The sequence below is a fragment of the Silene latifolia genome, chromosome 2 (assembly GCF_048544455.1).
Source record: "Silene latifolia isolate original U9 population chromosome 2, ASM4854445v1, whole genome shotgun sequence".
Lineage (NCBI taxonomy): Eukaryota > Viridiplantae > Streptophyta > Magnoliopsida > Caryophyllales > Caryophyllaceae > Silene > Silene latifolia.
Genome location: NC_133527.1, coordinates 187,694,667 through 187,838,488, shown reverse-complemented (window position 1 = coordinate 187,838,488; position 143,822 = coordinate 187,694,667). Strand labels below are relative to the sequence as shown.

The 143,822-nt window shown below is 36.1% G+C and overlaps 11 protein-coding genes and 1 long non-coding RNA gene across 24 annotated transcripts; 4 read left to right on the top strand and 8 right to left on the bottom strand.

Moving 5' to 3' along the window:
- Nucleotides 1-5,290: 5,290 nt before the first annotated feature.
- LOC141643878 (uncharacterized) lies at nt 5,291-10,340 on the bottom strand. The gene is made up of 6 exons (XM_074453216.1): nt 9,925-10,340; nt 8,099-8,293; nt 7,143-7,232; nt 6,913-6,971; nt 5,661-5,811; nt 5,291-5,584 (listed from the first exon to the last, which is right to left on the bottom strand). Exons 1-6 carry the CDS (start codon nt 10,210-10,212, stop codon nt 5,489-5,491), a joined length of 879 nt encoding a protein of 292 aa, XP_074309317.1. The 5' UTR covers nt 10,213-10,340; the 3' UTR covers nt 5,291-5,488.
- Nucleotides 10,341-23,436: 13,096 nt separating this feature from the next.
- LOC141643877 (uncharacterized) lies at nt 23,437-26,178 on the top strand. Its single transcript, XM_074453215.1, has 2 exons — nt 23,437-23,868; nt 24,738-26,178. Exons 1-2 carry the CDS (start codon nt 23,806-23,808, stop codon nt 25,836-25,838), a joined length of 1,164 nt encoding a protein of 387 aa, XP_074309316.1. The 5' UTR covers nt 23,437-23,805; the 3' UTR covers nt 25,839-26,178.
- Nucleotides 26,179-29,205: 3,027 nt separating this feature from the next.
- Nucleotides 29,206-33,633, bottom strand: LOC141643876 (SUPPRESSOR OF GAMMA RESPONSE 1-like). Its single transcript, XM_074453214.1, has 6 exons — nt 33,495-33,633; nt 32,028-32,160; nt 31,175-31,364; nt 30,592-31,079; nt 29,770-30,039; nt 29,206-29,678 (listed from the first exon to the last, which is right to left on the bottom strand). The coding sequence occupies exons 1-6, from the start codon at nt 33,500-33,502 to the stop codon at nt 29,625-29,627; spliced, it is 1,143 nt and encodes a 380-aa protein (XP_074309315.1). The 5' UTR covers nt 33,503-33,633; the 3' UTR covers nt 29,206-29,624.
- A 24,487-nt stretch (nt 33,634-58,120) lies between these two features.
- On the top strand, nt 58,121-60,421 carry LOC141631794 (uncharacterized). Its single transcript, XR_012537707.1, has 3 exons — nt 58,121-58,291; nt 58,389-58,497; nt 60,266-60,421. It is a non-coding gene; the product is annotated as an uncharacterized LOC141631794 (long non-coding RNA).
- Nucleotides 60,422-73,296: 12,875 nt separating this feature from the next.
- On the bottom strand, nt 73,297-77,072 carry LOC141643875 (serine/threonine-protein kinase D6PKL1-like). 2 transcript variants are annotated; one of them, XM_074453212.1, is made up of 3 exons: nt 76,745-77,072; nt 75,228-76,197; nt 73,297-74,276 (listed from the first exon to the last, which is right to left on the bottom strand). In XM_074453212.1, the coding sequence occupies exons 2-3, from the start codon at nt 76,181-76,183 to the stop codon at nt 73,475-73,477; spliced, it is 1,758 nt and encodes a 585-aa protein (XP_074309313.1). In that variant the 5' UTR covers nt 76,184-76,197; nt 76,745-77,072; the 3' UTR covers nt 73,297-73,474. The 2 variants fall into 2 exon arrangements, with proteins under 2 accessions (XP_074309313.1, XP_074309314.1); XM_074453213.1 differs by having other exon boundaries at nt 76,659-76,812.
- A 5,373-nt stretch (nt 77,073-82,445) lies between these two features.
- On the bottom strand, nt 82,446-94,917 carry LOC141643874 (ABC transporter B family member 26, chloroplastic-like). 2 transcript variants are annotated; one of them, XM_074453209.1, is made up of 18 exons: nt 94,441-94,917; nt 90,619-90,746; nt 90,288-90,330; nt 90,136-90,180; nt 89,928-90,050; nt 89,699-89,802; nt 89,126-89,180; nt 88,940-89,010; nt 88,738-88,840; nt 88,233-88,443; nt 88,080-88,153; nt 85,562-85,618; nt 85,371-85,445; nt 84,377-84,451; nt 84,030-84,311; nt 83,452-83,510; nt 83,318-83,378; nt 82,446-83,034 (listed from the first exon to the last, which is right to left on the bottom strand). In XM_074453209.1, the coding sequence occupies exons 1-18, from the start codon at nt 94,879-94,881 to the stop codon at nt 82,960-82,962; spliced, it is 2,082 nt and encodes a 693-aa protein (XP_074309310.1). In that variant the 5' UTR covers nt 94,882-94,917; the 3' UTR covers nt 82,446-82,959. The 2 variants fall into 2 exon arrangements, with proteins under 2 accessions (XP_074309310.1, XP_074309311.1); XM_074453210.1 differs by lacking the exon at nt 83,452-83,510 and having other exon boundaries at nt 82,913-83,034.
- A 1,954-nt stretch (nt 94,918-96,871) lies between these two features.
- Nucleotides 96,872-102,526, top strand: LOC141643872 (uncharacterized). Of its 6 annotated transcripts, XR_012543789.1 has the most exons (4): nt 96,872-97,067; nt 98,268-99,451; nt 100,200-100,286; nt 101,212-102,526. XR_012543789.1 is itself a non-coding variant. In XM_074453207.1 (2 exons), exon 2 carries the CDS (start codon nt 98,310-98,312, stop codon nt 99,357-99,359), a length of 1,050 nt encoding a protein of 349 aa, XP_074309308.1. In that variant the 5' UTR covers nt 96,880-97,067; nt 98,268-98,309; the 3' UTR covers nt 99,360-99,577. The 6 variants fall into 6 exon arrangements, 2 of the variants coding, with proteins under 2 accessions (XP_074309308.1, XP_074309309.1); XR_012543791.1 differs by lacking the exon at nt 100,200-100,286 and having other exon boundaries at nt 96,945-97,067; XR_012543788.1 differs by lacking the exon at nt 101,212-102,526 and having other exon boundaries at nt 96,945-97,067; nt 100,200-101,192.
- Nucleotides 102,527-102,653: 127 nt separating this feature from the next.
- LOC141643871 (serine hydroxymethyltransferase 7-like) lies at nt 102,654-107,151 on the bottom strand. The gene is made up of 4 exons (XM_074453206.1): nt 105,452-107,151; nt 104,354-104,759; nt 103,237-103,338; nt 102,654-103,151 (listed from the first exon to the last, which is right to left on the bottom strand). The coding sequence occupies exons 1-4, from the start codon at nt 106,592-106,594 to the stop codon at nt 102,928-102,930; spliced, it is 1,875 nt and encodes a 624-aa protein (XP_074309307.1). The 5' UTR covers nt 106,595-107,151; the 3' UTR covers nt 102,654-102,927.
- A 3,060-nt stretch (nt 107,152-110,211) lies between these two features.
- On the bottom strand, nt 110,212-114,943 carry LOC141643870 (uncharacterized). Its single transcript, XM_074453205.1, has 3 exons — nt 114,634-114,943; nt 113,179-113,666; nt 110,212-110,766 (listed from the first exon to the last, which is right to left on the bottom strand). Exons 1-3 carry the CDS (start codon nt 114,721-114,723, stop codon nt 110,313-110,315), a joined length of 1,032 nt encoding a protein of 343 aa, XP_074309306.1. The 5' UTR covers nt 114,724-114,943; the 3' UTR covers nt 110,212-110,312.
- Nucleotides 114,944-116,800: 1,857 nt separating this feature from the next.
- LOC141643869 (phosphatidylinositol 4-phosphate 5-kinase 8-like) lies at nt 116,801-126,086 on the top strand. Of its 2 annotated transcripts, none has more exons than XM_074453204.1 (10): nt 116,801-117,097; nt 118,897-118,966; nt 119,085-120,215; nt 120,797-120,964; nt 121,920-122,085; nt 122,178-122,288; nt 122,939-123,126; nt 124,080-124,234; nt 125,059-125,227; nt 125,371-126,086. In XM_074453204.1, the coding sequence occupies exons 2-10, from the start codon at nt 118,950-118,952 to the stop codon at nt 125,645-125,647; spliced, it is 2,382 nt and encodes a 793-aa protein (XP_074309305.1). In that variant the 5' UTR covers nt 116,801-117,097; nt 118,897-118,949; the 3' UTR covers nt 125,648-126,086. The 2 variants fall into 2 exon arrangements, with proteins under 2 accessions (XP_074309305.1, XP_074309304.1); XM_074453203.1 differs by having other exon boundaries at nt 116,802-117,108.
- Nucleotides 126,087-126,758: 672 nt separating this feature from the next.
- On the bottom strand, nt 126,759-132,659 carry LOC141643868 (uncharacterized). 4 transcript variants are annotated; one of them, XM_074453202.1, is made up of 5 exons: nt 132,301-132,371; nt 130,515-130,553; nt 130,160-130,435; nt 127,904-128,123; nt 126,759-127,266 (listed from the first exon to the last, which is right to left on the bottom strand). In XM_074453202.1, exons 2-5 carry the CDS (start codon nt 130,541-130,543, stop codon nt 127,000-127,002), a joined length of 792 nt encoding a protein of 263 aa, XP_074309303.1. In that variant the 5' UTR covers nt 130,544-130,553; nt 132,301-132,371; the 3' UTR covers nt 126,759-126,999. The 4 variants fall into 4 exon arrangements, with proteins under 4 accessions (XP_074309303.1, XP_074309300.1, XP_074309301.1 ...); XM_074453199.1 differs by lacking the exon at nt 130,515-130,553 and having other exon boundaries at nt 132,301-132,659; XM_074453200.1 differs by lacking the exon at nt 130,515-130,553 and having other exon boundaries at nt 130,554-132,601.
- A 2,653-nt stretch (nt 132,660-135,312) lies between these two features.
- On the bottom strand, nt 135,313-138,282 carry LOC141631786 (uncharacterized). Of its 2 annotated transcripts, none has more exons than XM_074444409.1 (4): nt 137,982-138,282; nt 137,558-137,882; nt 136,281-136,424; nt 135,313-135,780 (listed from the first exon to the last, which is right to left on the bottom strand). In XM_074444409.1, exons 2-4 carry the CDS (start codon nt 137,561-137,563, stop codon nt 135,409-135,411), a joined length of 522 nt encoding a protein of 173 aa, XP_074300510.1. In that variant the 5' UTR covers nt 137,564-137,882; nt 137,982-138,282; the 3' UTR covers nt 135,313-135,408. The 2 variants fall into 2 exon arrangements, with proteins under 2 accessions (XP_074300510.1, XP_074300515.1); XM_074444414.1 differs by having other exon boundaries at nt 137,989-138,282.
- Between the last annotated feature and the right edge of the window lie 5,540 nt (nt 138,283-143,822).

Below are 143,822 nucleotides of genomic sequence, written 5' to 3'. Positions count from 1 at the left end.
AATAAATTACTGAGAAAAGATATTGTCTACATTAAAGAGACTTTGGACATAGGTCCTCCCAAAGCCAACTTTTATCTAGCAAATTATTGTTGCAATAAGCTTATGTTTTCTGCTTGCTTAACCATCTTGTCAAGATGGTTTTTTGTTGATCAAGGAGTACCTTTGTCCAATTCTTCTACTAAACTCATCCTTTGTTGCTTTGATGTTATATGTTTTGACAACATCTTTTTGAGTGTTGTTGGTGACATGTTTGACACTCAAATGTGCTATTTTTTGCCCTTTGGAGGATTTAGGGTCATCTTTGATGATTTCTATCCTTCTCTTTTCGATTATGTTTCAAGATGGTTGGGTAATAGATCTCTAAGTGATATTTATCGCCTTGATTGTCCTTTTTGTTGGCCTTTATTAGCATTCTTTACCTGTTTTGATGAGTCCTCTGACCATCAAATTGGGTCTCGGTTTTGGTTTAGATACTGGCCTCATATTTTGAGGAGGGTAGACTTTCAATTCCTTGTTTCTCGTAAGCTTGATTGGGTCATTTTGAGATGGGATTTTTTAGCCATGGGATCCATGTTCTCACATACTTTTGATAGATTTTTAGCCTGTCGCTTTGCTATAGGTTCCAACGGAAAGATCTTTTTAATTTTTGGAATTGACGAGATTTCTCTCTTGGATAATCTTATGGTTAACTGTTGGCAAATTTTAGCATTTGTCATCAATTATAATGAATTCTGTGACCATCTAGTTTGTGCTGCTTATTTGTTTAGATTTTGTCTTGATAATTTAAGCAGTGTAGAAATTTGTTTCTGTGGTTTTCTTAAGCTTGTTTTTGGCCTTGTCATCCCAGTTAAAACCAAACAAAGTTTCAGAGCTCTTATGTATGTGTTTAAAATCCATCATTTTTATAACATTGCACATAATCGTTGTTGGTTACGGTTACTCTTTTCTTTAATGAATTTAGCATTATGTCACATTATAAAGTCACTTATGCACCAGTTCATCTTTCACTTGCACTTGTGCTGTGGGGAAGTTTCTAAGGCTTCGTCTGAATACAATTTGGTTATCCCGAATTTTTCAGTAACCAATGGTGTCGGGCTTTATCAGCAGCATGGAGGTTTTACTGAACTTTGTCTAAGCAATTTGGTTACATTTTTTAATTATCCCTTATGAATATTGCTTTTTGGAATGTTAGGGGTACCAAAAGAAAGAATTTTGCGGAAGAACTTAATTTCTTTAGCGCGTCAAATGGAATTAAAATCTTAGCTATAATTTATAAAATTATTGCAAAAATCTTGACTAATCGTCTACGAAGTGTCTTGCATAAGATTATACACCCGTTTCAAGGTGCCTTTACACCTAATCGATTCATTCAAGATAATATTCTTTTAGCACACGAGATTTTTAACTCGTTTAAACGTAAAAAGGACAAAGGAGGTTGGATTGCAATCAAACTTGATATGGAGAAAGCATACGACAGACTAGAATGGAATTTTATCGAGGAAACTTTTAAGCAAATGGGTTTTAATGCTAAATGGATTTCATGGATTATGGCATGTATAAACACTGTTTCTTACTCAGTGTTAGTAAATGGAACACCGGGAGACGTTTTTAAACCCACTCGAGGTATTCGACAAGGAGACCCGCTTTCGCCATATATTTTTATTATGTGCGCCGAGATATTAGCAAGATCTCTACAAAAAAATAGTGATGTTAGCTCTAGTGATATTGGTATTAGAATTGGATCCGGGGTGGAGAAAATTCTCTTTCTCACTTTTGCGGATGACACTATCATTTTCGCTAAAGCCTCTAACCAGAGTTGTAGAACTATTAAGTCTATTTTAGATAAATTTTGCACGATTTCGGGACAATTTGTTAATTTTGACAAATCCACTTTTCAATGCACCAGAAATATTGAGCGTTCTCTTCGTGAATCCTTTAGAGGCATTCTTCATATGAACGAGGAAGCCCATTTGGGTAAGTATTTAGGATGTCCTATAATTGATAGCAGAGTGACTAAAAATACTTTCGAGAACATTATTCAATCCTCTTGCACTCAAATATCGAAATGGAAAGCGAATTCTCTATCTCAAGCAGGTAGACTAGTTCTTGTTAATGCTAATTTAGCCGCGAAGGGAACTTTTCAGATGCAAAGCTTCCTCCTCCCTTCATCGATCCATAATAGATTAGATAAAATTAATAGAGACTTTATTTGGAATAAGAATCCTTCCCAGCGTTCTCCTAATTTAGTTGGTTGGCATAAAGTTTGTTTACCAAAGTCGGTTGGTGGTTTAGGAATTAAATCTTCTGAAGCAGCTAATAAAGCTCTTCAAATGAAACTTTTATGGAAAATTCTTATGGATAAAGAAAGTATATGGGTCAAAGTGGTATCTGAAAAATACTTGAAAAATTGTTCACTCTTTGATCATAAGCCTAATTCAACCTCTTCTTGGCAATGGCGTAAACTAATGAGTCTTCGGACTCTATTTAGAAAAAGACTGAGATGGCAGGTAGGTAATGGTAACAACATTAAGTTTTAGTCTGATAATTGGGTTTTTTCACACCCACTTACAAGCAGTGTGGTTGATGATGATAGTAACCGTGATCTTAATCTTTTGGTTAAAGATTTCATAACCTCGGACAAACAATGAGATGTTTGTAAATTATCCATTTTAGTGAATAACGATATTGTTAATCAGATTACTAATATTCCAGTGCCACATAATGATATTCCGGATACCCTCATTTGGGGTTGTCCGTAGATGGAAAGTTCTCTACCAAAACAAAGAACTTTCTTAGCGCAAGGTTTGTTCGATCAAGCTCTTGACAAATGTGAATTTCAGTGGATTTGGAAATTGAATATTCCTCCTAAATTGAAATTTTTTCTTTGGAAAGCCTGTGTTGACGGCCTTCCAACGAAAAGTAGACTTCTCAAGAGTCATATTGATGTCCCACCTCATTGTGTTTTGTGCAACAACCCTATTGAAAACAAAGATCATTTCTTTTACGAATGTCCCTTGATTGGGTCTGTCATCCAAGACCTGAATATTATTAGTTTCAACGAGTTTTTGTCAAATTATGGTATTATTACAAGTCAAAGTTTTAAAATGAAACTTAATTATCTCAAGGATTTAATTCCAAAAGATGACTTTATAAAGATTATTTTTATTTGGTGGAATGCATGGTTCCATAGAAATGATATTATCTTTAATAATGTTAATTTAAGTATCAGCAAACTTATTACTTTATGTAATAATAGCATAAAGACATGGAATGTGACTAGATTTAAGGATCTCAACAATCCTGAGGTAGAAGAGTCAGCTAGAAACCATTCTAGTAAGGAAGAGATTTGGTGGGAAAAACCTACAAACGGTTTCCTAAAGCTAAATTTTGACGGATCGAGAATAGAAGGTAATAAAGCTGCTTTAGGATATTCTATAAGAGATCACAATGGTAAAGTTGTTTTGTTGGGAGCAAAAAAGTGCGGATCCAATAGTATCCTTGTTGCGGAAGCACTTGCTTTAAAAGAAGGTATTTTAGCAGCTAAATACTTAGGAATCTCGAAGTTAATTGTGGAGGGTGACAACTTATGTGTTATTAACTCGATTCGAGGTACTTGGCAAATTCCGTGGGAAATTTCTAGTATTATCAAGGATGTGAAATTAGACCTTCATTTTTTCGATGAAGTGATAATTAAACATTGCTTTCGTGAAGCCAACAAGGTTGCTGACTTCATGGCTTCGGTTGGACATTCATGTCCAACTCTTTCGAGGTGGTTTGATAGCCGGTGGCTTCAACTTACCTCCCTCATTCGAAAGGATGAGATAGGTTGGTCCTACTCTAGAGGATCAACCTAGTTTTCTTACCTAATCAAAAAAAAAAAAAAAAAAAAATATACTCCCTTCGTAGTCCCTAACCATATAGGCTGTAACCCGATTACATTCGGGTATTGGGCGTGTGTAAATATTTCGTTCTGGTAAAAATCTTTGGGGACCACCTGCAATTAACACCAAAAACTAATTCAATAGGTCTTGGTATAGACGGGTAAAGACCTCTAATAAAATGGGTAGGGGGACAAGGTGGGGCACTCCCATGTGCTTTCCACTTTATGACAAATGAGTATTTTATGAGGGAAAATGGTATCCGTCTATACGTATAGACGGATAGTGTCCGTCTATAATGAGAATTTGTGAAACTAATTTGAGATGGTTGTGAATGAGGAGAGTTTCTCTTCCATTTCGATCATTTTATTTCGATGGTTCAGATCGTATTCTGACATCATCAAACGGTCCAAAATTTAAGGGTAAAAATAAAGGGATAACGAGGTTTGGTGAGAAAAATATTATTAAATGAGTTTAAGAGGAGAAATGAAGGGAAAGAAATGGAGAGGATTCATTCTCGTTGTGAATATTCGTTTATTGGAAAATTTTACCCCACCCTTCGTACAAGACCTTAAACTCTATGTAAGAATATATATATAATCAATTAGTCTCACTTTAGAGTTTAGACCGGTATATCCGTCTAAAGTGTAGATGGGTCAAATATGTCACCACTTACATAATAAGACAAAGTGGTGACATCCCACTTGTTGTTTGTCTTATTATAAAGTGAGAATTTGTGATATATAATTTCAAACACGAGTTTTCGATTTTAATAGGGGGGTATTCATTTGAAATTAAACGGTTAAAATATAAATATTTTACGATAAAATGTAAAACATTTTTGATAGAAAGTTGCTATAAAGTTTGATCACATTTCTTAGTCTAACCGAACTACACGTTAACCTCACTTGGCAAGAGCATCGCTTAAACATTTTATTCAACGTGTACTAATCTAACTTTACATCTTTAATCTATCGGGCGTTGAGATAAACAGATGGGGCACGAAAAATGGGCTCCTAGAAATAACTGAGGCTAAGCGCGGACTCACTTATGCTCCATAAGTGTCAAAGAATAGATATGGGCAGTCGTACACCTCCTTGGCTCAAGTCTCGAGTATGAAAACACCTCATCGGTTTAACACATAATTCTCGTTATCTTTTTTCCGGGAACCTTCTAAAGTTCTTGGGTGACTTCGATACCCTTTCTGGTGAAAAATCTTTCTTGGTCACGCACACCAAACACCCTCCGTCTGGTCATGACTCTCTTCAAATTTTTACTAGCACCAGGTTCTGTAATGCTGCATTGGAACAATATATAAATGCTATGGTCCAAGGCAACTTTCGTTTGCCCATCACAAAGTCAGAAAGTTCAGGCCTTCACACACGAAAAACCAAGCCTGAACCACCCGAGAATTATGTACATACGCCTTTTCTTTCCATTTACAGATCTTATGTCAAATATCTTACAAGATCCTTTAAAGTTTGAAACCAACGACACTTACAAGTTACAACCACTACTCCACGATACATCAGGAACAAAACAAATGACTAAAAAAGAGGAGCTGAGAGTCGAAGTTGATCTTGATAAATACCGTCACACTTATTTTGCACTCACTTTTCGGAAACAGAGTTAGCACTAGCAGCCAGCTTCCTGGCATTCTCAACAGCTCTAGTGTAAAAATAAAGTCTCCAAAGAGTCGCATTATTCTGCAATTGAACCCATTGTAGCATTAATCAATGAAATCCAAGGATTTATCTACGTAAACTATAGCAGCAAGCATACCTGTACTTCTAGATCAACAACCAGCTCATCCAATGATAAAGTATCACATGATTTTCCGTGGTGGATGATCTCCACAATTCGATTCAAACTACTCGATGGGAGTTGCTGAATTAACTTCTGAAGTTGCTGCTTCTCTTGGTGAGTCATCTGCCTTTCCAAATTTGAAAACACAAAACTAATTTAATTTGCAATTTCCAACATCAACAAGGACAAGAACGAGAACAATTTCCATTAACAACAGTGAACTAAAACGTCGGCAGAAATTATGACTATCCAACAAAAGCGAAAATTCAAGTAGAATGTACAGATCCCGTCTGAACTTCAATGAGAAAGGCTTAAGCTGGGTTTGAAACCAATGGGTGTTATTCATAAGTAAAGCCTATGTTACTAGAATACCATTACACTAGAGGTCATATACTCATATGTAAGATTTAAGTTACTCCAACACTTCACTTAGCAGCCGTATCAAGTATCCGATACGTATCATGTCAGATACTACACGACACTTCGACACTTCATTTTAGACCAAAAATTGAAAACTTCGAACAAAATAGTCGTATCAGATACTCCGACACCGTGTCGTATCCGATACTTGCAGAGGAGTCGTAAGATTTAGAGATAAAATTATCATTATTAGCCCTTACTTAAAAGAATTTACATGTAGATATACCACAGTACCATTGTTACTTAATTAGGTATAGTATAAGTTCAATTTTTAATCTACTAGATAAAGAACGGAGCCAACTATTATGGGACGGACCTATGATATCAAGGACCGAAGGAGTAATAAATATCAGACCTGTACGGCTTTCGATAACCCATACACAAAATTTGAGATTTAAGTACACAATATCAGACCCAAAGGCTTGTGTGTATGCACCTTTTTAATTTCAATCTTCTTTAGGCAGAGTGGTATTACTAACTAAAATAGCATCTTTCATAAGTTTTGCACTTGCATATACACTGTACAGTGCCCATGCATTCAGGATATACACCAATAAGCATGGTGTGGCTCAATCCATATGCATGTCTCCCCAGAAATGATAGTCTAAGGAAAAAATTACAGAGGGTTGGGGTTTTCCTTGTCAGTTGGCCACGCTCAGGTAAGTTGAAAGGCAATACAAGATTCATATTCACCAAAGTTCCCATCATGATGACAAATCATGAAGAGGACATCACTAGTTAAATGACATCTCCAGCTAAATTATGTCTTCCATCGAAACCTGCATTAGTTTCAGACTTAGTTTCTTACCTGCATTTCGAAGCAACAGCACCTAGTATTTCTTCAAGCTGGAGCTCCATGTAATTTAACTGTATGAGGCAAAGGCAACCGTTAGCTTCAAAATAACATATTGCAACGACCATAACACAGTTACACAACTTTGTTTCGTAGACAACCCCCAATCCAGAAGAAACATTGACAACCTATACTCAAACACTCGTGCTTAAAATCACAATGCAATCGAATGCTAATAAACGGACCGTTTCATAGTGCTCATTAGATTGTTTGATCATTATCTCCTCAACCACGCTATTTTTGCTCCCCAACAAAAGCTTTAGATCCTCATCGTCCTACAAAAAAGCATTGAAAAATTTAATATTCTACTAACCAAACATGAAGAATGCAACGTCAACAAGCAGGCAAATGTCCTACAACAAAAGACAGTGACAATCATTAAATGATCAATGAAATGAACGCATGAAACATAAGTATTTATGCAAAGTAAAGTGATTGAACTTTCATATAGAGATTAAAATGGACAAGATTAACAATCTGGGACAAAAAAGAAATTTGACAATTGACATTGTTTACTGGGAAGAGAAAAAAAAAAGAGAGAGAGAGAGAGAGAGAGAGAGAGAGAGAGAAAAGGACAAGATCGTGGGGTCTAGTTTACAGCCTGTTTGGTCTAGTTTTTCTTTAGAAAGTTCACTAGGATAGCATTAAGTTTTCATTAAGGGGAGGAGAGGCAGTGGAAAAAAACATGGGGTCTCCAAATCGGAAAGGATCTTGGTTCAGAAAAAGGGATACCACCAGTTCTCTTCCTTTCCTTCAGCAACCTTGTAGCTAATGAAAATAGTCTCTCTCCCTCCCTTTCTCACCAAAACCCATATCTAAACAAATGATCTTCCAAATTTGATTTCATACAACTTCTTCTAGAAACCATCAAATGTTTGCCAAGCTTACTTTGCAACAAGAGGCAGGAGAGGCGTGAATATGAAAAACCACCAGAAATTTTAATAGACTATAGACATATTGATCAAATTTAAAGAAAAACAAACAAAAGAAACTAAATAGGCAAGACTTACTATTCTCAGGTCTCAATCAGTCAAATCTTTATGGTAGTTGGTGACTTGGTGTGGCAATAAATACAGGCCACAACACGGCATTGCGACTGAAGGTATAAGTTTTAAGGTTACTGCTATGGCATTTTTCTTACCTCTGCTATTTCTGGCTCCGCATCTCTACTTTGTTCAGTTAACAAATCTTCCTTTCCATTTGAAGCCCGCGTCCTCTGCTTTTTACGAGGCGATGTCAAGTCTCCTGTCAATAGAGCTTCCCCGTCCAAATTCCTATTAGTTTTAGATTTCAAGCAGGCAATTATATGACGGATGCGCATGACAGGATCAATCATCTGCATTTCAAGTTTCTGTTATGATGCATCATACGAAACTAAAATTTCTAATTAGACACAGCATGGCCTCTAAAATATTTTCAGAGAAATAAACAACCCCAAGTATAAGATTGTACGAGTACAAATGCGCACATGAATTATACAGATAAGAAAGAAGTATCACAATCAAAAGAAAATCATAACCAGACAATCCACTCCGTCTATAAGTCTATTCAAAGAACTCGCACCTCAGACACTGAAAAATTTCGAAAGTATGATCAAGAATTCTGAAGACAGTACTAAAACAACGTAACAAACATCAGATCATGCTAGGTTATTAGGCTTAGGACAATGATTTTATCATGGACAATTGAGGGTCTTAACTCCTGAGGTTGGGATCAGAATCTACAAATTTACTTGGTAAATGGTACATCATTCGTGATCTTTTGAAATGTATATTTGCCTAGAACTAACCCTGGTATATCTTAACATACCGCATGTTTAGCACACTAAAAGTGTTTAAGACACCCTCACAGAGTTAATCATCCCACCACTTCTACAATTCCATCCTCCCCACACAAGGACCCACTAGCCAAATTTAAGTTTCAAAAGATATTGAAAACTTCTATAGATGAATGAACAAAAGGAAAAGGAAACTCCGCCTTCTCACGCTTACTACTAAACTAAAATACATAAAACCACAAATCCGTAAGAGGTCAAAGTGAACAAAATCGAGATAATGACAAAACCCAAAAGAGGTTATTCACTTGTCAGTCTTATATTTATCCTAAAAATAGTCTCACATGCATCAAATTCAAATGATTTGCATTTAAACCCAACGCCTTTCTGGTTCCTTGATTTAGTAGCAAAACATAAGGATTGTTAGAATAATGATACTATTATGACCAAACCAATCCCGGTCTGATTAAGCCTGATCTAGCACTAATCAGAATAGGTTTTACACCATAGGACAAAGGCGTCCATCCAATGCTCTCGACTGTGATACCAACATCCATAGTAACGAGAAACAGCTACATCTGAGCCATAAATAATTCAGAAACCATGATATAATTACTTTGTCAAGAAATCATGGATAAAGCATAGAATACAGTCACACTTAAACCAACATTGTGAAGTTCAACATAAGAACAGCCAATTTTCGCATATCAACATATCGCCTTTGCACAGAACATAAATTCCATCTGCTTACAGGAATTATAATATTTCTCACAAAAAATGCTTCCTTGCTAACATTTTTGGCAACTAAGAGATGATTATCCTATAGTAATCACGATTATTCTCTACCAATACATAGTTCCACTTGTAAATTGTTGAAATAGACAAATGAATGATCATAAATCATAATACCATTACAAAATAAAACAGAAATACCTGTTTAAGACGGTTTTACACTAAGTATATCGTAAAACAAATCCTTTTGGCAACTACCCACTTCGTCACAATCATTTGTTTACCTTTGATTAATCTACTCTCGCAACAAATATAAAAAGATAAACAAATGATTGGGACGGAGTGTGCACTTTTTAATATAAATGTACCATGTTCTATGTAGTTAGTATCTGTTTTACATAATATTAGTGTAAAACCGTCTTACATACGAACAACGACGGAACCAAAAGAAATACCCGTACCTCATCAACCTCACGAGTTAAAGCCCTAGCACTTTGCCTCAAAGACGCCTTCAACAAGTCTTTTTTGCAAGCAGGAATTGAATCATCCAAGCTTTTACTAAACGAAGTGACGGGAGAAGAACTATTTGCAGCGACCAATTTTCTGGAATTTGAATTTGAATTTGAAAACTGGAGATTATCATCTAGGTTTAACAAATCGACGATTTCATGCTTGTAGAAACCGAATAAATCCGGCCCTATAATGTTCGATTTCGGCTCCGTTTTCACGTTCGTTGGATCCTTTGCCATTATCGTCTTCAATGAAGCTTGAATTGTGAGTAAATTGAAAGGGGGAAATGAGTTTTCTAGGGTTTCGTTCTCAATTTTAAATTTTTTGGGTTACGTATGAGTAGAGATGGCAACGGATCCTGGACCCTATCCAGATTCGCGGATTCGGACCCTGATGGGTAGGATATGGATCCTTATTTTTTGGACTCCGTGGATATGGATCAACTTATTTGAAAATGGATCTGCATATGGATCTGGAAAATTTGGATCCGTCGGATATGGGTCGGATATGGATCCAACGTTGGTGTGGCGGATATGGATCTGGATCCTACCAGACCCTACTCCGATCCGGTCCATTGTCATCCCTACTAACATTACACAAACACAGTACACAAGTTGTAAGTTAGAGATGGCAACGGATCCTGGACACTATCCAGATCCGCGGATCCGGACCCTGATGGGTAGGATATGGAACTTAATTTTTCGGACCCCGTGGATATGGGTTGGATATGGATCCACTTATTTGAAAATGGATCTGGATATGGATCAGCAAAATTTGGATCCACTGGATATGGGTCGGATATGGATCCAACGTTGGTATGGCGGATATGAATCTGGATCCTCTCGGACCCTATCCAGATCCGCTCCATTGCCATTCCTACGTATGAGTATCCCTTTCTACACCTGCCAAAATAACTCCGAACCGAAAAAATTATCAAAAATATTTGAATTCATACTCGGAAAACATCGGATTGAGTCATCTGAATAACACCTGAAATCCGACTCAATCTGAATTGAATCGAACGATACTCAAACCGATAAGGACTGAATCGATTTACTTGAATTAAAAATATTTATTTCTCATAAATATACTCATACTAGTTTGAATGCCCGTGCGTTGCAACGGGGTAATTAGCTTATTTATAATGAAAAAAAAAACGTTATAAGCGTTTAATGTTTACATTATATGTCTAATAATTTGTTTACATATTATAAAAATATCTATTTCAAAAAAAATAAAAGATTAATATATACGGGGGTAACTCTTATTTATAATCATATAATCACCCCACCTTATACTAATCTTTCGATGTGGGACAATTTTACTATTTATAAGTAATATATTCACAAAAATTGGATTTTTTTTCTGATGTGGGACAATTCTAATATTTATACGTAATATATATTTAATCAAACCTGCATTATTTTTTAAAGTGGGACAAATAACATACTCAGAATTACTCCATCTTTTTTGCACTTAGTTCGACATCCAACCAGATCTCGAATACCGAATACAGACAATTGCTACTCATTATATCTAATAGTTATATTTAAATTTAATAATATGATCAAGTACTCTCCATTAATATTTGTACGTTGTTTTTCTTCAAAAAAAATTTAACATAATTGAGATACGGAAATTTTCCGTGGTACCCCTTAATTTTGTTAGATTTTCAACGTTACCCTTACTTTTAAAAATCTGCTTATGGTACCCTTGGGGTTCCATTTTTTTGCCCTTGGTACCCCCTAATGTAAAGGCTATTAAATGGATGTTATGTTTGATGGTGTGGCTATAAAATAACAATTAAAAAATAATACCCCCTTTATTGTTTTATTGGTACGGATATCTCTCTTTTAAATGCAAATTTAATTAACTATATCATTATAATATTGAAAATTTCTCATGGTAACCTTGAACTTTGATAGATTACACATGCTACCATAGACGTTTGTTTTCTATTTTTTTTTTATCATAATTAAAATATGTGCAAATGATAAGAACCTATACTCTAATGATAGAATATTTTTTTAACACAATTCTAATTATATTATTTAAACGTAGTATATTTACCACACCTACATTATTTTTCAATATGGGACATATAAATTCTATAGGTAGAAAATATAATGATATAAACTTTTAAGAGCTCTCTAAGACAATACTTAAGCGACTCAAAAGATTTTGGGTTGATGCCTAAGTTCCAAGGATGCTCATAGAATCACCCACCTTATGCTATATTTCGATGTGGGAAAATTCTATTTTTTATATGTAATATATTTATCACACCTATATTATTTTTCAATGTGGGAGATATAACATACTATGAAATACACCATCTTTAATATGTGCAAATTATATGAAATCTATATATACTCTAATGATAACATTTCTTACCATGAATCTAATAATATTATTTTCATAATTTGTTTACCTACATTATTTTGTCAAATGAAATTTAAAAGTTTTTATATAAAAATTAGAAACATTACTTGAATATAAAATAAACATAGTATATATTATAATAACTAAAAGATTTTCCAAACATTAACTTAGGTTAGAAACCATTATTGTAGAGACAGTAATACAAACTCTTTTAAGAGTTATCTCTGACAATACTTAAAGGAATCAAAAGATTTTGGGTTATGACTTCTATTTATAATCATAAGATCACCATGCCTTATGGTAATCTTCCGATGTGGGACAATTCTAATATTTATACATAGTATATTCACCACACTTACGTTACTTTTCAATGTAAGACAAATAACATACTAAGTACACCATTTTTTTTTTTTGCACCTACTTTGATATCAACCCGATTTAATAATGAGAAAATACAATACAATACAATACAATATACATTCTAATGATAGCATTTTTTTTTTGTCACAGTCTAATTATATAATTTTCATAGGATACTTTTTTTTTTTCAAATGAAATATAAAGTTTTTATATCAAAATTATAAACATCACTTTAATATAATATAGAAAATGTAAATATATATGGGAATTTCTATTATTTATACATAATATATTCACAACACCTACATTATTTTTCAATGTGGGACATATAACATACTAAAAAGTCTATAACTTTTATATCAAAAAATTTTGGATTAATACATAAGTTTCAAGGATGCCTCCTATCTATATTTATAGAATCACCCTGCCGTATACTATTATTTCAATGTGAGATACATAATTTAGTTATTTAGACGTAGTTTGTTCATAATGCCTACATTATTTTTCAATGTGGAAGATATAACATATCAGGAAATACATGTCTCTTCTTAAAAAAACCACTATTGTATACATATTATTTTTCAACTTCTTTAAAACACTTTATTAAAAATACTAATTTAACCTTTTAATATTTGTAAATATAATAACAAAATACTAATTTAACCTTTTAATATTTGTAAATATATATTAACAAAAGATAATGAAGAATCTTAGAATGGTAATTTAATTGCTACGTACCACCCTGCTAATCTCCTATTGACATTAAGAGTCAAGCATAAATCAAACTACTCTTCTTTAATCCGTGCATATATATATATATATATATATATATAAGTTACGTATTAGGTTTTGTAGGTTCAATTATTCTTTTGTAAATCTCCCCTTCCCGGCTTCCCGTGTCATTGTTCTTATTATTATTGATTTGTTAATTTGCTTTAATTAGTAAAACCTTTAGTTATTTTTTGATTTTTTGATTTTCTTTCGGGTAGTTCCCAACGATTTCCACATTATTTTTTATATCATATCGTAGATAATGATAGAAAATCTTAAGAGCTCTTTAAAACAATATTTATGAGACTCAAAAAATTTTGGGTGGATACATAAGTTCCAAATATGCATCCTATTTATAATCATAGGATCACATCACCTTATACTAATCTTTCGATGTGGGACAATTCTACTATTTATATGTACTATATTCATCACACCTACTTATTTTCCAATGTGGGACAAAACATACTAAAAAGTACACAATTTTACGTATTAAGAAGTACACCAGCTTTACTATGTGCAAATAATATGAAATTTATACTCTAATGATAGCATTTTTTAACACAAAGCTAATTATATTATTTTCATAATTTTTGTAACGATATTTTTTTGCCAAATGAAATGTAAAAGTTTGATATAAAAATTGGAAATATCACTTGAATATAATTTAGAAAATATACATATTATAATAATTAAAAGATTTTCCACTTTATTTTTTACATCAAAAATTATACTTTCCTAAATTGATTTTTGATGATGTGGACGCTCTCAAATCGCTCGAAAAAACTCTCTTTTATATATATATATAGATTTTAGGGGTTTTTTCTATTGATTATTTGTTAGATTTTTTTGTGAAACACAGCCTTTAAAAAAAACTCTTTGCGAAACACTAGCTTTAAAAAAAAAGTTTGTAAAACACAACCTTTAAAAACAAAAAAGTTGCAAAACACTACTTTTAGGCCGGAGTTTGACCAAATTAATAAAAAACCGGTGATGACTCGCCATTAATTACGCTATAAGTGCACCAAAAAAATTAATTACTCTATCACGTGTGAATGTGTGATGTCCAAACTCTTCCTTCCATTTTATTTCACTTAATTTTAGACTGAAATCACCTTAAACAATCCCAAATTTTTACATGTTAGAAAGCTTCTTCCTTGATTTTTTTTCCATCATGAAAGTTTTAAGGCGGTCGGGATGCCACAACGACATTTGAGAAGCGGTTTGACGAAGATTCTGAACTGTCACTGAACATTGTGAAAAAAAGAGGGAGCTATTTAGAAAAATTGAGGCAGGGAAGTGGTGAAGTGGATGATAGTGAGATAAAGAGGGAAGGGGCTTTTAGCGGGGGAATTAAGAAAGAGGGGGATTAATTGGGGAGAAAACAATTCATGGCTTCTATTGGACATGAATGTCCAACTCTTTTGAGGTGGTTTGAAAGGCGGTGGTTTCAACTTACCTCACTCATTCGAAAGGATGAGATAGGTTGGTCCTACCCTAGAGGATCAACCTAGTTTTCTTACCTTACCAAAAAAAAAAAAATTGGGGAGAAAACAAAAAAAAACAAAAAAAGTCATATAAACATGGCACGTGCGAGTTATTATGACACCGGAAATGAATTAAGCTGGCGGAATCCGGCCAAAAAGTAGTGTTTCGCAACTTTTGGGTTTTTTAAGGTTATGTTTTACAAATTATGTTTTTAAAGGTAATGTTTCGCAAAGAGTTTTTTTAAAGGCTGTGTTTGACAAAAAATCCTTATTTGTTTATTAATGGTAATTTGAATTGGGTCGTTTGGTTGTAAATGTAGAAACTTGCATTGCCTAGTTAGTGATTCATGTAGGTATCCAATTTACCTAAGGAGACTTAGGACTTAGGAGGGTATGATTATTGGTAAAAAGACTCTACACATCAGCTTTTCACTAACTTTCAGACTTCATACATTATCATCCAGATTTACCTCAGACTCTACTTTTCCATTTCACTTTTTTTTTTTTTTTTTTTTACAAACTTAAAAAAAATTGACACATGAGATTCATTCATTGGATAATTTTCTTTGAAGGTCGGGTCAAGACTCACTCAAAGTTTTAAATTGAGTATTGGATTTTCAAAACTCAACTTAAGACTTTGGTAAATTATTGGTAGTTTTGAGTGAGTATTGTCTTAAGGCTTACCAAAGCTATATCTCAATACTACCAATAATCTTACCCTCGTTCATGGGAAGTTCCAATTCAAGTAAGTTGGGGTAACCAAACAAGGTACTCATTTTGAAATTCACCTGAATTGGAATTCCAATTTTATTTAGTGGGTTACCAAACGATCCCTTACATTCAAATTGAAAATTATAAGGTACATTTAAGCTAATGTTCTTATCTTCAACTCGAAAAAAGTATGACATGAAACTCAACTAAACTGATATTGACTTGATTCGAAGTGTACTCGACTCGAAATAGCATAAACCGATTAAAGTAGCTATCTGAAATGAACCCGATTGAAATCGAACTAAAACTGAAAATAAGGTAAATTTAAATCGAACCGTTTTAACCTGATCTGAAACCGAACCAAATGACCCGTATTCCTTTCCACCGTTTTCATTTATCAAAAAAATTTTGAAAGATCGTCCTAAAATTTGGTGTTAATATGATATATCAAAATAATAAAAAGACTAAATTAAAATAGATTATTAATAAAAATGGACACGATTTGTATAAATTTGATACGCTCGTTATAAAAATATCCACTAACTGAATAAGTCTAGTATTGACCAAAAATAGAGGCTTGGAGGATTATGACTTATGAGAAGCACACTCTCAATAACTTGTTGAAAGATCTCTCATAATTTATTGGGTAAATTGATACCTTATACCTATTATAAGACACTTTTTCAAATTTTATACCTAGAATATTTTTTTTTTTTCAAAACTTATACCAAAAAGCCTCATTTATTCCATACTCAATACCAAATCTCATAAAATGACAATTTTACCCTTACTAATTACCCATCACCAACCTCTTGAGTTTTGCCCACCACACTTAAACCCATTTACACCCCCATTAACTCACTAACACACATACCCTCCTTCATATCCACCACATACACCCCCTCACCATCACCACTCATCACCTCATTCCCCGTCGTAACCACCACCGGGGTTGGCTGCCACCCAAGTGCCTCCCGCTAGCGTCGCAGCCCCAAGTGTCCTCCCAAAAAGCCCTTTCGATGTCTCCCCGTATCTCATAGAACCCCAAACCCAAACCAGCACCTTCTACCTAACAAATCCTCCCTTGCCACCGAATATCCCTCCCCCAAGACTAAAAAACAATAAATCTAAATTTTTTAAGGGTGGTGGCCCGGACAATGTTTAAGAAGATCCTCATGTAATTGATATCAATTTCTTTGACGCATTTTAAACATCCAAAATATTCGTTCGTGATTACAATCTAATTATATATGCTCAAATTTTTTCTTCTTAAAAAGTCACGAGTTCACCCTGTTTTTGTATATATAACTAAGATTAATATCAGCATATTAACAATTTTGTTCCTCGGCATATTAACAATTTTAGTACCATTAATGATAACAATTGTATGTTATGTTTTCCTTATCTCATCATTTTGTCATATAGTCAGCAAAAATTGCGTATGAGATCTATATTATAAATTTTAAATCGCCATTAGTAGTTTTTTTGTCTGTCGTGTTGGAGAATTCATTTAAATTTGCTTGGGTAAACAATTTTCGTTACTCGTTGTTGTGAGGTAAAGAGGAGACCAAATAAACTTAGAGATTATGAATTATGATAATCTCTTTGTTTAAGAAGAGGTCGTGCGACACGATCACAAGGATTATATAGATTGTAAAAAAAAAATTATAATTTTGCTGATTATAATGATCAAGCTTGTATAGATACTACTTTCTCAAATTCACATAACATAATAAAAAAAATGGATGATTGTATCAGTCATATTTTAACAATTTTAATGTATGTCTGTTGTTATAAGGAAAATGAGTTAGCGCCGCCCGGTGGCGCCCAATCTCAGCGCTATCCTCTCATATACAATAAATGAGGACCTATAAAATAATGGATACATCCTTTAAAATAAGTGGGGATCCCAATATTAAGGAGTGCATGTGAGAGGGTTATAAAGCATACATCTATTTTTTCTTTATATTTTTAAAAGATAAACTCACACTTACCTAATACTCTAAAAGCTGAGTTTTTTCTCGACTTCTAATTGGCGGCCGAGTCCCCCCATATTTTCTTATTCTATTTAATTAACATCTCTCCTCAACACAGTCCATATTCATATCTCTTATGTTATTTTAATTACTTATGTTAAAACATAAGTTAAAATGTCACAATTTACATACATTTAACGGGTCTAACATGTCAAATACCTTTAATATGGTTCTAATAAAATACGATTGTACATTATCTAATATTCAAATCTAATATTTATCAAATATTCGAATCTCCAAATATGGACTATTTATATTGTCACGATATTGAACACTTAATCACGCTCGATTATATGTTTATGTGTCTAATGATAGCGCCTGTTATTACGACTCGTGTATTTTTTCCACGGGTATAAAACTAGTAAACGATAAAACACACAAACATATGAACATTCAAATTTGTATCTTTAGTATACCTTGGTAGTTATTAAAAACCAACATTTTTTTTACAAATAGCACATGTTTATTAATAAACTTAGCAAAAGACGATTGAAAGAGCAATAACACTAGCAATGCCGGACAACTTAAGAGTGGTGGCATCATTTTTCTTGGGAGGCGGAGCTGCGAGAGCATCAGCAGGAGTACTCTCGCTAGGACTAGGAGAAGGACCGTCTGCTTCCGGTGCTAAACCTTCTTCCGGAGAACCAGCAGGAGAATCGATAGACGCGTCTTTGGGAGACAACGCAGCAGCAGGGGGTTCACTCGTAGGAGACTCTACACTTTGGCTGCTAGGGCTAATTGATGCCTCTGGGCTAATTGATGGCGACATGGTAGGAGCCATAGACGGTGTTTTCGATCCTTCTGGACTAATTGATGGCGATGCTGCAGGGCCCTGTGCCATAACAACGCTTGTAAATAAGATTAATCCCAATGTGAATGCCAACACGAAACGATGATCCATGATTTGATGTTGTATTGTTGGTTTTTGATTATTAGTTGTTATTATGATACAATGATTCTTTTGGAAATGCAGTGTCTTTTTTTAATGATTAGTAGACAACTGCAAAGACAAAGAATGAATTTGATTATGGAGGATAATGATATTTTATATACATTTTTAAATTAGCATATCTATTAATAGGGTGAGTTAATTTGTGGCACACATTAAAAAAGGGGTCGAATTTAAAGGTCATTCTTATAATTGTGTCACTTTTATTTTGAGGATACCTAAAATCTCAAATAAAATATTAGCTATTTATATATAAAAAACAAAAAATAAATACGGTCATGACATAAGATCCATATTGGAAACCATGAATTCGTTAAGTAAATGTATGGTTATCTTTTTAAGAGAGAACATATTCTTTAACTTAAAATTTGAACGATTTTTACCGAATGAGTTTGCATTACGACTATGTTACATTAAAATGCATAGGATTTAAAGATGAAGTTATTTAAAATTAAGTATGAACATAGCTTTATGATTGGATTATCCAGAGAACTTTTAATACACTGGTTAAGATTTAATAACATACGATTAGATAAAAATCGAACATAGCTTTATGATTGGATTATCTACTTTGGATACTTGTAGTTCTTAAGTTCTAGAGAATATCTAATACATGAATTTAAATTTAGTAACATGGAGTATAATTTTTTTTAGGGAAACTTATGAGTATAATTAATGTTAATACTTTAAATAAAAATCAAACCAACGTTATAAACCACAAAATTATTACTTTTACGTGTGTTTCCCACGTGGCTAATTTAATGAATTAGATTGCTGATAAATATTACGAGAAGTTTTATTTACTTTTTTTTTAGGTAAGCTAACCTTATAACAGAAAAAAAAAGTTAATTGACAAAATAATAATTTAAGCATGAGTTGTATGACAACCAAACTTCCCATACTTTTCAAATGTGTTGAAGGCAAATTTATTATAACAATCCCGTGCCAAAAACAAATGCACGGGTTAATTTTTTTTATCATAAGTTCATAACGAAGTATGATTTTATTTGTTCCACTTTAACTGTCTTCTTTTTAAATAAAATAATTAACCTCCTAATTGATTACTAGTATAAATTCCGCGCATACGCGGTTTTTTAGATAAGAATATTAGAGAATTTAACAATGATCTAATTATATTTAACTCGTTTTAACTCCTTTTAAAATTTTAGTATAGAATAAAAATTAATATTAGTAATGTTTTGTGTTAAGAGATAAAAAAAAAGGTTCAACAGTGTTACTCTATATAAAATTGGTGAATTTATTTTGTGTGCATCTGTGTTGTAATAGATATACTTATGCATATATTGAATCAAAAAAATTAACCAAAATTTAAATGTTCACGTTGTATAGAGTATAAATAGATGTATAGATGTTAAATTAAAGTGTAAGAAAATATATATTATTGGCAATTTTTTCGTTTTAGAAGTAAAAACAATATATGAATGCTCTTATAAATATGTAAATGGAATAGAATTATATGGAATTAAGCAGTTTGGCCCAATTGTAGATATGATATAATAAAGCCCAAATATGGAATATTCATTTAGGCGGGAAAATATTAGAGCTTTCTTATTCTTTTAGTTTAGTGGGGATGGTTGCTTACCTCAACATAAATGGGTTGTGTGTTAAGTACATGTCTAATTTGAGGACCCCTCTAGAGTCTAGACCAACTCAAGAAATTATGAGAAGAAATAATACTTCTCAGAATTTTCTCAAATAAAATTTACCTACTCTAACAAATAGGGGTTAAACTACACACAGTTGTTCTATGAAGTAATCATAATTTAAAAACCTGTAAAGACATGTATATTTTGTTTCCAGAATTAGAATCCTAATATTACACTACATTAATTGTTATATGTAACTCATGCATGTCCTACCTCAACGAGGATCCCCTGACACATTTTTGTGTTCCATCTCCTGTCTCATGCTCTCTCCTTTTGACACTTACACATAAAAATATATGGTATATTTATTATTTCCTATGTTGATGTGTCAAGCAAATAGTAGGATGGGACAAAAAATGGAACACCATATGGGACAGGGGATCTATCTGCTCACTTCATCATATAATTTATTTATATATTTGCTTTGATTGTGTTTGATTACTCTATGTAGATTTTATTGGAGAGTAAGATGAATGGTTGTCATAAGTTAATCATTGTTACTTAATCTATACAATATAGTTAGAAGACTACCTAAAGCATTAAATTTTATTTTACGTGACAGTTTTACCATTAATTTGTAGTATTTGATTATAAATTACTCCATCCATTCAAGTCCAAATACAACAAGGTCTCACTACACACTTGTCAATGCAAGATTTACGATGTAAATATTTTCAATTTTATGTTATAAAAAAATATAAAAGTTTGATATTCTAATTGCATTTACAAAAACGAATTAAACAATATCCCACATGAATATATTTTCTCTTATATATTGCAAGGAATATCGATTATTCTCTTCGAACATGAATAGTGGCAAAATCTCAATTGTTGTATTTGCTCTTGAATGGAGGGAGTATTTGATTTGATTTGATTTGAGACAATACAACATTGATGAATAATTCTTACTCTAAAAAAAATATATACATTGAATTATGATTGAATTAATGACACAAAAAGAAGAAGTAAAAAAGCCTATTTGTATTGTGTTTAGCAATTATAAATCAATTTCTTTTAAAAAAAAAGACATCATCATCATGTATATATTTTTTTTGGGTAAATTGATTATTACTCCATTATATAATTCACTTTTTGAAACTTACTCACTTATATAATTTTTTTCGAAACTTACACCCGTAAAATATAACTTTTTTCAAATATTGCTCCATTCAGTGATTTCGGCCAAACAAAGAGAAATATTTCCTCCAAAATTTGAAATTTGGTACTATTTTTTCTTGCATATGACTATATTACCCTTAGCCTTATTATATGCTTAATTTAATAAACTCTTCCTCCCAAATTTGTTAAATTCACCTCCTTCCTCCCAATTTTGTCAAATCCCTTTTTCCCTCTCGGTGCAGTTGAAGTCTTCAATATAATAAAACTAAAGACAATATAGTCATAAACAGCAAAAGTTACTACCAATTTCAAATTTTGAGTGGAATATTTTCATTTTATTGACCGGAATCGTTAAATGGGAGCAATATTTGATAAATGTGACATTTTATTGGAGTAATTTTCGAAAAAAATTATATAATGGAGTAAGTTTCAAAAAGTGAATTATATAAGGGGGTAATAATCAATTTACTCTATTTTTTTCAAAAGAAAAAATGTTGAAACAATCATTAAACATCAAAACAAATACTAAATGTAGTTTGAAGTTATCACTATATTGTTAAAATATATTTTACGAATAAAATCATCGTTTATATTTTTTTTAGAGTTTAAAGTTATCACCATATTATTTCAAGATAATGCTAAATTGCTAACCATTCAATCTACCTTGAATTGTAGCTAGCAAATAAAAATATAGAAATTTCTATTTTCAAAAACTTTTTTTAGGTTGAATTAATTACTTAATTGAACTGTTTTTAATGAAAGAACAATAAAGGGTAAAATATACCGAGAGAGAGCAGTAAGTGGATTATACATCCGATGTATTACCACCAGTTTTATATTTTCTGAGCATTATAATAAATTTTTGAGTTTTGTTTTAAAAATTATGAGTTTTACTATAAAGTTTATGAGTTAATTCACTAAAACATTAAGCTCAAAAAATTATAATAAAACTCGAAAACGAGTGATTTATGATTATGGTGTTGAAAATAAAAATAATTCTGACTTTAGGTTTAGTTTAAACTTAATTCCCACTGTTCAGGTAGGTCTGGAAGTTATTCCAAATCAATATCAACAGCATATTGGGAATTAAGTTCTAAACAAATCTTTAAATTGAAATAGTTATACTTTTCATAAAAAAACATTGCTCTTTTCTTTTCAAATGTGTTGAAGGCAAATTTATTAAAACAATCCCGTGCAAAAAAAAAAAAAAAGCACGGGTTAATTTTTTTGATTATGACGAAGTATGATTTTATTTGTTCCACTTTAATTGTCTTCTTTTTAAATTTGGAAATGAAAAATGAGTAGACTACCACTATTAACCCTATAATCTTTTAACTAACACTTCTCTTTTCAAAACAATAGTGTTTGGTTGCCATTCAAAAACACATAAAACACGGAAAATGATCGAAAACGGGTGTACCATGTACGAATCACAAACACTTACATAATAGGATATTTAGGACTTGTTTGGCTGTCATTCAAAAACACATGAATTGTAATTCATGGGAAGTGTAAAAATAGCTAGTTGTTTGGTTGTCCCAATTCACATGAATTGGAACTTCTTAGGAACTCTAATTCCTCCGTGATGGAGGAAGTTGTTTACCTAGCCCCCCAGGTAGCTGGAAGTTCTTATGGAATTAGAGTTTTCACATGCAACCAAACAACTTTTCCAAATTCAGATGAAATAGAATAGCATAGTAATTGGATCTTACTAGGCATTGCAATTTCTCATTGTCAACCAAACAACCCCTTACACAATTTTTACGTAAAATTGTCTCACACAAGACGGACATGTGTAAGAAGCACAAATACTTGTTACATAAAGCGATCTTACACGATTGTTACATAAAATCGTCTCACACAATAGGAACGGGTATAAGAAACACAAATGCTTACATAAAACGACTCTATATATATTTACGTAAAACCGTCTTACACAAAACGAACAAATATAACAAGGGTGGGACTTGGAAAGAATGATATTCACCCCACAATCTGAAATCCGTCCCTCACCATTCCTTGAGTTTATACTCTTATTAATGAGTTTAATTATTCCCACTCCTTTTCAAATTCCAACCTGTTTCATCTTCTTCTTCCTTTTTCTCTTGTTTTTTAGCGAACAAATTAATATTTTTGTTGTTTTTTTAGAGAAAAAAAATACCAAACAAACGGCTATATATTGGAGTATATCAACGGTTTCAACTTCTAAACTCATTATTTCTACAAATTAAACTGCACCCACACAAACCCAATTTCCCAAAAAAAATCACAATTCCAAATTCATTTTTTATCTTGATTAATTTGAGCAATAAAATTGTCAAAAAATCTATAATTTAAATGTTATATAAACATGGGTGAAGGATATTATTCATCCAAAAAAACTGATGCTATTTGCCACCATGTTTGTGGTCAGGTATTTTAATCCTTTCTCTGCAATTTTCAAATTTTTTGATGGTTTGTGTGTTTAAATTTGATTAAAAAATCCAGCTTTACGTCTCAAACATTTATTTACCTTTTTTATTCAGTTGAAGGATTGCGCTATGAAATTTTTGTCATTCATAATTATTTTTGCATGTCATGAGATATAATTAGCGTTACGGTTTAAATTTCTCCGATTTTACGTGTTTTGAAACCAGGTTATGAGTACCGGCTCTTATGTGTGACTTTACAAGAGTGTTTTAAGTTAAGCTTAAGTTGTGGGCCAGTATAAAATTAGATGACAGGTTGATTTCCTGATTTTATGGGATTAATTAAATCTGATTTTATTTTGCGTTTGTGAAATCCCCGAGAAATTTTCTGTGGTAATTATTGTTTTAAGGGATAATCGGATATTCTCCTAACCTAATCCCATTTTTAAGATTGAATTTTAAAATATGCGACGAGAATTTTGAAAAATGGTTAAATCATTGCTGGCGTTGGAAAATTTCGAATTTTTTAATTAAAATTTACAAAATTTTCCGAGGTTGACTTGTAGAATAACCTCTTCGCCCCCGCTGGCTTTAAATTCTGGCTCCGCCACTGTGTATAAATGTCAAGAAACCATCTCAACCAAAAGCTGACATGGTATCAGAGCCTGGTGACCAAAAGGTCACGGGTTCGAATCCCACCCCTCTATTCTAAAGTGGATAATCAGAACAGGCCAGGGAATACCGCCCGCACTTCGTGTGAGGGGGAATGTTAGAATATAAAACGAATCAAGGAACTTCAACCATCAGCTTAAGCTTTTGGTTGAGATGGTTTCTTGACAATAAACAATGACGAAACTTTGTTTGCGATATACAGGACGGGTGTAGCGGAGCTTTGATCATATCAAGAATGAGATGTTTATTAAGAGGAGTTGATTTAAGAAGCCTTGTTTTATTCCTTGTGGTAATCCCATTATGCATATATGGTTCATATATGCACGGTCAGAAGATAACTTACTTTCTTCGACCGCTTTGGGAACGACCTCCTAAACCTTTCACGGAGATCACACATTATTACAACGAGAATGTGACAATGAAAGTTCTATGCAAGCTTCACGGTTGGGGTATTCGTGAGTACCCCAGACGAGTATTTGACGCTGTTTTAGTCAATAATGAAATGGACATGCTTGAACTCCGTTGGAATGAACTGTACCCTTATGTGACGCAGTTTGTCGTGTTGGAATCAAATTCAACATTTACGGGAATACTGAAGCCGCTGTATTTTGCTATTAATCGGGATAAGTTTCAGTTTATTGAGCCTAGGTTGACGTATGGGAATATTGGGGGACGGTTTAGGAAAGGCGAGAATCCTTTTGTTGAGGAAGCGTATCAGAGAGTTGCGCTTGATCAACTTATCCGTATAGCTGGAATTGAAGATGATGATTTGCTTATCATGTCGGATGTTGATGAAATTCCTAGCAGACATACCATTGATCTTTTGAGATGGTGTGATGAGATTCCGTCTATTCTTCACTTACGACTCAAAAACTACATCTACTCTTTCGAGTATCATGTAGATAATAATAGTTGGAGGGCTTCAGTTCACAGGTATAAAGGAGGTGTGTCAAGGTACGCGCACTTTCGACAGACTGATATGATCCTGGCAGATGCAGGGTGGCACTGCAGTTTCTGTTTTCGGCGTATAGACGAGTTTATTTTCAAAATGAAGGCGTACAGTCACAACGACCGAGTCAGATTTTCCCATTTTCTCAACCCGAAGAGGATTCAAGATATTATTTGTAAAGGGACTAATTTGTTCGACATGCTTCCTGAAGAACATACTTTCCGAGAAATGATTGGGAAGTTGGGAGCTGTTCCGCGGTCTTATTCTGCTGTCCATCTTCCTGCATACTTGTTACAGAATGCTGATAAATTCAAGTTTCTTTTACCAGGGAATTGTATTCGAGAAAATGGTTAAATTTTCGAGATTTGAATATTTGATGATAGGAATGTAGTCTTTGCTGACTAATTAAAATTTCGAGATTTCATCGGAAATTATTAAGCATTCAAAGTGCGAATTTGATGGGAGAATGTGAAATCAGGGTAATGCGAAACTCAAATACAGCCCCTATGTATTTGTATTTAATTATGTAAATTAATGGGTTGGTCTCACATGTGAGATCGTAGTCAGACGTATGGTTGGGATCTAGAGTGAAGTAATTAGGAATCATTTTCTAGTTTGATGCTTATAGTTCATAGTCCATAGAGCTTAGTTTGTAGCAGGTTGACTAATTGAATGTGAATGTTCCTTATTCTTCTGTTTTTGGCTAAGTTAGAAACTTGCGTCCTGCGTCTCAATCATTTGTTTATTTTTGATTAAAATACTCTCTCCCATGAAGAATAAAAAAAGGTAAACAAATGATTGAGATGATTTAAGTATCTTTTATTTTTGACAAGTCGGTTTTTTACCTTGGCGTGTTGATATCACTCGATGAATGAGAGACGAATTTGATAAACTCGCGATAGCTGTATAACTTGATTGTATGCTCGTCTGTAATGGGTGAATGTGTCGTATGTTAGACATCAAGATCGTGCTCTTATCGCCGAATTTATGTCTAGTAGAAAATGCACTAATCTTATTGTGAATCCTAATCAACAGAACCTGAGATATTACGCATAATAGAATACAAAATTGTGGGCTAACTAAAAGTGAATACTGATACGAATCATATGATACTTCTATTACAATTATTTTTGGAAAAAAAAGAAAGCTGGACGATCAATTTGGATATTCTTTTTCTAGTTTTAGTTAAAATGCAAATAAATAATTTAATTACGCAGGTAAACAAAGGAATGATGACTGAATTTTAGTAAGTAGACAATGTGATAGGTCTTTTTTAGGGTGGCCAGCAGTAGTGCAGTGTGACAACGTAAACTTCTTGAGGTAGATACAATGTCGTGTAGTTGGCATACAAATGGAAACAATATTGGCAAACAGGTCAAACAACATTCAATTACTCTCTCTCATTCTTGACCTTGGGAGCTCTATTTCTTTTTCAAGGTTCTTTTTGTAGACTCCAACCAGTATACGTCAGTAGGTCTTCTGAGAGACGGTATTTCAATAAATTTAGTAAAAGACCAATTACGTATACAATAAAATGGGGTACTAAAAACAATGGTTACCTATACGGCAAAATAGGTATAATTGTTATAAAAACATGTACCAAATAAAAAGGACATTTAATAATAAAAGGGGTACGAAAACTATATAGAGTGGTACGATAAAATGGTCTCTCAATAACTTAGTGAGAGACCGTCTCTCCAAAGTTTTTTTGAATATTTATAGGGTGTTGATTTTTTTTTAATGGATCGAGACTATCTTTGAAGTAATGAAATACTGGTAGTCAATGTTAAGAGCTCTCTTACTCCAACCATGAAGTTATGGGGTTTGATTCTCACCCGCGATATAAGTGCGCTCATTTAAACCAACAAATTTTTTGGGTGTTGATTTTCGCAGTACAAATTTTACTCATTACAGTACACTGTTGACAATAATACCCTTCTCATTTCCTCCTCCCATTTTCCCTCTCTAATTTCTCTCTAATCTATTATCTTAATTTCACACACCAATTTTCCTCCTATTTTACGCACCCACACTATAATAACTGTTGTCGACGTTAGAGGGAGGTGGTTTGCCGACCGATTAGGTCGCCGACGGTGGGGTTGCACTGTGGGTTTAACTGGGCAGGAAGGCTATTTAATTGTTGTACTACGTGGACATTACTATGTTGAAGACTATTGTTAATTGCTCTACTACGACATTTAGTGCTATTTTTCTTTAAATGCAGTACTTGACTCCGTTGAACGGTTATGGCGATTACCTATGTCGTCCTTTTTGTCGGCGGGGCTTACTCATGTCGCCGACAACATCCAATTACGCTAATACCGTCACCATCGCACACCAATTAGCCCTTAATTAATTTCAACATAACCCTAATTAGAAAAGATAAAAAAACCTATAACAGAGAGTCAATTCAATTGATAATAATGGATTAATGAATTAAGTACTGCTGTATACTTGAATAATCATTCAAATAATTGAAGAATTAGATGGAGTTTGAAAGAGGTTAAAGATTCAACAATAGAGAAAGAGTAGAGAGAACTAGGTTTGGAATATTTAGTCAGGGGCAGACAAATGGAAAATTTGGTGCAAAATGTGCTATGATAAGTAAAAAATGTACTGCGAAAATAAATTCCGAATTTTTTCTATTATCATTTATAACTTTATAGTCATTTTGAATAAAGAAATGGAGCTTTCCTAATATACAAACTCTAGAATACGATGGAATTACAATGTGAGACCGGCCAATAGACAAACTCTAAAGTATACTATTATCTATATAAATATGATTTCTTTTCAAATGTACCGTCCTATAGTATGAGACCGTCTCGCACAATAATTATTCACTCAGATAATAATATACTCTAAAGAACATAAACTAGGGACGTTAAATAGCGCTCAACCTAATTAACTACTTAAACTATCTTCGTAACAAATGCTGTTCAAAAGTTGGTCCAACCTTATCCTATATTTAGGTGGATTTTTCTGTGACTGTTTTACCAAAACTTTCTTCGTCAAATTTTTCTTCAGATTTTCTACTACAAAGCAACATATTATCACTAAATGCTGAGTATAAACAGACAAATCATAGTCGTCCATATTTGGTACTGCTTAGGTTACCAACAATAAACATAATTGCATAAATGTAGTCTGCTTTTATGCTATAGTAATGACTCAATTCAACAAGAAATTTATTAGTCATTGAAAAGGGTTCAGTAAGGACCATCAAAATTCCGAGTCTGGTCGAGTTAATCTAGTCGAGTCTATTTATAGATAGACCTGATAAAGTTGATCCGAGCAATAAGGTTGACCAGAGACCCAAAAATGATCCAAATTTGCCTAACCGAAAACAAGTCGGCCTAAAGTGACGGCCAAACCCGAAATGACCCGACAACTTAACATTCAATATTGACCCAACCCGACCCTACCCTAAATGCAACGTAAACCCGAAATGACCTGACCCAAAGCCGACTCGACACAAAAATGATCTGAATTTGCCTAACCGAAAACGAGTCGGCCTAAAGTGACCCAAACCCGACAACATGACATCCAAAATTGACCCATAACCTGAAATCACCTGACCTGACCCTAAATGTAGGGTAAACCCGAAATGACCCGACCCAATTTGACTTGACCCAGCCCGACTCAATTGAGTCATTTGCCACCTTAAGGTATGAGAAATGAGATTAGGTCAGATGAAACTAAAGTGCTTAACTAATAAATCTGCACACCACAAATACAATTCAGAACTGTTATTCAGTTCTTGTTACCAGTACCACCACAAGTAAGCTTGAGAGTACAAACAGTGTTATACAAACTCGGGTCTATTCCAACGAAAAACAGTTGGGATTAGATATATTACAGGCAAATCATATGATTTATTTTCTCCGAAAACATAGGCAGGAACACCTGGATCAAACGGGAGGCTGCCTCTACTCCATCTGTTGTGCACATACTATCGCTGTTGATAATATGCTGCAATCAAAATTTGAAAACCCAAACTCGACTGTTGATGCCTTGAGACTCATCAGATAACAAAGCAATAACAAAATGGCGCATACAGAGAATAAACTGCGGTCCCTGACTTTCACATCATGAAAGCAAACAATGAAAAATGGGGATTCTCGCAAACTGATGCGTCTTTTATAACCTGTCCAGCCAACTTAGAATGCTGTCCTGTGAACCAAACTGTAGATCCTGCAGAAAAATATCAGTGAGATTAAGACTTTCAGATAAGCGTATACACAAATTAATAATAATATCTTGCAATAAGAGCAAGCAAGGAAACCTGAAAATCCGGAGGACTGTCAAGTTCTATGTTGTCGAGGTCAGGAAAGCCGAAAGACCCACCATAGGCATCATCAATGTTATTGAAGCCATGGGCAATGCTATTCTCAAAAGGGGAAAATGAATTTAAAATTTCATTGCATCGCAAAGAGTCATCATTGACATTAGAATCGAGAGCTTGAGGTTCTCCTGCCAAGTACACTTGTGGCTTGACCTCCTCGTATTGTTCTGTAGGTGGTTGAAGATTACCTGTCAATTCTCGATTCTGATTCTGTATAATAAAACATCCATTAGAGTGCATATGAAATGAGGGGAGATAAAGGCAGCGTACAAGGACTTTCTATTAGACTATTACGAAGAACTCAAAAAATTTAGCCTTGAGCTAAAGATACAGACTTTTGAGACGAATGGGTAAGCTGTTTCAAAATGAGAAACGAGACATTAAAGACCGATAATCATATCCTAATTAGATCTACATTCGTAAATCAATTTCAGGACTTGACTTCATCGAAGGATTCTGAAAACCGAAATTTCTAATGCTCCCGAGGTTTCTAGTTTGGTAACAACAATGCTGAAACATAGTTACATAACACATTGCTGAAAGACATGTGAATATGTCATATGCAGCAACATAGTTACATAACACATTGCTTCTCAACAATCTCAAGAGCATGTAGTTTAGCGAAAAGGCCAGGGTGGCTGAAGTCTAGGTAAATGACTACAATAACCAAGTCGAGCATGCTATCATAAATCAGAAAGGAGTTTGGACAAAAGGTCTTATATAAAATACAGAAATCGAAAAGCAAAAGGAGTTACTACAAACCTCAGTTTTTAAACCAATCAAGCAGTCATCTGTAGCATCATCACCCAGGAGAACATCCCCTGCTCTAGGAGGGTTCGGCATTTGAGTCATAGGAGTCTTTGGACAATTAACTGAGGCAGGAAGAGATTCTATTGCGGTCTTTTCATCATCATGTATATCATTTAGTTTATTTTGTTGATAGAATATCTTTGAAACCACATATTCACCCTCTCGCTCGTCCTCATCTGTTCCGAGGTGATATTGATGCATCACCCAATTTGATTTGACAGGTTTAGAGCCTTTAACTGAACTGCTATAGAGAACCATTATCTTTTTACAACCCTTTTGAACACAGTTGTCCAAGACGGGTTTGGTCTTTCCCGTTTTATGCCAGCGGACAGTCTTTTCATTTTCCTCAGTTTCGATCTTCCTTCTCTTTCTCTGCCCAGAAGCATATGCATTGGCAGTTTTATGAAAGAAATGTATACTAGTTCCATCTTTACTAGCACCTGCACAGCAAGCAAACAAACGAACACAAAAATTTTAATACTTCCAGAAGTACACAATCTTTCTTTTCTTCTTTGATCTTCAACAAATTTCTCACCAGGAAGATACTTAGGATGGGTATAGCAAATTCCTTTGTCAGTCTCAAGTGTTGGAATAAATTCATCAACGAATACATGCGGTGGTTTTGCATCTTCTGAACCACACTTTGCAGCTAGATGTTCTAGCAACTCTGCATCAGTTGGATCGAATTTTACTCCAGCTGGCAGACCAGGCCACTCATAAGTAACCTGAACAAGAGAAAATCAATTAAATTGATCTCAAACACTTGGTAATGCTATCACATACTTAAATATAGACCTACATTCATGATTTAGGTTAAATACTGGAGTACTAGATTAGAAGTCTTGCCAATCGAAAGCAAGTGTAAACAACTACTACTAGATTACTACCGAATTCCAGGACATTTTTAAATCCTCCCTCTCCACATAACAGCAATTACCTCCAAGAACTTGACCCTAAAAACCTAAGAAAAGAAAGGGAGGGAGAGTAGGGGATTTAAAATCCCTTGTTTGGATAACAAATGAGGGTGGAGGGAAATGGAGGGGGAGAGATTTGGAGGGGTCCAATTTCCCTCCTCCAAGCCTAATCAAAATCTCTCCAAAATAGGCAAGATTTGGAGGGAAATTGTATCCAAACACCCACACCCCATTCCCCCTCCCCTTCCCTTCTCTCCCTTTCCCTTCTCTCCTTCCCCCTCCCCTCCCTTTCCCTCCACTTTTGCTATCCAAACACACCACCTCCAAGGCTCCAACCTAAGCTTTAAAAGGTGCAAGACACACCGAGGCAACAAGGGCCGTGGTATTGTGGCATAATTTGTGCACTTCAAGAATTGACTATAAGAAAATTAGAATGCATAAAAAAGAAAGTTGAAGATATGGTCGACGTCTTACATCACTATTGTCAATCCAATGATGGCATTTAGGACATTCACGCTTTGCTCCACAGTCTAAATTCTGAACTGATGAAGACAAGGTAGCATGTCTTACTTTCTTTGCAATTCCTCTACAATCAACCAGCCAACTTCTGTGGAATCCATTTAAAAATACGAGCAAAAATTAATGAAATATCAAAGCCGAGGTACATTACTTAGCATCACACACATACTCCATATATGTTAAGAGCATTGTCAGTATCAATCATCATCCAGATACAAGCAGCATTCCAAAAATTTACCCATACAAAGCTCAAACATTCAAATTTATGTGAAAGTGGTTCAAACAAAAGGATTGATTACAATACAAATCCACACACTCAATTCAAGGATAAGGACCGAATTGTTAAACCAACACTATCATCAGCGGGCCAATGCTGTTCACACAAACGACATTCGACAAACAAACTATCCTGTTTCCACATTTGGTAGGAGATCTAATAGCAATCCGGTATATGCCTACTACATTTCAGGTCATCTAAAGCATTACTCCATCAAGAACATTCCCAAATTCAAATTTCTAACCCTGCAAGGGCTGCAACACATTTCAGACCGGAATTAACTTATAACTAAGCCGTGAATGCCTATCCGTATTCTACAGTATACTAGGGCACATATATCAGACAATGCTAAACTAAAGCTTTCCTCTAACTCCATCATTCCATCAATTATTTCAAAATGACATACTTCATTATTTCAAAACAGATTAGGTCGCCGAACCCCTCTCTAATTACTCCTCTACTTCGCCAAAAAGACCTCTTTGTGTTGCTAACACAAGGGTAAGGCTAGTACATCCGACTATCCCTTTACCCCGCAATTTCCAAGAGGCCTAGAGGCTAGAGGCATTTGGGGTAATGTTGTTATTGTAACTAACCCACATAACAATGTACTTCAATGGAAGTCCAAAAACATGTTTCCTTCTCAAATTAATCAAACCCAAAAGAAAACAGATTAACTCGCCCACTCTAATTACTCCTCCACTCCTTCAAAATAAGCCTTTTTGTGTTGCTAGAACAAGGGTAAGGTTACGTACATCTGACTCCCCCTTACCCCGCAATTTCCAAGAGCCCTAGAGGCATCAGGGGTAATATTGTTGTTGTTGTAACTCACCCACACAACAATGTACTTCAATGGAAGTTCAAAAACCATGTTTTCTACTCAAATTAATCAAACCCAAAAGAAAAAGCTAAAACCTTTGATTCTACAATTAACCCACTCTCAACATTAAACCCCCATAATCAAACCTTAAACCCTAAAAATCATAATTACACAATCATCAATAACAAATTGTTCAATCGTGGTGTTTTTAGCATCAAAATGAACCCAAAAAAACACCAATTCTAATCAAAAAATCAAAAATCAAAAATCAAAAATCCCAGATAAAAAAGATGAAGATATGAAGTGGGTATGAATTAAATTAGCTTACTTTGCCATATCATAAGATACCCAGATGATAAAAATTGAAGAGAGGGAGAGGGATGGGGTTTAAATGGGATGCTTCTGTGTAAAAACCGATGAAATTTCCTTTAAAATTGCAGAATGTTTATTGACATGGTTAAGTAAACACTGAAACACTACACTTCTAGTCTTCTATAGTCTTAAGAGCGGGAAACTTGTTCCTGTGCAATCTACCGAACCTCTAGCCTAGGATGTTTGTTTATATAGGGCATGACATTTGATTTTACGTCATTTCTTGTTTGAAACCGTTTTAACTTTATCATCCGATAAACATAGATGTGAAAATAAAATAAAAGGTTGTGAGAACTTTTACTTAAAACGTTTTAAGCAAGATCAATCATTAATTTATTTGAGTAAAGTTAAATTATTTTATCATTTAATTAATTTTTTCAGGTCATTGACTTAAGAAAGACCTCAATTAAAATACTAAATTAAAATACAAATAGTGAAAACTAAAGATATTAAATAAAATAAAATTAGCAAAAACTTGAGAACACAAATGTAAAAGAGTTAGGTTATATTTGGTAAAATTAGCTGAAAATGTAGCTGATTTTTTGGTTAATAACGTAAAATGATATGATAATTATTTAATATTATAAATTAAAAGGGATAAAAAATGGAAAATAACTTTCAGGTATCTGAAAATCTCAATTGCTACTCTAGGTAACATTTCATTTCAGATAACTTATTTGGACAAATAAACAATTTGCCAAACACTTGCAAACCAGGTAACTGAAATTTTGGTCAAACAAGCTACTTTGGTCAAATAAGTTACTCAAACTGTCATGTCAAACAGAGTCTTACCCTCTCAAATTTATTTGCTTTTTCAAAAAAAATGTCATTTTTTTCGTGCAGGTATTGCTTAAGACCGTTATAACTTAACTTCATCATAACTTCTTTTCCTTTTTCAATTCTATTTTAATCAAATGAATAAGCCGTCGTAAGACTAACGTTTCGTGTTTTTTGGACTTAATTTTAGCTAATTTCAGTTCAGTTGAACTCAGCTTCATTCATCAGTTCAATTCAACTTAATCCAATTCAGTTCAACTCATCTTTTCACAAATTAAGTCTTATTTCAGTTGAAGTTCACCTTCATTAACTTCAAGTCAGCTCAACTTCATTAAATTCAATTTAGTTTTTGTTTTCAGCCAAAAAAATTAGAGCATAAGCTATATAGGTCATTTTTTTTTTTTTGCATAGATTATTTTTAATAAACTAGAAAATGCGTTTTTTGAACCAACTTATTAACGGGCAGCTCCAAAGCAAGTGGGTTCGGATAAAAAGGGGGGCCCACAAGAAGTGGATCGTAGGGCAGTGACTTTGAAAAACGTGTGTAAAAGACAGAGAGTAAAGAGTAGTGAGAGAAACTTCCTTGGAGCCCAAGCCATTTTTGGTAATTTTTATAATGTTCCAATCAACATAATGTCTAATTTGCCCTCACTTTTTGTGGATAATTACCTCTTTCTTTTTTACTTGTCATGAATATGTTGAGAATATTTTGCGTTAGATTTGCTGACCAAATATTGTTTGTCTCCCTCGTCATTTGCTTTAAAAAGACATGATAAATTGACGGAAGATGGTACGGTTACACTTGGTGTATAAAATCTTCTATACAACGCAATTGCTAAATCCCGCACACATTTTTACTCTATCCCGCACTCTTTGTCCTACTATTCCATTATTACCCTTCATTTAAAAAAAAAAAATCATGGAAGGAATTTAGGAAAGTTTGTAGGAAAAATATTTATTTTTGGAGGGAAACAAGAAAAGGAAGGGAAATTTTAGGAGCTTATTAATTTTGGTATTAATATTTATATTTACCTTAATTAGAGATAATATCATATCTTAGCATATTCTTGTTGGAATATGTGTCCTCCGACAATAATGCGATCACAACTGTTGATCATGATGATCACATGTTTAAGTCTCATTTTAAAGAATACAATTGAGAAGTATTTTTACTGTCAACTGGTCAACATATATCGGTAATGATTGGCTGACTAGAGTTTGACATTACTTGTCGTCTTGACGGTGGTGATCAGTTGATCCCCTAGGTCATACCTAAAGGATAATACTCTTAATTGATCATTTAATTAATCGTATAACGTTACGAGTTAATTAAAAATAATTGATGGATAATTTTGGAAGTAAATTTACGTATCTCATTATAATCTGATTAAATAAGATACGGTCTAGGTAATTGAATTGTTTCACTACTTAGATGAAATTATTGTTTAAGGAAACAATTGAAATTGAATGAATTATCATAAATACAAGTTATTGTAATTTATAATTGATAAATTATTTTGGTACAAGTAATTGTGAATTACTAAGTCAATTTTTGTACATGACGTATTTTCATTAATACGTTGATTTTTAATATGTTAAAAATACATAACAATTTTATGTAACATGTGACATGTGACATATTGACAAATTGACAAAGATAAAATGGAATCCATTTTATCCTCAAATGGACCGAAATATTGGGTGTGATTAACAATTCATATAATGTTAATTAAGATTAGTGGAATATATGATTACTTCTCTACACTAGGCATGCATACCTAGTGTCTCTTGTGGAAGAGCACCAAGCCCATGCATTGGCCATTCCTCCACCCTCCTACCCGGTTTCCCCTAGAAAAGAACAAGGGTCTTTTGCTTAAAAAATTGATCATTCACTACATGCTTTAGTGTGTGATTTATTTTTATTCATTCTATCATTCAAACATTATTTTTAGAGAGATAAAAATAATTCTTCCTTCTTCATCCTCCTCTTGACCGAAATACAAGAGGACCAAAAATATTTTTGGGTCTTTTATTTAAGATTAATATTATTCTAGTTTTGATAATACTAATTTTATTAAGGGTATTTCTTGGGTATTAATCCTTGGGAGGGATACTATACTTGTATCCTCTTTGTTCATCCATTTAAGGAGAGCTCAAGAACAAGAGAGAAGGAGAACTCTCTTGTGCCTTATTGATCCGAAAATCACAATGTAAGATGATGATTTCTTCTATAAATTGTTTATTGTTTGCATGCATAAGATCACCATATAATTTTATGATAAATTAGCTTAAAACATATATGAATATGTTAGTATATAGATCTACTTTTCCTTCAATCGGTATCAAGAGCCTTGGTTGTTTGCATGCAAATCGGTTAAAAGTTTTTCCGAGTTATATGATTAACATACAAAACTTGTTTAATTTGTGTTATTATGATATATCACGAAAATCATTATGCATGTTAAAATTTCTGGTCCTAAAATGTTTTTAGGATATTTTGGTTAATTTATGGATTTTTATTGTTCATATTACATAATAATGACATTAAAAATATGATTTTATGAATAAAATGTCATTTTCGGACTAAAATTAGCTAAACTTCGAATTTTCTAGTGATTTTTGGATATGTTGTCACATATATTATTTTGAGATGACCTGTAAATTTTCATAATTTTTGGACTTCTTATGCTCGAAAAATGGATTTTTCATTATTAAAATCGGATTTAAGTGAAAAATAGGTTAATATGAGATAAATTTCGAATCTGGTCATAGAAATTCAGTATGTTGTCACATGCAATTTTACAAGATGTTTGTAAAATAATAGGCTATATTGAAGTCTTTGTGCATGATTTATGATTTTTTGAAGAAAAATAGCATAAATAGTAACATTATTAGTGAAATATTAATAAAAAATACTCCATGACTAAGGAAAAACGTCACATGTTGCATTTTATTATCTTTTTCAGATCTAAAGTTTAAAAGTTGATGAATATAATTTTTCTCATGTTTTTATGATTATTTTGTTAAAAACCGATAAACCGCAACATTGTTTTTCCGGAAAAATTTCGAAATTTTTAACCTAAGTTTTTGAACATTATGAGTGTCATGGTATTTTTCCAGAATGTTCATGACTTTAAATTTCAAATTTTGAATTTATTTGAAATTTTGTGATTTATTTGAAGTTTATAGCTTTTTATTGTAATTTTAGGTCCATTAATGAACAAATTTTAGAAATATGAGTTAATTATGGTCAAATAATTAGTGAAGACTAAATTTTGAGTCCTAAGAGGTTAGGGTAATTAACTTATGCATAAATATGAATTTATATATTTTTGTGATTATAAAATGTTGAAATCACGCAAATCCGTAAAAACCGAGTAATATACGATATTGGCTATTTAAAGGCGATTTAGCATAAAATTGGGCATGTTCATACATATTATAATGCTGCATTTTCTTTATGATTGTCATAATTTTATTTTATGTAATTTTGAATTATGTAATTTTACTTAGTATGGCCTTAGTTTTTTAATTGGTATTACCCGAAATGTATGGGAATATCGATTCGGTTGTAATTTATTGTGATCTCGTATCACTGTTTTGTAAATTAATAGATTTATTTTATTATAGTTACAAATGTATAATAGGAAATTATGTAATTTGCTATGTAATTTTATTTATCTCGGAGTTGCCCAAGACGGATTTCTTCAAGATGGTGATACATAAAGACGGTGTTACCTCGAGATGCGTGCCACAACCGAAGTTCAAGGGACCAATGGAGTTGGTTTCCGAATATGTAATAGTTAAATAGTTTTTCTATTTTAGGAAGGCCATACTAGAATTTTTTTTATGCTTTGCATTTTATTTATATGTCGCATGCATCGCTAAATCGCCATAACTAAAACATGCATCATCTTTCATCGAGTTTATCGACCATGTCAATTACAATTATCGTAGTTCACCGCTTTAGTTCACTTAAAACGTGATAGATAATAAATTGACATGATCTCTCGCTAAAACAATCAATTGAGACATAGCCTTACCAAATAGTAGAAACCATGAAAACCTATTTCGCGAGGGAGTGAACTCGGCTACCCCGGGGTACAAACCTTGTTACGTAGGGGAAGTGGGTGATAAATGTCTATCCACCGAATTCATGTTGATGAGGGTTTCATCGGCTACCCCGTGGCCAAGTTAATGTGGGTTTGGATCATGGACACATTTATTCGAAATTTGGATTGAACTCAACAAAAGTTTTTGATAAGGTTTCATTGGCTACCCCGTGCCCTTGTCGGATGTGTTTTGGGCTATAGATAAATAATTAAAGTAATTTTATCGACCGAGAGTTCTAAAAGTAGAATCGATTAAAAAGTTAGTCCACCGAGTTATATTGATAAGGGTTTCATCGGCTATCCCGTGCTCAAGTTAATATGAATTTGGATCTCGGAATCATTTATAATAGTTGGGTAGAGGTCACTATATAAATGCTCATATCTTGTTAATCTTTTTACAAGTATGATTTAAAAAGACAAATGTTAATATTTCCTTTTCCTCCATACTTGTAGTTCATTACAATGAATCCATCAAATGCTACCGCACCGATAACTATTGAGTCTTACCACAATGTTTTTGACGACGTTTGCTCCAACAATGATTTCGACACTACTAGAGAACTTCATTTTGGGATAGGTTCGGATGGAAACCTTAACTTCATCACTTCTTCTAAACCACCTACTACTACTAGATGTCGTGTGAGCCCGTCTCAGGAAGACTACCTCATACAATCTATAGGGTCTTTGTCTCTGGAAGATAAAGATGCCAAAACTAGTGGGAGCTCAAGCAATCAAGTTCTTGCTTCAAAGGGCAAAAAGTTCTAGAAGAAGGGAAAGAAAATCAAAAACTTCAAGCAAGTTAATGATGAGTGTCATTATTGCTATGGCATGGGACATTGGCTTAGGAATTGTCCCGTATATTTGCGAAATATAAGGAAAGGAATCATCACTCCAAAAGGGTTTAAGAGATGTGGAGAGGCTTAGCAAGGGAGATGTGGATCTACGCCTTGGAAATGGAGCTCGAGTAGCGGCCGAATCCAAAGGAACTTATGTTTTAGCTTTGCCTAATGGATTTGAGTTGTATTTACATAATTGTTTTTATGTGCCTACACTCTCTAAAAACATTATTTCAATCGCCATGCTAGACATGGACGGTTTTTGTTTTGTCATTAAGAACAATCGTTGTACTATTTCAAGGAATAATTTGGTTATAGGCCAAGCTTCTTCCATCAATGGCATTTACATTTTAGAGACCTCAAATCCGACTAATGATATTTATAACATTCAATCAAAAAACTAAAATCAAGTGACCCAAGTGAAGCGTTCATTTGGCATTGTCGATTAGGTCACATAAACGAGAATCACATCAAAAGATTAATTTCGACTAATGTGATTACACCATTTGATTATCAATCATATGGTACATGCGAATATTGCCTACTTGGCAAAATGACTCGTAATCCTTTTAGTGGTAAAGGGACACGAGCTAGTGAACTATTGGGACTCATACACACCGATGTGTGTGGACCAACGAGTATCACCGCTCGTGGAAATTATGACTACTTCATAACCTTCACCGATGATTTAAGTAGATATGGGTGTAACGCCCCGTAAATTTCGGACCGTTAATATATTTCAGAAATAATTTATTAATCAAAATAAAAGTGATAATTAAGTATTTAAAGTAAAAATAATTTAAAGAAATATAATTTTATTATATTTTGAAGAAAAGTATTTATTTTGATAGTTTCGAGATGTTTAAAAATAGTTTAAACCGTGTAAAATCTTTTGTTTCGAAATAAGGGCGTATCGGGGGGAAAATGACAAATCGTTTGAACGTTGGGTAAACGAAATTGGAAATGGGTCGTATGAATACTCAATTTTATTGTAATCTCGTGTTTAAAAACTTTGGACTTGACGGAATTTGCATTTGACTTACGGATTTAATTATTATTGAAACGAGTCAAAACCGACTCGTAAAAATCCCGACTAAAAATCCCGCACTTTCCTTTTCTCCTTTCCTTTCTCTTTTCACGCAGCATTCCCCTTCCCCTTTACTCTTTTTTCTGATTTTTTCTTTAGTCCTTCATCATCTTCATCCTCTTCCTTATTCCAAAACACCATTAACATAATTTCAAGCTCAAAATCGACGTAATTTCTTCGTTACTAGTCCGTTTTTCGCATAATTTACCTTTACGGAATCCCCTCGCCACGATCTACAACTTAGTATGTTCTAATTTCAGTTTTCATTAAGTTTTTTTTAGACCAATTTTCGGAAATTCGGTATTTGTGCTTAATTATTGTGTTTTTATTGTTTAATTAGGTGAAGATTTGGAAGACGAGTTCGGGGACTCGTATATTGTAGAGGATAGCGGCTAGTTGTGGTTAGAGTTTGGGTTTTGAGGTGCTAATTGCTCTTTTTCTAGCTTAAGGTAACTGTAGACACCTCGTTTCTGCACCCCTCGCAAACCACCCGGTGATGATTGGGCCGCATGTTTGATACGCGGAACGATTTGTGACAGTTCGTAAGATTATCTTCAAGTGATTGCTCAAATATTAATGTCTACCTCTTAGTTGTCATCTACGTTCCGATACGGTCGTTTTGGCAGTAATTAGAGTACATTTGGAGTCCGGGTCAAAAACCGTCTTCATTTCCTAAAATAGTCAAAACCCGAGTCAAAGCAATGGGATTGTCTACCTAAGGTTAGGATGTCATAAAATATTGAGATTATATCTCATTTTGAGTCCCATGTCACTTCATTAGGCTAAACTTAAAGTTTACATTACAAAATGTGCATTTCATTTAGCTAAAACGACAACCCGATCTTTAGGCCCGTTTTACGAGGTCATAACGAGTTTTTTGGGTCAGGCCTATTTCACAGAAAGTTCTAGATCTTTCTTTTAGCTTTCCAACGCCACCGAAATCACCTAAATACGAGTCTTGTAGAGAAAGTTATGCCTAAAATACGACAGGCTGTCAAACGCGTTTTCTACGCGCAGAGGAACCTACCCGGGAAAGGACGCGACAAGTCTTTGCGCCTCTTCCAAGGGACGCATGCTCTTTGCGCCTTTTCCCAGGGTTTTCTTTTTGTCCAAGTTTCCGCGTTTAACCTAAGTCGGTTATTTCCGGATCTTTCCTTCCGTATCCTAGTCTTTCCATAATTCCGTCGTGTGATTAGTATAAATAGGAGCTTTCGTTCCTCATATTTCTCGCGCGAGTGTCCGCCCTTCTCTTCTCCCTTTGCATTCTAGACTTCGTTCTTACTAATTGGCGCCTACGTGCTTGGACTTCCGACCACGTAAGCTCGGATCTTTCCGGGTACCAGCCTTTCCGTTGCATGACCGACCAATTTGACCAACTACACTCAATCAATCTAAATTAATTAATCGTTTTCCTCTTACGAGGGCACTCTCTTTACATTCGCGTCGAGCATCACTAGTCGATATCTTAGTCCTTCTCGTTCCGTCAACATGTAAGTCTGAGGGTGTAAATCTCTCCTTTTATTTATTGTATTTTATTTATCGTACCATTATTGTAAGATTTGTGTCGAAAATACCATTAAAACCGATTTCTAAAACCCTTTGTTAAAACCTTTTTTGCGGATTTCCGGTGAGACGGGCGTCGAGAAAAGACGCAGCAACCGCTGCGCCTCTTGAAGGAGCGCGCACTGCTGCGCCTCTTCGTGAGGCCGCCAGCTTCTCGCTTCTTTTCTTCTTCCTCCGTCCTCTCGTAATTCGTATCAAATTTATTTCCTTTGTTTGTTAAATCTGCTAATTCGTTCACATGATAGTTTAATAATTCATATGTATATTAACCATCATCATTAACATGTTTAAATCGTCATAAATCCGACTTAAATCCCTAATAATCAATATTTGCGGGTTTTTCGTCATTAAAATTCAATTCGAGTTTTAGGGATTCAATTCGTTCATGTTGAGTTTCCGGGATTCATTGTTGATATATTTTCACCTGTTTAGTCATTACTCCGTCGTCATTCATCATGTTTAGTTAATAATTCGTTTAGTTAGTTAGTTTAATTAATCATTCATTAACATTGACCCTTCGCATAATTAATCCGTCTTATTTCCGTCTCATCCATGTTTTACTGTTTTATGACCTCAATCATATGTAAATAATCTGCTAATAACTTTCATCCGAGTCTAAAATCGTAATCAATCCTTCAAAATTACCAATTAACATTAACGGTTTGCAGTTCCGGCTTCACAGCCAGAACTCACCCTTGGAACAGACGCAGCAACTGCTGCGCCTCTTCCAAAGGGCGCAGTACCTGCTGCGCCTGTTCCAGGATGAGTTCTGTCTCTGAACTCCTTTTCTGCCTTGACGTAGTTTAATTAGTAAGCGTATTAATCAACTAATATCTGTATTATCACCTTCTGATCTGTCGTGTTTTATTCTTATTTCTTTTTATCAAATCATCCGTTTTAAAGGTATTTTCGACATAAATTGCCTATTCCAATGTAATTATTGTAATTTATTATTGTATTTTGTATCATTTGTATGTTTCACATGTAAATGAACCTTAAATTCCAATTTCGACCCAATTGTTTGCTAATTACATGTCAACCGACTTAGTCTAATTCTCACATGCTAGGATTAATCTAATGGATGTTGCATTGCATGCATATAGTCGACGATATATCGAGTACGAATAACTTCCCTAATCATTAGTAGAGGCCGCTATCGAGGCGGGCGGGATTAGGTGTTCGATCAAAAGAGCTTCCTAATACGTACCCTCACCCCTTACTCCAGATCTCCGTGAGCACCCGTGTTCATTGGCATCCACGAGAGTCATTCTAGACATAGAATGCTAAGGGTAACAATTGCTTAGTGTTCATGTCACTACTTTATGTCTTGACATGACATGAGGTATTCGAACGGTTCCAATTTCCCATAAAAATTGGTGGCGACTCCATACAAAATGCAAACGCTTGTTTTCGAGCCCCTTCACCAAGCGCCCCCGTGGGCGGCCCGCTGTCCACAGTTTGGCGACTCCGCTGGGGATATGCACTTACGTGTAGCTAAGGGTGAAACTTGAACAAGGTTAGGGAATAAGTTTGTACAAGACAATTGTCGGTTTTCATAACTCGGTCTTCCTAGACCGTTTAATTCGGCCTTCCTAGGCCCAACCCAACCCATTCGACCAATCGTCCCGTCTAAACGGTCCTAATTCTTATTTGGGCCTAAGGATGGATAGCGATTGACGTCATCCATACCATGATGCTTACTCTTGTTTGTATCAAGGGCCTTCACTACTTGAGGAAATGGACTAGGAATCGGCCTTACTCTTGTTTGGTACGAGCCTCTCCACAGACTTCGGGTTTGATGGTTCGGTATGGCAACCCACCCTTTAAACCAAAACCCTTTTAAATGCACTCAGCATCCCGTTATAATGCTTGTATAAATGTTTGTACCTTACGTGATCACCATTTTCTAAACAAAACCATGACGATTTTTGTAAGGTTCAAAATCCTTCTTTAACATGTAAAATTTTCGAAACATGGGCCTAACATTAGCACAAAACGAATCGAAACTCTGTCCATATGTCGAGTCAAACTTCGGGCCTAAAACCCATTTCAAAAAAAAAAAAAATCGAAAAAACAAAAAGTCCAAAGAAAAAACGAAAAAACAAAAAGTCCAAAAAAACAAAAAAACAAAAAAAACGTTTTAATCAAAATATTTTCAAACCTTGTAAATGTAAATATGTAAATTCAATTGGGCTAAGTTAGAGTCGGAGTTCAAACTGACTACGTCCTAGTCGGAACTCTCTCGAGTCATAAACCCGTCTCTCTTTACATTTTGGGTCTTTTCAAATTCAAGTCAAGTCCTAAGGCGTCGCGCCGTCATTTTGGACCCCCTACCCCAATTCAGTTAGGATCTAAACACTCGAGTCACACGTTCCGAGGCTTAACACACGAGTCTCAATGGGCCTCATATTTGATTCTAAACTACAATAGTCTTCTGAACACCTATAAGCAAACCTCGAGTCTAGAATCAACACGTGTCATCAATCCCGTCAATAAGGTCAATCATATAAGGGTCACTCCGTCAAAGTCAACACTCGAGTCTAAAGGTCAAGGTCAAGCTCCGTGAATCCAAACACGAGAAGTCGCTCACGACATTTCACGAGTTCACAAGTCAAGTCTAGATGTGTCATCTTATCCCTTCCTTTGTTGGTTGCCTTAGTATGCGTGATCCCATGTCGAATCGAGTTGTAATGCGCGTCATTTCTGTCGAGTAGGAATCCAGCAAGTTCCGTCAATCAGCAAAGTCATGAAGGAGCTCAAGCCACCATCACCGTGTCTCTCCAGGACGTTTATGCCATGGTCCTGCAAGTTCAAGCTACAGTGGAAAATTTGAGCATTCGCGTCCTCACCCTCGAAAATGGAATGGTGGAAAAGAACATGCCAACTAGGGAAACTTCTAATCTAGGTCGTCCAAAGTTTACCTCTTGTAATAACCATCGTCCTAGAAAGCCGAAAACAGCTGAAAGGAAACCTGGGAGGCATCAAAGGGTGCTTACTGATTTAGGCATGTCTTATGCCGATGCTTTGAAGAGACTCTCTACCCAAGGCAAGCTGCATCCAATAGGTCCGACTCCGGATCCACCTTTAGAGAAACAGGTAAACCTATGGAAGGGCAACAAATATTGCTTATATCACCAAGGTAGAGGCCATGATATTGAAGAGTGTTTTCTCTTGAAACACACCATCCAAGATATGATCGAAGAGGGCAAGCTTCCTAAGCCACCTTCTGTCGGAAAATCCAAGAAAATCAATCCTCTTGGGTCTAATATCATTAAGCATGATGAAGAACCATCTCTAGATTGTTCTCATCTCCTCGATCATCATGATGATAAAGAAATCAATGTCCTCAAAGACGAAGATATCCAAAATGGAATGCTCATGCTTTCCATGGCCTTCGACAACAAATTTTCCAAAATAGAAGGAGCTGTTGATAATCTAAACTCTCGACTTTCCAAGATGGAGAATCAATTTGCTGAAATGGGTAAGAAGCTTGATGCCCAACCTCTTAAGATGAAAAGTGTCCAGACAAACCCTCAACTTGACAGTCCTAAGGAGAAAGCAACAAGTGGACAATCGATTCTTAGTTCTTCTCATCCGGGAATCAAAATTAATAAAGGCATCTTCATGGAGCCTTCGTCAAAGAAACCTAACAACCCTCCAAGGTCATTTACAAAGGCTACCGAAAATAAAGGCACACCTCCTAGGAAATTTACCAACCTTGGTATTACATACGCTGGTGCCCTTCAGAGACTCATGGAGCGACGAATGTTGAAGCCTATAGGACCTACTCCCGAACCCGAAAGGAAATCCAAGTTCTGGGATGAGAATGCCTACTGCAAATACCATAGAGGCAAAGGGCATGACACAGAGAAATGTTATAAATTAAAACATGTCATTCAGGATATGATCGAAAACGGGAAGTTGTCCCTCTCAACCCTTAACCCACAAGGTAGCTTAGGCAATCCTCGTGGATATACCACATATCAAGAAACTCTTCTTGACTATTATCCTTCCAATGTTCCCAATGATGAGGACGGGGTGCTCAAATGGGTGAATGCTCAAAGTCAGATGCCGAAGCCAGTTGCTGGAAGGGAAAACGTTCAAGCATGGGCCGATGATTACGAGTCTAGTTCTAGGATTGAGTCAAAGTCCGAGTCCGAGTTTTAGACTTTCTATCTCATATTTGTTCTAGTAACTTTCTTCGTGTCCATTTTCATTCCTAGTGACAACCTGGGGGCTGTCCCACGAGTCACGTGTCTTCTCAAGTCTATGCTAAATACATTTATTATCCATTTCAATAAAACTACAATTTTCAATCCATATATTCTATCATATCTCTTCCTTTACCCTTTTCCTGTGACAACAAGAATTGGTTTGAGACATTTTTTAAAATAATAACAACAACACATTCCAAGTCGATGTGAGTGCACTTAGACAATGTTCCATTCCAAGTTGTAGAGGACCTGAAACTCCGTGTTCTTTTCTTTACCTATTCCATGTCTGGCAATAGAAACCACAATATAACCCTAGTCTAGCACGAGCCTATCTCAAGAGATTCTAGGACGAATCCAGACCGTCTCCCTTGTTAACGATCCATGACAAAAGGCAAGCCCATTCCCCACAATAAACAACCCGTGTTACTAAGTAACAACCCGTTTCACATCAAAAGGTGCTAGTCTGACCCAAGTCAATCCAAGACGATACGAGCCATGATCAAAGACAAAGGCTCAATCAAGAGGAACTGAGGTCAATATCTGAAGCCGTAGTTATGCCCGTAATCCAAGACAAAGAAGAAAGCTCAATCAAGCAAGTCAAGTCAATATATCCAAAGACAACGTCATCCTCAAAAAACCTGAATCAAGAATCTCAGCAAAAGCCAAGATAAGTTCTAGACCAAGAATCTGAGTCTGAATCAAGAACAACCCTGAAATCCAAGTGCTGAACGGAATACTGCTGAAGTCTATAGAATCAAGACATCAATGAAGATGGTCAGCTAGCACCTCGCTTAGCCTTTCACACATCATACACCCTAAGTCCTTCTCGAGACCGTTACAGGGAGATAGTTAGGAATTTTGAGAATCCTCTCAAGCTCGTCAAGTATACCCGTCCTTTAGGACCAAGACATGGAAACTTGAACCCACGTCATTTTTACCTACCTTTATGTGCTCAGGCTACATCAAGCCAAGAGACTCCATTTCCAAGCCATATTACAAGCCATAATCCCATCAAGCCTTAACACCACAAAATCAAGCTCCAGAGATTTGTTTCATCAAAGCCTCTTATGTCCGAGCTCCACATTCCAAATATCCAATCCAGTTTCACCTTGACCCATACACGGAGTCTTCGAATACTTTGCTACCTAGAATGGGACATACCCATATCATCCTTAGGGTCCACTAAGTGTGCTCATACAACAAGGAAATTTTTACAAAAATTAATTATACCTCTTTGGTCTATGATCAGAAGGAGTTATCTCAAATCGATTCTTCGAGTCACCAAAGGAACATTACCCTTGTGACCCCTGCACTTTAAGGTCCTAACAGCATAGCTTAGGCACACACTTGAACTACGAGCATGGTTTGATTTCACCTTTTCAGGTGGATACGTAGGCAGTCCTTTCTTACACAAGAAGGATACAACCACAACACCCAAACAAAATTAACCAAACCTCAGAACTACGATCTGGTTTGATTTCACTTCACGTGAATACGTAGGCAGTCCTCAAGGACACAACCATCCCCACTTCCAACTTTCAATCTCAATTATCAACCACCTCAACTATCAACCACCTCAACTATCAACCATCCCAACCTCAATTAACATCCCTTCCGCAACTAATACCTCTATACTGGGGGCTCCTTTTTGTCGCCCAGTCTTCTTTTTTACCAAATTCCAGAGTCATCTTCTCATCCTGGGGGCTTCTCTTCCAAGATGCCACCCTTCCTTTATTCCTCTAAGTCTAGCTAGTACTCGGTCCGGACAATGACAAAGATCTTAGATCAATTCTCCAAGTCATCGTGCCTCAAGAGGGGTCTCTTTTACAGCAAGCGATAGTGGAAGAAATCCTAGTAGACAGATGATCAATGGCTCATGCTTTACCTTTATATGCCTTCGTCATTCTTGAAATTCTTATACCTTTGGAACTGATGTGCATTATCACCCACACTTGGCTAGGGGTTGTGCATGCTTAAGCAAAGTCCGTCAAGGTCATCCCTGTGTCGCGTCAAATCTAAGTTAGTGTCGCGTCAGTCAAACCTAAGTCTACATTTCGCGTCACATCCATATAAGGTCTACGTCGCGTCAGTCACGTGTCTAAAGCCCATTTGAATATACATAACGCATTACAAACGACAAATTTCTTTGAACAAGTTTTAAACAACTTTTATAAAGAAACAAGTTTTGCAAAACTTTTGTGTTTCCTCATTCGAGGTCCATGTGATAATTGCTTACGTGCACATATTAGATTGCATTCTTGTGTGGCTACTAACCATGCAGGTGAGCTTCCAGCGCAGCAGTATTTTGCAGTATTGCTCAAATCCTCATATCCAGCGCAACAGTATTTTGCAGTATTGCTCAAATCCTTACATCCAGCGCAGTAGTATTTTGCAGTATTGCTCACTCAAGATTTCTCCCATGACGATCAAGATGTTCCTAGTCGTCAATATAATCACCCAACGAGAGTTTGCTTGAGGACAGAGACAGGCAGATCCCCCAAAGTCATCGCTTTATTCCCCAGCGAGAGTTTGTTTGAGACCGACGCAAGCAGATTCAACCTCAAGTTTCGCGAGAGTTTGTTTGAGACTGACGCAAGCAGATTCAACCTCAAGTTTCGCCAGAGTTTGTTTGAGACCGACACAAGCAGATTCAACCTCAAGTTTCGCCAGAGTTCGCTTGAGACCGACGCAAGCGGATTCCCCAGCAGTTTCTACCGACGTCCTGCTACTTTCAATATTTCTTATTTCCCCGCGGAGTGCGACAAAGGTGTCGTTCTCCAGAAGTTCCCAAGCCAAAGCTTCATTCCTTAGGTTCGTAAACCCAAAGTTAGGATTCTTACCCCTAGATTCTTAGATCCCAAAATGGCTTCCTTTAGGTTCATAAGCCTTTAAGCTCCCACACCAATATCCTTAGGTTCATAAACCCATAAATCCTTTAGGAGTTCTCATACCTCACGCGTTTAAAACAAGAATTAGTAACCCAGTAGTTCCTAAACTTAACCCTAGGATCCCAAATTCTCTTAGGTTCACAAGCCTTTAAGTTCCCATACCAGCCGTCCTTTTAGGTTCGTACACCCAGGTTCACACACAGCTTCTTTTAAGTTCCCAAACTCCCTAGAGTTCACATACTTATACCCTTTAGGATCACATTCCTTTAGGATCACCTTTTTAGGATCACCCTTCCTTAGAGTTCCTACACCCAAACCTTGGTTACCCCTTAAATTGAACTTATATTTGGCCTCCTTCCCGCCGATGCTTTTCCTTTAGGGTCCCCACGCCCTAGCACAAATCCTTACTTAACTTTTAGGTCTTACCCTTAGCTCCTACGCTTAACCTTAGCTCCTATGCACCTCCAGAAGCATCTCGAGAAAGAAGTCTCAGGTATGGTCTCTTCTTATGGCTGGCGAGCTTCCTTACGTAGTCTAATGGACTTTAAACGACCCTCCCCGATAGTCGACAGACTCTAAAATGTTCCCGACGACAGGTCCTTGGCTCAGACCCCTTGAGCCGCCTCGCGTCGCCATAGTCGTCAGGTTGTAATCTTCGATTGACCTGATGGCTATACTTTGACTTTCGCCTTGTCCAAGCCTCGGTCAAAGTGGGGGCTCTCAGACACCTCGTTTCTGCACCCCTCGCAAACCACCCGGTGATGATTGGGCCGCATGTTTGATACGCGGAACGATTTGTGACAGTTCGTAAGATTATCGTCAAGTGATTGCTCAAATATTAATGTCTACCTCTTAGTTGTCATCTACGTTCCGATACGGTCGTTTTGGCAGTAATTAGAGTACATTTGGAGTCCGGGTCAAAAACCGTCTTCATTTCCTAAAATAGTCAAAACCCGAGTCAAAGCAATGGGATTGTCTACCTAAGGTTAGGATGTCATAAAATATTGAGATTATATCTCATTTTGAGTCCCATGTCACTTCATTAGGCTAAACTTAAAGTTTACATTACAAAATGTGCATTTCATTTAGCTAAAACGACAACCCGATCTTTAGGCCCGTTTTACGAGGTCATAACGAGTTTTTTGGGTCAGGCCTATTTCACAGAAAGTTCTAGATCTTTCTTTTAGCTTTCCAACGCCACCAAAATCACCTAAATACGAGTCTTGTAGAGAAAGTTATGCCTAAAATACGACAGGCTGTCAAACGCGTTTTCTACGCGCGAGAGGAACCTACCGGGAAAGGACGCGGCAAGTCTTTGCGCCTCTTCCAAGGGACGCAGTGCCTGCTGCGCCTTTTCCCAGGGTTTTCTTTTTGTCCAAGTTTCCGCGTTTAACCTAAGTCGGTTATTTCCGGATCTTTCCTTCCGTATCCTAGTCTTTCCATAATTCCGTCGTGTGATTAGTATAAATAGGAGCTTTCGTTCCTCATATTTCTCGCGCGAGTGTCCGCCCTTCTCTTCTCCCTTTGCATTCTAGACTTCGTTCTTACTAATTGGCGCCTACGTGCTTGGACTTCCGACCACGTAAGCTCGGATCTTTCCGGGTACCAGCCTTTCCGTTGCATGACCGACCAATTTGACCAACTACACTCAATCAATCTAAATTAATTAATCGTTTTCCTCTTACGAGGGCACTCTCTTTACATTCGCGTCGAGCATCACTAGTCGATATCTTAGTCCTTCTCGTTCCGTCAACATGTAAGTCTGAGGGTGTAAATCTCTCCTTTTATTTATTGTATTTTATTTATCGTACCATTATTGTAAGATTTGTGTCGAAAATACCATTAAAACCGATTTCTAAAACCCTTTGTTAAAACCTTTTTTGCGGATTTCCAGTAGACAGACGTCGAGAAAAGACGCAGCAACCGCTGCGCCTCTTCGAAGGAGCGCAGCACCTGCTGCGCCTCTTCGTGAGGCTGCCGCAGTTCCTGCTTCTTTTCTTCTTCCTCCGTCCTCTGTAATTCGTATCAAATTTATTTCCTTTGTTTGTTCGTCTGCTAATTCGTTCACATGATAGTTTAATAATTCATATGTATATTAACCATCATCATTAACATGTTTAAATCGTCATAAATCCGACTTAAATCCCTAATAATCAATATTTGCGGGTTTTTCGTCATTAAAATTCAATTCGAGTTTTAGGGATTCAATTCGTTCATGTTGAGTTTCCGGGATTCATTGTTGATATATTTTCACCTGTTTAGTCATTACTCCGTCGTCATTCATCATGTTTAGTTAATAATTCGTTTAGTTAGTTAGTTTAATTAATCATTCATTAACATCGACCCTTCGCATAATTAATCCGTCTTATTTCCGTCTCATCCATGTTTTACTGTTTTATGACCTCAATCATATGTAAATAATCTGCTAATAACTTTCATCCGAGTCTAAAATCGTAATCAATCCTTCAAAATTACCAATTAACATTAACGGTTTGCAGTTCCGGCTTCACAGCCAGAACTCACCCTTGGAACAGACGCAGCAACTGCTGCGCCTCTTCCAAAGGGCGCAGTACCTGCTGCGCCTGTTCCAGGATGAGTTCTGTCTCTGAACTCCTTTTCTGCCTTGACGTAGTTTAATTAGTAAGCGTATTAATAAACTAATATCTGTATTATCACCTTCTGATCTGTCGTGTTTTATTCTTATTTCTTTTTATCAAATCATCCGTTTTAAAGGTATTTTCGACATAAATCGCCTATTCCAATGTAATTATTGTAATTTATTATTGTATTTTGTATCATTTGTATGTTTCACATGTAAATGAACCTTAAATTCCAATTTCGACCCAATTGTTTGCTAATTACATGTCAACCGACTTAGTCTAATTCTCACATGCTAGGATTAATCTAATGGATGTTGCATTGCATGCATATAGTCGACGATATATCGAGTACGAATAACTTCCCTAATCATTAGTAGAGGCCGCTATCGAGGCGGGCGGGATTAGGTGTTCGATCAAAAAAGCTTCCTAATACGTACCCTCACCCCTTACTCCAGATCTCCGTGAGCACCCGTGTTCATTGGCATCCACGAGAGTCATTCTAGACATAGAATGCTAAGGGTAACAATTGCTTAGTGTTCATGTCACTACTTTATGTCTTGACATGACATGAGGTATTCGAACGGTTCCAATTTCCCATAAAAATTGGTGGCGACTCCATACAAAATGCAAACGCTTGTTTTCGAGCCCCTTCACCAAGCGCCCCCGTGGGCGGCCCGCTGTCCACAGTAACATATTTCGAGTTACTCGACGAAAGATCGTCACAATCTTTGTTGTTTTGGATGTTTTGTGATTTTTGGTTTAAGTAATAATTTTCACATGTTAAAATATGGTTGCATGCATGCTTAATTTAAGCCTTTTGGTTAGTTTAAGTTAGGATATGAGTAATGGAACGATTAATTAATGATTGGATGATGTTAAAACGAGTTAAAATGAAGAAAAAACGGAAAATTAAGAGGTATAGGGTGACGGGCAGCAGGCCGGCAGGCCGTGGCAGGCCGTGGCAGGCCCGTGGCAGGCCCACGGCTAGCCCACAGTTGGCCCGGGTCGGTCCGTTGCTTGTTTCGCGGGTTTCCATGCTTTGTCCGTCAATTTAGGTTCATCAAGGATATAATTAGAATGAGTACACATGGTTAAACTTGTGAAGGGAATCATAATAGTAGCTAAAAGTTATGCTAATGGTAGAAAAATTATGTTATATTGACAATTATCACATGTTAGGATAGTTTACAAAATGAATTTTATAGCGATAATTGTAATGTTTTGTTGATTGTGCCGAAAACTGAGCCTTAGTCCCTTTGACTGATGCGATGTCAGTTAATTGAGTGATTGGTCAGCCGCAATTTGACCCGTACCTGTCGCAGGGCTGGGGTTGCGGGTAAAAATTTGGTTGAATGATTTAGATAATCGGCCTTTTTCTTGTTTTAGGCCATTTATTATATCTCTATTTCACATGTGTAATTAGTTGAATTTAAATAGCTTCTTATTTAGTTAGTTGAAATTAAATAGCTTCTTATCTTGTAGTAATGGCCCTAGATTTCCCTAAAGCCTTTAATATTGTTAAAATTGCTAGAATTGGAAGTTAGTATTGAACTCTTATTGAGGAACTGTTGGATTGTATGCTGTAAATAGACATTTATATAGCCTTTCACATGATAGAATATTAGAATTTATGTTGGTAAGTAGGACTTTTTGCCCTCTTAAGGTTAAGTGGGTGTCTTACTTGACTTGTGTGGTGAGTCTTGGGTGGTGTGGGCTAAAATATTCAAGTCCGGGACTAGTGTGACTAGGTCCTAGGTGAGAATTTAGGCCTTCATCATAGATAGGTCTTTATAGTCTCTGACGAGTATATGTTCACTGCTTGATAGCCTTTGTGTTCCTGACTAGTGGATGTTTATCCAAGTTGGGGCATGACCTCAGGTACTAATTTTGATAGTATGGGGTCAGCTTAAGTACTAGCCGACCCTTCGGTGGTGTCCTTGGGGTACTCACTTCACTTTGTTTTAAAAAAAGTTGTGAGTCTTGGGTGCGGTGGTGTGTATCCGCATGTCTAGGTCTGCAAGTGAGATTTTAGGCTAGGGTTGTGTTGTCTCTTGGCCATGTTTTCTTAATAGTAACCGCCGAGCCAAGATACCGGTTCGATTACCTTCCCTACCTCGTGGTATAGACTTGAGTTACAAAGTGACTATTGACGGGACTAAGAACTTATGCCTGTCTTTGTTATATTGCCCTTTCTTGTATGGTGATTTTATGAATCGTAATAGGTGAGATGTAAGCCGGTTCTGATTGATAAAGTTTGGATTACTATTTGTTATCTGATTCACATGATAGTTTAGTTTGGTCAGTTTAGGGGTCATTTGTTAGAATACATGATAAGTAAATGGTTTATCAAATTGTTTACATGTTACATTACATGTTACATTAATTTTGACGATTCGTGGCTGGGAGGACTCGAAGTTACTCCCCACTGAATTGTGGCTTTCGTGTTTGTATAAAATGCGATTGACAGGTTGTTGATGCTTAGTTGGGGTCACAGACGGCTAGTGAGCAAGGAACCTTGGACCTAGTTTTGGCTATTTTATTAGTCAACCTTTTACACTTTTGGTTTGTATATAATTTGAAGGGACATATGTCTCCCTTTTTATTTTTGGTTTGTATCCATATATTTCCGCGTCTTTAGTTATATATGTAAGTTAGTTTATCACCATTTGTTGCGGGGTTATGACACTCTTCTTGAGTTGGAATTGGTTGTGAATGGTTTAGTTAGAAAATTTTTTGAAATTGCAGGTTTTTGGACTAGTTGAACCATTTACAAACATATCCTACCAGTTTTTCTGTAGAATTTACGTATATAATTAAGGCTAGATTTAAGGGTGTCACAATTGGTATCAGAGCCTATTGCCCTCGACGCACGTTTGTGCACCCCACTTGAAAATTACTGGACCTTTAAATAATAAACTTGAGAGAAGGGTAGGATGGGTAGAATTTGGATTTTATGTGGTAGTCTGTTTGTGATTGCTAATTGATAGGTACTAATTGATTTTCTCTTTTGTAAGATGGCTCTCCAATAGAGGTAGATAATGCAATCTTACCTTAGTCTTCCAATCTCGTTGTTTATTCGTCTCTCAAATTCTTCTTCTCGCGCCTTAGTAACTACCTTTCAATTCTTTCTCCCGAGTCATCTTAGGTTCGTTTTCTTCTTATAGTAAAGTCCATGTGGACACCTTCCTCTTTATTCTGCAGGATAGTTTCCTTGTTCAAGAGAACCCGGTTTTGAGGGAATGTATCATTGGAGGGAGTGAGTGAGTTGAGAAATTGATTGGTTAAGGTTTGAGTGGTATAGGAGAATATAACTTGGGATCCTTTGGTTAGTCTTGTTAGTTGTACTTAATATGAGAGCCTAGTGAGTTGAGAAACACCTTGGGATTTAGTTCTATTGAGAGCTTGTTTGTTATAGATGTTTGAGCATGGTTACTACCTTAGCACATAGGATGGAATGAACCTAAGCTACTCCATTTGAGAGTCTCGATATTTCTTGTGGAGAATTAAAGGTATGATAGTTAGCCCTAATCCTTGTGGGCCTTGAAAGGAATACAATAGGACATTGATGTTGATTAATGGATTGGTATTGTACTTTGGAATTAGTTAGTTTGTTAAACCTTTTAAGTTGACCAAATCTAGTATAGAGTAGCCCTTGTTGACCTTATGAAACATATCTGAATTTGGGAATTTTGGTGGAATGTTGTTCGATATAGTTCGTGAGTTCAAGGATGTGATTCCAATTTATGGTATCGGAAACTAGAAGTATTAAGTGGTGAGATGATGGAGTAAACAAGCCAGGGTACTTGGGGATGACATAGTAAGTGAAGTTCAAGGACGAGAATTGTAAAGAAGATACTTTGGGACATTGATGGTAACAAATGAATTTGTGTGGTGAATTGATTTTGGCTCTTAGAATCAATTGAGTTGAGGAATACCTACCATTGTGGAGTCCTTGTTAGTCCTACGATGTAATAGACATTTAGGGCTTTGTTGAGCACCTTAGTGAAGTAACCTTATCATAAGCTTTGATGAGTGTTTGGTAAGCAGTAACCCTTCCATTATGCTGCTTCTGTTCTCCTTTCCTTCTCTTTAACGATCGTTGAACCTTGTCTTTATGCCAAATTTTACGTATCTTCTTCTTTCCCGAGATATCTTCTTAACTCGAATACCTCTTATCTATGTCAACCGTTATCTTTACGGACCGACTCCTTAGTTTCCTAACTTGTCAGGCTCATGCACCCTTTTTTTTTAAAAAAAAAAAAAATGTTTTACCGTTTCTCTGTTCCATTATCACTCCTTATCTCCTTAGTATAGTTGGTACCTTGTTGACCATGTTTACAGAATTAGTGAGATGTGACTTGAGGATATAGGATTGACTAAGTAGTCGAGTTTGTGATTGGCTTCCATAATCACTTTGGAGATGAGGGTTTGATAATGTATATGTTACCGTGTGAGAAATGTTAAAGGTGGGATTATTAGTTGGTTGTAGTGAGTGATATTGATTACTACTTGAGGTATGGTATGAAAGTGAGAGTAAGCTACTTATTTGGGAGGTTTTAGCACTTGTTTTGGAAACTAGAAAGGGTAATGGTATGGTTGACACCAATTGTTAGGCTAAGGAACATGATTTCAATTTATGGTTTTAGGAACTCTGAGGTGATAAAGCGTTGTTACAATTAAGACCTTATTCCTTGGGAATTTGATGGTAAGTAAGTTTTAGGATGTCAAATTTGAAAGAATATTCCTTGGGATGTGGATGACCATAATGGTTTGGTGATGTGATTTGGCATTCTAGTTGACTCTTGGGAGTTCTTGAGTTGAGAGAGACTTAGTGTTGAGAAGAATTTATTAACCCTATAGGTTTATAGACCTTGAGGTCACATTGAGTACTTGAGATGATGGGATGATGTTGTAGCTGAGTGTAGATCCGCTTTCGGCAATCCTTAGCAAGCAAAAGGATAGAAAACTTGAGATCTTATTGATTTTTCAGAGTTTGGGGTTGATATGTTACTACCTTATTTTGAAATGAGAATCTTGTGGAATAATTGAGGAACTTTCTCTTGGAGTTTATAGCTTGGTATTGGGATTCTTGATTGAAGGTTTACTTTTTGAGGGACCCATAGTTGACACTAGTGGGATACAAGTACAGCTTTGTTGGAAGTCTTGACCTTAGGCTTGTGAAAGTCGTTTCGGGATGTTTGAGAATTTGGAGCGTTGAGATCACACTTATAGTGAAATATCTTGTTCCAGGGAATATGTTAGAAAGAAGTAACATAAGCGATTGAGGAGACTCTTGGGAGTGATGTTGTTATTGGAGATATGAGTGTCTGGCGTTTCCTTGGTGTCTAATCTCCCTTCTTCCTTGATCATGAGCGTTACCGCTCATATCTCTCTTCCTTACATCATCATACTCCTCTCGTAAGTTTGATGTTGGTAACCTATGAAACTCTTTCTTTGACATCCTTGTAATTATGACTTCAATTCTTACCCCATAAAATTCATCATAGCTCTTTTTGATCAGTTAAGCTTGAATCCTTTTAGCAGACCTGCTCCTATGATGTCTAAGTTACTTTTCACTTCGGGGAATTTCTAAATATTTCAAGCTACTAGTTCGATTCATTCTTGAAAGTTTATGTCACTTCTGCAAACCTAACCTATTTTTAAGGATTTGAAAATGAAATTTTGATTTATTTCCGTAAGGTATTCCTTTTTCTTACTTTTGTTCCGAGTTACTAAGCCTTAGTTAATCATAATTTAGTAAGATATCGTTCTTACTATAGAATTTTAAACTGAAATTTTGAAAATACTTTTATGATTTTCAATGGTTTTAACAGTAGTGAATGTTGAATCTCGTTGTTGGTGACGTCCCAATAATGGGTTTTCTCATTTATTGGTGTAGAAATATTTTTATATCTTGATATGAATATTGATGTTCTTGTCTGATCAACAAGAGTATCACCGTTTCATAGAAAAGATACCTATATTTTCTTATAACTATAATTTCTCCTTCTAAGTTTCGAGGGCGAAACTTTTTAAAAGGAGGGGTGATTGTAACGCCCCGTAAATTTCGGACCGTTAATATATTTCAGAAATAATTTATTAATCAAAATAAAAGTGATAATTAAGTATTTAAAGTAAAAATAATTTAAAGAAATATAATTTTATTATATTTTGAAGAAAAGTATTTATTTTGATAGTTTCGAGATGTTTAAAAATAGTTTAAACCGTGTAAAATCTTTTGTTTCGAAATAAGGGCGTATCGGGGGGAAAATGACAAATCGTTTGAACGTTGGGTAAACGAAATTGGAAATGGGTCGTATGAATACTCAATTTTATTGTAATCTCGTGTTTAAAAACTTTGGACTTGACGGAATTTGCATTTGACTTACGGATTTAATTATTATTGAAACGAGTCAAAACCGACTCGTAAAAATCCCGACTAAAAATCCCGCACTTTCCTTTTCTCCTTTCCTTTCTCTTTTCACGCAGCATTCCCCTTCCCCTTTACTCTTTTTTCTGATTTTTTCTTTAGTCCTTCATCATCTTCATCCTCTTCCTTATTCCAAAACACCATTAACATAATTTCAAGCTCAAAATCGACGTAATTTCTTCGTTACTAGTCCGTTTTTCGCATAATTTACCTTTACGGAATCCCCTCGCCACGATCTACAACTTAGTATGTTCTAATTTCAGTTTTCATTAAGTTTTTTTTAGACCAATTTTCGGAAATTCGGTATTTGTGCTTAATTATTGTGTTTTTATTGTTTAATTAGGTGAAGATTTGGAAGACGAGTTCGGGGACTCGTATATTGTAGAGGATAGCGGCTAGTTGTGGTTAGGGTTTGGGTTTTGAGGTGCTAATTGCTCTTTTTCTAGCTTAAGGTAACATATTTCGAGTTACTCGACGAAAGATCGTCACAATCTTTGTTGTTTTGGATGTTTTGTGATTTTTGGTTTAAGTAATAATTTTCACATGTTAAAATATGGTTGCATGCATGCTTAATTTAAGCCTTTTGGTTATTTTAAGTTAGGATATGAGTAATGGAACGATTAATTAATGATTGGATGATGTTAAAACGAGTTAAAATGAAGAAAAAACGGAAAATTAAGAGGTATAGGGTGACGGGCAGCAGGCCGGCAGGCCGTGGCAGGCCCGTGGCAGGCCCACGGCTAGCCCACAGTTGGCCCGGGTCGGTCCGTTGCTTGTTTCGCGGGTTTCCATGCTTTGTCCGTCAATTTAGGTTCATCAAGGATATAATTAGAATGAGTACACATGGTTAAACTTGTGAAGGGAATCATAATAGTAGCTAAAAGTTATGCTAATGGTAGAAAAATTATGTTATATTGACAATTATCACATGTTAGGATAGTTTACAAAATGAATTTTATAGCGATAATTGTAATGTTTTGTTGATTGTGCCGAAAACTGAGCCTTAGTCCCTTTGACTGATGCGATGTCAGTTAATTGAGTGATTGGTCAGCCGCAATTTGACCCGTACCTGTCGCAGGGCTGGGGTTGCGGGTAAAAATTTGGTTGAATGATTTAGATAATCGGCCTTTTTCTTGTTTTAGGCCATTTATTATATCTCTATTTCACATGTGTAATTAGTTGAATTTAAATAGCTTCTTATTTAGTTAGTTGAAATTAAATAGCTTCTTATCTTGTAGTAATGGCCCTAGATTTCCCTAAAGCCTTTAATATTGTTAAAATTGCTAGAATTGGAAGTTAGTATTGAACTCTTATTGAGGAACTGTTGGATTGTATGCTGTAAATAGACATTTATATAGCCTTTCACATGATAGAATATTAGAATTTATGTTGGTAAGTAGGACTTTTTGCCCTCTTAAGGTTAAGTGGGTGTCTTACTTGACTTGTGTGGTGAGTCTTGGGTGGTGTGGGCTAAAATATTCAAGCTGGGACTAGCTGTGACTAGGTCCTAGGTGAGAATTTAGGCCTTCATCATAGATAGGTCTTTATAGTCTCTGACGAGTATATGTTCACTGCTTGATAGCCTTTGTGTTCCTGACTAGTGGATGTTTATCCAAGTTGGGGCATGACCTCAGGTACTAATTTTGATAGTATGGGGTCAGCTTAAGTACTAGCCGACCCTTCGGTGGTGTCCTTGGGGTACTCACTTCACTTTGTTTTAAAAAAAGTTGTGAGTCTTGGGTGCGGTGGTGTGTATCCGCATGTCTAGGTCTCATGTGATTTTAGGCTAGGGTTGTGTTGTCTCTTGGCCATGTTTTCTTAATAGTAACCGCTGAGCCAAGATACCGGTTCGATTACCTTCCCTACCTCGTGGTATAGACTTGAGTTACAAAGTGACTATTGACGGGACTAAGAACTTATGCCTGTCTTTGTTATATTGCCCTTTCTTGTATGGTGATTTTATGAACTGTAATAGGTGAGATGTAAGCCGGTTACAGTTGATAAAGTTTGGATTACTATTTGTTATCTGATTCACATGATAGTTTAGTTTGGTCAGTTTAGGGGTCATTTGTTAGAATACATGATAAGTAAATGGTTTATCAAATTGTTTACATGTTACATTACATGTTACATTAATTTTGACGATTCGTGGCTGGGAGGACTCGAAGTTACTCCCCACTAAATTGTGGCTTTCGTGTTTGTATAAAATGCGATTGACAGGTTGTTGATGCTTAGTTGGGGTCACAGACGGCTAGTGAGCAAGGAACCTTGGACCTAGTTTTGGCTATTTTATTAGTCAACCTTTTACACTTTTGGTTTGTATATAATTTGAAGGGACATATGTCTCCCTTTTTATTTTTGGTTTGTATCCATATATTTCCGTCTTTAGTTATATATGTAAGTTAGTTTATCACCAAGTTGTTGCGGGTTATGACACTCTTCTTGAGTTGGAATTGGTTGTGAATGGTTTAGTTAGAAAATTTTTTGAAATTGCAGGTTTTTGGACTAGTTGAACCATTTACAAACATATCCTACCAGTTTTTCTGTAGAATTTACGTATATAATTAAGGCTAGATTTAAGGGTGTCACAATGGGTATATCTATTTAATGAAGCATAAGAGTGAAGCGTTTGAGAAATTCAAGGAATTTCAAAACGAAGTAGAGAACCAATTGAACAAAAGGATTAAGGCACTACGATCCGATCGTGGTGGAGAATATCTTAGTCTAGAATTCGATTCACACTTGAAAGGTGATGGTATTATATCACAACTTTCTCCACCCGGAACGCCACAACTCAATGGTGTTGCCGAAAGGAGAAATCGAACCCTACTTGATATGGTTCGATCCATGATGAGTCAAACCGAGTTACCGAACTCGTTTTGGGGATTTGCAATCCTAACTGCAATTCTATATTTGAATAATAGTCCCACTAAAGCCACCGAAAAGACTTCATTTGAAATGTGGAAAGGAAGAGTTCCTAATCTATCCTACATGAAAATTTGGGGATGTGATGCTTATGTTAAGGCAAAAACCGACAATAAGCTTGCCCCAAGATCCGTAAAATGCATCTTTGTAGGTTACCCTTTGACCTCTCGAGGTTACTACTTCTACAAACCTCAAGAAAACAAAGTGTTTGTGTCTTCCGAGACTGTCTTCTTAGAAAGCCAATTTATTTCTAAGAGACAGAGTGGGAGAAATTTTGAACTTAATGAAGTTCAAGAGCCACAAACCGAGGAAGAGACGCAAGAAGATGTTCCTTCGTCGTCTAACGCGGTTGTACCTCCTCCACTAAGAAGAACGAGTCGAGTAATTCGCCATCCCGATCGATATGTGGGACTTATCGAAGAAGATGGGACACTCGATGTGTTGCTTATAGAAAGTGACGAGCCCGCCACCTACAAGACTGCAATCTCTAGTCCAAATTCCTCCTTATGGCTTGAAGCCATGAAGTCCGAAATGGATTTTATGCATGAAAACCAATTTTGGGACTTGGTAGATTTGCCTAAAGGGGCAAGACCCCTTCAATGCAAATGGATATTCAAAGTCAAGAATGGCATAGAAGGACATGATGATGTCTACAAAGCTAGGCTAGTGGCAAAAGGATTTACCCAAGTCCAAGGTCTCCATTATGATGAGACCTTCGCCCCCGTAGCCATGCTAAATCCATACGGATTTTGTTAGCGATCGCTGCATTTCATGATTATGAAATATGGCAAATGGATGTCAAAACAGCTTTTCTAAATGGGCATTTAGAAGAGGAGGTGTACATGATACAACCCGAAGGTTTTGTTGATTCTAAAAATCCTAACAAGGTGTGCAAGCTTAAGAGATCCATTTATGGTCTTAAGCAAGCATCTAGAAGTTGGAATCATCGATTCAATCATGTTATAAAGGAGAATGGTTTCACTCGAAATGTTGAGGAACCATGTTTATACATGAAATTTAGTGGGAGCAATGTTGTGTTCCTAATCTTGTATGTCGATGATGTAACACCCCACGGTAATTGAAGAGGTCCAGTGATAGGCTTAAATGACTAGTGCTTAAAGGGATTGAAAGTACTAATCAAATCAACAAAGTGCACTTTCTTTTATGGTCATCCATGTGAAAGAACTCCAAAGTTAAGCGTGCTTGGCTGAGAGTAGTCTTAGGATGGGTGACCTCCTGGGAAGGTTTCCGGGATGCGCATGAGTGAGGACAAAATGCGCTATAAAGGACCCGTGTTGATCTGTGGGCCATGTACACAGCCTGGTGAGCTATCATAAGTAACCGCTCCCGACTCGGTTTGGGCCGGGGTGTTACAAGTGGTATCAGAGCAACCCTGCGACCGTGTGGTGATCGGAGGCAGTTGTTATACGCTCCTGGAGGCGGTGGTCATACGCTCCATTGTGATCACACACCTAGCGGCGGAGGATTCTGGGTTAGCGGTTATGCTCCCAGGCGCAACGAGGACGTTGCGTTTTTCAAGTGGGGTTGACTGTAACACCCCACGGTAATTGAAGAGGTCCAGTGATAGGCTTAAATGACTAGTGCTTAAAGGGATTGAAAGTACTACTTAAATCAACAAAGTGCACTTTCTTTTATGGTCATCCATGTGAAAGAACTCCAAAATTAAGCGTGCTTGGCTGGGAGTAGTCTTAGGATGGGTGACCTCCTGGGAAGGTTTCCGGGATGCGCATGAGTGAGGACAAAATGCGCTATAAAGGACCCGTGTTGATCTGTGGGCCATGTACACAGCCTGGTGAGCTATCATAAGTAACCGCTCCCGACCCGGTTTGGGCCGGGGTGTTACAGATGACATACTACTCATTGGAAATGACATTCCAATGTTGTCTTCTGTTAAGAAGTGGTTAGGTAACCACTTCCAAATGAAGGATTTAGGAGAAGCACAACGCATATTAGGTATCCGGATCCATAGAGATAGATCCAAGAGGATATTGGCACTAAGTCAAGAGTCTTATGTTGATAAGATACTTCGACGATTCAGCATGGACAAATCCAAAAGGGGTTTGGTACCTATGGTAACCGGGACGATATTGAGCAAGACTCAATCTCCCTCCGAACCCCATGATGTTGAACGCATGAAGACGATCCTTTATGATTCCGCTGTCGGATCAATCATGTACGCCATGATATGCACACGTCCTGATGTCTCGTATGCCTTGAGCATGACGAGTAGATATCAAGAAAATCCAGGTGAGAGTCACTGGATTGCTGTCAAGAACATCCTTAAATACTTGAGAAGAACTAAGGATTCTATCTTGGTGTTTGGAGGAGACACTGAGCTACGTGTTAATGGATACACGGACTCGAGTTTTCAAACAGATAGAGATGACATGAAATCGCAAGCTGGTTTCGTTTTCATGCTCAATGGTGGTGCCGTTAGCGGGAGAAGCTTCAAGGAAGTTGTGACCGCGGATTCAACAACGGAGGCTGAGTACATTGCAGCATCAGAAGCTGCCAAGGAAGCTGTGTGGATCAGGCAATTCACGGAAGGTCTAAGAGTAGTACCTACCGTCAATGATCCCATCACTCTCTATTGTGATAATAGTGGGACGATCTTCCAAGCTAAGGAACCAAAGTCTAGTAATAGATCTAGACATGTACTTAGAAAATATCATGTAATAAGAGATTTCATTGAGAGAAAGGAAATTGCGATTTGTAAGGTTGGGACGGATGACAACATAGCCGATCCGCTCACCAAGCCTTTATCGCAGGCTAAGCATGATGGACATGTTGCGTCCATGGGACTTAAACGTGTACCAAGTTTTTGTTAGATTTTGAAATGAAATAAAAGTGTTGTTTTTGTTCATGTTCACAATCACATTTGTCTTTTATCTTTAATTTATACATTGTTATATCCAAACGGGTTGTAGTGACAATTGAACCCCGTTAAAGTGAACACGGATTAACATAGTATTTGTCCATAGTCACTTGTATGAGGTGACGTCTCGAAGTGACTAGAGTGTGATGCGATTGATGGCAAGTTCAAGTGCCATAGAGTCATGTAAGATGACTAGTTGATCACATAGGCAGACTGTTAGGAACATTTTGTCGGGCCTTATGACCGCTTATAGAGTTCTGGCAAATTTATATAGCCTGGTCGTGGCGAGAGCTACTATAGTATTCTAATGAGTCGATTCTTTTGACTAAAGACTATTCACCTAAGATGGCACAGTTTCAGATTAACTTTGATTTGTGTTACTACGACCTTCGTAAATGGGGTCAAATGGGCATATTTTGGGTTATGATGGCTGTGGCTAGTTGAAGGGAATGAGTGCGATAGAAATTGTCCACCCCTAGTCAGGGTTATAACAATATCTCAGGGCCACTCGAGGAGTAATGAACTGGAAATGCGTGGCCACGCTCGGAAGGTATCTATGATAGATAAATCCGGTCAATCAGTTATTCTCCAGATCGAGGAAACCACTCTTGATATGATCACTTGCAAGTACGACCTGAAAGACACCTTGCATTGAGTAGGAGATAGTAATAGGACAAGAGAATTGGTGACGCACACTTGTCGAGGACAAGTGGGAGATTGTTGGAATATGTGTCCTCCGACAATAATGCGATCACAACTGTTGATCATGATGATCACATGTTTAAGTCTCATTTTAAAGAATACAATTGAGAAGTATTTTTACTGTCAATTGGTCAACATATATCGGTAATGATTGGCTGACTAGAGTTTGACATTACTGTCGTGCGACGGTGGTGATCAGTTGATCCCCTAGGTCATACCTAAAAGATAATACTCTTAATTGATCATTTAATTAATCGTATAACGTTACGAGTTAATTAAAAATAATTGACGGATAATTTTGGAAGTAAATTTACGTATCTCATTATAATCTGATTAAATAAGATACGGTCTAGGTAATTGAATTGTTTCACTACTTAGATGAAATTATTGTTTAAGGAAACAATTGAAATTGAATGAATTATCATAAATACAAGTTATTGTAATTTATAATTGATAAATTATTTTGGTACAAGTAATTGTGAATTACTAAGTCAATTTTTGTACATGACGTATTTTCATTAATACGTTGATTTTTAATATGTTAAAAATACATAACAATTTTATGTAACATGTGACATGTGACATATTGACAAATTGACAAAGATAAAATGGAATCCATTTTATCCTCAAATGGACCGAAATATTGGGTGTGATTAACAATTCATATAATGTTAATTAAGATTAGTGGAATATATGATTACTTCTCTACACTAGGCATGCATACCTAGTGTCTCTTGTGGAAGAGCACCAAGCCCATGCATTGGCCATTCCTCCACCCTCCTACCCGGTTTCCCCTAGAAAAGAACAATGGTCCTTTGCTTAAAAAATTGATCATTCACTACATGCTTTAGTGTGTGATTTATTTTTATTCATTCTATCATTCAAACATTATTTTTAGAGAGATAAAAATAATTCTTCCTTCTTCATCCTCCTCTTGACCGAAATACAAGAGGACCAAAAATATTTTTGGGTCTTTTATTTAAGATTAATATTATTCTAGTTTTGATAATACTAATTTTATTAAGGGTATTTCTTGGGTATTAATCCTTGGGAGGGATACTATACTTGTATCCTCTTTGTTCATCCATTTAAGGAGAGCTCAAGAACAGGAGAGAAGGAGAACTCTCTTGTGCCCTATTGATCCGAAAATCACAATGTAAGATGATGATTTCTTCTATAAATTGTTTATTGTTTGCATGCATAAGATCACCATATAATTTTATGATAAATTAGCTTAAAATATATATGAATATGTTAGTATATAGATCTACTTTTCCTTCAATTCTTTATCCCCATATCTTCTAAATTTTCTACCCTAACAATTTATTATCATATTGACCAAAAAAATGCAATTTATTATCATAAATTTATACGGTTACTTACTTTGCTTAAAAAAAAAAACTTAAATCCATACATTTACATTGAAGTAAAAAAAAAATTCAAATTTTTTCTACCATCAGCAGAATGTTTACTTTGCTATTGAACTTTGTTGTAAATTGGATTGCTATGGTTAACTTTGCTACGATCATTATGTGCTCCATTGCATAATGTGCTGATTTGTAACTAAGCCTCACAACTTTGCTATGTTTATATTGCAATTGATTAAAGGAACATCCCTCTATCCTTAAAAAATAATCACGGATAAGTTTGTCAATTGGGAATGGAGATATTAATAACGCCAACGAATCAATTTGATTGGATTACATACAAACTAATAACGTCGAAGATATTCATAGCGAGTTTGATTCGATATTAATAGCGTCGACGAATTGGTAAGTGTTCACTTTGTTATTTGGGAAAAAAAACGCAAAACATGAAATAATAAAAAAATAATACCTTACCTAACTTAAAAAGATTATGATTTTTAGCATTTTGAATTTGATTTTTAGCATTTTGGCTCCCAAAATATAATAAAACTAAACTTAAGAAAGATTCTATTTCATACCCCACAATAGCCACATGTTATTATGTTACTCGCAGTATTCTATACACTGAGTGTAACCGTAGCCTTTTCGATAAATTGACACTATTATTATTTGAATTTATTTCTTCTACTCAAAAATTGAGCACAAATTCTCACGTGACAATTATTATACACTTGTGTATATTACACCTGGCAAACAGATCGGGTCGTGTCGGGTTCGTGTTCGTGTCACATGTAAACGGGTCACAATCCCTCCAACCCAAACCCGACCCAATTAAATCTCGTGTCGTGTTCGTGTCGACCCACTTACATAAATGGGTCATAAGGCCTCAACCCCAACCCGTTAATTTCGTGTCGGGTTCGTGTTGTGTTTTCGTGTCACGTCCATATTTTGAAAGTTTAAGTATATTTATGTGATGGAGGATCAAGAAAAATTAGGATTAATTTAGTAAACAGGTCATTCGTGTCGGGTTCGTTTTTAGAGAAGTCAACCCTAACCCAACCCAATTAAATATCGTGTCATGTTCGTGTCGACCCACTTACATAAATGGGTCATTACGTCTCAACCCAAACCCGTTAATTTCGTGTCGGGTTCGTGTCGTATTTTCGTGTTGTATCATTGTTTGCCACCTCTAGTGTATATAAGATAAATATGTTGTTTTTCCTTATATATTTTTATATACACGAGTGATATGTATTTGATTCGTTTTAAGTTTAAGACGTATATAGTTTTGTCTTAAGGGAAACTTACGAGTGAGATACATCTCCAAAGTTATTAAAATGGCCACTCTTTTTATATATTTTTATATTTTTTTTATTTCTTTTCAATTTTTTTTTATTGTTGCTCAAAACTGATATTTCATTTGTACATGTTCTCATAACATACTTATATGGTACCTATTTTATCATATTATGACAACTAGTATAGATCCCGCGCGAATGCACGGTATTTTAGATAGAAACATTAAAGAAAATAATAATAAAAATGATATTTAACTCAATTTGAAATTTAATTGTAAATTTATTATAATTAATATTTTGCATTAATCGATGGAAAAGGAAAGTTCATTATCATCCAGATGTAGATATAAGATAATGAAAGTTCAATAACAGATATGTTATAATAAAAGCCTAATTATAGCCAAATTAATTTAGGCGGGAAAATTCTGAGAACTCTTATTCTTTTAGTATAAGGGGGATTACGATTTATATATCATTATATTACTTCAGGGGTCACAATCAATAGTTGGAATAAATATAATAGAAGAACTTTATATATAATTATTCTTATCCTAAGTTATTTTTCATCAACTTAAGTTTAAAAACTTTTTGCCCAATAAAAAAACTTTACTTTGTTCTTTATTAGGACTTAATAACTAATCTTATTATCTTCATAAAGTCATTTCACTTTTTTGAAATAAATAAAGAAACTTATTAGTTCTTAAATAAGAATCACACCCATTAAAACTTATTATGGAAATAACTTTAATTTTATAAGTTTTATTAACAAGCTCAAGAATACGAATTGTCATTACACTTGCTCCTATGTGATAGATGAATCATCTCAATCAAAACCTTAAGGTGATGGTTGAGGTCCAACAATTATATTTATTTCCCACTACGCCCGCTCACTCGAATGCCCATTGGGCTCGAGGGTTAGTGCACATGCCCCGTTACCAGGATTTAAACCTGTGAACTTTGGTCACAAAGGCTCTGATACAATGTCAATAAACTATCTCAACCAAAAGCTTAAGCTGATGGTTGGAGTTCCAAGGTCGGTCTTATACTCTAAAATGCCCCCTCACACGAATGCCCTTTGGGATTAAAGTGTGGATGCAACTACATATCTCTCTCATACCTGGTATAAATATCCACTTTAGAATTGAGGGGGGTGAGATTCGAACCCGTGACCTTATTATATTTATATTTAATGGAAAATAAATATAATTGTTGGACCTCAACCATCACCTTAAGACCATCCACAAGCAAGGTCAATTGCTTGGTCATGACCTTGCTTGGTCATGGTTAATGACTTAGTTAAGCTAATTAATTGGTGACCAAATATGTGAATTTGTGACCAAATACAATAAAAGGTTAATTTGTGACCATACTTAACAAAATTAACCACTTTTGTGATCTCATATGTGTCCAAATTCTATTGGTGGAACAATTAAAAAATAATAAAAAAAGTATATAATATGATAGTGGAGCATGATTGAGAATGTTGTGAAGTGGAAAATGATTGAGTTGATGACCTAGGTCGTGACCTTTTGCTTGGGAGGGTGAAAGTAGGTCAAGATAAATAAAGTGGGATTAAGAGGAAAACCGGGTTGCGACCTAATTAGCACGACCTGTGCTTGGGGATGGTTTAAGATTTTGGTTGAGATGACTAATCTATCACTATGTACATTATTATTTTTTGCATAAAGACCAAAGAAAAAAAAAATGACTTTGAATCACACAAAACACATTATCTCCAACTTACACAAGTTATTATTGACAAGTTCAAGACTTACAAATTACAATCATCATTACACTTTTATTTACGGAGTACATTATTACTTTTCAATCCCTCATATTGTAGACACACTATCCATCTAAAACTGTAGACGGATAGTGATCATTTTACAAAATGTAAGTGGGAGGATAAGTGGGGATTCCCATTTCCCATCCACTTGCATTATCCACTCTCATTTTGTGAGAGAAACATTATCCGTCTACAACTTTAAACGAATATTATCCGTCTAAAGTGAGAATTTGTGATTACTGTTGGCACAAAGACCAAAGACAGAAAAAAAAAGGAGTGATTTTGAACCACACAAAACACATTAGTGCAACATGACAAGTTCAAGACTAAGAATCATCATTACACTGACCTAAAGACCAAAGAAAAAAAATAATGGGATTTTCCCATCTATATCCCTTTGGTTTTCAATTTTCCCAACTGTACCCTCGCATATCAGAGATTACTAATTGTACCCCTAAGCTTACCTAATGGTTCCCAACCGTGGCTAATCTCCAATTTTCCGTCAAATGTTGTCGTTAATTGCCAACATGACACGCTTAATGTGCCAACAAGGCATGACTTGGCTGCCAACATGGCATTACTAAAACCCCTTCTGATCTACCATTCACTAGTCATACCCTTAATTTCATTATATTGACGTTTGTCTTATTTATCGTCTCACTCACGCTTTATCGACTTTTAATTATTTGTAATATCCCGCCTTATTCACACTCACCAACCTCTTCACTCTATCCTATTCCTCAACCCAAACCGCCTCCTACCTTGCTCTGCTGCCCCCACCTCTGTCAGCCTCCGTGGATCCGTGCCACAACCGTCGCTCACTGATGCGACGCACATCTCTGCCGGACACTGTTCTTCCGCCGCTGATTTGTACCTCTCCACCCGATGTCGACATCAGCCACTGCGTCCCCTGCTGCGACGCAATCCACCATCGCTCCTTATTCGCTCACTGTTGCGGCGTCTTTCTCAGGTACCCTTGAAACCCTAACCCCCAAATCCATGTTATTTATTGTGTGAAGTTATTGGGGTGCTGGATGCTGCGATTAAGGATTTGGGCTCAATAACGATGTGAAGCCAGGTTTCTGAGTTTGAATAAGACTGAGTTAGAGAGTGGTTTGAAGAGGATTTGGGCGAAATTTTCTGGATTTAATTAGATCGATTTTGATTCGGAATCTGAAAATAATAAGGGTAGTTTGGTCATTGCAAATAATTAAAAGTCGATAAAATGTAAGTGAGACGATAAATAAGAAAATCCGTCAATATAATGCCATGTAAGCAGCCATGTTGGCATAAGGCGTGCCATGGTAGCACTTAACGGCCAAAACAAACGGAGTAGCCAAGTTTAGTCACGGATGGGAGTCATTAACTAAGTTTAAGGGTACAATTAGTAATCTCTGATACGCGAGGGCACAGTTGAGAAAAGTGAAAAAAACCACAGGGGTACAGATGGGAAAAACCCAAAAATAATTTTATACCACACAAAACACAATCGTAGTTGTTCATTCATGGACGAACTTTACTCTTTCATGGATTTTTTGTCATTAGTTTTCCATATCTTACCCTCCCCAAAAAACAAAATAGACAAACTCTCTCTAATTCCCCTCACAAAATTTATCAAATTACTCAATTATGAACGCTAATTCTCATGTCGATCACACAATAATTCTAATTTATTAAGTTTATTAACTATGTTATAATCCATATCAAATTAGAAAGATTCAACTAATTTAGACTAATGAAATTAGGGTTCGAAAAAATTATTTTCAATAAAAAGTATATTCGTCGGTGTCTGACGTCGTGCGACGGCCGGTCTAACGTCATGTCGTATTCGGCAACTATCAAAATCATTATGCACTTTGATATTCAGCACTTGATTTCTTTATTTACTTTTAATTGTGCCCAACATGGCAACATGGACAAGGTTAGCCTGATTTATCAGTTATTGATATTTGCATTTTGCGATGTGTGGTATCGCTGCGGTTCATATAAAAATTTCAACTTGTGTTTTTGATTGAGTCCTCTTACATTTTTCTTTGCTTTACAAACATAATTATGGAGTATTAGACGATCTACTTGGCTATTAATTTGCATGAATGAGTGAGTGGAAGAGTGAGAAGGTGAAATTTGAGACGAAAATTGGATATAGAGAAAGAAAATTGAAAATTGGGGAGTTGAAATAAAAGGGGTAAAATGGTTATTTACGTCAATGAAAGAGTAAAACCCGTCCATGAATGAGCACCACCCAACACAATATCTCCAACTTGTATATTAATGTTCCACAACTATCTATCACAAACAAAAATAAATAACTATTTTTTAAAAAAAGTGTACAACCTAAAAAAGAACTATAGTCATTACGTAAGACTGTCTTATATAGTACTCCCTCCCATCCACACTTTTGTTCCTCTTTGAAGTGGGCACGGAGATTAAGGGTGGAGGGTATAATATTGATAAAAATATGTGTGGGGTTTGGTAATTGGAGAGAGGTATGAATAATTAGAATTAAATATTAATAAATGAGATGAGTGGGGTTTGGTTATTGGAGAGAGGTAGAAATAATTAGAATTAAATATTAATAAAGGATATGGTGGGGTTTGATGAGTGGAGAGAGGTAGAAGTATAATATTAATAAAAACTTTCTCAAAAAGGAAAGGAGAAGAAAACCTGAATAATCCGTTTTAGGAAATAGGGAAGAAAAGAGTGAATAGGAGGGAGTATATATTAATCAGAATTCAAATTTAACCGAAAAATGTATTGATGTAGATAATAATACTCGTAAGATTGACAGCACAAAATTTAATCAAAATTGTAACGAGGCAGATTTAACAATGAAAATTGATCGCATTATGCAGGTAATCAACTCAAAGAAAATTTCTACTCGTTCCTATTCTGAATAACCGTCCCATTTGTCATTTCCATCTATTCATATAATTGTCCCATTTACCATATTTGGACATGGTTTTTTACTTTCTTACCCTTGACTATTTTCTTTATTTACCACCCCAACCACCCATAAGTTCATAACCCATCATATTCAATACTTTTCATTATTTAACTCTTATATTTTTACCCCTATACAATAATTTTCATTATTTTAACTATATTTCTTAATTTTCGTGCCATTGTCCAAATGGGACACTTATTCGGAATAGGTTACTGAAAGAACTAGACGGTGACAAACTCGCCTACGAACATAGTTTTAAATATTGACTCGATTTCGATGTACGAGTAACACGACTGATTTATAAAGGTTTTGCCTGTGACAATGCTTATATGTAATGAAAAATTACATATAAGCCCGGATTAATGTATAGGGTTGTACAATGCTTATTATACAACTAGTTGTATAGTATTATTTGTGGTGACCACATAACCATGTTATAAGGCGATATTGATCGTACTTAGCCATATCAACCAATACTACTAATACTGCAACTGAAACCGAGATTTAAAACTGTCTACGAGTTTATGGTGCGAGATGGTAACGAGGATGGGCTGTTGTAGACTTGCAGCTAGCCCGACGAAGCTTGAGCTAGATGATTATGGCCCTATGGGGTATTGCAAATTCTCATTATAGACGGGGGATACCCATCTATAGTTATAGAGAGGTCAAATATCCACCACTTTAAGCAAAACGGTAGTTTATCACATGCAAATGGTACCGGTGACATTTGGCGTTAAAAAGTAGCGACATTTGGCCCGTTTTGCTTAAAGTGGGTGGATATTTGGCCCGTCTATAGCTATAAAAGGATATCCCCGTCTATACGCTGTGATGGGGTATCCACGCCATTGCTCACAGAATCACACAAAAGAGAAGAGAATTTCAGAATATGAATTCTGTATATTCTAAACAAGTATACAGTTCTTCCAATTTTACATAATCTTCAAGAATTAGGGCATGATACTAACTAATATGCAACTATACACCATGCGAAACACAACGATCAACAAGGACAAACTAAAACGAAAGATGTAAACTATTGACAGGGGACAAGGGAGTAATCATCTACACCAGAGCATCGCAAACAAATTTTCTGGATCCGGCTACTGCCAGTTGTGTTGGGTTCTTCATAAGATAATAATGCTATAAAACAAGTTACAGTTAAACAAATTTCATGTAAAGCTCAGAAGAATATTGCGGCCAAAGACACGACAAGTCATATCATTCAGAAGAGCTCAGATAAGATTGGATGAATGTCTTCATACTGCAAGACATCAGAATAATAATGGAGTCTAACAATTATATGAAAATATATAGTATAATATAATGACATGAATGTACAATGATTTCATTTTTCTATTCAAATCACTTGGAAGTTTCTACACTTGTTCATGTCTTGTACAAACATTTCCATATAAAAGAATACAAGTCACATGAGTCAGTGACACAATATGATAACCCTAGTACAAACAAACACCAATGATTACACACTTTAATCGACTAATTGTAATGAATCAGAAAAAATCAACCTCGATGAAGTTACCTGGTGGCTTCACCTCAGTGGGTGGGCCTGGAGTTGGCGTGGGTCGAGGAACCTCTGGTGGAGTCGCACAGCGGATAAGTGCCCAATTAATGGTCTGGAAGAAGGGATGCTGCTTAATTTCAGTGGCTCCACGTCTGTAAGCGAGGCGATGCTGTGGCTCTTTCACAAGCAAGCCTCTGATTAAGTCTCTGGCAGCAAAGCTTATAGATGGTGACTCGGGAAATCTTAGGGGTTGGCCCACAACATTGAAAAGAGTAGCTCGGTTACCCTGTCCTTTGAAAGGGGTTTTCCCAAAGAGTAATTCGTAGATGAAAATACCCAAGGTCCACCAATCTACTGCACTCCCATGCCCTTCTCCTTTGATGATTTCCGGAGCCAAGTACTCGTGGGTCCCCACAAATGACATTGACCGGGCATTTGTGGGCTCTGCAAGGAGCTCCGGGAGAGTATTATACACTTCAGGCTTTGCCTTAGGCTTTGGCTTTGGTTTCTTTGCTTTCTTAGACTTGTTTGATAAGAATAGTGGTGCGAAACAAGCAGGCTGTATCATACAGGCAGGCTCGACACACAAGGCAGAGGTTTTGGAATCACTGCTAGACTTTGACGATTTCACAAGTGTTGGGCAAACAGCACATCTTAGAGAAAGGTCAAAATCAGAAAGCATTATATGTCCATCCTCTCTCACTAAAACATTCTCTGGCTTTAGATCTCTGTATATTATTCCAAGCATATGAAGGTACTCCAAGGCGAGCAGAATTTCGGCAACATAAAACCTGTTGAATAACAGCCAACATTAGACCAATTGCAGATAAGAGTTGTTTATGTCACCAACATGTCAAACATAAAACATTTACCATGGACAACAGCAAAATAGGAAATTGTTGGGTCAGTCTACATGTTTGACATCAACATAAAACATTTATAATGGACAACAACAAAATCGTCATATCAAACCTTTTTATCAACAACAATGAGAAGCAGAAAGCCAGATACTCGATTGAGCCAACAACTTTCCTCCAACATTGCTGCGCCTAATCTAAAACAGAATGAAAAAAGCGAGGCTGCTCTTACTTTACGAGGGAGCATCATCCTTCACAACAATATATTGCTAAACTGTAGTACCTTTTGAGTTCAGGTGGCCTTATATCATGCTTCAGTTCTGTACAATTTGAGAATCGTATATTGTGCATATCACAAAGAAGTTTAGACTAAGAAATTGGTATTGTGGCCTTTGTGGGTTGTGGGCATAACCTGGCTCATGGCATAGCCAAAATGATGGAAAGACTATTGAGTCATTGACAACTACGTTTGTCCATTTTGAAATACTAGATCTTGTACAGCACAAAACTTAAACGAGCTTTAGTTAATAAATTCAGCCAATAGGCACCTCCCCTCCCCTTTGAGTACGCGAACAAGATTAAGTCACCGCCTCACTGGTCCAAATGACCTTCTTTCTTTTACATGCATAAAGACTACAAATATGAAAGAAATAATAGTGGATCCTATTTCCAAGATATAGTAGGTAGAGAAACACTGCAAATTTTGCCACGACAGTTTACGGAAACAACTACAGCGTAAACTCAACCTTCTTTCTAATACATTTCAACTTTCAAGGATTGTATACTGTGAGAAAATATTCGCAAAAGTTGACATCATTGACCAACAAAGTTAAATGAGGGACAATATAGATTGGATGAAGTATAAAAGTCAGGAAAATATCTTACCTAGCAGCATGCTCAGGGAAGCATTTTTGCGGCCGTCTCTGCCTAAGTGAGTGAAGATCCCCTCCAGGACAGAACTCCATCACCAAACAAGAATGATTATCGGTTTCAAAATGCGTGTACAAAGTAGGTAGGAAAGGATGATCCAGTGACCCAAGAATCTCTCTTTCAGTTTGGGCCCTCAGAAGCTTCTTTCTGCTCTCTAAGGCTCCTTTATTCATGACCTTCATAGCAAAATGAGTCTTGGTTCCAACCAGTTCAGCTAGATACACCTTACCAATATCTCCACATCCCAACTGCTTCAAAAGCCTGAAGTGATTCAACTGCAACGCGCCATAATGCGACACAGCTTTCCCAATTGCAACCCATCTCACATCATTGCCCTTGTGAGGCTTATACATGGTACTGCTCAAACTACTCGAGCTGCTTTCGTCACTAACATCACTCCCAGTACTTCCTCTATAAGTACTACTCACTTTCCTACTTTCCAACAAATCGCTAGACTGACGAACCTCACCACTCTCAGTCTCACCTGGTTTCTCAATACTGCTGTGACCCTCACTTGCCTCGGTTATGGTAAAACTCTCTTTGGCTTCCGTAAATTGGCTAGCAGAGTAATAACTGTTTTGAGGGCTAGGACAGCTATTTACAAGTCCCTCAGCTCCGCCTTGACGTAAACCTATATCAGTAATACCCACCGAGCTGCTCGAATCATAGGTCTCAGACTTGACAACAACATGCTTAATAGAACCAGTTGACTCAAACCCAGAACTATTTCCTACATCACTACTTAGGGCCACCTCTACTGATTTCCCTTTCAAACCCACATTCTGATGATTACCATCAGACAGTTTACAGTTTCCGGGTTTTGGCCGTGCCTTACTAGAGGAAGAGGCAAGACTGTTGTCAACTAAATGAGGTTTCATCATAGAAGTAATCCCATCACCAAGAGAATCCATTAATGCTGGATTACCTGTCACAAAACAAAACCCAGTTCACAAATTTTGATTCTTTACCAATTTTACATTCAAGAAACTTGATTCAAATCAGCAAGAATCAATTCCAGAAACCCAATTATAATAAAGAAAAATAAAGTGACAACATAACACAAATAGTCTTGCCTAAGACGACAATATCCGTTTTAATAAGACAACTATGCTTATCATATAATACCTGTTTGGATCCGTTTTACAACTAAAACGGATAATATTGTCGTCTTAAACAAGAATTTATGCACAAACTTTACACCATTCATTCCCACATGAACAGCAAATAATTGAAATAAAAAGCAACAAAAAAACATAGCATTATTGAAGCATTCCCTACACATTAATCATACAATGAAGCAAGCATTCCCTACAAAACAATTCATTCATTAAAGCATAAAAAAGAAGCAGTAGAATCAAAGCAATAACAATGTATAATTAAAATTACCTTAATTAACAATGTAATTAAGACACAAAATTAACAAATCAAGAACAAATCTTTATACAAAATCCTTAAAAGGGTATTGAAAAAACCTGATTATAAAAAATGGGTTGAATTGGAATTAGAAAAAAAGGACACAAAATCATGTGGGTTAGGGAGTGAAAGTGAGAGCTCAAACTTTGAAAAGTGAGAAAACTTTATTATTTATTAAGCTTTTTAGTTTAATAATATCGAGATTAGATCATAAGGGAGAGATTGTGAGTTGTAATGTTTCGTCGTTATTCAATGTGTTTGAGAAACAAATTGTGATTTTTAAACAAGATTGAATTTAAAAAGCTGTATTTTTTGTTGTTTTTTTAATGCTTGTAAGCATCATTTAGGAAAGAATTAAGAAAGCTTTTGATTGTTTGCTACTTGTTTACTCTTTTCATTTGTGCAAGTTTTATACTTTTAACTACTTTTAACTACGATTTAACAAAGCTGAGCATCATAAACTTGTTCTGCAAAATGGGATGTTTATTTTTGATGGAAAGCCGCTTGTGATTAAACCATGGGATCCTGCTGTTCGAATTTCTAAAATCTCTGTTAAGAAGGTTCCCATTTGGATTAAGCTTGTGGGCTTAGATCTTAAATTCTGGGGAGCAGGATGCTTAGAGAAACTTGCTGGTCTTGTTGGTCGTTTCATTCGTATTGATGAGGCTACTCTTGATAAATCCTTGCTTGGTTTTGCACGTATAATGGTTGAGGTAGAAATTGATCAACATTTCCCCAAGCAGATTATGTTTGAAGATGAACTTGGATGTGAGACTAGAGTGGCAATTGAGTATGATTGGCTGCCCATTACCTGTCAGCAGTGTAAGGGAATTGGTCATCTCACTAATGCTTGTCGTAAGAAGGTTATTGGTGCTAACAGGCCATATAAACATCAGCCTCAGAGGCAAGTTTGGAGGCCTAAACAGCCTGTAGGAGGGGTGACTGTTGATCCAAAGGAGTTTCCTCCTTTACCTGGGGTCCCTAATGCTGGGAGTATGGCTGGGATAGTTGTCACTCCTACGGTGACTCCTGCACAGCAATGCCCTGGGTCTATATTTACTCCTGCTAGGGTTATTACACGTATGACTAGGCATGAATCCAGAGTGATTGGTGACCCAACATCTGGTTTTACAGTGAATTACAATGCTGAAATGGCCAAGGCTAGTGGTCAAGGAGGACCTGTGATTACTGAATTGGTTGATAAAGGAGGAGGGGAAGGGGATCCCTGCTCTTCCAATGATTAATTTTGGAATGTGGAATGTTAGGGGCCTAAATAGTGTGACCAAACAAAAAGATATAAAATGGTTTCTGCATCAATCTGGTGTGGAACTATTTGGGCTCCTTGAGACTAAGGTTAAACCTGAGTCTCTAAATAAAGTTGCTGGTAACGTTTGTCAGAATTGGAGTTACATCACCAATACTGCTTGTCATTCAGGTGGTAGGGTTTGGATTCTTTGGAAACATAATAAGTTGGATGTTATGCTCATTGATATGGATGCTCAATACATTCATGTCTCTGTTACTAATAAGCTGGATGGTTCTCAGTTTTTTGCTACTTTTGTTTATGCTTTCAATAAACTAGAGGATAGGGTGCCACTCTGGAATGCTCTCATCAGGTTTTCTGGTTGTGGACCTTGGGTGGTGCTAGGAGATTTTAATAATGTTATGTTTGCTAATGAGAGAATTGGGAAAATTGTGAAGGATGAGGAGATGTTACCTTTTCAGAGTACTGTGGCTCTTTGTGACCTTCAGGATATTAAGAGTACTGGGGCATTCTTTACTTGGAACAACAAGCAGCCTAGACCTGGCAAAATGGGTCAGATCCGAATGACCCGACCCGAAAAGGCTGACCCGAGACCTGAAAATGACCCGAACTTGCTTAACACGAATACGACCCGAAACCCGAATTGACCCGACCCGACCCAGACCCGACCCGAACATTGTCTGACCCAATGTTGACCCGACCCGAGGTGACCCAACCTGAAAAGACCCGACTCATAATTGACCCGGTCCCAAATGACTTGAAGTGACCCAAAATGACCCGAAGCGATTAGTACTAAGTCATATTAATATTATATATGTCAAAATAAAGTTTCATTGGTTACAATAGTCCCTAATAAATAGTTAAATTTGCAAAATAGTATTTCTTAATCAAAATAATACTAACTTAAGTGCTTAGCCATTAACTCAAAAGCAACCCGCCTCAAAATGACCCATACCCGAAAATGACCCGACCCGAAATGACCCGACAATAGGTCACCCGAAATTGACCCGACCCGACCCAACCAGACCCAAAATATGTGACAGATCCGAAATGACCCGACCCAAACTGACCCAACCCGAACCCGACCCGAGTGACCCGTTTTGCCAGGTCTAAAGCAGCCTAGTGAGACCAGGATTTTTAGTAGGATTGATAGGGTCTTGGTTAATGTTGATTGGGTAAATAGGTGGCCTGACTGGTTTGCTCATTTTCAGCCTGAGGGCTCCTTTGATCATTGCCCTTGCCTTGTCTCTAGTGGGGGGGGTATGTCAAGGGAACAGGAAACCTTTCAAGTTTTTTAACATGTGGACTAAGGTGCCAGATTTTCAGAGTATTGTTTTGAATGGATGGAATACTGCTTTCAATGGTACTGCTATGTTCAGAATTGTGAAAAAATTGAAGCTGCTGAAATCTGAGCTCAAAAGTTTGAATAGAGGCTTGTTCTCTGACATTGAAAGAAATGCTGATGTTGCTTACAAACTCCTTGTGGACTGTCAGTTATCTCTGCAACAAGATCAATCTAACAATGTTCTTATGGATAAGGAAAGGGAGCTGAGGCAATCTTACTACATGTTGGCTGCTGCTAGAGAGGACTTCCTGAGGCAAAAGGCTAAGAGTGATTGGGTTAAGGATGGTGATACTAACTCAGCTATGTTCCATCAAGTTATTAGGCAGCGACATGTTCATAATAAGGTCTTGCAAATTGAGGATAAAAATGGTAAACTTTGTAAGGATCCTGATGAAGTGTTGAATTCCTTTGTTGAGTATTATGAGGAGCTTCTGGGTACTAAAGGAAATACTGTCCCTGTCCTTGAGCATGTTATCAGACAAGGACCACTTGTGTATGAGTCTGAATGGGATGCTTTATGTAGGATACCTACCGAACAAGAGATTAGGGCTACCTTATTCTCTATCCCTGAGGACAAAAGTCCAGGCCCGGATGGATATACTAGTGGTTTCTTTAAGGCCAGCTGGGATATTGCTAAAGGGGACCTCTGTGAAGCAGTTAAGAATTTTTTTGAGAATGGTGCTCTTCTTAAGCAAGTAAATTGTACTACTCTGGTTCTACTCCCTAAGGTGGACAATCCTGTGAGTGTTAGAGAGTTCAGGCCTATTGCATGCTGTAATACTGTGTATAAACTGATCTCTAAGCTCCTTTGTGCTAGATTGGGTGACCTTCTTCCTAGACTGATTAACCCTGCCCAGTGTGCTTTTGTCAAGGGCAGGAGTATACTTGGTAACATTTTGATCAGTCAGGATTTGGTTAGGTTATACACTAGGAAGAGCATTTCTCCTAGATGCCTTATGAAGATTGACCTTAGGAAAGCGTATGATTCTATTGAATGGGCTTTCATTGAACAACTGCTGACTTTCTTAAATTTTCCTCCTCATTTTATCAAGCTTATTATGGCCTGTGTCAGCACTACTTCTTTTTCTATTGCCCTAAATGGCTTCCTGCATGGTTTCTTCCCTGGCAAGAGGGGTTTGAGGCAAGGGGATCCCATTTCCCCTTTACTCTTTACCCTTTGTATGGAGTACCTTAGCAGACTCTTGAATGTTGTTACTTCCTTGCCTGGTTTCCACTTCCACCCTCTTTGCAAACAAATGAAGTTGTCTCATCTGATGTTTGCAGATGACCTATTGCTCTTTTGCAAGGGTGATATCCAATCCATATTCATCATTATGGAAACTTTCAAAAGATTCTCTGCTGCTTCTGGTCTGTCTATTAATTCTGAGAAGTCTGACTTCTATTGCAATGGTATCCATCAGACTGTTATCCAAAGGGTACTCCAGGGCACAGGTTTTAAGAGTGGGCAACTTCCTTTCAAGTATCTTGGGGTTAAGATCTCTCATAAGCGGCTTACTAAGATTGACTGTAACATTTTAGTGGATAGAATGATTGCCAGAATTCGAGGTTGGAATAGCAGGAAAATTTCTTATTCTGGTAGATTGATCTTGGTCAAGTCTGTGCTCTCAACTATTCACAACTATTGGTCCCAAATTTTTGTACTTCCTGCTGGCATTATGGATAGAATTCAAGCCCTTTGTAGGACGTTTCTTTGGGAAGGTACTGATACTTATTCTAAATCTCCTTTGGTTTCCTGGAATGTGTTATGTATGGACAAAAAGCAAGGAGGATTGGGATTGACTGATAGCAAACTCTGGAATTATGCAGCCATTGGTAAATTAGTGTGGTGGATTGCAAGTAAGCAGGACCATCTTTGGATTAAATGGGTGGATCACATTTATCTAAAAGGTACTCCTTGGTTTCAATATGAACCTACCAACTACAGCTCCTGGGCTTGGAGGAAGGTTTGTCAAATTAAGTCTATGTTTCAGAATGGGTATATTAATGGGTTATGGCAAGGTGATGCTAAGGATTATACTATAGCTGAGGGTTACAAATGGTTACAAAGCAATGCAGGAACTAAAGTTCCCTGGTTTACTGTTGTTTGGAATCGTTATAATGTTCCCAAATGGAATTTCACAGTGTGGTTAGTGCAGCATGAACGGTTGCTCACGTTGGACAGGTTAAGGAAATGGGGAATGGTTGTACCTTCTGATTGTTTCATCTGTGGACAAGCTGCTGAGGATCACCAGCACTTGTTCCAGTTTTGTCCTTTTACTCAACAATGTTTTCATCTCCTCTCTTGTTGGTTGGGTTTGGCTCCAAGTCTCCTGATTAATCCTGAAAGCTTGCTGAGGCACAGATCTTTATCGTTGTATGTTAGGAAAGTGAGTTGTGCTGCTGTTGTTGGACTTTTTTATGGAATTTGGCGGTGCAGAAATGTTTGCAGATTGGAGAATGTTGTACCTACTCCTGCTATGCTGATTATACAAATTCGAGAGGATGTTAAACGCAGAATTCAGAGTTGCTTCCAAGGTTCATTGACGAAAGGTGATAAGGACTGGAATAGAATGCGTAATATAAGTTTATAGCTCTTACTTGTGCATAATAGTATAGGCTTTATTTTTGGAAAGTTCGTATGATACTAGCTTGGTGTAAATGGTATGATTGACTATTTTTGAGATTAATGAAATTCACATTTCACCAAAAAAAAAAAAAAACTACTTTCTTGGTTTCTTGTTCTTTCAAATTGGGGAATACGTGTTTTTAGAACCGTCTTACAATAAATTATTGTGAGATTATTTAGTATAATAGAGTAACTAAAAGTCATTAAATAGGTACAAAATGGAGCTCAGCGGTACTGAATTGAACTAAGGTTCCAAACTTCCGGTTAGTCTACCTGACAGTCTTATCCTTTTTAAGTGTAAACAAGTTAAATACTATCCCATATAGTTAAATGAGGGGTAAGAATTTGTCATTTCGCAAACATTCTAGTTTTTGCCTCGTCCATCTAAAATCCATTTATTGTTTAAGACAGATATGTCCATCTTCCGGTTGTTAATCCAAGTTTCGTTTCACTCAAGAAGGTTCATGCCATTTTATAAGGAAACTTGTAAAATGGATCTTATTGATTGAAGTGGAATTATGGATAGAGTATAAATGTTAAAGAGTAACTTGCAACTTAAATATAACCTCTTCAATGTAAATTACAGTACAGGTTGTCCAAAAAAAAATGGTTGCTGCCTAAACGGTGTTTTTCTATACATAATAGAGTAAGAATTACGAAACGGTGTTTTTGAGCATCAAGTGAGAGACTAACAGGTAAATACAATTATACAAACTTCTTCATATTTACTAGTACAAGGACACAAGGAATGCTCCACATTATATTTACTGCGATTGTCGAAGACAGGATGGATCTTTGGCTGCAGGCCAGTAGGCCACCAGACTAGTGTAGCCGAACACGAACCTGACACGGACACAGTCCAAGTACGATGATATTTTGAACTGCCATGGCTCATTGCATAACAAGACGCAAGCCCTTGGGTAAGCTTCGGTCAAGCCAGATTGGGAGGTCCGACCATCTGAGCACAAGGGGCGACAGAACTGATGACAATGTCCTGATTCCACCCTCATTGAACATGCCCTCTTTTTAAGTACAGATATCAGACATGTCCTTGCAATCCCTCAAGGCGTGCGTAGAGACCCTGTTTTTGAAGGAGCTCCTTATGGCTGCCCGTCTGCAAGAAGTGATTCACACAAACCAAAAGAATACATCTATTTAAACAGATAGATAAAAATACTTCGTATTTGTTATTAAGACAGAATTTTGTAGGCAACACCTCTTTGGTCATCCAACTGGAAATAACTCAGTTATCAGTTCACCATAGTTAAGTCATGAGTTAGCTAAAAGCCTAAAACATTAAGACATCAAGGTGAAAACAATGCTATGAAAATTTTGTTTGTCGTCTAGGTTGACTAGGCGGCTAGGTTGTACTGTATTTCTAAGAGAGTAAGACGGACCTCAACAATCTTTCCATCATCCATCACGAAGATTCTATCAGCTGTTGCAACTGTAGATAACCTGCAGAAAGACGTTACATCAGACATACAACTAAAACTTGCATTGAAAATCGACAAGACGTTCTAACATTTACCTGTGTGTTATGATGATGATAGTTTTTCTGAATTGCAATCTTAGTGAATTAAGAACCTCCTATAAGTGACACAATGACATGTCAATAACTCAATGTCAAGCCTAATAAAGCATTGTAGTAATAATTCTTGTTTGTAAAATGATCCCAGATCCTTACCCCATTGTAATAGTTGAGAGCTAAATCAGGTAGAATTCTCATGACCATGACGACTCAGGGATACAATCATACAAGTCGGGTAGAAGCTACATATTACTTAAACTAGAGTTCAAGTGTTCAATTTTCATGTTTTTGGTTTAACTGAGGTCCAAATGTCACATTCATGTCGAAGTGTCCAGCATCAAACATGGACACATGAAGAGATATGAAGGATGATCAAAGTAACATAGCATACAACTGTCGGAATCCACAAAGACTGGGCACTCAAATTCAAGGGGTAATTCAAGCTAAAATGATTAGATGACAATATGACATAACATCCCTCAGAACTTTAGATACTCTATCAATTCTCGATCATATATCATTGACCAAAATGCTATGCTATTTGTAGCTAGTAATGGATCAATAAAAGATGGACTTACAATGATATATTGTTCACTTTCAGTATCTAGGGCACTCGTAGGTTCGTCGAGGATAAGAATGGTGGGATTTCTTAGAATTGCTCGAGCTATGGCAATGCGCTGCTTCTGCCCTCCACTTAGCACATCATCATCAATAAGTGTGTCATAACCTTTGGGTAGAGATAAAATAAAGTTGTGAGCATGAGCTAACTTGGCAGCCCATTCCACATCTTCACAGGTGATGTCTCCATGGCAACCATAAGTAATGTTTGATTTGACATCCATACGAAAGAGACGAGGTTCCTGTACATAGTTGCAATGGTCAAATGAAGGACTATAAGATGTTTCGGTTCCAATGCTCGGCTAACCTGTCCAACGTAGCCAATTTTGCGTCTAATCCATTTGACATCCACATCTTTCAAGTGGTAACCATCAACCAATATCTGCGGTGGAGAGACACTAATAAAACTCCAATAGTGAATATTTAGGACACAACAATGGCTCTATTATGTTTTGCACAAAAGAATCATATCTACTCCGAATGAGGGTAGCCTAATTCGTTATGATATGTTAGTTAGACTCTACAATTTTGTGGCTATACACGTGTAGATGTGTTCATGTACCAATGTGGACTGCATACTCATTTTAGGACAAAAATCCCCTCCCTTTATCTCAAAATTTGAGCCAGGATCATTTCAACACGTGTATACATACCCGACTCCCCTACTATTAGCACCCCCTCCCTTCTAATGGTGTAAACTTTTTGCTGGCTTGTTCCATGTCTTTGACCATGCTAACGCTATGGCCAGAGACAAGAGGCTATGGTTGCTACTTTTGGATGACATTCAAGTTACAACTGCACCTTCCTGAAATGCCCCATTTAGTTAGGCACAATTATGAAGAAATGCGAATGAGTTTCCCACTAAAGTACTCTTAGGAAATGCTCCGCATTTTTACCTTGGTCAAATTCTTAGAATTGATCCATATTTCATTTTGAGCTTGCATTGTGTGGCTAAACTTCAATGGTAAGATGATGAGACCCACCATCCACACACAAGTATTCACCTACCTTAATTTTTGTGCATAAAGAAAATGGGGTAATTCCTAAGAATCGGCGAGAGTAGTTCCTTTACCAACAAAAAATATGCTCAAAATATAAAAGGAAATTCTCTAAATCAGACAAATTGGAAAATGGGACAATTCAGAAAGTTAGAGGGAGAGATATACTCGTAATTACTAATCAGTTATCCGCAATGTCCTTATGACCAGTTATAGAGCTTTAGAAATTAAGGGTACATTTAAGTAATTTTTCAGCAAAGATCAGAAGAACTATCTTTAAGTATTTGTAAAACTTATCTTTACCTCACCGTCTGCCGGTTCATATAAACGGAGCAAAAGCTTTGCCAATGTACTCTTTCCGGAGCCACTCGGACCAACCTTAAAAAAAAAAAAAAAAAAAAGAGTAGAGAGAGAGAGAGAGAAGGCAGCAAAACCTTAGAAAGCAATCTATAAATAGAAAGCAAAATAGGGAGAGAATTGTAATACAAACTCACAATTGCGATTACTTCATTAGCCCTTAAATGCATGCTCACACTGTCAACAACCAGAGCCTGCAAAAAACAGAAGAATCAGAACAAAAGGCCAGCTTCTGTAAACCATCAAGTTACCAGTTTTGGAAAAAAAATAAAGAAAATCATGAATTTGCATTTCCTTGGTATCAATATAAAACCTTCCTTCGTATCAATATAAAATGAACGAATCTGATTGTGTGCACTACCAGAGACTTCGACCTTGTTTAGATGAGGCGATTTGGAGGTCGAGGGAAGGAATAAAAAGTGAGGGGGCAATTTCCTTCGTTAGGCTGGTAAGTTAGATTGAAAGCATTTAGAGAGGTGTATCTTCCTAACTTCCCAAACACCATTAACTAGCATCCCAAACATAACTCTTACGATAAGACATGTTTGACCTTATGCGTACAAAATCAACCACCTTTTTCAATCACTTGGTCCATCCTATGAAATGGATAATGGTAAGTCAAAAACAACAATTGGCCATGTAGCATAGGACAAAAGCAACAACAACAACAACAACAACAACAACAACAACAACAACAACAACAACAACAACAACAACAACAACAACAACAACAACAACAACAACAACAACAACAACAACAACAACAACAACAACAACAACAGAGCCTTAATCCCAAAATGATTTGGGTCGGCTGACATGAATCATCCTTTAGAACCGTCCATGGGTGAACGCACACCTCAAAATGCGAATAGAAAAGGGAAAAATGAAAAACAAAAGGGAGAGCGAAAATGTAATACAAAGTCAAGGTAAACTTACAGGTTTTAAAATCGAATTCCGGATTTCTTTTATAAAAACTTAAAATTTAAATCGAGAGAAAAGATTAAAACGATTTTGAAAACCGAAATAGAATTAAGGATCCGGAATGCCTTAAAAGTAAACCAAGTAAAATATATAAGAAAGTGGTTGGTAAAAAAAGTGTAATAAAGGAGAGAAGAACAAATAACTTAATTTTTTTTTAAAATTAAATAAAAACACTAAATATGTCAAAAAAAACATCAAATACTAAAAATCCACATGTATCCTTTCCCTCCATTGTGCCCTCTCCGTCACCATACTCTCCTCAAGCCCCAGAAATCTCATATCGTGCTCTATCACTCTCAACCATGTATAGTACCATCTTTTGATACCAAAATTGACAAACGACTCCACCTAACAAGAATCCACTGCCTCAGTTCTTTCAAACCCATTAACCACAAGTTAATCAAGAGATCACTCAATCCACAATAGAATACACACTTCTCAGGTTATATTATCTCTCCCACACAGAAGTGGCCCGATTAAACCAAACCGGGGTCTCTTAGTTCGACTAATTCCAATATTGGTTCACAATGGATCACCAACATAAACTCAACAACACAAATTTGATGTAACATGCGACACATGAAGATTGAAGAACAACTTTACGATTCAGGTCAAATATAGTTTCAAAACGATTTCCAATCAAAAGGTCCATAATTCATTTCTGACAATACCCGGGGACAATTAAAAATCCTAACTAACAACACTATTATAAATTTACACAACTTTGCAATTTTCTAACTTCTAAGTTGTATTGATTCGATCAAATAGAAGTAAAATTGGCTACATTGATCCAAAACAAAATAGAGAAGCTAACTCACTTCTAAAGCACAGAAAACAAGTTAAACACATAAGAGCATAAGACTCGTCACCAAGTCACTTAAGACTCCAGATAAATAGACATAAGGATATGAAGATCATAATGTTTGAACAAGACCTAACTCGCGCTCTGATACCAAGACCTAACACGTCCCTCCAAGTCAACTAAAATCCTTTCAACATAAATAATATTTTGAAGGAAAACACAAATTTGTTCTCCCTGCCCTCCTCCATCTTCTTTCCCTCAAATCGTATCCAAACAAACCCTACAGCTCCATCACCCATCCCCTCCCCTCCTCATCCCTCCCTACCCTCCCAAAACTCCATCCATACAAGTTGTTAGCAAACAAATTCCAGAACTCCTATTATGTCCATTAGCAAACAACAGTCATGTCCTTAAAAGGAGGCCATGTATCACAAAAACTGTGGGAGATGCTGAAAACTAAGATCCCAGTCTTTTTTCATCCACTTTACATAGAGGGATTCCTATATGGTTCACCAATGCCGCAAATAAATTCAAAGAGTAAAAGCCTACTAATAACAAAGAGTACACTCGGTTATAAAATTTGCAATACCATAGTTTTCACAAGTTTTACGTAAGATGATTCCATGGTAGGACAAGGCAAGCTTTTAACTTCGAATCCCTAAAAGGAAAGTTCACCGCCAACCCTTAAGCTTCACCTCATCCTACCATAGGATCTTCATATGCAAGCTTTTCCTTATTTTTTACTGAATGTTATTGTTATGAAAACAACTAGGGAGTTCCTGTGCATTTAGGAACATTGGAGTAATAGAAACTGAGATAAATCTTCAGAATGTGAGAAGTACAATATGCCAGTTTAGGCACATTAAAGGTACCTGTGTCCTAGTTGGATAGCGAAATGAGACTCTCACAAACTCAATATCCCCACGTAGTTGTTGTACTTCAAACCCTACCATAATAGGAAGAGGCAGTAAATTGTGCTTCCATATATGAAACATTCACGAAAGATGATTTGATATAGCTCTAACCTTTGCATGAGAATTGCCCGCTAGGCCGCAGATCCATCAACTGGAACAGCTTCTCACTTGCTCCAACAGACTGGAGCAAGGAAGAACAGCTATCTGCCAGCCGCCAAGTGGCATATATCAACCACTCACAATATAGTATGTACTTTGTGAGCTGTTCAGATGATAACTGACCGGCAACCACAGACAAGCCCCCAAATATCACTGCTATAATCTGCTTAGCCATCAAAATATTGGATTGAGATAATGCATCAAATAATATTTACTTTGTTAAATTACTAACACAGTAACACTGTTTGGTAGATAACTGATGACCAGTTTCTACGATATTCAGTCTTAGACAAATTAAATCAAAATTTGTTTATGAAACCTTAACTATGTTCATAATAAAATAACAAAAAGGGAAAAAGATATGAATATGGAGAAGAGAATACAGCCGTAGCTATTGAATTTAAAAAGAAGACCTGGAAAGTTGAGGTACAAGGTTAATTATAAGCTAAAATCAGACCTGAGTGGAACGGTACAAGGTAGAGAAACTGAGGTTCCATAATCCATAGGCTGCACTCTCCCGAATGTTCACAAACATCAACTTATTCAGCCAATGCTGGTATCTAACACATCATAAATGAATCACGTAGTGAGCCAGAGATGCATATACAACAATGGAGTGGCTACTGAAACTAAGCAATAGAAGAGATTGTGAAGATTGCCTTCTAAATTCATCCGTCTCTGTTCCACAGACTCGTACGGTATTCAACAACGAATAAGTTTCACGAGAAGCCTAAGCCAAAAAATTGAAAACAAAAACAAGTGGCCATGATAAGAAAATAAATAAATACAAACGAAGTAATGAGCATATGAAAGACTTATCATTAATCAAAAGTTTTGATTCTCACTTCATTTGCACATGCCTCCAACTCCTGAGTGACTTTTGCTACTTTCTTCTGATACCTGTACAAAAAAAAACAGAATCTTGATACAAGCCATAAGTCGGTATATTGTATAGGAGAGATGCCACCAAGTCTCAAGACAATAACACATATTCGACAAATTCAATGCATAGCATCTGTTGTTTTGAGGAAGTTTACGACAGGGAGCTGATGTTATCTTTAAAGCTCGTAAGCATCCTAGCAACCTGAAGGAGCAACTAACAACTTCAAATTATATGGTTATTATATGATTTCTAGTCTTTTGAAAGTGTACAGAAAGAGCATTAGATCCCAAAATTCACTTTTTTATAGAACTATATATATTTGACACCTGAACTGTACAAGATGAACATGAAACCTAACCAAACCTCACCCTGACTCTTTTAACAGCAAACATAAAAGACAACGGACTACATAAGCCAAAACAAGCCACTACACTTAAATTGTACTGTAATAGACTACTTTTAGTACATTACATCAATCTTAGACCTCTAAAAAATATCAGGCCCAGCATACAAAATACCAAGTAAGGAACCTTACGGCCCATAGACAAGAAAAATAGCAGACAGGATGAAGCATATTCCTAATGCTGACAGAGCCAGGGGCTGCGATAGCATGAGTAAGTTTAACAAGGCACCACCGCCCTGCAAGGCAAAAATGCGTACCACGTAGCACACAAGTGTGATAGTTATCCAAAGCAACCGTAACACCGAAAAAAAAAAGGAAAAAAAAAAGGGAAAAGTAACACAAGAATGAAATCAAAATCAACCTGGAGAATATTGCGAAAAATAAGGTGCAGATCATTTCCAATCACACGAGAAAGTCGTTGACAATCTGAACCTAGCCTGCTGCTCAAAGTTCCCACTGCTTCTGTGTCGAAAAAGGACACATCCTACATTAAAATAACCTTAATATAGAGTATCATATCGAAATGATAAGCCTCATAGCAAACTCATCATTAGTTAAATAACACCAACCTGATAGAGAATAACTGAATACAGGGATTCTCTTAAACGTTTTACCTGAGAACAAATCACCATGCGATAGTCGAAATCAGAGAGTAGAAACTAGAAAGCAAACAGTAACATAGTCTCTTGCATCAAAGGATCCTCATAGAGAAAGAACTTACAAGGATCATATTTGCGATTCCAAAGCAATAACCTCGTATACCACTGGTGCACATATGGAACATTCGGACAAATTAGCAAAAAGTAAAACAAGCTTGCACGAACAACTACCTTAACCGACGACGTTGACTTACACCTTTTTTTAGATCCATGGCAGAAAGCAGACTATTTTTAGCAAAACAAATTACATACTTTTGGCTGGATATTTTAAAAGCAGCTTTAAGATCTCGTGAAAACAGGATTAATTCAATTTAATTCATATGGAGCATAAAAAATCTACACACATGTGTATCATTTGATGATACATAGATATTAACGGAGATAATGAGTCACCTGCAAACTCCTGATGTGAGGCACAACATAACTAAGAGCTGTGAACTCCGATAGAATACTAAATTTTCACCATTCTGTGCAGAAAATATACACACTGCCAGTAAACTTGGTATCGATATTTCAGCAATCTGCAATAGAAATTCAAAAGCAGGATTACGGTATATTCAAACCACATTCAAATGTACATTTCAGTCATTTTGGATTCAAGGCATTACTATTTCCGTCAACTCAAAATAATTCAACAACAAAATTGGGTTCTACTATACACTTTGAAAAGACGAAAACACCCTTACAAATGCAATTGGGTTCTACTATACACTCATGCAGTTGCCATAAAATAAAAACAAAACATACCATTTCTAATTTTCCTACTTTCCATCATCTTAAAATTGTACCATGTGCAAATGTAATGATTACGACTCAATGGAGAAACGCGTGTTAACATTTAGGGTGTGTTTGGATTGAGGGATTTGGAGGAAAAGGGAGGAGAGGGAATTGGAAGGATGAGAAATCCATTGTTTGGTTAGCAAAATAAAGGTTGAAGGATTTGGAGGGGAGGGAAAATGAATCCCTCCATTTCCCTCCTACTAGGCAAATGATTTCCCTCCTACTAGGCAAATGATTTCCCCACCAACATAGGCAAGATTTGGAGGGAAAATCATCTCCTCCATTCTCCCTCCCCTCCCCTTCCCTTCCCTCCTTCCCCCTCCCCTCCCTTTCCCTCCCTTTTTCCTATCCAAACAAGGCCTTAGGGGTGTGTTTGGATAGTAAAAATGGAGGGAAAGGGAGGGGAGGGGGAAGGAGGGAAGGGAAAGGGAGAGAAGGGAAGGGGAGGGGGAATGGAGTGTGGGTGTTTGGATACAATTTCCTTCCAAATCTTGCCTATTGTGGAGAGATTTTGATTAGGCTTGAAGGAGGGAAATTGGATCCCTCCAAATCTCTCCCCCTCCATTTCCCTTCACCCTCATTTGCTATCCAAACAAGGGATTTTAAATCCCCTACTCCCCCTCCCTTTCTTTTCCTTTCAAATCCCGCAATCCAAACACACCCCGATGTCTGATTCTCAGCTTGTCTTTTATTCTCAATAATCAAAATGTATCCAGTATTAAAATCTTATACGGTTTTTTCCCATGGTACCCTCGAACTTTGGCAGATTACACATGGTACCCCTCCTTTTAACTTTCTACATATGGTACCCCTGTATTTACGTTTTTCTTTCCCAGAATGCCCCTAGCCAAACTTCCGTCATCACTCCGTTAGTTTTTTGACTAATGACCCTTTTTTTTGGTTATTTAACACACTAATAATACATAACTCCTTAATTTATACAATTAACTAATTTTAATAACTAAATCCCCAGACCACCCTTATCATCATCATCTTCATAATCACCCCAAACATCCTCCTCTTTCACCCACCACTATACCAATCACAATCATAATCTTCATAGCTCCCACAACTTGTCATGCCTTCGACGACCACCACGCCGACGCCACCACACATCCACCACCGCACAACCTTCACCACCGCACAACCCTCTGAATATCGCCACCACTCACGTACCCCATCACCGACTGCGGCCGACATTCCTTATTTAATCCACCGCACGATTTTTCAGATATGATTTCCTTCTTGATTTCTTCTTCCTCCTTCCTTAAAAGCATCGACTGCTAATTCAACTTGGGTTTCGATGCCGCAATCGAGTCATGGCGACTCGATCTGGGTTCATTTCTGGGCTGCTCATTGTTGTAGACGGGGGTGCGGGGAGCAGGTGATGAATTGAGGTGAATGGTTGAATTGGTCGTTGATGGTGGTCGGGATCTGGAATTAGAAGGAGGTGGTTGGTAATTGACGGTAATGGTGATTGATAGTGATGCGGTGGTGGCGAAGTTGTTGATTGCTGGTTATTAGGATACTAGGCCCATTAAGGCCGACTATCATTAGGGTTAAGTTATGACGGCTACCGTCTAGGGTTTAGATTAATATGGTTTATTATATATATCGTGTCCATGTATTCAATGAGGGATACAATCAATAATACAATTCTCCCTTATGCAATCTCTCCTCTATAATCTTATCATGGTATCAGAGCCTCACGCTCTTGAGGCCTAAAAACGATCTTCCGCCGCCCTGCCGGAGGGACTAATGAATTACGGTGCCCTCCGGCGGGATTTAATAAGAAAAAAAAAAAAAAAAAAAAACTCAAAATATAATTGCCGAAGTGCTGATCCTTTAAACTAAGGCTACAATTGTATGCGCAGAGACATATTCGTCCATTTAGATGATTTATTTTCATCTCATCTCATCCGTACGTACTTATTTAAGGGCTGTGATGATGAGGTGATTATGTTGTGTCTGTGTTCGTCTTTTGTTAATTTTCCATTTTTTATCCCGAATAAATTGTCCAAACTTAAAAATAAGAAAAAAAAAATCGTAATTCTTCTCTTTCGAAAATCATCAATTCTGACCAAGGTAGCACTGAAAAAACTGGCGAGTTACGCACTGAAAAAAACTGGCGAGTTACGCACTGAAAAAAACTGGCGAGTTACGCACTGAAAAACTGGCGAGTTACGCACCCAAAAAGACTGGCGAGTTACGCAAGAAATTGTCTGGCGAGTCCTATACGCACCCAAAAAAGAAGTGTCTGGCGAGTCCTATACGCAATATCTACTGCCTTGCGACGATGAGAAGTTTTTCATAAAGAAGATTCGTTAAGATTTGAAAATCCATGTTTTTATTTTAATTATTATCTTGCTTGTATTTCTCCAATCGTAAAGTTTGTACTATGCCTTTACGATTGCGGGAGGGTATTAGGATACTAGGCCCATTAAGGCCGACTATCATTAGGGTTAAGTTATGACGGCTACCGTCTAGGGTTTAGATTAATATGGTTTATTATATATATCGTGTCCATGTATTCAATGAGGGATACAATCAATAATACAATTCTCCCTTATGCAATCTCTCCTCTATAATCTTATCACTGGTACTTGTTGATGGGCTTGAGTCTTGGTGGCATGATTTCGAGGCCGCGTTGGATGGAGACGGGAACGGAGGAGCAGCTGGTGGTGGTTGAATGGTAGTGACGATGGTGAAAAGTTGGTTGCTTGTTGACTCGATTCCGATGTCCGGTTTTCAGACGAAGAATATGGCAATGGTGTTTTGTTATATGAGAACTGAAATTGGAGGTGATAACATGGGCTTTCATGGTGGATTAAATGGCTATTAGATTGAAGTATGGAAATTGTTGATGAAGTTTGCAGCATAACAAAAGAGACAAAAGAAGTGGGTTTGTGATTTATGTATAATGTATAATTAGTGAATTAAAAAAAGGTCATTAGTAAAAAAACTAACGGAGTGATGACGGAAGTTTGACTAGGGGCATTCTCGGAAAGAAAAACGTAAATACAAGGGTACCATATGTAGAAAGTTAAAAGGAGGGGTACCATGTGTAATCTGCCAAAGTTCGAGGGTACCATGGGAAAAAACCGAATCTTATATATCGTCTCACATGAACTATGAAAATACTCCCTCCGTCTCAATCATTTATTTATTATTTTTGTTCTTTGGGACGTTATTTTAATCAAAGGTAAACAAATGATGGGGACAAAGGAAATAAAATTCTAGCTCCTCTAATTTTCCTCTCACATATCACAGCATTATCCATAATATGACTCATAATCTTATTAGCCATCTACTAACCCGAATTACGGTACTGTTAATTAAAGAACAATTAAAATAGTATTATATATTACAGAACATAGAAAATCTCAATAATTATAATGTAGAAAAAGATAAACGAAAAGAAAGAGAGATGCTCACAGCAGCTATAGTAAGCGAAGCGAAAGCCGAAAAAACAACCAACTTGTCATGAGCAATAAACCCCCAAATCCGGCGTAGTGCATAAAATACTGTTATCGGAGTCGACGATGGTGGAATCGGTGACGGGGGAGTAAGGGGTTGGGAATGGCGCAAATTCCACCAAGTACCACCGGGAAGAATTGATCGGAGAAAGGTAAAGAAGTTAGGGTTTGGGAATTGGGGGAAATTGGAATGTAGGTTCGGGGAATTATGTGGAATTGAAATTGGGGAATTGGATTTGATAGAGGAATTGGGAAATTTGGGAGGAAGATTAGATGAATTGAAGAAATAGGGTTTGATGGTAATGGTGGAATTGTGGTTTAATTGGCGGGAATTGGGGGAATGGAAGTGCAGAAAGTTAGGTTTAATTGGCGGGAATTGCAGAAATGAAAGCAACGTCATTTGGAGGAGTGACGAAGATTATGAATCTTCTTCCGTTGCTTAACTTGCTTTATACATTCAGTACATGAATATAGACCGTTTATCCATCTGCTTATTTTACACCTAGGTAACACGGACACTCCTTCTAACCACTGTATTTATATCGGGCACAATACTCGTCAGACACGTACCAAAATGTATCAGACACCTATAAAGTCGTGTCTGACTTTCTTCATTTATTGGGGCTAGCTCATCAACATGCATTTTTAATATTATTTGACTGATGTGAGTGGTCAAAGGTTCGATTCTTGACTCTTGCGAATGAAAAAAGCAACCTTATAAGGGGTCAACCCATTAAATTGCCTTCAGTACCCCGAAAGATATTGCCCCAACTATTGGTAGAGGATACTCCTGAGGAGCAAAAAAAAATATTATTTATAGACTAGGGTCCGCATGTGCTCGAGTTTTTGAAAACTAATTAAGTTCAGAACAAACACATCACGTTTCATTTTGTTACATGGTAGGCTGCCACAAGAAGTCTCGTGCACCAAAGTGGTTTGAGTGTAGTGGAACGCGGTAAAGCGTTGCAAAATGGCAACGAATTGAGAGGTCCCGGGTTCGACTCCCTACACGGAAGTGATGCGGTATCCACCTGCCATCAAGGACAACAAAAAAGTCACGTGTTTGTCCAAAGCCTATCTCAAGACGGATTTTCCTTTTCTATTGGCCTTTTTTTTATAGTACATTGTGTTTTTTTCCTTTCTTAGGTGTATCCTTATTTACAAGATTTTTTTTTTTTTTACGGGCTGTCACTTAGAGCCAGTGGCGGAGCCAGAATTTGAACTTAGGGGGGGGGGTCGAACGACTAATTTTATAAGGTACATTCGAAAAAAATTCGGAAATTTAACTAAAAACTTCGAAAATTTCATCCGCCGAGGGGCGACCGCCTCTGCTAGCCCCCTCCCTAGCTCCACCACTGCTTAGAGCCTTAGAGCAAGGTGTTCTGAAAGCAACAATCCTTCCTTAGTCTATCAGATGTTCCTTAGCAAGGTGTTCTAAAAGCAACAATTTACATGGTTTAATTTGTAACAAAAAAACGTTGTTATGTCGAAGTATATTCGAATTAGTCAAACATAATAAAAATATATCAAAAAATTTAAAATCAAGCCCCGTGCATTTTTTATACGGGATTAAAACTAGATTTGTTTTAAAGTCATATTCTTTACGATATCTTCGATTCAAAAAATCAAAACTTCCCACCTTTTATATTCATTTTTTCTTGGTAAAGAGAAGCGGAATTAATCCAAACGAAACAACACACTAAGCTAAAACAGAAATAAAAGAACAAAGCAAGGCTACGCCACTCCACCCATGTCCTGCTTAATTAGGTGAAAGAGTTCAAACGGCATATTAGTGTGATCTAATGGTTAGCCAATCATTTTTAACCCAAAATAAACTCTAGTGGATCAATTTTTTTAGTTTGATTTTATAAACCCGCAAATTTTATTGTTTGATATTAAAAAAAAACTTTTTTTATGAGTATTATTTAAAAAGAACTTTATTTTTTGAATACTAAAACTTTACTTCTTAAATTTAAAAATAAAAAAATAAAAAATCGTAAATTAATTAGGTAGTCATCAATCCCCTATAGACTAAAAGATCTGTGTTATTCCCGCTCAAGTTTCCCGCTCATCTTTTCCCCTATACAGAATATTCTTTTCTAGAATATTATGTTCTAATATATTTCCCTTCTAATATATTGTAGTTAAAATATTTTAATCGACCCATATATGGAATATTTTACTACAATATTCTACACAATTAATAATAATATTGCTGTTAATCATTATGCCCCTATATATGGAATATTTCTTATGGTTACGTTTTATATATAGAAGTACATATACATTAAATTAAATTCATATTCAATTTATTAAAATTATATTAATACACTAAATCTCGAGAATTAACCTTTATAAAATTACCGTGCTATAGCACGGGTTGCTATACTAGTTAACTATGAAGAGCTTAGCTGTGAGTTGTGACGATCGACTATGGCCAATGTCACCTTTTATTTGTTTATCTTTTTTATTATTCGACATGAAATGATTGAGACGGAGGGAGTATGCAATTTAATTCCGCTGGGGGACTTCAACTGTCACACTAAAAACCCCGCCATTCCTGTTACCACTCTTCTGAATGCACCGGTACGTCTGCATCTTATAAATCTTCATTGTTTTGCTTAATTATATTGGATTTTTGCGTGCGATCATATTGAACTGATTCTGTGTCGTTCTATATACTAGATTTAATCATTGTTAGCTATTTACTTGGAATTTTATGTGATTTTATAGTTGCGGGCGATTGATTGATCTCTGATTTGATGCCGATTTTTCAATTGTGAAAATGGGTTGCAATTAAAATTGTTGGTTTTTGGATGTTCAGATTGATGTTTACATACATTTTGTTACCTGGTCTCGTGTAAGATGGTTGTGAAGAGACCCAAAGTTCCACATGTGAGGGTTGTCCCACATTGATAAAAGAGGAGAAGAATTACCACTTTAGGCAAGAGGCTACTCCCTCTATCGCCAATTGGTTTTAGAGTGGAACCCTCTTGGGCCTACGTTGTGGACTCTTTCTCCTCCGTTTGGGTGCGGTCCAGGCCCGTTGTTGAATTTAACAATGGTTTTACACTAACATAGTTGGAAAACCGATCCAAATATAACCCTATTAGCGGGTAAAAGTAGTTACTAAAAGATTCAATTTTACGATAAATTTGTGTAAAACCCCCTTACACATGTATTTTTGTAATTTCTGCTTTTTAGCAGATCGCATCCAAATGTGAGAATTTCAATGAAATGGCTTAGTCGGACACTTGAACGCGCACCTGCATTGGATACTTCTTGCATCTAACTGAGTCTATGTAACATAAGTCAAAGTTTACTGGTTCAGCGGTTCACGACCATTTAATATTTTCCTGGTCCGTAATTAGGTGCAAGGACAGAGGAAAGGAGGGTCTGAGGGAGGAGAGGGGAGATGGATTCCGACATTGAATGTCAGTCGAGACCAAGATGTGATGTTTTTTCATAAAATAGCCGAGTCTGACACTTAGACGTGCAAACTTGGTTACCTGGTGGATACTTCTAACCTAGTTAATGCAAAATAGGTCAAAATTTGCCACCCTCAAATAATGAGTTGGGTCGGATTGGTGAGTGAGATCAGTTTTGTGCAGGAGTAACAAGTAGTAATTATTCTGAAAAAAATGCGAAAGACTTGGATGTCATATTTATTTAGTACTCCGTAGTAGTTAGAGCAGCTTGCATTGACATGAAGATTATACAGCAGCAGTAGTTCCCTTCTCTTCAGCTGGTTTAATATAAATTTGTGACTCTATTTTGTCTTTTCAGAGTCTTCTGAGTTAGAGCAGGCTGGTTCCCCTCTAAATTACCATGTTAGGGAGAAATAACATGTTCAATATAAAGCGATCTCGTCGGATCTGTCAACTGCCTCTCTATGTCATAGTTCTGGGTTTGATTGTTGCTCTTGCCTTGCTTATCATCACTTTAGACGGTCCAGGCAATACTGTCATAGAAGAGAGCATACACAATAATGTAACGCAAGGCCTTGAATCTTCAGTGCTACCGCTCCCTACTATGGAGTTTATAAATGGAAGAGAGATCATTTGGCAAATACCAACTAATCCAATTGCCTTGCTGTTTATAGCTCATGGGTGTGGTGGTACTGCTCTTAATTTTTGGGACAAAGGTTCGACATGTCCAAGTTGTGTAGGCTTGCCTGAAGAAAAACGAATTGTCCAATTTGCTCTTGCTCAAAACTTTGGCGTTCTTACCATAACCAGCAGTGATAACTGTTGGTCATCTGAGAATGAGAGATTAAAGGTTGGTGAAATAATCAAATGGTGGATACGCAAGAACAGCTTGGTAAATGTGCCATTGTTCGGTTTAGGTGCTTCTGCCGGTGGGTATTTTCTATCTCGTCTTGCCACCGAAGTAAGATTTAGGGCCATTGTTCTTATGATTTCGTCAGGCTTGTTTGATAGGATGAATATTCCTGATGACTACCCTCCAACTCTATTTGTGCACATGCCAAAGGATAATAAGAGAGCGAAGAGGGTTGAGAGACATATTGAGGTTCTGAGAAAGAAAGGCATTGAAACGAAGGAGATTAAGTGCATGGAATTTCCGCTGACAGCAAATTGGCTGGCGGATAGAGTTTCAGGCCTGGATAAACCTACATCAACAAAACTGTTCAAATTGTTTCAGGATAAAACCTTTATTGATGACAAAGGATTTATGAAAGAAGATGGACGCACGACTCCTTGGAAACAAGCTCTCAAGCAACGCAACATTCTTTTGCCATTTGCAACTAAACTGATGCACCATATTCAGGAAGAATTGAATCTTGCATATGGATATCATGAAATGACAAGTTTGCAGTCGGATCAAATCTTTGAATGGCTCAAGTCCAACATTAGTTGAAGACTTGAAGTTGGTCGTCATTGCTTCTCTTTTGTAGAACTCTAATGGTGGCCAGGATGCTAATTTATTTAGTACAGGCTGTCATGCTGAAGGTATGTAACACTTTCAGATCAATCTTATATAGGATTTGTGAGTGTACACTTGCAGTTTATGTGAGAAGTCAGAAGAGTATGAATCTTGTTTTGTTGCTTTACATGATTACAAGAGTGAATTATAGGCTTATAGATCATTGGAGTTAATAAGATCTCGTAAAACCGACCCGATCTGAATGTCCGGTCCAATTAACTCGATCTGCACCCAAACGGTTATTATCGCATACTAACCGTTGGTCCCAAATAACTTAATAAAAGCCCACCTGAAAATGACTCAAACCCGAAATGACTCAACCAGTCCCGAATTCTTTCAAGCTCGAACAAACCGAACATCGAATTGACCGACTTAATTGACCCGTTTGCCCGGTTTAGTGTCAATCCTTCTAATGCTTCTTTGACATCATATGGCCTTGTGGTTCCATACTTCCATGTGTTTCCCACCCACCATTTGCCTACCTTGATCCATCAGATCCCGAGCCAGTTTCGTCCAACGTGCCAGACCTGTTAAAAAAATAATTAATAAAAAAATTTGGCACAACGGATCGAAATAGGTGTAACCATAAGAAAGCCAAGTCTATCATCGTCATTTTTTGAATATTATATTAAAAAAATTAAAAAAATCTCAAATTAATAAGGTAGTCAATCGTAACACTATGAAGTACTTAACGTGTCGAGATCGACTATGGCCAATGTCACCTTTCATTTGTTAATTTCTTTTATTGCTCGACATGAAATGATTGGGACATAGGGAGTATTCTATTTAATTCCGCTGGTGGACTTCAACTGTCACGCTAAAAACCCCGCCATTCCTGTTACCACTCTTCTGAATGCACCGGTACGTCTGCATCTTATAAAACTTCATTGTTCTGCTTAATTATATTGGATTTTTGTGTGCGATCATATTGAACGGATTCTGTGTCGTTCTATGTAATAAATTTAATCATTGTCAGCTATTTACTTGGAATTTTATGTGATCTTATCGTTGCGGGCGACTGGTTGATCTCTGATTTGATGCTGATTTTTTCAAATGTGAAAACGGGTTGCAATTATAATGTTGTTTTTTGGATGTTCAGATTGATGTTTACATACATTTTGTTTCCTGGTATAACCTCTGCTCTTTTTAGTTGATCGCGTCCAAATGTGAGAATTTTTGTAAAATGGCTGAGTCGTCACTTGAACGTGCACCTGCATCGGATACTTCTTGCTCCTAACTGAGTCAAGGTAACGTAGGTCAAAGTTTACTGGTTCATGACCATTTAATATTTTTCCTGATCCGTTATTAGGTGCAAGGACAGAGAAAAAGAAGGGTTGAGGGGGAGATGAATTCCTACATAGACAAACCTACTTATTGAATCGAGACTAAAATGTGATGAATTGTCCTAAAATAGCCGAGTCTGACACTTGGGGACATGCACACAGCACACCTATTGAATATTGCTAACCAAGTTTATGTAAAATAGGTCAAAATTTACTGGTTCACGACCCTCAAATATTGCACACCTATTGAATATTGCTAACCAAGTTTCTTTACAGGCTTAGCAAATAGTGATTATTCTGAAAAAATGTTAGTGACTTGCACATCATATTGATTTAGTTCTCCCTCCGTCCCCATCATTTGTTGATCTTTTTTTATTCTTTGTGAGGGCAATTTTAATCAAAAGTAAACAAATGATCGAGACAAAGGGAGAAATAGTTAGAGCAGTAGTTCCATTTCTCTTCAGCTAGTTTAATACAAATTTGTGACTATTTTGTCTTTTCAGAGTCCTCTGAGTTAGAACAGGCTGGTTCCCCTCTAAATTACCATGTTAGGGAGAAATAACATGTTCAATATAATTCGGTCTCGTCGGAGTTGTCAACTACCTCTCTATGTCATAGTTCTTGGTTTGATTGTTGCTCTTGCCTTGCTTATCATCACTTTAGACGGTCCAGGCAATACCGTCATAGAAGAGAGCATACGCAATAATGGAACTCAAGGCCTTGAATCTTCAGTGCTACCGCTCCCTACTATGGAGTTTATAAATGGAAGAGAGATCATTTGGCAAATACCAACTAATCCAATTGCTGTACTTTTTATAGCTCATGGATGTGGTGGTACTTCTCTAAATTTTTGGGACCAAGGCTCGACATGTCCAAAATGTGTGGGCTTCCCTGAAGAAAATCGAATTGTCCAATTTGCTCTTGCTCAAAACTTCGGCGTTCTTACCATAACAAGCAGTGACAACTGTTGGTCATCTGAGAATGAGAGATTAAGGGTTGGTGAAATAATCAAATGGTGGATACGCAAGAACAGCTTGGTAAATGTGCCATTGTTCGGTTTAGGTGCCTCTGCCGGTGGGTATTTTCTCTCTCGTCTTGCAACCGAAGTAAGATTTAGAGCCATTGTTCTCATGATTTCGTCAGGCTTGTTTGATAGAATGAATATCCCTCATGACTACCCTCCAACCCTATTTGTGCACATGCCAAAGGATATTATGAGAGCGGAAAGGGTTGAGAGACATATCGAGCTTCTGAGAAAGAAAGGCATTGAAACCAAGGAGATTAAGTGCATGGAATTTCCGCTGACAGCAAGTTGGTTGGTGGACAGAGTTTCAGGCCTGGATAAACCTACATCAACAAAACTGTTGAAATTGTTTCAGGATAAAACCTTTATTGATGAACAGGGATTTATGAGAGAAGATGGACGTACGACTCCTTGGAAACAAGCTCTCAAGCAAAGCAACATTCTCTTGCCATTTGGAAGTAAACTGATGAATGATATTCAGGAAGAGTTGAATCTTGCTTATGGATATCACGAAATGACAAGTTTGCAGTCGGATCAAATCTTTGAATGGCTCAAGTCCCACATTAGTTGAGGACTTGAAGTTGATTGGCATCGCTTCTCTTTTGTACAGGCTGTAATGCTGAAGGTATAGAACACTTTCAAATCGATTTTATATAGGATTTGTGAGTGTACACTTGCAGTTTATGTTACTCATACTTGTTGAAAGTAAATTAGCTGCGACAAGTACATTCCTAAGTGTTGAAGTCTGTTTGCTAATGAAAAATTCACAACTGTTGGTTGATTTTGGTTTAAAATGAAGCACGAAGTATCCTGCTCATATCCAAGTGATGTGTAATTGAGTATGGGACAAAGTACACGAGGAGTAAGACGAACCATTGGCTGTAGGGCATAACTCTATTGTAATTACAGTGATAGTCAGCATTTGAAAGCGAAAGCTACAACACAAATTCTGAAAACTTCTGGGTCATAGTATCACACATTGTTCCAATTCGATGTAAGCTTAAAAGCGTAGCAAAATATAAATCCTCGACTCCAAAAACAGATGGACTACAATTTATGCATCATTGTGCAGTATAAGATTAACCATAAAATTATGATATACGCCAAAAAAATGACACTCCGTAAATAAATCACAGGAAAAGCAATTCCATTGCTGTACAAATCATGGACAAAGCAAGATTCTCAGCACACAGGACTATGCATCAAATCCTGGCAGTGCGAATTGAGAACCAAAAGCTTCTACACGAGCACGCAACTCAACGATATCCTTGTTGTTTTCCAAACCTTTCAGGAAGCATTTCTGTAATTTTCCATACTCTCTTTGGATAAGACTGGTAATCTGAGCTGCTCTGATAAGGAAATCTGCAATTACCTCAAAATCAGCTTCAACGCATCCCCTAGACGTCATTGCAGGAGTACCTAGGCAAAAAGAAAATTGGTGGATTAAAAGGTTGTGGTGTAATTGCAGCGAAAAAAAATACTCCGTGCTAAGTTAATCACTCACCAATCCTTACACCACCGGGAGTTATGGTGCCATTGTCGCCAAACAAAGCAACTTTGTTCAAGGTCATATGACATGTTTCACAAACCTTCTCAAAGTTCTTTCCTGGAAGAAATGACAAACAGTGTTAAGGTCATTGGAAACATGTAGGCCTGTATTACTTTCACACGGAAGTTTATAGAGAGAGACAATATAACAATGATTCATAATTAGTAATTACCAAGGACTTCCTAGTAAATAGTAAATTTCCTGGTCTAAATTTGCACCGACATCAAAGAGAGTGTATTTGGCATAGAATATTGTTAAATTTAACCAATAAGTTCACGGCAAACAATGACCGTTTGGGAAATGAAATCAGTTGACTTGCCTAAACAACCAAGCAAAAAAGATCACTCCAAAAGAAATCATATGTAAAATGACCATACCAGACAACCGACAAAGGAATTTCAATTCTCCCCAAGCAATTCAGGAAAAGGTAATCTGGCACACCGCCCATGTCTTACAACTCCTACCACCTAAAATAAACGGTTAAAAACACTCTTAAGTCTTAACCCTCAAATACACCTCTACTTCCAAGTTCCAAAGATCAACCCAAAGGCCAGTGGAAACCATTCTCACACCTTTCATTGAGGACTTATTAACCCCATTTTCCGAAGCCACAATGACATCCCTAACTGAGGAAAGCAACACAGATCAAACGAAGACAGGGATGCATAGCTATATAACCAATTAGTATAAGAGAAAGATGAGACCAATAAATTCTGTGTCTGCTTTGCACAAGCAGCAAAGACTGGCAAGAATAAAATGGCAATACTTCTACATGTCATTCCGTATGTTTCGTAAAAGAAAAGACACAGACATACACAACAACCACAACAGCCACAACCACAAACATGAACACAAGTACACAACCACCAGTCCACCACTACCACAATAACAATAGAGGGCCTTGGTGTTTTATCAGACTTTTACAAGAATAACAAAATTCTAATCTATATGTAAATCATTCCTCACATATCAATTTTAGGTTTTTAACATTAATCGACATTGGGTTTGCAATCTAAATCCCTCTGCTACTCAGTAAACCAAGTCCAAGTCTATGGCCAAAAAAATGTTATACCTGTCAAGCCGAGGGGCCTCAGATCCCAAAGCAACATGTGATTATCTGTGCCCCCAGTTACAAGCTTGCATTTTCTTCGCACTAAAGCAGATGCCAAGGCCTGAGCATTTCTCTTGACTTGTTGCATGTACACCTTATACTCAGAAGTACCAACTTGTTTTAAGGCTGTAGCAAGAGCAGCAATATGGTTGTTGTGTGGACCGCCTTGTAAAGCAGGGAATACAGCGAAGTTGATTTTATCCTCAAAGTCATAAGTATCAGGCTCCTCAGACGGATTCATCAGTAATCCTCGCTTCTTTGGCTTCTTACCCTTTCTAAAAAATATAATACCACCTCTAGGACCCCTCAGACTTTTATGCGTTGTAGAGGTAACAATGTCACAATACTCAAAAGGGCTGGCACATTCCTGTGAGAATTAAATAAGACGGTAAGATACACACATTTCTAGCTCACAGACAGTGTTACAAAACTGAAAGAAACACGTCAACATGGGTTCATGTGGAGCTAGCAAAGAAAAAGTTAGAATCAGCTTCTACAGGACTACAGAACTAATACCGACAACTAGTCATCAGCAAAACCTAGACGCATTGATGCACCTACCTTTCACAATGTATAACGATGGCTGATATCACGAAAAAGAAACATAACAGCAAGCGAGACAGGTCACAAATACTTTTCAAGCTTTGATCACAAGATCACAACTTTGCCTCAGTCGAAGATCAGAATAAAAAGAGGTGCATAAAACTACACTAAGCACATTACCGGAAATTGAACCATCAATGTACTATAAGAACGTGCCATTTATCTAACAAAGCTGAAAACTTTAACGTAAGCATTAAACATCTCTAATTGAATGGCTAAGCAGAACAATATTCGCGGCCATAGAGCACACGACTATACATCAAACAAATACACATACGAGAAAGGGGGAGGGGTAGCATATACAGTTGCAAACAGCAAACCTCACCTTAGCAGCAATAAGACCACTTATCTGAGCCATATCACACATCAAAATCGAACCACACTTAGACATGGTTTAAATAAGAGAAGGGGGGTTGGGGGCGTATTACGTATACAGTTGTAAACAGAAAACCTCACCTTAGCAGCAATAAGACCACTAATCTGAGCCATATCACACATCAAAATCGAACCACACTTATCAGCAATCTGCCTCAGCCTCACATAATCCCAATCACGAGGATACGAACTACCACCACATATCAATATCTTAGGACGAAAGTCGAGTGCTTTCTCCTCCAACTTATCATAATCCACATACCCAGTTTGTGGATTAACCTTATAAGGCAAACTCTCAAAGAAAATCGAAGCACCAGACACTTTCCTACCATTGGGAGTATAACACCCATGACTAGTATTCCCTCCAGAAAGCGTATCCAACCCCATAATCCGATCACCGGGCAACAAAAGCCCGGTATAGACAGCGAAATTCGCTGAAGTACACGAGTATGGCTGCACATTCACACCCCAATTCTCCGAATTCAAATTAAAAGCCGACAATGCTCGTTCGCAACACAGCGTTTCAATCTCATCTATATACTGATTACCCCCATAATACCTCTGACCAGGCATTCCTTCAGAATACTTATTTGTTAAATGACTACCTAAAGCTTCCATGACTGCCTTACACACGAAATTCTCTGACGCAATCAATTCAATCCCTTTATACTGCCTTTGCTTCTCCTTTTCGATTATATCGAAAATTTCAGGGTCAGCCATCCTCAACGACTGATTCCCCCACGCCTTAACCGCACAATTACGCGATTCAACACTCGAATCAACAAATACTCTCTTAACAGCAACCGACGACGACGACACCGAATCTTCCCTATCACGGTGCCGTTTCAAACACATTGAATGACCTAAAATCCGAAACTCAACACCATTATCATCTTCATTATCCTCATCATTACAATTATTAATATCAATCGATTCGCCTCGTTCGTCGGCTTGATCATCTCTACGATCGGCGACGCTTTCTCTTTCATTAACGCTTTGTTCATCATTCCGCCGGCAATTCTGCTCCAGCAATTGCAACGGAAGTGATAAATTATGATTATTCGACGAATCGATCGACCTCGAATCAATCTGAAACGAAATCGAATCGTCGGAAACTAGACTTCGCTTAGGGTTAGGGTTTGATGAAGGAGGAATCGACGAAATGTGCGACGAATGAGACGCAAAACCTAGTGACAAATTCGATTGTGCGTGCGACATATCCATTGCAAAATCAATCAAATTCAACAACAGCAGCAACAACAACAACAAAAAGAAGAACACAATTGGGAATTAAATAGTAGAATTGAAGTGTTTGGGGGAACTTCCATGAAATTTGGAGAAACCCTAGGTAAGGTAAGTGAGAGAGTGATGATGAACTGAATTGGGAAATTAGGGAAATTGGGGAAGAAATTGTGGTATTAATTGAATTGGGGGAAATTGAGAATCTGGGAAAAGGGGGAAATTGGGAATAATGTATCTGGACATGGTTTAAAAGCAAGAGGGATTTTTTTCGTGTTTTCTGGACGTGTTCTTCAGCTTTGTTAATGAGGGGGCCATTTTTTTGTATTTTTCTTGCTCGAATTTGCTACCATGATTTTATATTATGGTCTATGGACGGTGTGAGACTGATGTATCGAGTCACTTGTGATAGTTGATCAAAGTAGTATATATAGATAGCTAGGGTAAGCGACTAGCTTCGTTGAAACAAGTTGATCAAAGTTTATTTTGGTGTTTGTTTTCGTTATAGGATAAATGACTAGTTTCGTTGAGACAAGTTGATTGAAGTTCATAATGCAAATTCTCGATTAATACAGATATTATAAATAAATGAATTTTGATATTTTAACTGTATTTCTTTGGTTGATGTGTAGAGGAGATCATGGGACAAGACTCACAATGAATATTGTAGAGGATTTTTACTCCAAGCTAGGGAGGTCATGTCGTTGATTGATTAATTGAACTATGTTTTCTTTCTTAGTGACTTACGAAGTATTAGTTAGCATATAGAGGAATAAAGACCATTGTGAAGTAACTAGCGTTACTCAGACATATTATTATCGTCCAAACAATATACTAGGATTACGATATGAAAAATGTACTCGATCATTACCAATCTGGACATCAACAAATGAAAAATGTAGAAAATATATATGGTGAAAATAAACTAGGTGAGATTATAAAGCTTAAGACGTCTCTAATAGTATCCATTGACATAACTTTAGCTCATGGTTGATTTTTTTTTTTTTTTTTTTAAAGGTAAAGAAACTAGATTGATTGAAAATCAACCTATACCATCCTTCCGGATGAGAACGGTAAACGAAAATCAACGATTTTCAAAATACCAAGAAGTAACATAATACAATGGCATCAACAAGAAACTCACAAATTCTCATAAGAAAATAAAGTCTCTTAAAAACCCAGAAAAAGAATTAAAAAATAATATTATAAATTAAATGAACAAGTTTTAACACTGTAATGAGGAAACAACATAATTCTATAGAAGAAATAGAAAGATCTTATCAAATGCAATGTATGAAAAAAATCTTGAAATATTACTTTGTAGTATCAAGTATCAACAATAATTTGTACAATTAATTTGAAGATAAATCTTGAAATATTACTTTGTAATCCTTAATTTTCAATGGCTATCTAAAACCATGTTGTTTGTTGTCTATACGACTATACTATCAAGCATTCACGCTAATTCAAAAAGAAATTTATTGCATTAATTGACATCTCGTATTTATTTCTCATTTCATGGCCTAATAATAGCAATTGCAATGGGAGGTTTTTTGTAGGGAGTTGCTAAATCCCGCGCACTAGTTTACTAAATCCAAAGCATTTAGAAAACAACTTCTAAATCCAACGCATTTAGAGCAATTCCATAATCACCCTTTCTTCTTAAAAGATAATTAAAAAAGTTCTCTCTTTTTTTTCTCAAAATCTAACCAATTCGTTAATAGTTCGACAATGATAGATCGTAATTCGCGCATATCATTTTTTTTTTCCGCTTCATCAACAACTTTTAATACCGTCTTTAATCGATTTATTTTTAAAATTACACAAATTCTTGTTTCAGACGGACACTTTTGGTCTTATTTGTCAGACGGATAAAATGTTGCCATTTTTTAAGAAAATGTAACCAATTAATTCACAAAATGTTATGACTAGAGGTGTCATTTTTTACCCTGAAAATGATGTGAACAATAATGGTAACATGTTATCAAAAAATAACAACATTTTATTGTAAAATAATGACATGTTATCCGTCTTATTTCAGACCAAAAGCAATGGTCTTAAGAAAAACGGACCGTTAAAATTAGGGTTTGGATGGACGGTGATTACAATTAAAGTCGGATTGACGTCGATTAACAGCAATTATCGATTTTAGTGTCATTTGCAGAACATTATTTTTTGAATACTAATGCAAAAAGAATGCTCACGAAAGTCACGCCAGTAAGTCATTGGGGATCATTTGCAAGAAATATCAAATATACATGAAGGACATGGGATTACAGGTGAGCCAATAACCCAGATTCAATTGCCATAAGAGTATAAGACCCAACAGAACAGTTAACAATAAAGAATTTAATTAATTTGAGTTGATCTTATATACTCTTCTGCAAAAAAAATGAGAACAAATTGTTGCTTTAGTCTCCCTTTCCCATTGCCTGACAAGAATAACCTAGATATCAATTACGATGATCTCACAAACAAGAATGAACTTGAAGATGCCGAACATGAACATTCAATATTCGCTACATATCATTTACGTTGACGGCGATTGATAGTGAAGGTTGTGGCGGCGGCGATTGGTAGTGCGGGGAGGAGTGGTCGGCACAGAAATGGGAGTATTGAGGGGTAGTCGGCGGCGCTGGGATGGTGGTGGGGGAGGGTGGCGGGCCGGCGGCGCTGGTTGGGGTTTCTCATTTTGTAGGTCTTTCTCTCCTTTGTTTCTATCTCTTCTTTCTTACTTTCTCAATGGTGGTGGTGAGAAATGAGAGGGGTATTCTTGGAATAAAAGTAAAAAAATGCGCAGGTTTGAGTAAAATGATGCGCGAGATTTAGCAATTACGTTTTTGTATTGAGTTTGTAAACAAAAACTTTTAGAAAAAGTTTCTCACATTGCAAAATAAAGTTTGTTCTTAAATGAACAAACTAGGTTTGAAAAGAAGAACCAATTTCTTCCCAAAAAAACAAGAAATTGATTAGAAATAGCAAATTAATCATGGCATATTAAAGAACTTTATTTAAAGTTATTCCATTGCATCAAAAGGTTCTTAATTATTGAAATTGTCAAAATCTTACATGGCAAATTAATAACTTTATATAAAGTTCTTCCATTACACTTGCTCTAATTTGGACCTTTGACATGCCTCAATAACCATAACAATAATGCTTAACACAAAATCTTATTTGTGACGGCACGTATCCGTCACTTTGGAGTGACGGATACCATTTTCTCTCACAAATGACCCAAATAGAGGAGAAAGGGAATCACATGGAGGTGCCCCCACCTTGTCTCTCCTATTCGTTTTATGAGTGGCATTACCCGTCATTTGCTCCGACCCGTCTTCAGCAAGACTAATTGCTTACTTAATTCTCCTTTTCAAACTAAATTTCTTTCTATGCAATAAAAACACAATTTGTTATTTTAACCCATTTACACACGAAAATGAATTTAAGTATATTCTATGAATCAATTTGTTTTCGCTGGGTGTCCAATGAGTTGCATAGGCATTACAATATTCATAAAGGGAGATTCAAACCTGAAATCTAATATTCACTGTTGACGGGTTTTGAACCCAGACCATGAATATCACTTTTTATGACTTTATCAATTAAGCTAGAAAAATAACTAAGGTACCAAAGAAGGACAAGTATATAATTTAGCATATATACACAACGTGCGATTTTTTCTATTAAATTCAAAACAACAATTTTAAACTTCATAACAACAATCTTGTAAAATATTACAAATAGTACGCCGTTTATCAACACTAAGCTCACTGGGAAACGAAACAAGAAACTTCAAAACTAAATCACCTCGTAGTCCAAGTTCTTTAGATTTAGGCATTCCTTGTTCTTTAATTACTTTTTCAAATCCTGGATAAATTACTTCATCAATTGTTATTGACATTTCTTCACCTCCTAATAATGGCACTAATATTGTACAACCAATTAGTGCTTTTACCAATGGTACTTCAACTCCTAATTCCAAGTTATCTCCTACTCTTTTAAACATTGGATGTCTTTTTTCATCTATAGTGAAAATTATATCGGCCGGTAGATGTCCCGGTTTTTCATCGCCTTTTCCTTCGAATATTATCGTCGTTCCTTTTTTCCATCCCGGCTTTACGTTTATTTGTAATGTGTCTTCTTCTTGAATTATTATCCTGCATTTTAAAATATGTGCAATACGTTTATTTCCATACATTTGTCCATATTACGTAAAATTATGTGTAAAATATGTTTAGTACGTTTCTTTCCAGACGTTTGTCCTGCATTGTAAAATGTCTATTCACCTCGGTAAATTTAATTGAACATTTATGAAATCCCTTTTTAAAGTTATTTTTATACGTTTGTCCAGATTACATGGAAAATAAAATAAAATTAAACAATGGTATATAGAAATGACTTGAAAGGGGAGTACATGTTATGTTATGTTATGGTAAATATTACAATTACAACAAATTATCACTTGGTGCACAAATAGGATTATACATCCTGTTGTACATAAGCATTGTACATCAGGTCCATATAATATATGATTAACAATCTATAGCCCATTAAAAAGAATTAAAATTTTTACTTCAACAACGTAAAACTTAACTTACTGTAGTTCTTTCTTTAGCAAAAGTTCCCCTTTCCCCCAAATTTGATCTTATATAATATTTCAATGTCTATAAACTCGTAAATAGTACGCACATGAATAATACGAGTTATTATTATATACAAAAAAAACATGAGCTTAAAAATTCAAGTTAAAAAGAATACGAGCTACTATGAGAAGAATACGAGCTACTTTGAAAAGAACATGAGCTTGAACTAAATTGTAATGTATGAAAAGATACGAGTTATTAAGAAAAGAGTATGAGTTATTATAAAAAGAATTCGAGTTAAATTTTATGTAATGTGCTTTCAAAAAAACACGACCAAATAATGTTTCAGATGTTATCATATTTCATAACTAAATGTCTATGAACTCATAAATTGTACGCACGTGAAAAATACGAGCTATTTAAAAAAAAAAAAAAAAAAAGAGCTAATAAGAATACGAGCTATTATAAGAAGAATGTGAACTATTATAAAAAGAACACGAGCTTGAACTAAATTGTAATGTATGAAAAGAATACGAGTTATTAAGAAAAGAATATGAGTTATTATGAAAAGAATTCGAGCTTAAATTTATAGGAAATATAGTTTAAAAAAAACACGACCTAATTCAAACAGATTTGTAAGATGAGATTCCATTATTTATATAATCTAAATCCCGATAAAAACTCTATTGATTATTTCATGCTCCTTCAAAGTTTTTTTTTCCATTGATGATGATACCTTTTGATGTTTCATCTGCCGTTGAAGCTTCTCTCGCCGTGATGGTAAAAATCAATTAAATTCATATTGATTCTGATTGGAGAATGGGAGATATAATAATTGTTAAAATAATTTAAAAGGAGAAGATTAGTTAACTACATAATGGAGGAAGATGGAGATCAAAATATAGAAGCAGTTAGAGAGAGAAGAGGAGTTGAATTGAATTACGTAGTCTTGGTTTTAGGGTTTAACATATACAAGTAGTTGAGGAAAACTAAAATAACCTTGGATGTACAGTTGTATAGTCCATAAACTGCACTTGGTGGGAGGAATCAATTTAAAGTAGGCATTTTAGTAAAAATAATAAAGTTCGATAATTTATTGATTTTTCCTGTGTTTATCGATACGAGGTTCTTGTCAGCGGGGGTTGTGGTCCAAAGTGTAGGAGTTTACTCTCCTTTGGAGTCAGATTTCAGTTTCAGTTGTCTGCTTTCCGCCTTTTCTTTCTACGTCCTAGTGACGTAAGTGCACTTTGTTCTCTCTCGTTGGGTCAAGAGGTTGGGTTTCCAGATAAAGTGTATCACAGTGAAGGAGATGAATCTCCAAGACGCTTTATTGGGTCTTGTTGTAGGTATTTCTCTGAAGCTGTATCGACTAAGGCGAGTAAGGGTAATTTTATGGGGGTTCGTTGGTTTCCAGAGGAAGATTATCATAGCCAAGGAGATGAATCTCCGAGACTCTTTTTTGGGCCTTGTTGCAGGTATTTCTCCGAAGCTTCATCAATCAAGACTAGCAAAGATGGATGTTTTCCTATGGACAACGCTATTCGTCCTTTGAAGATTGTTGTGTATTTCGAGTTTGAAGTTCGTGTTCAGACATCCGTCGTACGCCATCAACACGTTATAGATAGCCGATGCAATTACCTTGTTGTTTTAGGTTATGTTATTAGTCGTTCTTTGAGGTTTTATGTTGTAGTTATAGGTATGGCCTATGAGCCATACCGCTAGAATGTAAAACATTTTCTTTACAGTTGTCAAAAAAAAAAAAAAAAAAAAAAAAATCGTTAATAATCATTAGAAGTTTTTAGAAATGAAAATAAAAATTGTGAAAGTATTCTATATGAAAAATATTTTAATATTTTAATTAAAAGTAAATATAAGATTGAAACGGCGACAAATATATAACTTTTTTTTTTCTTTGTTAAAATATATCCATGATGTACTTGAGTATATATAAAAAAAAAAGGCATCCAAGATATAGATTGAACTTACCCTTCATCAGAAATAACATCTCTTGTAATATTCATTTTCTTGACCGCGCCAAAACACAACTCTTCTAAGGAGCACTCGAGTTTTTTCTCAATCGGTTGCGGTTTTTTACGAGCCGTCGATTGAGAAAATATAATCGGGGTCGTGCTTCTTCGACTCGTGCTCCTTGACAATCCACTATTAGCCCTTGGTGTACTATTATCATTGTTTTGGCTCATTAATTTCGATAATGTGACATTCGATATTTCTGTAGAAGACGACGTCGATGCAGCGCGTCTACTAAAACTCCGTTTTAATGAACTTATCATACTTCCTGACCGAGAACTACTCCTCCGTAAAGTCGGGTTTGGCGTTTGGCTTCTCTTACTTGTACTCCGCGAAAGCAATGAGGAAGATCGTTTAAAAAAGCTATCATCAACACTATATTTATGACGATAACTTTTTGTTGATCCTTCGTATTTGTCCTCGTATCCATCTTCATTATTCGAATTCTACACATCATTATCAATTACATACGCTTAATACGTGAATTGAAACAGTTTTTCTAATATGTGCTCTAATAAAGGGCACATGTTAAGGTGAAAATGACAAGGTAAATTAATAATGCACTTTTGTAATAATACAAATATATGATGAATTGTCCTAGAAAGCATTCTTAAAGAATAGTTCAAGAAATCCTCTGTCTCATTTTCGTGTCCTATCTTATGTACCATTGTCTTAATATTCCGACACATCATCCTTAGATAATATCTACATGTTTATTTTTAATATTTATTGCTTATGTGTCAAATGGAGAGACAGTGGAACACAAGATGAGACACAAAAATGTGACAGATAATCCAGACTGAGAATCGAATGGTTATCCAACAACAGTTCTAAAATGTTTTGCGCGGGTTTTTGAGGAAAACAATTTAGAACGGTTGTATTGACCCAGCGTTTTTAAATATATTTTTAAAAACGGTGGTGGTATACAACCGTTCTAGAATGTTTTCCGCGGGTTTATAAATCAATTAATCATTGACTTTATTAGAGAATGATTTACTTTAAAACCGTTCATGTAAATTATGTATAACGATCCCGCTTAAAATTAAAAGAACCATTAACCCGAAATAAAAGAAAACTAAGCTAAAACCAATTTTATTATAATAAGTCTTACTCCAGACGGTCTGAAATAAGAGAAACCAAATGTCACCATTTATTTAATAGAATATAACTATTTAATGACAAAATATTATAACTAAAGTTGTCATTTTTCCCCCCTGAAAATGATGGTAACATTTTATCAGAAAATAGTAACATTTTATCGTAAAATGACTACATTTGGTCCGTCTTATTTCAGACAAGAAATAGCCTGTTTGAAATAAGAATTTGCGATTTTATTATAGCTATCATCGTGGATAAAGGTCATTTTAGGCTTAAGACGGATTCAAATAAGAATTTGTATAGGACTGCTATTACCTTAGGAGATTTACCAATGTCATGAAACTTATCTCCACCTCCATGTTTTTTTGAGCTATTACTTTTATGATCATGATGTTGCCATCGCATGACAAGGTTCTTGTAAGCCTTGCCTAAATCTTTTATGGATGCCGTTTTGAAATTTTGAGGTTATATTAATATAATTTGATGAAATTTGAGAATTGTTATTGTCAATTATTTTGATGGTATTTTAGTGGATAAATTTCATGGTCAAGAAAATTGATCCAAAATGATGAAGGGTGAAAAATAGTGAAATGTGAAAATGAATGCATTTTTTCTTTGGATGATCAATAGGTCATTCAAATCCAATCATTTGGTTAGAATACAATGTCTTAATTTAGAATAAATTAGTCAAAAGTATGAAGTGACAACCTTTCATGTCATTTTTAGAATAATTGTTTTTCACAATGTGTGTGTACATCATTCCTAATTTCAAAAAAAAAAGCCTAAAATTTAAAGAGTTGTTCTTTTGTAATACAGTCTCACAAAAAAAAAAAAAATTGTAAAAAAAAATGTAATAATAAATCAAGTATTATAAGTTTATGACCTACTTGTTGGAGTATAAATCCACTTGTGAGTCCCACATCGGTGAAAAAGAGAGAGATTGTCTATCTTATAAGGCCTAGGAGTGTTTGTCCCATTGCCAATTGGTTTTGGGAGATAAGAGCATTCTTGGGCTTGTGAGTTAGACTTCTCTCCTCCACTGCGGGTAAGACCAGACCCATCTCGTGTTTATTACTACTCCTATTAAACGAAAGGTTAGTAACTAAAAACATTCGTTAAATGATGACTCGTGATTTTGTAGCCGTCACCAATACTCCAATTATAATCTTTAGTAATGTTGTTCATGTTGAATAGACAAAAGTGCAATACTTAAATATTAGTACAAAATTTGTTCCATCTATTCAAATATCATAAGTCTTACATAAAACAGATATATTTATCTTAACATTAAAATGAGTTAAATATCATATAAGACAAGTATGTTGCTTATTCTCGTGCACTATGCTTTTGTTTTATTTTAACTACTTGACCCGTTTTTAGCTTAAACTAGATATAACCGTCTTAAATGAGAATTTGTGATTCACATATGGAGTATTATTTAACTCATTTTAATCTTAAATTGCTTACTCTTTTTTTTGGTGAAAAGGAAGTCACAAGATCAAATAAGATGTTAACGAGTTTTAAACCCAAGAGGTACGTGTAGGGGTGTTAATGAGACGAGACAGCTCGCGAGCAACTCGAGATCGGCTTGGTCAAGGCTCGGCTCATGCGAGCTCGACCCGGGCTCGGTTCGAGAGCTTAACGAGTCAAGCCAGCAAGCGCTGACTCGACTGGAAAAGTTCGTGAGCGGCTCGAACTTGCGTGATTAGATAAGATATTGCTCATATGTTATAAAAATATTCTATCATGATATCACACATATCAAATGTCTCACTTATTTGCCAAATATTTTAGCATATAACCTTCGAGTCTTCTTATTGATAATATCGGAAGAAAAAAAATAAAAAAAATTAGCAATTATATATAGGCTCGATTTAAGCTCGAGTTTGGCTCATATTAAAGTTCGCAAGCTTGATAACGAGCACATTTTTTCAGACTCGAGTTCCAATTTAGATTTTTAAGCACAAGCCAAACTTAGACTCTGTTTGGTAAAACTAATCAAAATGTAAAAAACCGAAAAGGTAATAAAAACGAAAAAAAATCAAACCTCGAAAAGGTAACTGATAAGGTAGCTGAAAATTAGGAACTGATAAGGTAACTGATTATTTAAAAATGTGTTTGGCAAACTAACTGAAAAGCTAACCCATTTTGATGAAATGACGTAAAAAATATGATAATTATTTAATAGTATAGATTTAAGGGGTAAAATCGGAAAATCAAATCAAATCAGGTACCTGAAATCTCAAATGCTACTCTAGGTAGCATTTCATTTCAGGTACCTTATTTGGTTAAATAAACTACTTGCCAAACACTTACAAAAAATAAGACTAAATTTTGGTCAAATAAGTTTACTTTGACTAAATCAAATCACCCGAAATCGCCACAAACAGTCTTAGACTACCAATTCAACTCATTATTCGTTAACACCCGTAGCCGTAGGTACGAGTACCACTATTCATAAATAGAATCGTGGTTGCATAATGGGGAAGTCAGAAGTGGCACATATCTCTCATTCTCTCCCCCACAAAACAATCTGCAATACATCCAAATAGAATACTGCTAAACGCTTGACGAAGAAAGACACCACATAGAATACAATCATACTCTGATACAGTCATACAATCATACTCGTATGATATGATTTACAGTGAATCAAATATATTAATTAAATTATAAAGAAAAAGAGAGAATAATGCAAAGCAAATGTAAAGAATCCTACAGATAATCTCCTAAAGCAAGGCATCATTCATCGCAAATCTTTCTAATCATCTCACTAATTGCCTCATAATTGTAAGCTTAATTACTCTCCCTACTTCAATTAAACAACTGTTAGTTTTTGATTTCTAATTTTGATTTTGATTGATTTATTGCTGGTAATTGTTGCTTAATTTGTGTTTTTTTTTCTGTAATTGCAATTGATTAATGCTGTTTATTGGAAAATTTGTGATTAATGATTGTTCATCCGGAATATTGAACGATTTCACAATCGAATTAGTGGAGTTGTTGCACTGTAAGATAAATTTAGTGTGAGTTTATGATTAATGCTGTTAATTGAAAAATTTGTGATTAATGATTGTTCATCCGGAATATTGAAGGATTTCGCAATCGAATTAGTGGAGTTGTTGTAGTGTAAGTTTGTTGTAGTGCGAGTTTATGATTCGTGATGTTTTCGTAAGTTTACGGTACGGATTTAGCGGAGAATGGATAGGTTGGTGATTAGGTGAGAGGTTAGAAAGTTCGTCATCTAAATATAGTGGTTATGTGTAAAGTGTGGAGTATGCTGTGAGCTGAATTCAGTTCTGTAGCGATTCGAACAAATATGAGTATTAGGTATAGGACTATAGGTACATTTTATAATGGTTGGTTAGTTTTGACTTTTGAGGATGTCTCATTTTGAACTCGGATGGTTGCGAGTTGGCCACATGAGTGGTCATTGAAGATATGATCATGTGACATGTGCGGTTAGTAATTGATAGAAGATGTCTAATGACTGCCACAACAACCTTACCCCATTGAATTTAGGTATAGGTCCAGTATAATGGTTAGTAATTTCGAGGATGTCTTAGTTTGAACTCGATTATGAGTTGGCCAAATGAGTGATCATTGAAGATATGCGTATGTGACATGTGCGGTTAGTAATTGATAGAAGATGTCTAATGACTGCAAGTGCAACAACAACCTTAGTTCATTGCCTCAACGCTCTGGGAGGCTGGTAGGAGGAGGAGGGGGTCGAGGGTTGTTGGAGGTACGCAACGTTACCTAAATTTCTAGATGACGCAAAATGAATGTTGCATTGAGAATTGCATCATAACTCATGTTGAATGAGTATTATGTCCATTTACTCTAGCTTTGGTTATTGCCTGAGTAGTTGCAATCATTGACCAATTTCTCTGGAATTGATTTATTACTACATAACACATGGGTGACTAGATAAGGGTGACCAGAGACCACATGTGATGCAGGGGTACACTCCAGCTCTAAAGTTGGTAAGTTACTTACCTTTAGATGAAGCGCATGAGTTCCTACCTGAGATAGTGAAAGATAGGCTTCAGGGTTCAATAGTTTTGCTTTCATTTCTCCTTTTCAATGTTTGCATAATTCACTTTTTCTAGGGTATAAGCAATACTAGCAAATATTGTGTGGAAGATTGCGAATTAGTACGTATCAGTACGTGATACCGATGAGGGGGCTGCGAATTTGACAACCATGGTCTTGTCACTAGTGGCGGATCGAGAAAATATTTTTTCCCGGGATCAATTGATGAAAATATAAAGGTTTTTTTTTTAATATCCAAGGTATAAAACTATAAATTTCATTTATTTTGGCCAAAAAATTGGACAAAATAAACAAAAAAAATTGTTTTCCAGGGTCCCGGGACCCCGGATCCATACAAATGGATCCGCCATTGCTTGTCGCTAATGTTGTGGAACTCTGCTCCGTCCTGCTATACAATATTGCTTTTATTATGTCTATGGAATATATATCCTTTCTACTAAGAAAAAGAGTGATTGTTGGGTTGCGATTCTTTTTTGGTTGTGAATCAAACTTATAAAATCACTTGTCTTTTTATGTGTTCAGGCACTGAATGAATCTCTTGTACATGTGCTAGGAGTTTGACATATCGCGCTGACATGGACCGTACTCATAGGTAACATGTCTCTCTTTCTTGAGATGCTTTTCTCCAATTCATCTCTATCATTTTCGTATTTTCTATCTTTTGATATAGTGGATTTTTCTCGTATTGATACATGCTTATGTTTCCACAGTTCACTAGAGAAGGTTTTTTCAATCGGTGATGCATACTGCGGAGATTTTCTCGGTATGCTTCCTAATGGCAAGGGGAAGTACACATGGTCAGATGGGACAGTTTATGAGGGTGATTGGGAAGAGGGTAAGATGACTGGAAAGGGATGCATTGTTTGGCCATCAGGATCAAGATATGAGGGTGATTTCTCTGGCGGTTACCTTCATGGTCAAGGAGCTTATATTACAGCTGATAAATGTACCTATAATGGAGCTTGGAGGATGAATACTAAGCATGGATTTGGAAGAAAAAAATATTCAAATTCGGATTTGTATGAAGGATCATGGAAAGAAGGACTTCGTCAAGGAAGTGGGAAGTATATCTGGAGTTCAGGAAATTCATATATTGGTACATGGAAAGGTGGGAAGATGAGTGGTAAAGGACTTCTGAAGTGGGCGAATGGGGATATTTTTTATGGCTGTTGGTTGAATGGACTACGAGATGGATCAGGTTTTTATCGCTTTGCCGATGGGGGTTGTTATTGTGGGAACTGGAGCAGGGGTTCCAAAGATGGCCGGGGAACATTTTATCCTGCTGGTAGCAAGCATATATCTTTGAAGAAATGGTGCAAGTCTGCAGGTTTTCAAGGAATTTTAAGAGGGGAGTCGTCTCATAGTTCAATAGGTAATCATGGAAGCTTAAGAGATGAACTGTCTCAAGGTTCAGCTCTGAATGCTGAAGAGAATAAAAGAGAAGAACCACAAATTAAACGTAGCATTTCTGAGAGAGTTTCTAGTGGCAGTCTAGTTGGAAGTTCAAGTCAAATTTCTTCTAAGGCGTCAGCTGAAAAAGATTGCATTATAGGTGATATTGAAAGGGAATTATTAATGAAAGATAGCTCATGCCAAGCCGCTTCATGTTCTGCTGATAATGATCAACAAGACAAGAAAGATGAGAGTGACATAGCCCTTGAAAGAGAATATATGCAAGGCGTATTGATTAGAGAACGTGTCAGGAAGGTTTCAGGGAAATCTCTCAAAGTGAAAAGTCATGGGAAATTTAGTTCAAAAGAAGTCAAACCGAGTTCCTGCTTAAAGATATCCAACAGCAACCAAAGTCACTATTTTATGTATAATCTGCAGCTTGGGATCAGGTAACCCATTTTTGTTTCTCTTTTCAAAATCCTCACTCTGCAATTGGTCAGAGTTAAAATACGTAAGACACAAAATCAAAATGACATTTTGATTATGGCTTGTTAAGTAAAATAGGTGATGCCTGTCTTCTACGAAACATCCACTGACATGGGGACATGGGGTTGGTGTGTCAGTGGTATGAAGTGACACTCTTATTCTAACAGAGAGGTTGTTTTATGAGAAATATAGGCAAAGACACTCACGTCAATGATTAGCTTTTGTCGACCTATTGCAATCTCTCAAGATCCACTGAGCTTAGTGAAAATTACAAATCATACACCCTGTTCTTAAAAAACTAAATTATGAGCTGTTCTCCAATTAAGAGGCTAATTATAATTTTCTAGAGAAAGTTGTTATGCTATAAGTTCTACTGCATGCTCCTTTTGATGTAAATACTCGGAAGTGTTCTTCACACTTCCATTCATTAATGCTAGTGGGTCTTAGTTTTATCACTTTCTGCATTACCCATGTTTTCTATTTTGTTACGACCTGCATATCTTGAGCACTTAGTCTGGTCATTTATCTCTTTCTGAATGTGCAGGTACACTGTTGGCAAGATTACACCCGTGCCTGCTCGTGAAGTCAGATCTACTGATTTTTCTAAACAAGCCAGAATCAAAATGTTTTTTCCCAAAAAGGGTTCCCAACTTACACCTCCACATTATTCTCTCGATTTTTACTGGAAGGACTATTGCCCTATGGTATTCAGGTGTGATTTCCATTATACAGCTCCAACTAATTTTATAACTAATGTATTATTTTTATGATGTTTCCAAATTTGTACTTCGTATTATTTTAAGGTAGTATGAAAAGTGTTCTATTTTAGAGTTGTAAGCTTGTAAATGTCCAGCTCTTGGTGAGACCATGTACCTTATCACATAGGAAACAGGCTCCAGACATCTGGCCATCTGATGAACATTTAGTTTTAAGTTGGGCTTGAACTTTATCTTGATTCTTGATGGAAAATGGGATTAACATAGGAGTCTAGTTTTTTTCTATATTAGATGATAATGCTATCAGTATGGTTTAAGGGCTATAAAACACATCTGCAGTAGCTATCATCTATTTTCTCCGTCATCTTAAAGGCTTCTCCTATCATGGGCACTTTATCGGGTGCACCAAGTCAGTGTGGCGTGTGAAGGGTTTTATGAATCTACATGATGTAAAATTTATTCAACATTTCGCAGTTGTCATTTGCATAGTTTTCTGAACTTTTTTAATGCCTGGTCAACAAGATCTGGACTCCATTTTTCTGGACTTTAATTTTCTGATTCTAAGACAGTACATAGTGTTATTTTGGCAGTGTTGTTCGTATTCTGTTTTTTTTTTTCTTGCTGATGTTAATGCTTGACTCATGACTTTTGCGTTGAAATTATTTCGAGAAAATTGGGTTTTTTTTTTAATTGGAGTTTTTTTTCCTTTTCGGTTTTCAAAATCGTTTTAATCTTTATTCTCGATTTAAATTCTAAGTTTTTATAAAAGAAATCCGGACTTCGATTTTAAAATCTTAAGTTTACCTTCTTTTGTACGGAGTATTATGTTTCACTCCCCTTTGTTTTTCACGTTTTCTTTTCTATATTTTCGCATTTTGAGGTGTGCGTTCACCCATGGATGGTTCTAAAGGATGATTCATGTTGTTGTTGTTGTTGTAATTGTAATTGCAGGAATCTGAGGGAGTTGTTTAAGTTAGATGCTGCAGATTATATGATGTCCATTTGCGGTGATGATGGGTTAAGAGAGATTTCTTCCCCTGGGAAAAGTGGAAGCATGTTTTATGTTTCTCATGATGATAGATTCGTGATTAAGACTTTAAGGACATCTGAATTAGAGGTTAGACTTTAGAGAAGTATTTTGGGTCATAGTTCATGTTGCTCTCTTACTCTTTTCAATTCTGCTGATGGAAAAGATTTGCATGTTCGTAGGTATTTCTCAGAATGCTTCCCCGCTACTACGATCATGTGAAATTACACGAGAATACTCTTATCACAAAGTTTTTTGGCCTTCATCGTATTGAATTGAAATGTGGAAGAAAGGTACATATTATTTACACCTTTTTTTTATCTTCGTATATATTCGTATTCTGAGAACGTAAATTTTGTTTTTTCTGTAAGGGTTTTAATTTAATTGATGAAAAACAACTTGAAAAATGATGTTTTAATTTATATGTGCCGGGTTTAATATCGAGAACTATAAGTATCTTCTCGAACTTGGCGCAGTATTCGGTAAAAAATTGAAGCTATTTTTGTTTCAGTGTAAGGACGTTAGGAGCGCTAATAGCATATCTAGGTTGCATTGAAATTTTGTAAATTTATGGACCTTTTATTGTTATCTTTTTGCATGATATGATTCCTTAAAAAAGGTTTCTTTAATGGAAGTTCATAAATATCTTTGTTCCTCAGATTCAGCCACATCACACATACAACTTGAGGATTCACTTAATATAAATTTGTGATTGTGATTATCTTAGAAGTTGTCTTTAGCTTTGGCCTTTAAAGAACCCTCGACAGTTGAGAATAAAATAGTCGCCAATTGCAAAATTAATTGACTACAATGATGTGTGAAAAAATGGTACACGCTATTGTTTTTTTGGTGAATTCGCTGTCATTGTTTTTGTAGATATTACCCGTTATTAATTTTTTCGGATGTGATTTGTTGCTTTTGTTATTAAATATTCTGGTAACAGGTACGCTTTGTGGTCATGGGGAATATGTTTTACACTGAGTTAAGTATACATCGACGTTATGACTTGAAAGGATCGACTTATGGAAGATACACAAGCAAAGAGAAGATTAAGCAGAATGGAACCCTAAAGGATCTTGACTTGTCATACGAATTTTATATGGATCGATCATTACGTGATGCACTATTTGAGTAAGTTATTCCTACATCGTAAACATGTCTCTACTTTAATCAGCCAAAAAGGTGAGCATGATTGTCACTCTGGTATCCTTAGTGCCCCTTTGTCTTTCTGAATATCTAAAACAGCAATTACTGAGGAAGTCGAATCAATGAGCTGGTTTCTCAAACATTTCTATAAGTTTACTTTACATTCATAGCAATTCTGAAAAGTCTTGGGAGCATTCTCTGAGGTTGGTGGAAAATACGCCGGATGGAACTGTTTGGCTACAAGTGTACAACAAGAGAAACATTAATTTGATCACCCATCTGTCCTACTGTATTATGAAATTACATGGAAGATAGTAGAGTAAACCTTGCACAGATCTTGCAGTTGATAGCCAGTTACGTGGTTGAAGATGCTCAGTGACAAGGATGTTGGTGTCACTCATTTCGTTTAGTGAGGCGGCTCCTTACCTTTCAAAAATCAAAAGACTAGTTTTTTACGGGTTTTCGCTTCTTTGTTTTGACAGACCAATGGCTACAATAAGAAGATTTAAAACATCAACATGGTAGCCCATTTGAATTTTACACTCTACAATGAACTATTGTTTGGCTCCTATGATCATTGGTATCGCCTTTAGATATGACTCTACCCTATATCACCTACTGCTAAATTCCTTCTATTACCATTGGAGTTCCCCTTTGAATGTGACTCTCATTAAGTAGTCGTGAGAACGGGAGAATTTTTTTTTGATGCTGCAAAGTATATGAACATTTGCTCCTAGTATGGACTGCATAAAGTAGGATTGTATGCCGTTTGACCTGGGTAAGTGTATTAACTACTTTTAAGCATTTTATGCACACAATTACTGAAGTGGTGGCTGCTACTTCTAGTTTTATATACACTGATTTATGCGTATGCATTTATGAGATATTTACTTATTTAGCAGTTTCTTCATTGTGGAATAGTCTTTGTTTGCTTGCAGACAAATTGAATTGGACTGCATGTTTCTTCAATCTCAAGGAATAATCGATTATAGTCTTCTGCTTGGGTTGCATTTTCGGGCTCCCGAGCATCTGAAGACTATCATAGAATCACCAGATGCATCTAACAACAATGAGAATAATGCTTCAATTGATGGTATGGTGTTCTACTAATACTTTCATTTCTCACTCAGACACTGCATGGTTTGTTTTCTGATCTGGTATCTGAGGGCTCTGTTTTCTAGGGAAGTGAAAATTCTTTATTCTTTCAGATGCTCTGTTTAAAGAAAGAAATTGTAATTTCACTCTACCTGGATGTTAAAATGCATTAGCCTCGGTTTAGATTCATGCTTGACATGTGGGTTCACATAAAAAAACAAACAAAATAAACATCCACACATCAATGCCTGTTATGTAAAATGGTTTAATGTTTTAAGAGTGCAGCATTCAATCAAATTGACAGGTATACAACGTATTAAGTCTCTCAGTTGATCTTGTCAGATCCAGGAAAGTTGGTTCAAGTCTTAGAGAGTAGTTTCTCATTGTGCTTGATGACCTCCTTGGGGTCTTATGTTTAAATTACTAACGAAATTGAGAAGGGTAAAAATAAAATAAAAAAATACTTGGGCTGTGCTTTCAAATGCTATGATACCTAATTTTGTAGGGCTAATACACATTCTTTTCTTGCTATAAATTTATTTTGGGCATTGCTCTAATGAATTCATAATGATGGTGTTTTGACATCAGTTTCTGTCTATTTGATTATTTTACTTCTCTTTTATTTTTTTATTACAAACTGCTCTTTTTGTTTATCATACTCATTGTTGGTATTTGCTTATCCCTTTCCCATTTAAGTGTCTTCTTAGTTCTCATTTAAAAGGGTTTTAATCATTCTTCATATCATTTCACATATCATGCTTCCTTATAGATCGATCGTGTTTGTGATTCATATATTTGCCTTTTATGTATTTTCATGTATAGGCATGAACTCAATAGCTGGACTTGCAGTTCCTCCGACAGGCCTTATGTTGGTTACACATGAACCGGGGTCTGTAAACACTGCTCCTGGTCCTCATATTAGAGGGAGTACTTTGAGGGCATACTCTGTTGGTGATAGGGAAGTTGATCTCCTGCTCCCTGGAACTGGAAGGTATATTATCCTGCTGTAGTTATTGCAACTTCAGTATTGTCGGCATTGACCTTATGTTTGCTGCACTATCTATCTTGTAGTAATATTTTTGGACCGGTTGATCTCTCGTGATTTTTAAATAGATTTCACTTCCACTGGTGCAGGCTAAGGGTACAATTGGGTGTAAACATGCCAGCTATGGCAAACCGTAAGGTTCAAGAAAATGATGCAGATTCAATGGAAGTAGAACTCTTTGAGGTTTACGATGTTGTTCTCTATCTTGGCATCATAGATATATTGCAAAATTACAGTTTAAGAAAGAAAATTGAGCATTCAGGCAAATCGGTGTTTTTAGACCCAATGTCTATATCTGTTCTTGAACCAAAGTTGTATGCGAGGCGTTTCATCAATTTCTTGGAGAAAGTTTTCCCGGATCCCTGAGTATTTTCCATTACTCAAAAGAATAGTTATTGCTTCATTTTACGAATTTCAAAATCCGTGATGAAATTTGGTTGTTCCCTATCAAAGTGCCACCGCATTACGGCAGGCGCTATATTTGCCTTGTGCCTTGGAATTTTTTCTGCACTGCCGGTGCTCTGATTTCTTTATCTTCTGAGTGATCGTTTCGGATTTGGACGGAACGACCGAAATCAATGTCAGATTGGAAGAGCAAGCTGGGTTTACCTTCAAGAATGTGCAAGGAGAGGCGTGGATAAAATGCTGATGTAAACTAGATGTAAATCTTCAATGAACAATGAAGTCTTGGTACAGTTGTTGTAAAGAAAAAACCCATCAAGGACTCGTGTAATTTTCTCGTAAATTTGATAATTTTTTGAAAACTTATCTTAGAAATTAATAAAATTTGTGAAGTTTTTGGGAAGATTATAACAAAATGGATCACGAGATCTCGAGTTTTTCATGAAGTTATGTTTCAGAGACCCTTTAGGAGCCGCTTTCTTGAGAGCGTAGTTTTGAGGATGGATCCATTGGATAAATACGTTTGTTGCAAAAGCCTGAAAATTTCCCCCAAATTTTTCTGCTACTTTTGAATGTATGCGTTGCGGCAATGTGAAGCTGAATAGGGAAGAAAAGGGCAAAACCAGATTAACAGTATTGTACGGACTTATTTTTTGATGAAAAAGAAATCGCACATATACGAGGAAAAAATACACTTGTAGAGGAAATATCATCAGCCTAATACTGTACTAACCAAGACCACCACAACATCAGAGGCCTTAATCCCAAAATGATTTGGGGTCGACTAACATGAATCATCCTTTAGAACCGTCCATGAGTGAACGCACCTCAAAATGCGCAAAACCAAGACCACAACCATATAAAAAAAAAAAAGGCAAAGCTCGAGAGGGACTAAGTACATGCCAGCCGGTTTGTCTATGATTCAGTCAGGCGCCAGTCTGCATTCTGGACTAGGTTTTACCAGAAAAGACCGCTTACTGGTCAGAAACGGACTGGCCAAAAGCCTAGACTGGAAGAGAACATATACTAAAGACCGGACCTGGAGACCGGTCCATCCCATACAATCAAAACACAATTGCACAAATGGCCAACTTGAGTCCCAGTGTTGATTGGCAAATTAAGAAAACCACATTATCACAGATTAGTTCTCTCACATACATTACAAAGAGGCTAGATTACAGACGCAGCTCATTTCCCGTGAAACAAGTGTGCTCTGCTTTCCTACTTTAAAGACTATTTGAAACCTAAGAAAAAACAACGGTGTCCACATGCATAATTAAAATTTGTACTCAGTACTATGAAGCTGCAGTCGTGGGTCATTTGGAATTGAGAGCAAATGATAATTTAGGCCTTGACTTGTTCTTGCCAAGCAACTTCATCTGTTTAGCGCGTTCTTCCTCTTCCTGCTGTTTCTTCCTGCGCATAGCCTCTTCCTTGCGCCTCTGCATTTCTTCCAGTTCACGATATCGTTCCTCCTCCCTCTGCTGTTGCTCTAGTGCTTCCATTCTCTGTGCCTCCTCAAGCTTGCGTCGATTTTCTATCAGCATTTTTTCAAGTTCTTCCTTCTCCTTACGCGCTTGTTCCTGTAAAGCAATATGACAAGTGGACATTTGCACCTTGTTTGGATGAATACATTTAGGGAAAAGGGAGAGCGGGAAATAAGGAGTGCAATATCCTGTGTTTGGATATAAAATTAGGTCAGACGGAGAGTGGTGGATCCATTTTCCCTCGTAACCTATGAAAAAATAAAAGGAAACTTTTCTGCACTAATTCCACCTCCCTCCGCTTCTCTCCTAGTATCCTATTATTCCTATCCATACAAAGTGGACTCTTGGGATGAAACTCATCATTTCAAAAACCCTTTTAACTTCAAAAGAGCGCGCAAGCCTAAAGTTCAATGTGTGCCTCTTATCACATTAACTCTTAACTTTTAGGATTTAATTAACTCATTTACATGTCAGCCCTCTTCAAAATCCAAGAAAGAATATTACTTCGTAAGTTTTATACTCTGTGTTTGGCTTCAGTGGAAACAATAACACCCCTATGAATTATCTGACTTAAAATAGAGCAAAAAAATATCTTATATCTTCCGACTCTCTGGGCTACTGGAGTGACCAACAAAATCAAATGTAAACTGGTAAGTATGACATAATTGACTCCATTGACAGTGAAGCAGAATTTCAATCAAGAATTTAAGATGAATTATAATGCTCTACTTGCCTCTTTTCGCTGAGCCTCAAGTACAGCAGCTTGCTTCTCTTTCTCAAGCTCAACAGTAATTTCTTCACGTAACTTCTTTCGCCCTTCCTCTATCCGTTTCTGTATTTCTTGCTTGATTTCCTCAGAAGCCAAGCTGTCAGCAACTTTTTTTTGAATTGCTTCCTCTACTCTCCTAGCAGTTTCTTCCTCTATTAGTTTTAATTCTGCTTCTTGCTGACGCCTGTTCGGAAAAGAGCTATTATTAATCGTAAATATCAGAACAAATATACAGGTTTGGCATCCTATATTCCCTTTACAAACCATTCAACAGTTACATGTAGCACAGCTCTTAATAAGATTCTACTGCTAGATACAAAGAAGCGACATGGATGCCGAGTTTTTTTATGTCTTGTCTTTGCTAATTTGAAATTTAATGAAAGGCAAACCAACCTTTATGCTTGACAATTTATTATACTTGTGTTTTTAAGGCATACCTCTAACTGAATCCAGATCCAAACAATGATAAAACTGGTGTACAGTAGATAAAGGAGGCAGCCAATGGATCATCAAACACAACAAGTTGAACTATAGCAGTATCTTCCTTCAGAACAGCCTGTGGAGAAGAATGTCAAGTAACTTGCTGCACTTAAAAACTAATCAGGACAATACTTGTGCTCTCAAAGCAAACATCAGAAGACTGCATTGTTCAGGATAGATGACAAGTTCTCTGCAGATTTAATGTTTGGAAAACAGCCAATAATTTCAAATACATAAAAACTATATCTTGTTGATTGATTAAAGGGCGCCAAAAGGAGTGACATTAATGTACTTAGACACCAAGGGATGAAACCCATATATAGAATAGAAGAGTGAGGCTATCACGAGAAATTTTGTCTATAAGGAGATGAAAACTTGCATAGTGGTGAGGATGGAGCACTTGACTCCCAACTATAGAATAACCTAAAGAGGCAGAAGTACTTTATTTCTCTTTTCGAAGAAAACTGGGAAGTTGGGTACACAATGGAATAAAATGCTTCCGAACACCAGCCTCTGAAACAGCCAGGTAATTCCAGTCCAGCTCCAATTGGGTTTCATAGTAGATGCTTCAGGTTGTCAAAACCCAACAGATAGAGAGAGAAACCAGAGACACTCGTCAACATGGTCAACATTTTATGATGGAATCTTGTGAATAACTTCTAGGTGTTCCATCGGTTTTCAAGAGGGGATTGCCAGTTGTTTAATCTTAAGAAAATATACAATATTCATTGCCAGGTATATCAATGCGAGTATAAAGGATTAATATGAAATAAAAACTTTATAACTTGCTCGCCACATCCACTTGACAACACAAACTAAACCAGTAAGTAATATGTTTACTAAATGTCATGCACAATTCTCTCAGCCTGGGGCCTGGGCTACCGGATTCACTTGATTCACAACGAATCGCAAATCCGCTCGAGCATACATGGTGGTTACTTAAAATCAACATAACATTCTATAAGAGCGAATAGCTTATAGCATGTTGCACAATCATAACTAAATAGGCAAACAGTCTCAAACTCTCAGCACCATTAACAATGGCATTAAATCAAGGCTGCAATACTGATTCGCAACAATTGTTAAAAAGTTTTGACGATCACCAAGACCAAATTCACTAGGTAATACTAGTCACATTTAATGAGATTAGACCACGGGAGACGATTTCATGACTGAAACCACGAACTAATACTATGCTACTAAGAATGTGGCCCATCTAAAATGTCTATCGCCCATCTGAAAAACTATCATTGAAAAACTATCATTGTGACCTCTCATAGTTTTTCAGAAAACACTTCCATGACCACAATATCTAACTCTGGGTACAAGTGCTTCATTCAAACAACTGAAATATAAATAGATATACTATGCTAGCGGCTAGCACGTGAAAGTCTTTTTTTACATAATAGTCCCAATCAAAGATTATTTTTCAAGCAGCTAATTCTTGGTCACTATTGTGTAGCTAACATCTGCTAGAGTTACAAGGATTACAACAGAAACTGATGCAGGCTTAAGCTCCTTGTCAGACAGATAACACCAAAGAGCAAACACACCCAAAAAAAAATTATCTTCAATGGTAACCAAGCAGAAAATTCACAGGGACAAACTGCAAGCCATATGAAGTCAAAATAACTGATTGTCTAACCCATAACAACAGCTACAGAACCAACTATAGAAAGGAGGCAAACAGAGTTAAAAAAAAAAAAATCCAATCCAAAATACTGCAAAAGAAAAATATACCTTTGTTTTTCTTCTTCTAGTTTCAACTTCTCACTTGTGCTTTTGCGCTCTATTGAGTCAAGACTTGGACTACGTGATTTACGTACAGGAGACGGTGAAGTGCTGATACTGCGCCGATGCTTATGCCGCCTAGGTGAAGGTGAGCGACTTTTGTGACGCCTAGATGAAGGTGAACGACTTTTGTGGCGTCTAGGTGAAGGTGAACGACTTTTGTGACGCCTAGGTGAGCGAGAACGATGTTTGCGACGTCGTGGAGAGATAGAACGACTTTTTCGTCTGTAGGACAAAAGGAAATCTGTTGAGCAACAACTAATATCCCTTAATGTTACATACCATAAAAAAAAGAATTAATTACCCCCTGAAGCACAAGAAATCCAAAGCCATCTGCAGTTACCTTGTTAAATTGTAAACAAAAATCTTTGAGTTCTCCATCTTTATTCAAATGATGATGCTAATCACAAAGGAGGAAGCAAGTAAAGCCAGCAGCACATACTACCTGCTTGCTTCCCAATGTTGGGAAGCAACTTCACACGAGTTCTTACAGGAAAAATCGTCATAATGTAATCTTACACATTTCACATAATTAACATTAACTGCTGTCTTTCATTTTACAAATTTGAAAAAACCACAAATTACAAACGAATAATAAATGGAGTGATCAACAAAGCCCCCATCGTCAACAAGAAGGTAGCATCACTTTAGAGAAACATATACCTTACAAGCACTGAATTATAACAAATTCATTTGCATTGACGAAGAAACTTTTACAAAAAAAGGTCCAAACAAAAACAGCCCAGCCGAATAACACCAATCATCAGATGATCCACTGAACTGATCAGAGGTGGCAACAGGTGGTGTCCTTTTACCCAAAAGTTAAAATGGTTAACTATAAAAATGCACATTATGTTACTGACTAATAGACAACATAATCCCATGTTAATTAGGCTTAGGTCAAATTTGCAGTGTGAAAATTCATATTCTAGTTTCGCCCTAATTTGTGACATAACCCAATTCATAAACTTTCCTATCTAGCAAAATCTTCTAGTATCACTTAGGCCGTGTTCTTTTGGACTTAATTTTGCTGAACCAAACATATAAGAGTTGAACTGAACTTATAGGAGCTCAACTGAACTTATAAACTTATAAGAGTTGAACTGCCTAGTTCAGACAGTTTCAGTCCAAAAGAACGAGGCCTTATAGAAAAATGAGTATGAATTGAACTAAACCTTTCTAAGCTGAACTTATAAGAGCTGAACTGAACTAATAGAAGCTGAACTGAATTTATATGAGTTGAATTGAACTTAAAAAGAGCGACTTTAAGTCCAAAGAACAGGGCCTTAATCAAGTCAAGTACCAAAAACAAATATTGATCACACACACTTTGGAAATAAATAAAAACTATAAATTTTACCATGTGTGTTTTTCAATTTTCAAAATTCTATCACATACCCTCTATTTAATATCATCCAATCTACTCACTCCGACCCAATCATTTGTCTACCTTTATATTCTTACGATTGGGACGGAGGGAGTACCTTTAAAGGCTGAGACTCAATGAAAAGTTCCTCAAATAACCTAAATATTCAAAAGTCGCGTCTTTTAAGTACAAGTATTATGCCTAGTCACTTTGAATTGATTACTCGTCCATAGTTTATAGAGCCATCAACAAAATCATCATTTACTTGTTCATTTACTCGTCAATAAGTAACTTTTCATGACAAAACTTAAACAGTTCAAAAACCCCAAAACCGAAAATATATGATAGAATTCGAAAAGAAAAAAAATCAGAAGGGATTCAACACACTAAATCCCAAAAAAACATGCAAGTGATACAACCTAGGTTAGTTCTACACTTTAGGTAGGCTAATGAGCTCACGTACCCGTTTCCGACACTCAACCATGTACATTTGAACATCGGTACGACACTTCGATACTTCAATTAGACAGAAACTTATCCATTTTTCATAAAAAATATCCGTATCCGACCCTTCAAACCGAATCACAACAAAAACAGCAGCTAAAACAACTCGAACAAGATAACCTAATCGAAAACACAATAAAATAATAAAATTAATCTAGAAAACATACGATTAATTGTTGAAGAAAAGAGGGAAAGAGAAGGAAGAAATTAACGGAGTAACCTGGTATAAGGTGATCGACTTCGATCTCTATGACTTCTTCTACTTCGTCTATACGACGGAGATCTTGATCTTGATATATCTCTTCCCATTATTTTTTCAATTAATCGTCGATTTTATTTGGGGGTAATTGATTTCTGGGATTAGAATTCAATTAATTGGTGCAATCGAGTATAATAAACATGTACCTGGAAGAGGGATTATTAATTGAATTAATGCAGAAAGTTAATTAGGGTTCATAGTTTAATTGAATTGATTTGGGGAAAGAAGAGATGAGGAATGGCGTTGATTGAGTTCATGTAATAACCCTAGGTGTTTGTTTGACGAGATAAAGTAGAGCTGGGAAATAGTGACCGATCCATGAAAGTAATTGGGTTGTCACGAAAGCTAAATGAGTCGAGTTAGATTGGGTCTTACGACACGAACTCAACTAAAATAAGTCATTTAAATTTTAATCTAAATGGATTGAAATCAAGGTGGGTTGACCGATTAACCTATTCAACTCATATGGAAGTATATCATAGAATCCGTATAGAGCTGGACAAAACTAAAGACATTTTCGATTGCGTACATGTTAGCCTCATCAAAACACCATTGTCATCAATTGTTTATTTCGAGTTTCAATTTTGTTTAAATCATGAATATCAAATCTAACCCGGGGGGGGGAGGGGGGGGGGGCTGAATTTGAGATGAAGTTAAGAATCCAAGTCGATTTAAAAACCGCGAAAGTGGTAATAAGTCCCTTAACTCTGTTCAATTGTGAAATTAGGCATTTAGGCCCCATAAGTTTTATTTGGAGCAATCAAGCCCCTTAAGTTTCACCAAAAGTGAAATTCAATCCCATTTTTTAATTTTCAGAAGAATTTTAATTAAAAACATTTTATATTAGTATTAAATAATTTATTAAATAATTAAAAATTAGTAATTGCAACTTTACGGATTTCTACATAATTTATTAATCATTGAAGAACACTTTTACATACATATTTAGTAAATTGTTTATAATTTATATAATATTCATACATATATAATAAATTGTCTATATACTATCAAATTCAAATCAAAACAATTTTCAATATTTAATATAAATATAAAAGTTCTAAAATTATAAAACAAAATATTTTATATTTGATAAATTGTATTAAGTGATTTTAATAGAAGAATTTGGTGAAAATTATGAAAATGGGGTTGAATTTCACTGTTGGTGATACTTAAGGGGCTTGATTGCTCCAAATAAAACTTATGGGGCCTAATTTCACAATTGAACAAAGTTAAGGGGCTTAATTACCACTTTCTCGATTTAAAAACTGAAATGGATCAATCCTGATTTAACAACTAACACATTTTTCTTCACAAAAGTAATAATAGCTATTATTGTGTATTATAATGTAAATAGCTATATTACTCCGTATTACTTTTGTGTCAGAAAATTATTAAGAGAATTTAAAAATTGAAATCACTAGCTTTGAGGTATAAAAAATATTTTGTTTAAAATATATTTTAGCACATTTATCAATTCTCTTAATTAATTGTTGGTTAGTAGTACATCTTTTTTACTCAAAGCAAAATACAATGACGAGAAATGTGAACAATTAATAAAATATCACTATTATATAAGTAATTTATTTTTTTACGTGCATTTATTTCACGAGATCTAAACTAGTTTATATCTAATAATTTTCGAATGGTAAAGCGAAAAAATATACATGTAAATTTTGTGTGTAACAGAAGCACAAAACTAGTTTGTTTAATAGTCCTAAGTCGTAACTATCGATAGTAACAATAGATTTAAGAATACTTGTTGTGTTCTCGTGTCGTATTAATAAACACACTTATTTTATCCAAGCCTGTTAACTTCATGCGGGGTACATGGGGTACATATCGTGTTATCGTGTCTTGTTAATGATGTCCCTTAATTATACAATGAAAATCCCCAAAAGTAGTCTTTAGAACATGTACATTGGTTGAAATTTAGTGACCCAAATACACTCGGTCTCTTTAATTGGGGTGTCACATCAATGTGGGAGGTTCCCCATCATTTGGGGCTCCCCTAGTTTGAAGGAACCTTCCCAAATTAAACAACAAATGGGACATGGCCATGTGGCAGGTGGGACACATAAAATTAATATAGGCAAATTTGTTGGGGAACTCTATTGATGCAAGATATAGTAATAAAATGGGAAGAAGAAATGAAAAAAATTAGTGAAAAGTGAGGTGGACGAATAAGTAAAAGAGAGAGAAAATATGGGAAGGTCAATGGATGTAAGGCCCTGTTCTTTTGGACTTAAAGTCACTTAATATAAGTTCACTTCAGATCTTATAAGTTTAGTTCGATTCGATTCGATTCGATTCGATCCTATAAGTTCGATTCGATTCGATCCTATAAGTTCGATTCGATCCTATAAGTTCGATTCGATTCGATTCGAGATCCAATAAGTTCAGTTCAGATCTTATAAGTTAAGTTAAGTTCAAATCCTATAAGTTCAGTTCAGTTCAGATCAGATAAGTTTCAGTCCAAAAGAACAGTGCCTAAATACTCATAACATCTTCAGAAGTATAAAATTAACAGCAAGGACAAGTTTATTTTTCACCTTTCATATTTCTTCCAATATTTGTATACTTCTTTTCAATTTTCTTGTCTTCGTGTAAACAACAAACGTAAACAAAAGACAATAGCGAACGAGTAAAACTTATAACAATGTAAAACAACCACCGTAAATGAATAGAAGACCGAGTGCAATAGTACATATTGTGTTGTTACATAAGAGCATCCGCAAAGGTGAGCCTCCCCATATTTTTTCTTTCCTTTTCTTATTCGTCCACCTCATTTTCCACTAACTTTTCCATTTACTTTCCCCATTTCATAATTACATTTATGCAACAATGGGGTTCCCCAATTCACACACAAAAATTTGGGAACCTGCCCAAAAGTAACAAAAATTACCTTACTTTTTTTTGGGAGCTCCTCTAAAAACAGTGGAACCCCAAATGTTGGGGAGCTTTGTGCAACAATGAGGAGCCCCATATGAGGAGAGAGAGGACATATGGGGAGGCACCTCCCCACCTTTGCGGATGCTCTAAGGAGTACTCCGTAAATGACCGACCATACACTTATATCGGAGTAATTACTAAGCGTATCTTGGGGGGGATAAGTTTCACCAGTTTAGCAGCCCGACTCTTTGAAACTTCGACAACTTCGTTCCCGACAAGAGTACGGAAACTATAATCACATATTATGGTCTCAAGATTACACGAAATAAGCACGATAAACAATATTAAATCGACGTCTAATTTCCATCCACAAAATCCAGCTACCTGGAATTCTTTCAGATTTGGATGACCTGTTCGCTCTATTTCCATTTCATACATACTTTCGAAGTACTCCCAATCTTGGGTCATCTCAGTTTCAACATCGTCACTAGACGAGTCCAATTCCTTTAGCCGAGAAGCCTCCTCCAACAAGCTATCATCCATATTTCGAAACTGCAAATTTATATTTACGGTGCCATTTGTTAGTCGTTACAAGATGTATAAGTGAACTTCCGAACTGGTAACAATTCCTCTTATACCTCTTATACTAAAAGAATAAGAGATCTTCCAAATTTTCCCGCCTAAATGAATTTGACTATAATTGGGGTTTTATTATCTCATATCTGCAATTTGGCTTTTATTATCATATCTGTAATTGGGCTTTCATTATATTATATCTACAACTGCATTATACTAATAACTTTCCCTTTTCCATCGATTGATACAAAACATTAATAATAATAAATTTTACAATTAAATTTTAAAATGAGTTAAATATCAGTTGTATAATAATAAATTCACGCGGGATTTATACTAGTCGTAAAACAATTGATCAACTTCACCTTATCAAAAAAAACTATGAGAAACAACTATTTTACTCTGCTACTTTCGAGAAACAACATGAATGCTCAATTGAAATATGACTATGGACAATGGTTGTAGTGAAACATTACCTCGACCTTAAATTTACGCAGCTTTGGGCATGCCTTTAGAAATTGATTTATGGGAGCAAGCTCATATTCGTACGCATTAACCATTATCGTCAACTGCTTGAGATTGCAGAAATTTGGAAGAGATCCAGCAGATAATGCACAGAACTGACATAAAAATGGATCACCGTAAGCTCAAAAGGTTACTCATACAATATCACAAATTATACAATAAGACCGTTTGTGTGGTGCACCACTTCAAAAGTGACCATTTTATATTACTCTATATTATAAAGATACTAAATTTAAGGGTAATTTGATAACTTATAACTTGAATAAGTCGCTTTTTCAAATCTTATACCTAAGATAACTTTCTTTAAAATCTTATACCTAAACTAACATTTTCTTCCAAATTTGATACCAAATCTGATAAAAAGCCTTGAATTGACAATCTTACCCTTACTAATTAAACATCGGATAATTTACGCGGTACCCCTAAGATTTGCCACTTTGCACGAAATACCCAAATTTTTGATCCGGAAATCTTAAAGAGGTCATAACTCGTGTTTACGAGTTCCAAAAGTGACGAATTTTTTTTCCAAATCGTTCATCTTTCCGAGAACTACAATTTGAAAAAAAAAATTGTTGCATTTGGATTCCGCTACTAGGAGTTATTGTGCGTAAGTTTTTTCGACCGAACAAACTTTGAATGAGCATATCTCCTGGTCACGAGTTCCAAATTCGTCAATTTTTTTTTTCAAATCGTAGCACTCGGAAAGATGATCGATTTGAAAAAAAATCTTCACTTTCTAAGTTAGTAAACACGAGTTATGATCTCTTTAAGTTTTTCGGATCAAAAATTTGGGTATTTTGTGCAAATTGTCCAACTTCAGGGGTACCACGTGAATTATCCGATTAAACATTGTCATCCTTTGCCTATCTATTAACACACACATCCACGATTACCACCACTAAAATCCATCAAATTAGTAAGGGCAAAATCGTTAATTTAGGGATTTTTTTAAGATTTGGTATCAAGTTTAGAAAAAAATGTTATTTTAGGTATAACATTTTAAAGAAAATTATCTTAGGTATAAGATTTGAAAAAGTGAGTTATTCAAGGTATAAGTTATCAAATTACCCTAAATTTAAAAGTATAAAATGGTCACTGTTTATTATAAAGGGGTTACTTTTTGTTTGTCACACGCAATAACTAGTTAACTACTATGGAAGGGAAAACATGCATAAACAGGAATTGATGATAAAAAGATTAGAAGAACCAAAGAAAATAATCCACTGACCTCCATAGCAAGGGAAAGCTTGGAGATTTGTGTAAGGTGTGAGTTTTGCTGGAAGAATGGGGCAAAATCTGAAACACAAAATCCATCAAACCTTGCTTCAACAAGATTCGATACGTTCTTGAACAAACACTGCCTTTGACCAATGATCCTTCCAACAACGATAATGAAGATATAGAAGATTGACAACCTCAATGTCTACTTCTTCTAAATTCTCGCAATTTAAAATCGCCAAGTGCTTGAACTTGCTACATAAACCTACAACCTTGAATCTCACCAGTGTCTGTGAACGCTCAACATGAAGTCGTTCCAAGGAACGAGATTGTGCCTGTAACAACAAATTTGCGTTTAAATCTGCAAACAAGAGATAAAACACAAACAAATGCAACAAAATAATAATTTTATTAATCAAAAGGATTTCGGGTACAATCTACTAGTTATTCTACTGATTCAATTTCCGCAATGAATGAACAGGAGGGTCTTGATTTGAAGACTTGATTCTCCTTGGATGAATTTGACTTGCTTCTCTTCAATTGACGGCGACGAACGCTTGATGTCGATTCAAAGAGTAATTTAGTATTCAATTCAAATCTGGAATTTAAAATGAATGTAATTTCTTCTCTTGTTTTCTCTTGGGAGAGATTTTGTAGAGAATGTTTTGTAGAAGGGTTTTGGGTTTGTAGTGTATTTTTGGTGTAAATGTGTTGATTTTTGTAATTGTGGTGATTAGTCTTATGAGAATGAATACCCTCCGTATTTATAAGACCAATTAGCTGCTTTTCATTTTCCGTAAACATGCAAACAAGTGAAACAACTTTCCACTATTCTCGTTGACTTTCTCTCTGGATTTGTGCTCACTTCCCATATTTAGTGGAACCATAATATTATTGTTATTGACCAAGCCCTTCTCTTCTGCTTATCATTATCCCATAAGATAATGATATATGATGTATGCCAAATGGACCATCAGCAGGTCCACCGCCCACTTCAACAATGCATACATTGTTTTATTTTCGGGAACTTCGTGGGCTGCTCAAGCTTTTCGAGTCCAATTTGGACTTCGCACCATTACTTTTTGGCCCAAACATTTACGTCCCATACTCCATATTAGAAACACGACACAACCCATTTTCGGAGTGGATCGATTTTATTTCTTAACAATATGACTAAGATGACATATTTGTTCGGGTTAAAATCCACCGACCCATTTCTCAGTCGATAGACTTTCACATAAGTCAATATTTGACTTTGACCCGTTATAAAAATGTAAGACATATTTTTATGTCTACAGTGCCAATACGTATTCAAGAATATCTCCACTATCAGTGACATCTAGTGATGGCTTTACGGCGTTTAAAGTAAGAGTGTATACAGAGTTCCCAGTGAACCGCAAGTCGAGCTCTAGGTTCTTAACTTTCTTCGATATTGCAAATCTCACCCATTTGTCAATCTGATGAGCGTCGCTGCTCTCAAAGTCAAAACAGACTCTGAATGTGTTGATGCAGGGGCTGCAATGTAAATTCAGTACTTGATTCACCCAATTTATATATCTATCTATATATGGATTCCTTGTGGCAGGAACGCTAAAATAGAGATGCTTTAAATCTGGGAGTACAAAGAAGTGATTAAAGTCCAAATGAGTCCTCATGGCCCAAAGGTATCTCCATCGTTTTGAAAGAATGCTGGTTTGTGCTGCCTCTTTCATCCCCATACGAGATACAAACTTCATTAGAATGTCATCGGGAAGTTCACTTATACGATCCTCACCCTTGTCACATTCCTGAAACAATATCCCCAATGCGGCCGAAAATTCAACAAAATGATGTTTTAATTCTTTCCCGTCTAGAAAAACGTAACTTAGAGTTTATTTTCCAATGTTTTAGTATATGTGTTATGTGTAGACTTCTATATATTACATCATTTACATGATACACTACATTAAACATATTTCCATGTTTGTTTTTACAAAATAGCGGATAGTAAATAGAAAGAAGCGTAAACAACAACAACATTACCCCAGTCCCTCAATGGCTCCCGCAAATTGCGGGGTAGGAGGGGGGGGGGGTCGGCTGTTTCCGAATGACCCAAGATGAAAATTGTGTCAAGAACTGCATCGAAGGACTGCTAGTTCACAAGAGAAAGAAGCGCATTCACTTTAGTAAGCCATTTTGCTTTACTCCATCATAATCCAGAAAGATGCGTAAACACTAGCAAAAAAAATAAAGTGATCGGTTGATGTGGCCATAATATCGGCGTGTTCCTCTACGAAGATATATAACAAATTAACAACAATTCCTTGAGATAACAAGGGTTATTCAACATAACGACAAATTGAAAATTTTTCTTTGGAAAGCCTGTGTTGACGGCCTTCCGACGAAAAGTAGACTTGTCAAGAGTCGTATTAATATCCACCTCATTGTGTTATGTGCAACAATTCTATTGAAAACAAAGATCATTTCTTTTATGAATGTCCCTTGATTGAGTTGTCATCCAAGACCTGAACATTATTAGTTTCAACGAGTTTTTGTCAAATTATGATAATATTACAAGTCAAAGTTTTCTAATGAAACTTAATTATCTCAAAGATTTAATTTCAAAAGATGATTTCATTAAGATTATTTTTATCTGGTGGAATGCATGATCTCATAGAAATGATATTATCTTTAATAATGTTAATTTAAGTATCAACAAACTTATTACTTTATGTAATAATAGCACTAAGACTTGGAATGTAGACTTGGAATGTGACTAGATTTAAGGATCTCAACAATCCCGAGATAGAAGTGTCAGCTAGAAACAACTCTAGTAAGGAAGAAGTTTGGTGGGAAAAACCTAAAAACGGTTTCCTAAAACTAAATTTTGACGGATCGAGAATAGAAGGTAATAAAGCTGCTTTAGGATATTCTATAAGAGATGATAATGGTAAAGTCGTTTTGTTGGGAGCAAAAAAGTGCGGATCCAATAGTATCCTCGTTGCGGAAGCTCTCGCTTTAAAAGAAGACATTTTAGGAGCTAAATACTTAGGAATCTCAAAGATAATTGTGGAGGGTGATAATTTATGTGTTATTAACTCGATTCGAGGTTCTTGGCATATTCCTTGGGAAATTTCTAGTATTATCAAGGATGTGAAATTAGACCTTCATTTTTTCGATGAAGTAATAATTAAACATTGCTTTCGTGAAGCCAACAAGGTTGCTTACTTCATGGCTTCTATTGGACATTCATGTCAAACTCTTTCGAGGTGGTTTGATAGCCGGTGGCTTCAACTTACCTCCCTCATTCGAAAGGATGAGATAGGTTGGTCATATCCTAGAGGATCAACCTAGTTTTCTTACCTAATAAAAAAAAAAAAAAACATAACGACAACATTTTAGAGCATCAGCAAAGACAATTTTTTTTACCTCCTCATATACCCCCCCTCTCTCTCATCAAATAGGCCGCATATCCGCCTAACCATTGCACATACATCCCCATTATTTAGGGTGCCTCTAGTTTTGGGGGAGGTTCCAAATAAAAACACTTGTAATTTTTAGTATTTTTGGGAGGTTCCAAAATCTTTGTATGTGATAACTAATATTTTGGGGAATTTCATCGTTGCTTAGATGTAGTTACGAAATATGGAAGTACATGGAAATGTTAGTGGAAAATGAGGTGGACGAATAAGAAGATGAGAGATAAATATGGGGAGTTTCACCATTGCGGATGCTCTAAATACCATGTTCAAGAAGACTAGTAAAATATCAAAATTAAATATTCCTATTTAGATCAATGTTTTTAACATCAAATAACTATTGAGTCCTCCACAGCGGATTTATAGAATTAGGTCCATGAAACAAGCCCGCAAGCAAGTGAGTTTCCATCCTAAAACCAATTGGTGATACGAGTAGTAGTCCACATGCTTATAAACTAGTCTCTTCACTATTTTTCTACCGATATGGGACAATGCTCCTCACACATATGAGAAGAGACCTCTACAATAACACTTGAAGTTCTGATTTTAAAACTCTTTCAATCTCAATCAATAGTTTACATTTTCTTTATTTCTCCCTCACAAAAAAGCGAACCTAAACTATTCACCGGAAGTCATAAGAGCAACATAAGGGGAAAATTTGACATAAAAAATTAATGAAATCCAATGAATTAACCAATAACATAAAACGAAACTTACTCTTTGTGGTGGGATAAGAGTGGCCATAGAATTTCACAAAGCAAGATAACGCCAACGACTTTGACAGCTCCAAAGGCAAATACTAGAACACAAATTATACTCGTCTTAACGAAGACTAATTGCAGAATACAAATTGCCGAGTCAACGGAAATCAACTTTTATTTTCCTGGTATGAAAAAAAGAAAATATCCGACTAATCAAATAAGAAAGTTATGGTAAAATCAATATTTATAGTACACAATACTATGAAACCAAATTAATGAACTAAACTTGATATGAAACATTGATTGATGATGATCAGAGAATATAGAGTAATTTTATTAATGATCTTTTGTGTAATACAAGTGTTTTTGATAATAGGAGGGTGATGTTCTATATATAGTAGTTAGTTAGGTCGGTTAGAGCTAACTAGTGTTTGTTAGGATTTATTAGTTACAACTCTAGTTAGTTAGTTATAAGCCTAACTACTTTTATATGTTCTCATCCCCCCCCCCCCCCTCAAGCTGGACATTCCTTTGAAATATGAAGAAGTCCAAGCTTGGAAGATAACTTCTTGTGTTCAGGACCACCAAGAGGCTTTGTCATGATGTCGGCTAACTGCTGATCTGAACTCACATGCTAAGTGTATAAGAAACCTTCTTCTTGTTTGTCTCGAACAAAATGACAGTCAACATTTAAGTGTTTAGTTCGTTCATGAAAGACAAGGTTTATAGCAATGTTTTGGGCTGCTTTATTGTCACAATAGAGAGGAATAGGCAGTGGCACAGTTACTTGCATATCCTGTAGTAGAGCAGCTAGCCAAACGATTTCACTGGTAGTGTATGACATGCTGCGGTATTCTGCTTCTGTAGAACTCTTACTGACAGTTTTTTTGCTTCTTCGTTTTCCATGATATTAATGCCTTGCCCAAGAACACGCAATAACCACTGAGAGATCTAGAACTAAATGGACATTGTGCCCAATCTGCATCAGAATATGCCCTGAGTGTCATATCAGACTGTGCAGGATAGAATAGCCCCAAGTTTATAGTAGACTTCAGATATTTTACTACATGTAGAGCAGCAGTAAGGTGTGGCACTCTTGGTTGAGTCAGAAATTGGCTCAAATGCTGAACAGAATGGGAAATGTCAGGCCTGCTCAGGCTCAAATATAGCATTCTTCCTATCAATCTCCTGTATTGTTCAGGATCTGGAAGTAACTCTCATTTTTCAATGCTCAACTATAGTCCCTTAGGTAGAGGAAACTCAGTGGTTGAGCAATTTTCCATTCCTATATCCTTAAGAATATCAAGAATGTATTTTCTTTGGTTTATAAGGATACCCTTGTCACTCCTATCAAGTTCCAGTTCAAGGAAATACCTAGCAGGACCTAAATCTTTGATGGTAAACTTTGTATGCAACCCATCTTTCACCCTTTGAATCTGTTCTTTGCTATTTCCTGTAAGCAATACATCATCCACATAGACTAAAGCAACAAGAAATGCTCCAGATTTTGTATCCTCTTTTGTAAACAAGGAATAATCATGTCTGGATTGCTTAAAACCTATGCCAAGTAAATATTTTGTAAGCTCCTTGTTCCATTGCCTTGAAGCTTGTTTTAAGCCATATAATGATCTCTTTAGCTTGCTTAAAACCTATGCCAAGTAAATATTCTCACCTGGTTTAGCCTTTGTATAACCTTGTGGCACTGTCATATAAACTTCTTCATCTAAATATCCATGTAGGAAAGCATTATTGATATCTAATTGATGTAAAGGCCATTGTTTAGCAGATGCAAGTGCAATCAGTGTTCTCACAGTGGTGAACTTAGCAACTAGTGAGAATGTGTCTTTGTAATCTTTGTCCTTCAGTTGGTCGTAGCCTTTGGCTACTAGTCTAGCCTTGTACCTTTCAATGGTACCATCTGCTTTGTGTTTAATCTTATAAACCCATTTATGTCCTATTGCCTTGTGACCAAGTGGTAACTCAGTTAGTTCCCATGTTTCTGTTCTTTCCAATGCCTCCAACTCCATTTTCATAGCTTCAACCCATTTTGGATTCTTAACTGCTTGAGCATAATGAGTGGGCTCAGGTTCAGAAATAACATTTGACAATGAGGCCA

Coding starts and splice junctions, on each gene's coding strand:
- LOC141643878 (XM_074453216.1), bottom strand. CDS start 10,212: ATGGCAAAGGATCCAACGAACGTGAAAACGGAGCCGAAATCGAACATT. Junction 6,972..7,142: donor CTAATGAGCACTATGAAACG/GTCCGTTTATTA, acceptor TGCCTCATACAG/TTAAATTACATGGAGCTCCA. Junction 5,585..5,660: donor TTGTTGATCTAGAAGTACAG/GTATGCTTGCTG, acceptor GTTCAATTGCAG/AATAATGCGACTCTTTGGAG.
- LOC141643877 (XM_074453215.1), top strand. CDS start 23,806: ATGGGTGAAGGATATTATTCATCCAAAAAAACTGATGCTATTTGCCAC. Junction 23,869..24,737: donor GCCACCATGTTTGTGGTCAG/GTATTTTAATCC, acceptor TGCGATATACAG/GACGGGTGTAGCGGAGCTTT.
- LOC141643876 (XM_074453214.1), bottom strand. Junction 31,080..31,174: donor CCATCCTAAGTATCTTCCTG/GTGAGAAATTTG, acceptor CTTGCTGTGCAG/GTGCTAGTAAAGATGGAACT. Junction 30,040..30,591: donor TGATTGGTTTAAAAACTGAG/GTTTGTAGTAAC, acceptor TTTATTATACAG/AATCAGAATCGAGAATTGAC.
- LOC141643875 (XM_074453212.1), bottom strand. CDS start 76,183: ATGGATTCTCTTGGTGATGGGATTACTTCTATGATGAAACCTCATTTA. Junction 74,277..75,227: donor TTCCCTGAGCATGCTGCTAG/GTAAGATATTTT, acceptor GTTATTCAACAG/GTTTTATGTTGCCGAAATTC.
- LOC141643874 (XM_074453209.1), bottom strand. CDS start 94,881: ATGACGTTGCTTTCATTTCTGCAATTCCCGCCAATTAAACCTAACTTT. Junction 90,331..90,618: donor CTCACATCAGGAGTTTGCAG/GTGACTCATTAT, acceptor TATGTGCACCAG/TGGTATACGAGGTTATTGCT. Junction 84,452..85,370: donor ATGAACCGGCAGACGGTGAG/GTAAAGATAAGT, acceptor TCTCCACCGCAG/ATATTGGTTGATGGTTACCA.
- LOC141643872 (XM_074453208.1), top strand. CDS start 101,254: ATGTTAGGGAGAAATAACATGTTCAATATAATTCGGTCTCGTCGGAGT.
- LOC141643871 (XM_074453206.1), bottom strand. CDS start 106,594: ATGGATATGTCGCACGCACAATCGAATTTGTCACTAGGTTTTGCGTCT. Junction 104,760..105,451: donor GTGGTCTTATTGCTGCTAAG/GTGAGGTTTTCT, acceptor TAATTCTCACAG/GAATGTGCCAGCCCTTTTGA. Junction 103,339..104,353: donor GAGGCCCCTCGGCTTGACAG/GTATAACATTTT, acceptor CATTTCTTCCAG/GAAAGAACTTTGAGAAGGTT.
- LOC141643870 (XM_074453205.1), bottom strand. CDS start 114,723: ATGCGATGGCAACATCATGATCATAAAAGTAATAGCTCAAAAAAACAT. Junction 113,667..114,633: donor ACATTGGTAAATCTCCTAAG/GTAATAGCAGTC, acceptor AATGATGTGTAG/AATTCGAATAATGAAGATGG. Junction 110,767..113,178: donor GATGTTATTTCTGATGAAGG/GTAAGTTCAATC, acceptor TTTAAAATGCAG/GATAATAATTCAAGAAGAAG.
- LOC141643869 (XM_074453204.1), top strand. Junction 120,216..120,796: donor AATCTGCAGCTTGGGATCAG/GTAACCCATTTT, acceptor CTGAATGTGCAG/GTACACTGTTGGCAAGATTA. Junction 122,289..122,938: donor AATTGAAATGTGGAAGAAAG/GTACATATTATT, acceptor TTCTGGTAACAG/GTACGCTTTGTGGTCATGGG.
- LOC141643868 (XM_074453199.1), bottom strand. CDS start 132,389: ATGGGAAGAGATATATCAAGATCAAGATCTCCGTCGTATAGACGAAGT. Junction 130,436..132,300: donor AGTCGATCACCTTATACCAG/GTTACTCCGTTA, acceptor TTTGTCCTACAG/ACGAAAAAGTCGTTCTATCT. Junction 127,267..127,903: donor TTGAGGCTCAGCGAAAAGAG/GCAAGTAGAGCA, acceptor ATTGCTTTACAG/GAACAAGCGCGTAAGGAGAA.
- LOC141631786 (XM_074444409.1), bottom strand. Junction 135,781..136,280: donor TGCGTAAATTTAAGGTCGAG/GTAATGTTTCAC, acceptor ATAAATTTGCAG/TTTCGAAATATGGATGATAG.